The sequence below is a fragment of the Centroberyx gerrardi genome, chromosome 13, assembly GCF_048128805.1.
Source record: "Centroberyx gerrardi isolate f3 chromosome 13, fCenGer3.hap1.cur.20231027, whole genome shotgun sequence".
NCBI classification, from domain to species: Eukaryota; Metazoa; Chordata; class Actinopteri; order Beryciformes; family Berycidae; genus Centroberyx; species Centroberyx gerrardi.
Window position 1 is genome coordinate 23,209,619 of NC_136009.1, and position 141,793 is coordinate 23,351,411.

At 41.1% G+C, this 141,793-nt stretch overlaps 10 protein-coding genes across 18 annotated transcripts in view; 5 read left to right on the forward strand and 5 right to left on the reverse strand.

Annotated features, from left to right (window-relative positions):
- Positions 1-10,809, reverse strand: part of piezo2b (piezo-type mechanosensitive ion channel component 2b) — an 82,547-nt gene extending 71,738 nt beyond the window's left edge. Inside the window, exons 1-2 of the mRNA XM_071924320.2 lie at positions 10,713-10,809; positions 2,695-2,790 (exon numbers count right to left, since the gene is read on the reverse strand). Coding sequence (XP_071780421.2) covers positions 2,695-2,790; positions 10,713-10,776 — 160 coding nt within the window. The 5' untranslated portion in view covers positions 10,777-10,809. The remainder of the gene's footprint in view (positions 1-2,694; positions 2,791-10,712) is intronic.
- An 8,086-nt stretch (positions 10,810-18,895) lies between these two features.
- LOC139930983 (cathepsin Z) lies at positions 18,896-24,462 on the forward strand. Its single transcript, XM_071924339.2, has 6 exons — positions 18,896-19,032; positions 20,031-20,194; positions 20,941-21,120; positions 22,089-22,239; positions 23,025-23,190; positions 23,463-24,462. Exons 1-6 carry the CDS (start codon positions 18,896-18,898, stop codon positions 23,574-23,576), a joined length of 912 nt encoding a protein of 303 aa, XP_071780440.2. The 3' UTR covers positions 23,577-24,462.
- Positions 24,463-29,337: 4,875 nt separating this feature from the next.
- Positions 29,338-38,227, forward strand: LOC139930982 (metallophosphoesterase 1). The gene is made up of 9 exons (XM_071924338.2): positions 29,338-29,831; positions 29,995-30,103; positions 30,824-30,927; positions 32,225-32,305; positions 33,132-33,240; positions 34,233-34,313; positions 35,053-35,175; positions 35,441-35,581; positions 36,604-38,227. Exons 1-9 carry the CDS (start codon positions 29,581-29,583, stop codon positions 36,787-36,789), a joined length of 1,185 nt encoding a protein of 394 aa, XP_071780439.1. The 5' UTR covers positions 29,338-29,580; the 3' UTR covers positions 36,790-38,227.
- A 2,555-nt stretch (positions 38,228-40,782) lies between these two features.
- Positions 40,783-80,290, reverse strand: gnal2 (guanine nucleotide binding protein (G protein), alpha activating activity polypeptide, olfactory type 2). Of its 2 annotated transcripts, none has more exons than XM_071924335.2 (12): positions 79,596-80,290; positions 72,065-72,137; positions 71,218-71,272; positions 70,925-71,044; positions 64,512-64,609; positions 45,755-45,809; positions 45,575-45,648; positions 44,293-44,351; positions 43,954-44,074; positions 43,272-43,402; positions 43,037-43,104; positions 40,783-41,851 (listed from the first exon to the last, which is right to left on the reverse strand). In XM_071924335.2, exons 1-12 carry the CDS (start codon positions 80,110-80,112, stop codon positions 41,705-41,707), a joined length of 1,518 nt encoding a protein of 505 aa, XP_071780436.1. In that variant the 5' UTR covers positions 80,113-80,290; the 3' UTR covers positions 40,783-41,704. The 2 variants fall into 2 exon arrangements, with proteins under 2 accessions (XP_071780436.1, XP_071780437.1); XM_071924336.2 differs by lacking the exon at positions 79,596-80,290 and adding an exon at positions 72,397-72,873.
- Positions 80,291-84,275: 3,985 nt separating this feature from the next.
- On the forward strand, positions 84,276-95,490 carry LOC139930990 (serine/threonine-protein kinase MAK-like). Of its 3 annotated transcripts, XM_071924350.2 has the most exons (14): positions 84,276-84,385; positions 85,964-86,018; positions 87,479-87,600; positions 88,335-88,417; positions 88,702-88,834; positions 89,746-89,917; positions 90,194-90,361; positions 91,188-91,496; positions 91,869-92,059; positions 92,143-92,276; positions 92,945-93,052; positions 94,556-94,675; positions 95,055-95,150; positions 95,264-95,490. In XM_071924350.2, the coding sequence occupies exons 1-14, from the start codon at positions 84,285-84,287 to the stop codon at positions 95,413-95,415; spliced, it is 1,944 nt and encodes a 647-aa protein (XP_071780451.2). In that variant the 5' UTR covers positions 84,276-84,284; the 3' UTR covers positions 95,416-95,490. The 3 variants fall into 3 exon arrangements, with proteins under 3 accessions (XP_071780451.2, XP_071780453.2, XP_071780452.2); XM_071924352.2 differs by lacking the exons at positions 84,276-84,385; positions 85,964-86,018; positions 88,335-88,417 and having other exon boundaries at positions 87,521-87,600; XM_071924351.2 differs by lacking the exons at positions 84,276-84,385; positions 85,964-86,018; positions 87,479-87,600; positions 88,335-88,417 and adding an exon at positions 88,019-88,238.
- A 375-nt stretch (positions 95,491-95,865) lies between these two features.
- Positions 95,866-98,981, reverse strand: LOC139930992 (transmembrane protein 14C-like). 2 transcript variants are annotated; one of them, XM_078287745.1, is made up of 5 exons: positions 98,867-98,981; positions 98,419-98,514; positions 96,487-96,588; positions 96,304-96,391; positions 95,866-96,149 (listed from the first exon to the last, which is right to left on the reverse strand). In XM_078287745.1, the coding sequence occupies exons 1-5, from the start codon at positions 98,979-98,981 to the stop codon at positions 96,092-96,094; spliced, it is 459 nt and encodes a 152-aa protein (XP_078143871.1). In that variant the 3' UTR covers positions 95,866-96,091. The 2 variants fall into 2 exon arrangements, with proteins under 2 accessions (XP_078143871.1, XP_071780456.1); XM_071924355.2 differs by lacking the exon at positions 98,867-98,981 and adding an exon at positions 98,681-98,718.
- A 131-nt stretch (positions 98,982-99,112) lies between these two features.
- Positions 99,113-104,801, reverse strand: pak1ip1 (PAK1 interacting protein 1). The gene is made up of 10 exons (XM_071924353.2): positions 104,489-104,801; positions 103,945-104,107; positions 103,223-103,343; positions 103,036-103,110; positions 102,890-102,942; positions 102,636-102,781; positions 101,100-101,197; positions 100,621-100,720; positions 100,065-100,194; positions 99,113-99,251 (listed from the first exon to the last, which is right to left on the reverse strand). The coding sequence occupies exons 1-10, from the start codon at positions 104,564-104,566 to the stop codon at positions 99,142-99,144; spliced, it is 1,074 nt and encodes a 357-aa protein (XP_071780454.1). The 5' UTR covers positions 104,567-104,801; the 3' UTR covers positions 99,113-99,141.
- An 813-nt stretch (positions 104,802-105,614) lies between these two features.
- LOC139931000 (uridylate-specific endoribonuclease C-like) lies at positions 105,615-112,116 on the forward strand. The gene is made up of 7 exons (XM_071924362.2): positions 105,615-105,724; positions 107,965-108,064; positions 109,045-109,156; positions 109,242-109,363; positions 110,401-110,513; positions 111,081-111,234; positions 111,609-112,116. Exons 1-7 carry the CDS (start codon positions 105,714-105,716, stop codon positions 111,867-111,869), a joined length of 873 nt encoding a protein of 290 aa, XP_071780463.1. The 5' UTR covers positions 105,615-105,713; the 3' UTR covers positions 111,870-112,116.
- A 196-nt stretch (positions 112,117-112,312) lies between these two features.
- On the forward strand, positions 112,313-130,564 carry cc2d1b (coiled-coil and C2 domain containing 1B). 3 transcript variants are annotated; one of them, XM_078287472.1, is made up of 26 exons: positions 112,313-112,384; positions 112,705-112,826; positions 112,959-113,103; positions 113,429-113,532; positions 113,650-113,769; positions 114,139-114,285; positions 114,828-115,149; positions 115,739-115,857; positions 117,671-117,749; positions 118,420-118,503; positions 119,233-119,378; positions 120,031-120,103; positions 120,344-120,483; positions 120,617-120,746; positions 121,040-121,212; positions 121,715-121,840; positions 122,646-122,704; positions 123,008-123,124; positions 123,542-123,615; positions 124,016-124,074; positions 124,190-124,241; positions 124,960-125,059; positions 126,762-126,852; positions 127,592-127,714; positions 127,832-127,881; positions 128,222-130,564. In XM_078287472.1, the coding sequence occupies exons 2-25, from the start codon at positions 112,764-112,766 to the stop codon at positions 127,841-127,843; spliced, it is 2,658 nt and encodes an 885-aa protein (XP_078143598.1). In that variant the 5' UTR covers positions 112,313-112,384; positions 112,705-112,763; the 3' UTR covers positions 127,844-127,881; positions 128,222-130,564. The 3 variants fall into 3 exon arrangements, with proteins under 3 accessions (XP_078143598.1, XP_071780419.2, XP_078143599.1); XM_071924318.2 differs by having other exon boundaries at positions 127,832-127,875; XM_078287473.1 differs by having other exon boundaries at positions 114,828-115,146; positions 127,832-127,875.
- Positions 130,565-132,773: 2,209 nt separating this feature from the next.
- zfyve9a (zinc finger, FYVE domain containing 9a) overlaps positions 132,774-141,793 on the reverse strand; it is a 28,926-nt gene continuing 19,906 nt past the window's right edge. Inside the window, exons 12-20 of one of the 3 annotated variants that reach the window (XR_013507097.1) lie at positions 140,842-140,924; positions 140,082-140,186; positions 139,046-139,196; positions 138,645-138,725; positions 138,020-138,182; positions 136,876-136,981; positions 136,021-136,197; positions 134,021-134,646; positions 132,774-133,767 (exon numbers count right to left, since the gene is read on the reverse strand). Coding sequence is in view for 1 of the 3 variants with exons in the window: in XM_071924317.2 (XP_071780418.1) it covers positions 134,485-134,646; positions 136,021-136,197; positions 136,876-136,981; positions 138,020-138,182; positions 138,645-138,725; positions 139,046-139,196; positions 140,082-140,186; positions 140,842-140,924 (1,028 nt within the window). In the remaining 2 variants the exon portion in view is untranslated. Of the gene's footprint in view, positions 134,647-136,020; positions 136,198-136,875; positions 136,982-138,019; positions 138,183-138,644; positions 138,726-139,045; positions 139,197-140,081; positions 140,187-140,841; positions 140,925-141,793 lie in introns of all 3 variants that reach the window. The other 2 variants (XR_013507096.1, XM_071924317.2) reach the window with 2 other exon arrangements.

The following is a 141,793-nucleotide window of genomic DNA, read 5'->3' on the forward strand; positions in this document are numbered from 1 at the left end:
CGGACCATCAAAACAAAGCACTGAATTTAGCTCAATCCCTTTTCTAATTCCCACTAGTGCAACTCAAAAATGCAGAGTGTGTCTCTGTGCATGATTAGATGTGTATTTTTAAAGTTTGTGCTGTCAGTGTGTATCTACACTTATAGGAGGTTTGAATATGTTAAATAAGTGAACAATTTAAATGCTATATGTCACAGCCAGGAGCGTGACATATAGCTTACTTTCAAAATGCAACTCTATAGATTACTGGCTATCTGCTTCAATTTATAATCAGCGACATAATTAATTGGATTACCCCAATTTGGTTATCTAATTACTTGTCATTACTTTTGAATTACCTTGCATCCAAAATCTATAGTATCTGGAGTTAAATGGACAACTGACAATTTTCAATACTCTCATTTGAATAATGTTATTAGAATCATTACCTGCAATTACTTCAAGTACAAGTAAAATTATATGTAAAATTATATGGCTGTGTGCCAAATCAAAATGCATTTTTAAAAATATTTTGAGTAATCCAACAGGTAATTACCTATTTTTCAAAAGTATCTGTAATCTGATAATTTTGGTTTGTTTTAAGAAACTGTAATGATTGCAGGTATCAGTGTTTTGTAATCAGATTACAGGAATCCTATTACATGTAATGGTTTACTCCACAGTCCAGTCCACTGTATCGTCCTCATGCTGTATCTCTCTCAGCCTGCATCCCTCCTCGCTGACAGCAGACAGATGGTACATGTCCTGGCTGGCGTCCCACTAGCAGAAAGATCAAATACCAGCCAACGCCTGTGGCAATTTACATGTATTCACCTCTTTTATGTTTCCACTTCATCCTAACTTCCAACGTACACGCAATAGTGTCTGGAAAGGTTACGTAAACATAACCTAGTGGAAATCTACCAAAGTCAGCTTCAGTTCACAGGCGAGGTCCCTCATGAAAAAGATATGTTTTTTTAATTAAGTTGGACTTCCTTGTTAAATTAAACTGTTGCAATGAAATCTGTGATCTAAATATACATTCTGTCACAATCTGAATTCCTTATGTGAACAATAAATGCTTCTAACACAGGAAAACAATCCCAAACCTTTCTGAGCGTGAGCAGGCGACAGTGTCTCTTCAATGAAGTTGTATTAATATTACAGTTTTTTAAATGGCCGGTGTTCCTCTTTAACTATCAATTCATCACTTCTTACTTATCGTAAGTCGCTTTGGACAAAAGCGTCTGCTAAATGACGTAATGTACTGTAATGTAATGTAATGTACTTCTTGTGGGCGGAAAAGCGTCCATACCCAATGCTAGAATTTAATTTGGGCAAATACGGAAAAACTAGTCTCAATTAGGGCGGATGGGACTTCTCTGTTGCAGGCTGATAAGACGGGTGCATCTTTACATAAACATCTTGCCTAGTTTAAAACCATACACAACTGGAATTCGTTGAACCACGGTTGAAGTCAACAGCTATCCGAGACATGAACATTTTGCTTTACTAGAAGACTTCTCTCTTTAACTATTGATGAGAGCGTAAGTGGTCCACTTTCTCCACTCTCTCCTCTCCTCTCCTCCCTTCCTCTCTCTCCTCCTTCACTTCCTGATTGTTATTTCAGCTGGAGACGAGCAGAGACAGCTCACTGACTGGATGTTGTTCCTTCCACCGATATGGCTTTATGTATTATTAAACACTGCATGTGGTCTCCTACAGAAACCCCTATAATATGAGCGGTGTGGGAGGTGTGCCGTTTAGTATTTTGCGGTGAGGGAGGTGCAGCGCGGCGCGGCTGAACTCCGTCAAGCTCTCTTTCCCAACCGCAATCCCACACTCATCGGCCGTAAAGAGAACAGCCACCTCAGTCACTTCTCATAACCCTCAGAGGCTGATTCTCGTTTGCATTTTTTTAGAAGATGGCTGACCGCTACACATAACTACATCAAAGGTCGACGTGGATGCTGACGCTCGGTTTGAGGGTTTAGTAAATTCTTTTTTAAATCAAACTATCAAAAAAAGCGAAATACCGAGCTTCACCTCAAGCTTCTCCTCGGCTGCATTAACTAATATTCCTTGTCAAATGCACTTAGATCATGGTATTACTAAATGAAAACCACCTAAAGAACCAGTAGAGCTACTTTGATATCGTCCTTTGATAATTGCAGTGGTCAGCCATTTAAAAAAAAAAAAGCCCTCATCCCAAACCCTGCTCAACTCGATTTTTTTTAGTTTTTCTAATTTTTATAAGCTCCTTGGAGTTTCTTTGTCTCAATTGTACAGGTTGTGTTTCCTTTTTTCTTCTCTTTTTGTTGTGGTTTTACCTTTTGTATGTGCAGTATGTGCAAATAGGCTAGACCTAAACCTGAGCCTTAACTGCTTTGCCTAACAATCTGCATCAACTGGACTTTTGGTTCTGATTTGGCCCTAATGGATCATACCTTTCCATCTCCGACCTGCCTAGTCATGGATCATTTTTATTATCGCAGATGGACCCATGCCCACGCTAACCAAAATTACCTTTCATGGACCGAACTCTATGCCAAATCCATCCTCATCTCAAGGAAATTAAAGTCCTGTGGAGGAGGACTGGTTTATATTACACAGAGAACAATATTGAGGGGTTTTTGGGAAACAGACCGATTCTCCAGGCGATGGACAGGCTAAAGCCATCGAATACATGACACTTTAAAGAGAGCTGGACCTTACCCTGCATGGTTGTGCTTGTGGGCTCCGCGAAGAGTGGAATAAGCAGGAGATAGATGAGGTAGACGAAGGACAGGCCATTGTACCTGAACAGGCAAGCTGCAGAAACAAAGACACAAACGAATTAAACAGTTAAGCTTTTCATCAGTGAGCAGAGCCCATAATAAACAATAACAGAAACCATACCAAGCATGAACATCCACCTCCAAATATCTAACATCACAGTAAACTACTACCAGTTGAATTCATGATTGTATTGTTTTGTGTGCAGCACTGCATTGCACAACTTCTAACAGTAAATAAAGTAGAGAGGCTGGCAGTGAAGCGGTAATAAGCTGCTGGTTCAGGAGCTGTCACTGAGATCAGCTACAGATAGATAGATCTGAAGGAACATGTTGTGAAAGTCATTAAAATGTTCTGGTTGTGCAAAGCCTGCTCATTGTAATAAAAAGCCAGAATATTCCTCTAACCAGCCTTTACACTCACAAGCCCAGTTATCAGTTAATCGCGCCTAAACTTGATTGAATCACGCAGGGAATTGATGTTTGGTTTGAAATACAATAACCGCAGCATCCTCTTGATGAATACCCGTCAGTCCTTTGGGTGTTAACGCACAGAGAGACAATTAACTGACTGAGGTCAATCACGATAATAACAGGAGGAAGCTATGAGTGTATCGGCCGCCTGCGGTCAGCTCTGCCTCACGCTGCTATATAATGCCCCACAAAGTACAGCTTTACATCACATGAGAAGATTTCATTTCACAAGAATCCGATAGCAGTTCATGGACTGAGAGCTTTATTGTAACCGGTTCAGTTTTATTCTTTTATTATTAAAAATCGGCAAACCAAAATCTCCCCAACCCGAATCTTGGAACAGAGTGGCGTCACGCACCAGATGCCCCTAAAAACGCATGATGTAACCCTGAGTTTGGAAAACAGGAAAGTGACTTCTGGTTGCCAAAACTTTAAATTAAACAAAGCCACATGGTGGAAGAGTGTGAAATGTCACGACCATTATCTGGTGGGTTCACCTGACACGACCTCGCCGTTTGGTTTTAGTGTTTACAGTATGTTCAAGGACCGAAACAAGATTTGATGACTAATATTCAAACCTGCATTTTAACTTTTTTTACATTTTCATTTATTTTTGCATTTCCTACACTCTGAACCCCTTGGTTTGGGAAGGCCTAAGGGTGATGTGATTTTATTTTCTAATTTAATTCTATTCAATTCAATTCAATTCATTGCTAAAAGTTAACTGGCTAAATTAAATGATAATGCTGAATTTTGTTACAATGATAGTACAGACAAACATGAGACAGACACTATTTCCTCAGTTCTTCAGGTAATAACAAGATTACTTTAAGTAAATAAAAAAAAAACATTCAATAACTTTTGAATCATTACATTTTCTCTGCTTTGAATTCAGACAGGCTTTGACTTTGATGTACTGTTGTCACAATTTAGGATACAGTATGTCATTACACATGATATGGGATTATGTAACTTTGCTTTCCCTCCTCTTCTCCGCCCCCCCACCCACTCCCAAACACACACACACACACACACACACACACACACACACAGACACTCACATACACACCCATTCCCAAACATACACACACCCTCCACCCCCATCCAGGCACGTGAAGAGGTCTTTGGAGCCGAGCACAATGAAAATGCTAAAATGTTTTAAGTGCAAACGTGACTTACAAAACCGTTAATTGATGTATTGATCCGTAGCCCACCTCACCCGCCCCGGTCAGACTGACCATCTGCCCTGATTAGGGCTTTTACCCGTTAAGCGGCTCACATCACCTGCTGACCGAAACATCAATAAACGCTTCCAAAACAAACCGCACTTTACTGAACACTCACTTCACTACTGAAGCCTTCACATGAAGAACCATAGAACCCCACACTGCAAAAAGTCTCCATCTTACCAAGTCATTTAGTCTATTATTGAGTCCTAAATTCAGAATTATCTCCAAAAATCTGCCACTGGCATTAGATAATTGCACTTGTTTCTAATGCAAATCAATTTGTTTCAAGAAGTTTGTAGAATCAAGTGTCATTTTCTTGATAGTAGTGCAGTGATCTGCCTTATTCTGACTTGTTTCAAGATACTGACACTCATTTCTAGAAAATTCCTGAAAAAAGTGAATCTGCATTGGAAACAAGTGGAGCTATCTCACCTCTTAGTTATAAAAATATAAAAATAAGATTTGAAGGCTGAATATGAGACTAAATGACTTTTTGTTGCAGTTGTAAACTCAGCCCAAATCATACAACCTTTACTGTCTTTTACTATGAATGCACACATCACTCATGGTCTGCCAAACCTTCCTGAAGAACTACTGGTATGCAGAAAATATGTGATAAGCCCTACACGTCTTACATTTCTTTGAATATTTCTAGGTCAGGAGGAGGTAGAGGGCAGGGAGGGAAGTACACAGTAACTTCATAGAAATGCGGACACACAGTCTGACCTCCCAAAATTTCTCGTTGCGGTTGTATCAACAAGCAGGGAGTTTACAACCAGGTCCGCTGCTTAAGTTACCGCCTAAAGTCAGAGACACCGGCCGGTCTGGGCACCTACTGGTCTTGAACTACTGAAAAAATTACACATAACTGCTGAAAATGGTGCTTTTATTTATCTTTGCACACTCAATGGACCTATTCATTGACATTTGACTTGGCTCACCCTTTTCCCTTGCTGCGGCACAAGCCCTCAGCCAACCTCCCAGAGTTTTCTCTATCCTCACACAGACCAATGAAAAGGGCAAACAAAAGCTATTATACGGCAGACGTGGTCGGGCTTTCATCTCAGGGCAAACCACAAACATGTGTAGATGTCAATGTGAATAAAGTTTGGAGTATTGCACGTACGCTTGACGTGCCAGACAGTCCAACAGCCTTGAATGTGGACGCATCACGGGGAGAATAAGATTAAATGAGCATTCATCACCATTGTTTGTCATTTTCTTTTCCTTTTCAAGCATTTTCAGCTTCTAGGTCAGATGCTTTTATAAGCCTCTTGGGGAGGATGGAGAGGGATTAACTCACAATCTTAATTTATTTCTGCAACATCTCTATTTTTCCCCCTCTTTGTGTTTTAGCATCTTTAAATGTGTCAATAAATAAGCTCTAAACTCTCCCATTTTGCCCAAATCTGCAGTCTGGAGTCTGTTGCCCCATTATTCGTCTGTTCAGACTTTCAAAACCAAAGCTGTCCGGTTGTATCTGCACTATCTGGAGACACAGATAGTACTCGTCTATATATCTGCACCAGTCTATGACTCTGCTCCAGCTGCTAGCCTGCAGACACTTGACCGCAGTCTGCCTGACCGTTTGCCTTCTCTGTGTGACTCACCATCTGAGGATTTTTACACAAGGAACGAAAATAAACTGCCGTTGTTTTCAGACATCCGATTACTGCAAAATCCCCATTTACCGCTGAATCAAGTCTTTGTCTCCCTCAGTAAGAGCTATTATTATAGCACACAAAACCTCAGCAGAGAAAAGTCACCCAGCCTTAAATCTGGTATTGAAATGAGGTCCAACTGATTTAAAGACTAGAACATAAATGTCATGATAGAAGATAAGAAGGTGCGGTGTCGGGCCGGACCAGGCACTGAGAGATAGCAGAGGAATTTAAACTCCTCCAAACAAAATAATAAGACAGCGCACCACAAGATGTGTGTACCAGCACAGTGAAGAGGTTTACTGTTTTAATCACAGCACAAAACTAACTTTCTCATCCACAGGTCAAAGTGGCTGACAGATGTCTGGCAGAGTCAGCAAACTTACCAGCCACATCCAAAATTTGCCAGCATTTGGATTGTAGCTGCTGTTAATTTCCCACCTTGATTTTAATTAACAAAAACATTTTTTGGGGTAAATAGAGGCTTTCAGGCAGGGTAATGCATCCTCTGGCAGCTCATTTTGTAAATGTAAAGTGTTCAATTTCTGTACTGTTTTTGACTGGGAACTTATTTAGCCACTGATATATCTGATTTATTTTGTGTTTAGATCATTTCAGCTTGTTAACTAGCTAACCATCTTGCTGTTAACACATCTGATTTGCGCACTAGCTAACATATCTAGTAGAAGCTAGCTTTAGTAGGGGCTAGTTTTGATAAATTAGTCTACTGGCTAGTTAGCTTGCTACCAAAGCCAAAAATTAACTGTTTGTTACGGTTAATTGAGCTGACTACAACTTAGTAGCCTACTTTGGAGTAGAGTTAGCGCCAAACAAGCTAGGGCTAAAGACAGAGCAGTTTTCTGTTCAACAGTAACCTTGGAAACAAATCCACCTTATCAGACTACTTACTTTTACTTGTTACATCACTGAATTGAGCTACACCCAAACCACAGCTCTCCTTTTTCTCCTTTTTGCTCCTTTGCTCTCCTTTGCCTGACTGTTATTTTAGCTAGGCTACTATTTTCACAAAACTAGCTAGTTCTCTACTGGACCTCCAAGATGGCGCCAGCAGTGGTTGCTAGGAGATTTTTGACGCAACTGCAAAGCATCTACACAATGATGTGGAATTAGAAATTCTGTTACAAATACTGTTGTTGTTTTTTTATTCAAATAAAACTGGAACCTAAACCCTACTAGCTCACGCTTCCCAGCAGACCGGTGATGTGTCCTTCAGCTCAGCATCTGCACGTCACTTGGCACCTCTTGTCAGTACTGTGCTTTAATCTGCTGCAGCCTGCCGACTCAACACCGCTCGCTGACCGGCCTGTTGGTACTTTCACACTGCATGTTATCGGATATTTGGTAAAGTGGATGCTCACAACCATGTTCATACTCCAGACTGTGGGAATAAACTCATAACCAGCGGGCTGTTTGATCAGAGAAACTGTAGCTGTTTGTAAATGTGTGTTTTTGTGTGTATTTGTGTGCGTGTGTGTGTGTGTGTGTGTGTGTGTGTGTGTGTGTGTGTGTGTGTGTGTGTGTGTGTGTGTGTGTGGTAAGGGAACTGTGTACACACGGGCCCAACAGTTGTGCGCTTTTCAATAGAGGTGCTGTCAGATGGCCAACAGGACACAGAGACGATGTAACGTCACCAGACAAGTCTTTCAGTGGGACACGAAAAAACGAGGGACGCCAGCAAATATTACAGTGCTGGACACATACAATAAGGGAGACATACAGTAGGTGTTTGGAGTCAAATAACATCTACTGTGCTGCGGTGTTTCCTCTGTGTTTATTCAGCAGTGATGGGCCACGACAACGAGAAAATGGCCACAACTGGGGGAAAAAAAACTTTTTTTTATCCCATTTTCACCCCAAAACACACAAAATGAAAGACCTGAAGCAGAGAATTAGAGTGCTTTTGCAAAAATAAAATATCAAAATAGAAACAGGACCTCCTATGATTGCTACAAGCTGCAGTAAAACCAAAGCTGGGACTAAAAAGAGGGACAGAGAAGAAATGAAGAACCACCAGTGCTGCAGATAATACAGAAAATAAACCACTAATCTAGACTGTTTATGAGCTGATGGACTGATGGTAATTGCTTTAGATCAATTAGATTCAGTTTGAATTAAGCTGTGATCCGTGACTGAAATGTTACTCTTCTACTATGCAGCCAGAGCGTGTCATTGATAAGAAAATCAATGATCTAAAGTGTGATACTGGACAACTTTCAGCTGTTTGACAAGCAGAAAGGAAGCATTAAGGAAAATGACCCACTGACGAAGCTGCTGATGACAGAAATATCTTGTGAGCGAAGTGAGAAGCCAGAGAGACTCCAGCACTGTTTCTGTCTGTTTCTGTCCATCCTAACTCTGTCTGTCCCTGTATACATTCCCTGCTTTTCACTCCCACCTTTCCCCTCATCCTGTCGGTTACTGTCTACAGCTGCAGTGAATGGCGAGTGCTCATTTGCACTTTGAAAAAACATAAAATATTAAAGGTATGTTTACGATAACGGGAAGGCAATTCTTCTCTCCCTCACAACCGCATTATTAATTCATACTGTTAAAACGACTTTCCACGAATTAATGGAGACAATGCATGGCCTCACAATTGCTTTTGGAAATAAAGGAGGGCGTCGGACTGTCAAGTGATGCATTATGGCCATACTGAGTGGGGCTTATCTATAGAAAGCACCGCTGGATGCTGTTAGCTTTAAAAGTACCTCAGCCTCGTAAGTCAGCCTCCTCTTACCAAGTCACACATACCACAGTGAACCCTCACTGGCAGTTAGATGCTAATCATCTTCACTTGTGGCCTACCACAGAACTACAGCTTAAAACACAAAGTGAACTCCACTTAATAGAGGCTGCGTTCAAGGTGTGATTCGGTTCAGCTGCACCTCATCTCTACAAACTCTCATTCAAACTTAAATCAAAAGCAACGGATGGGTGTCTTCTCCTGCGATGTAACTAGTAAGATCAGTGCTGCGGAGATTGACGAGACTTTTCCAGTGTGCTTAAAAACCATCAAAAGGGACTTGAACCCATCCTAAAACCTTTTACATGACAAATCCAAATAAGCTGCAAAGGCTGATAAAGTATGATTCATCCTCTGAATCTGCATAGCAAAGGAGTGAATCAGACAAAGCATTCAATAACACAGTAATTATAACTACATCTGTGCAGCGCTTTTCTTAACCAAGTTACAAAGTGTTGTAATCGGAAAAAAAGAAACACTGCAAAAAGCACTGACTCCAGTAAGGTCAGGGGAAAGAGACAGCACAAAACTACAGTATGTAGCCCTAATATGAGCATAACAACACAAGTGAACATTCAAAATAATAACATGATAGGCATGCAAGTCCACAAGTCCAACAGTTTAGCAATCACTAAGTTCACTGTCAGACTGAAGCCAAAAAGACAACTGACACTGACATTAATACCCGCTCAGCAAAACTCAGAAACCAGCTGGACACCAAACAAACTGATAATGTTACAACAGCATAATAACATACATAATACACAGTAAATACAGTATAGTAAATAGTATAGTAAAGTGTATAGTAAATAGTAGTAGTCAGTATAGCAAAATATATTAGTATATAGGCCTATAATATAGTATAAACCATAGTAATCAGTATAGTAAAAGTGTATGAGTGACTTTGGCCAGCTCTATACACTGCAAGGAACCGTTTTCTCTTTTTATACTGTGGAATAGAATAGAATAGAATAGAATAGATGATTAGAGTAGATGAGAATGGTACCCTGTGATTGGATAAAATAAAATAGGGCACCCAGCGCCTTATTACAGCATTAGAACAACATGATGAAGAGAGGAAACGATGCACTTTATGTCACTGGAGAAAAACGGCTGGCCTATCAGTCCGTTTCCATACATGCGGTCTGACAGCCTGCCATGCTGCGTGTGGTGGCTGCGAAAGGTTGCTTTTGACGCACACTGCAGTGACTGAATGCTCTCTTGTCTACGTCTGTCTTTCCTTCAATAAAAAAAATCTAATTTAAAATGACAGGGGAAGAATATACTGGTAATAAGGCGCTTTGACGCTGCTTTGTAATTTAGTGTAGGTGTATGCAGTCTGTCCCATTTACTTGGGTTTAATTTGACAGTCCTGAGCAGTGATGTGGTGGTAAAATAAAAAGATGGATGAACTGAACTGAAAACATTAATTTATGCTTTTTTCCCCTGAACAGACCTATATCCTCAGATATTTTACGTCAGTTTAGTATTGCTATAAGATGTATATTATGAATTTATGTCATAAAGATTTATGTCAGTCTAAAAAGATGGGAAAACTCTGTTCCCCAAATAAAAAGGTGGGTAAATTGAATCACTACATACTTGTTCCCAGGTAAAATGCTTTACGACAACTAACAGCAATTAAAGCAAGTATAATGATTCCTATGATAATGTCAAATGTCGAGTTAACTTTATACACTGTAAATATGGGTATTGGATAGACCTAATAGACTTGCAATCAATTTCCCCAGTTCCCACACATATCCACCCCATCTGGCGCACGGGCAGCTTGTTACTGAGATGCGTAAAAAGTGCAGATCCATAAACTTACCGGCTGCAAGACACACCGGCAGCAGTAACCTGAAGACCAGTCCACACACCACCTCAGAAGCCATCGCTTTGGGAAGCCCGTGTTGAATCCAGGTAAAAGTATCCGGGGATTGTTTCACAAAGGTTTCTCTGGCAGCATCCCAAAGTCCTGTGTTCTGTCAAATCCCAGTTGGCATCAAACTGGTGCGCTCTTCCAGATGGCCACATCAGACCACATCGGCTCTCTTTGATGACACCTGGACTGCAGATATTCCATACTGACACATTATGCATTTACCAAGTTTCCCCGCGCCAGGTATGTCACCGGTTTGCACTGTCACCATCATACTTTAGTTGTTCATCTGGTAAAAATGGATTCAATTCATGTTGCCGCTGCACAAACTGAACAGCGGACTCAGGTGCGCAAACAGCGGCACTGGCACAGCGCGTAAAAAAAAGCCGGAGAAAGGAGCCAACAAGTCCTCAAGTCCAATTAACCCACCTTTTCCTACAAAACGATACTGGTGAGCAAGCCTCAAAATATTAGAAAATCACAAAATATTACCATATGGCGTGGCGCGTTCAGAAGACTCACAATAACGGGATAAAACTCCCCTTCCCCTTTTGTCCTCCTGGTGAAATTTGACTTTCTGACTTCTTCTGCTGTGGACTGTATTCGCCAACAGGAGACTACAGGGCGACCCCGTGACTGACATCTGATCCAGCCATTCAGAAGTCTGCAGTGGGGTTAGCGGTCCGGCCCCTTTGGTAATTGGGAGCAAGAGGTGGGACGCTGGGAGGGATGCAAATACCGCAAGCCACAAATATTAAGCCTATGTGATAATGTGTCACAAATCCATAGTTTTGGTTTTAATCTGAGAAAAATGACTTGTGGTCGAATAGTTTGCAGAATATTGAATTTATTAAGCTGAGAATTCACTGCTGACAGCTAGCTGGACACAAGTGAAAAGGGACTCAGTGCAGTTTCCAGACCATAAACAGTGAATAAGCACAATCTTTCCCCATAACGGTATATAGATTACAGGCGAGTTCGGTTTGACACGTTCACTGATCACTGCATCCCTTCAGGTCTGATCTCCAGCTGTTCATTAGAGTGAAACAGCGACGCCTACTGATGGCAGGCTGCACACCGCAGCACGTCCGCTGCAATGTAATCAATGTGTTGCCAAAAAATACCAATAATCTTGAAGTCAGGAAAATGTAGGCTATTGTATCCCTGTGTTTTAAATCCTTGACATGATTATGACTATTGTAGCAAAACATCAGCTTGTTTTGGGCCACCTGTCTGCAGCGTTTTGACTCAACAGACTGTTATCATGTTATGAAACGGCTGCATGAGCCTCAGACACCAACCCCAAGTGACTCTGCTCTAGACTGCTGCAAAGATACAGCAAATGGTTTGCAACAGGGTGGAGTAAGTTGTTTAAGGAGACTGCTAGGAAGGCCGGGGTTAAAGTTCATGTGGCAGCTGCTGCAGTGTCCTTCAGCAACACAATGAAAAGACAAAGTTCTCCTTCAAGGGATCAGTGGAGTTAATAATGTTGTTGTCTGCTGCCACTAATGTACCAGCAGGTTTTTTATGTCGAAGAATTGGAAATAAGTCTCTGCCTTTAATGTGTCATCCTTGGCAATGTTTTAGATGCATGTTTTTTTTTATACACTTTTTACATATACGTTTTTGTTTTTTTTTATTTACAATTTTTTTTACAACTAAATTAAACTAAATAAAACTACACTAAGTCACTAAAATATCATTAAGAGATCACTCAATTCAAAAAATTGCATTTTATTATTGTGTCTTGGTAGAGTTCAACCAATTTGTGAACACTGCATGAACAACTCTCTTACAGGTAATAACAATAATAATAATCATAATAACTTTATTTATATATCACTTTTCAAAACAGGTTACAAAGTGGTTCACAACATAAAAAAAACAGTTACAGGGTTAAAGTAATTAACCAATAACCAAACAAGAAATAAAATAAAACAGAATCACACAATAAAAGCTTCTTTTTTTTTTATTTATAGAAATGTGTCTTAAGAAGTGAAATAATAAAGCAACTGACTCTGCAGAGGAGTTCAGTGAGTCCTTTCTGTGATGTCATCAAGACGCCTGGAGCCATTAACAACTATTGAGAATTTATGGTGACTCACATAATATTTGCTTGAGTTTTTTACATCCAAATGAGCTTTACTTTCTAACAATGCTAACAGTTATTTACCCATGTCCACAGAAAACTCTCCAGGACACTCAACGCTTCATTTGTTTTTCTTCATTACACCAGTTCATTTTCACTGAAGCTCTACATGAGTGTCACATCACAGATGCAGGACAAGTTTTACTCTCATTTCTCACTATTGGGGATAGAAGTGAATCTTCACTAATAAAATGATCTGTCTTAGACAAAGTGACAAAAGTCATCCAATCAGTTTTGTATTTAAAATTATTTGAACTATTTTGATAGCCCTAAAGGCTGTGAAAAATTATAATATAATAATAATAAAATAATAAATATCTATAGAGAAATACAGAGCAATGATTCCCACAAACCAAGAAATGTACAAGTATTTAGTATTTTCTAACCTCAAAATAAATCTTTATGATGGCAGTGAATGTTCTCCAATCTAAACACAAACTGTTATGCGGCAAAGTAAAAATATACAAATGTTGAAATTAAGTGGTTTTCCCCTTTAATTCTCATGTACCAAAAGGCCAAAAGTTCCACTGAAGGTTATTTATCAGCACCAAACTGCATTTAAGAACAAGATAATTTATGACAGTTAGGTTCATGAAAAGCTGACCTCATGTTTACTTGTTGTCCATAACTATTAGATAGAGAGGAGTGGCCAAGTTTAAACTCTGTAGTGCAGCATTAACATCAGAATAAAAACAATCAATCATGAATTATTTGCACGCTTTGATATGTTTAATGAGTGTATTGACAAGGAAATGATACACACTCTGACATTTCCTCTAAAGTGCATTAGGCAGGAAAGCAAGGTACTATGGGAGTCTTCAGGACGGAGCCAAATGACCCTCCTGTACCTAGACGTGGAAACGCAGGGGCACTTAAAACAGAACAGAAGTCCCACTTACCATGAATCATCGCTTGGCCTAATCACTGACATGGATACGGTTTATGAAAATAAGAAAACAAACAGCTAAATGCTGCTGAGGAAAAGTTGACTTTGAGAGATCATCAACATGCTCGCTGGCTGCCAGCCGTTGGCCTTCAGCGCCGTTTTCCCCTGGAACCCCAGACAGGCTGGATGTTCTGAGGCGGCGCGGTGCCTGAGTGGCAGCCAGCGATAATCAATAGCCAACCTCAAAAAATGTCAGTCCTTGATTTGTTTCTACCGTTTGAAGTTCAGACCTGACGAACCCTAATCCCTCGGATAAATGGGTATCTTAAGTAACCATTTGTCTTTGATTCATTATTCATCAATTCCTTGAAAGGGAGTTATTGATAAGTTCCAGCACCAAATGGACAGGCCGGTTTTTTACTCAAGTGCGGTGGATGTTTGGTTCGGTCCCTCCTGATTCACCTGCTCGTCTCCTGCCAGCATGCGTGCCGCATCTCAAAACATGCATATAAAATATCAAAACATGCATAATCACTGCAGTAGGGAACGCTGTCAAATATGTCATCCTCATTATTTTGAGGCCTCCAAATGATATTGTGTCTAAAATTACATGTGCTACTTTTAATAGCCTAAAGGCTGGGGACAATAAGACTCAAAATAGGGACACAGAATGATGATTTCAACAAATAGGGAAAGAGAGGGTGTCTTTTAGCTAAACACACCCAAACAAAAGGTTCAAATTAGATTTTCCTGATGATGAGATTAAAGGAAAATGATGATGACAGCCAGATGAAGGATGGTGAAAACAATGAATTGGATGTCTGACATCAGTAAATGAACCTCTATAATCAGAAATATATTAATTATAGCATGTTGGTGTTATATTCATGATAGTGAATATTGCGGTGCTGTGGTTCATTTGTTCATTTTCTATATCACTCTCAGCTTTCCAACTGCCTCAGTGAAGAAAAAAATACTGCTTTTTAAAAAATTATGAGGGTGAAGCTTATAGCAGAAAATCCAGAGTTAAATCCATAAATCCATAATCCAGAGTTAAAAATGTGTAGAGTTTGTGGAGACAATGCCTGCCTCATGCACACAGTATCACTGCTTGGATTTCTGAGATGTTCTGGAAAATGAGTTTAGTCCTGCTCTCACTGCACTGCAAATTTAGGTTGTCTTTGTTTCTAAATGCTGGGATATCTCCTGCAGTTTTATTCCAAAATTGGATATCCACCATTTGAAAAAGGAGACATCTGCTCTGACAAAATGATTGATAGTGCACAAGTAAAACAAATTATGGTGCTTGATAAAGGAGAGTTGGTAACCTAAGACTCTTGTTGACAAAATTACAACAGCACTTTTACTGACTTGGAGCTCTATAGTTGGGAGATATTAAACGATGAACTTTGGGTAATGTTTTGTTTTTTTCCCCAAAATGTATATATAATGTTTTGGAAATTTACTTTTAAATTGTTTCAGTCCAATCTGTAAGAACAGTTTTGCAGGATAAACAGTGTATTGGTTATATTCACTAAAATCTAATGCCATAAACCCTGCGACCCTCAAATCTGCAAATGAAAGAAGGGAAAATCTTCCTAAAGCCTGAATCTCATGTGATTTCAGTGGAGATCTCACACCGCCAGCTCGGAGCAGCGTAAACCAACAAGAAAACACAAGTGCAAATGAGATTAACGTCCAGATTGCTTCAACATCGATCCGCAGTGAAATCCACACCATGTGTGTTCAATATTGACATGGATGCACTTTCCATGCACTTTGAAGGTGTTTCTGCTTAAGTGGGCTTCTTAGTGGCTTTTGGTGGCTGTGGGCAGACGGCTGTTATGGAATTTAGAAAGCTACACATCGCTGTTGTCGTGTGGAAACCTTGTAACTCCAGTTTTGGTGATTTTCATGTTTTAACTTCAGTTGAAAGATGACACATTCCTCTGCGGGTAAATTCTGTGAAGCTTTTGAAAAAGTTCCAAACCCCTTTGGATAAACTCGTTTAAATTAAGAAAAGAACACGCACCTCCTAAAAAGTCAACACAGGTGCAGCACAGAAAAAATAACAATGAAAAAGCAGAACTAGTTCCCAATGATTTATTAACTGGCTGACGTTTCAGCCCCCCTGGCCTTCCTCTGAATTCTTAATAAATCATTGGGAGCTGGTTTGCAGTTGTGCGGACTCTGTACTTTTTCATCATGAACACTCACACATATACACGGTGAAAAGTTAACATTTTGGAGATACGAGGTTTTCACTTGACAGCGTCAATATGGAAGAAGTCAAGCTTCAACTCTCACTATTAAACTCTCATCCCTCAAAATGATGTTAATACCAATCACTGAGAAGAGTCCCTGCAGCCATTAGAGATGTGATACCTGACTTTGAGAAAGACAATATTTGAGAGACAAATGGATCAAGCTATAATTATTTACCCCCTGACCGCGTTTTATTGCCTTGTCGTCTGGCTGGATATAAGAGGCTAACTTTAGAAGCTATTTTATTATTACAAATTGAAGAAGGATAATAGTATGTATTGACTGATGGTATCATCAAGGTGAACCATCTTATCATTAGCAATCTGAGCAAGCTCATATTAATGCAGATATTCAGGATGTTGACCTTATGTATGTATTACCTCTCGGTGGTGACTAACATTACATTACATTACATCCTGAAAGATTTACAGCATTCAGATTGAGGGGCTGGCTTGAGCTATAAGGCCATGCATTATTGAAGACTGTTTGTGCATCTGCAGACGTCCCAGAGCGGGGGGAATAGTTTAAGCTTTTAACACAGCAGCGATGGCCTAAGGGGTCGAAGGTCATCAGCACTTCATTCCTCCCCTTCCCCTCCAAATCCCCCCAGCAGACAACAGCCTCTGTGTTTCATAACACAAAAGACTTCTCAGCTGAAGTAGGCGGTGTCTGCTCTCAAGGAGCGTCCACAGCACAAGCCACAGTGAGAGCGCTGGTGCTTCTGGAGGAGGAAAGTTTGTGTCCGCAATTAAAATGCAGCAGACGCTTCATGGTGACATTTGGCCGGAGGTTTTTAACCTTTCAGTCTGGGACCCGACTGAGAGATTTAGTCATCAAAGCTAAAGCAAAAAAAACTCCACATATATACAGTATGTGGTTGTGACTGCACACTGAAAGCCCGGGACTATGGATTCAATACTAAAAAAGGTTTAGCTTTGATGACCTCCATGCAGTCTCCAGCACCTCTTGACCTAGAATATATCCTGTGCACAAAGTCTTATCTTTTCTTTAGAGATTTAGCCGTCGTTTACTCTGGCTATTATTATCTTGTATCACAACTTTTCAATAACTTTTTAGGAACTAGGGTTTGATTGATATGTTTTTTTTAAAGGTCGACACTGATGTAACCTACGTTTATTACACCACTTTCAAACCAAAAAACTTCCAGGTATTCAGTATAGAACTGTATTGCTGTCGGGATGGAAAAGCCTCTGAAACAGCATTTAGACCACGAGACAAGAAAACTGTCCAATTGAAAACCTGCACTAATTAAATTATTTTAGGGTTTGCAGGCAGCTCCTTACAGGAAGAATCCATCCTCAAATACTCTTACACTGTTATATATCATCAATCAGTGATGTTCAGTGTATCCCATGAGTTATTTTGTGATGAAGTGTTGTAATTTACCCACTTTCCGCCCTGCCTCGTCTACTTCCACTGCAGTTAGTGATTTCCTATGTTTCCCAGAATGACTTTCAACAACCCCCAGAGAACGGACCCGAGCTCGTTGCATTCAGCTGCGGGTTATAAGTGTAGGTGGAGAGAGCGATAACGAGAGCTACAGCAGAGCGAGAGTTTTTCCAGTGGAGAAAAAGTGAGAGCCGTGCCCCATTTGATTAGTTATCTGTGCAGATAAGAAGAAAAATACACCGCTAAATAACAAGATAGACCCAGAAATGTGAGGTACATCACTTACAGACGTGTCGCCCCTGAAACTGATTGAGTAAAATCATACTGTCACCTCCATCATATGATGTGGGTGACGTGACTGGCCGATATCTCTTTTTTTTTTATTGAAAGGCCAATATCAGCAAACCAAAATATGGGTGTAACCTTCGTAGGGACCCAGCAGAAGTCGGCCTGTGACTCATTTTGGATCCCAACCCTTAGTTTAAGAAGCCAGGAAACACAACATCATCATATGAACAGCCTCTTCTTAGTATTTGATAGCTTTTACATGAGTGGCTCATCATCATCATCATCATCATCATCATCATCATCAGGAGAAGAAGAAGGTCCAAAATCTGTGAAGATGGATTGTGTAACAAATAACAGCTGGTGAGTGATTTATCTAATGTCCCTGCTAAAGGTTTATTAGGTGCCTAATGGACATCTAATTTGATTCTAGTTTTTATCATTAAAAAGAAGCAATAGTGCTTCCTCATGCAAAAGCAGAGCTTGATTGGAGTCGAGCCTCATCCTGTGATATAACCTTGTTAAGAGCCGCATATTATCTATGAAAACCCAACAAGTCATCGTGCGCTGCATTAGGCCTTGGTGTGTAATGTAATTGTAACCGGGAACTGGATATGGTTGCTCCAAAGTTTCTGCTGAGCCTGCAAAATCTGATTTGCTGCAACACCTATTTTTATCTATAAGATCAAGATGAAACTTTATTGATCTGCGTGGGGAAAACAGGTTGTTGTAGCAGCAAAAGTAAAAGGATCCAGCAAGGAAAAAGAAAATATAAATAGACTATAAAAATATAGACTATATATATAAAAAATATATAGAAATAATGAAATAATAAAAACAATAAAATACATTAATTTATGGTTTTTACTTACAGTTGTTAGTGACATTCTCAATTGTATACTTCAATATGGATTATAAAATATGAAATGTTTTGTATATGTAACAATAAATAAATCTATGCAAATGTATATGTATATGAATATGTGTATTTGCTATGCACTGTACATGTATGTATAAATATAAGTGTATATACCCACATAAGCATAAATATACACACAAACACACACACACTAACTCAGCTGAGCCTCGCCGGTAGGGGGCGCTCTATCCGTGTCAGAGGAGTTGAGGTAAACCAACATGGCGTCGTTAGTAACTAGATCACTGTTGTTATTTTATGCATCATTTCAATTGCAAATCACGGAGAGCAGCGGCACGAGCGGACTGTCCGGGCCGTGCTACAAACCCATCCGAGACAACAGACCGGACAGTGTGAAGTAAGTTAAGAGGAAATCTATTTATACCGTCAATTCAGTTCATTCGTTTGACTTGTTATAACCGACTGCGTAAGAAATGTTTCACATACAGCCTAGACTACTGTTCGTCAGAATAAGTTTAGAGAGATATGTTTCCAAATATACACAAACTTGCCCCCAAAAATGCATCAGTACATGAAGATGACAGTGATTTGAAATATATGTTGGACACTGGAAAGACATTTTCTTCCTGTGCGCTGTTTTTGAAAACATTTATCCGCAACTATATCCAGCATATAGGCTATTTTTAATGCAGAGATAGATAGATAGATAGATAGATAGATAGATAGATAGATAGATAAACAGATAGACCATAACGAAAAATAACAAATAATAAATAAATAATATCCCTGTAGGCACGTAGTGTGTTTGTTGTAGGCTACTCAGTAGTTAGTTTACAGTGACCTTATTATCATACTTAAAGGTATTTTTTATCATGTATAGTATTGCTATAGTATTCCTATAATATTATAGGCTCTTAATTGAGGACTGTGGTAGCCTATTCAATAGTGAGTTAATGGTAACCTTATCTTAATTTAATCTTAATTTCTTAATTTATCTTAATATAATATAATATAATATAATATTGTAATGTTCCTATAGACAGGTTATTGTACGTTATAGTAACCTTATTTTATCTATATCTATATTATATCTAATGTAATGTAATGTGATAAGTGACACAGTAATACAATATAATACAGTAATACATGTAATGTATAACTCTAATGTGATGTAATGTAATGTAATCTCATATGGTATTATTATAGCATCCCTATAATATTCCTATGGAGACTCAATATGTTCCTGTGATATTTGTATGCTGCTATATTTATTAAAGGATTACTATAGTTCTTTCTCCTAAGGGATGATTTGATGTCTTTACCTCAAACAAGCCGTTTGATAATTAGAGCAAGATATTAAAAATGATTTATCTTTATCTTCTATATCCTTATAAGGACGTATCCCAGGCCTCATGAATATGTGAACGTGTCGGACCTTCCTCTGTCCTGGGACTGGAGGAACATCGACGGGAAGAACTATGTGAGCGTCACACGGAACCAACACATCCCCCAGTACTGTGGATCCTGCTGGGCCATGGGAGCCACCAGCGCACTGGCAGGTTGCTATGGAGACGGAGGGATGAGGGAGGGATGGATGGAGGGATGAGAGAGAGAGGGAGGGAGGGAGGGATAGAGAGATAGATATATAGATAAGTAGATAGATGGATAGATACATAGATAGACAAGTTGATAGATAGATAGTTAGATAGATAGATAGATAGATAGATAGATAGATGGATAGATAGATAGATAGATAGATAGATAGATAGACAAGTTGATAGATAGATAGATAGATAGATAGATAGATTGCATGACTGAATGCTGGTTGTCAAAAACTCAGTGTAAGCTACCAGAACAAGGCTGTTAAAGTGAGTTGAACGGCACAGAAAACAAAGATGGAATCTAAGGAAGAGAAATTTTAATGAAATAATTATTGCTAAAAATTTCAAATATATGTATATACACTGTATATAAATGCAAAACGACAAATAAGCATAAATTTGTGGGACCCACATATTTGGCTAGGATGCCCCTTAATGGCTTGGTGCCATCTAGTCTGAAAAAGTAATTTAAGGCCTTAAAAAGTATTAAAATGTCTTAAATAAGTCATTAGAGGTCTTGTGTTTTTCACCATGTGCTGCATTTCCTCTTAGATTGATAAACAACAGCGTTAAGAGAACAGGATTAATGTTCCTCCTCTCTGCTTTACTAAACACAGCTAGACTTTATGACCCATAACAATTAATGACCGTCTGTGCCTATACGAGTATAATAACATTATTGTCACCTGATGTTTTTGTCCAAGACCGGATCAACATTAAGCGTGGCGGGGCGTGGCCGTCGGCCTACCTGTCGGTCCAGAACGTCATCGACTGCGGGGGGGCGGGCTCCTGTTTCGGAGGAGATCACCTGAGAGTCTACGCCTACGCTCACCAGAGAGGCATTCCTGACGAGACCTGCAACAACTACCAGGCCAAAAACCAAAGTAAACCAGTTACATCCTCGTTATTTAATGTGATTCTTATCGTGTTTTGATTCTGATCGCAATGTCCTCTGCTCTGTTGAAGAGTTGTATTCCAAAGTGCGACAGATGAATCATAACCTGAAGTTTGTCTTTCAGCGAGTCTGAAATGTAGAGGATCAAGTCTCCAGAAATGTCATTTTGTCAACTAAAGACTTGAGTAACCTAAAATCTTTTAAATCTTTGTCTTTTTTCAATAGTACGTCCTTCCTTATGCAACAAAACTCTTCCTCTATTCTGATTTCATGATGGGATTTACTTAATGTTTTGATTCTGATTCTAAAACTTTATGCACACTCGTAGCCTCGAGGAAACGTCACTTCGATGGTGACTTGCTCATGTGATTCGACATATTTCCTTTTGAGACGGGATGTTGGGGCGGATCATAACAGACAGAGATGGACTGTTCAAAAAGTTCAAAAATGCTTTGCGCATAATCCTGAACTTCACAGACTCCTCAAAGCAGGTTCTTCTGCTTTATAAGTTCCCCGCCGCCGGGACGCAACCATGGAGTCTGAGGAGGAGGAGGCAACAGGGTTTTCAGGGGTGAACGAACGCCCAAAAAGTGCTCAGCTGTCACTTTGAAAGTTTTGAAGTTGCAGATTATTGTTAAAAAATCTGTGATGGTATAATTGGTTGGAATTTTAATGTACATCTACTGATATGCTATGAAATAACCACTAAAAATACACAAATACACAGTTTTCCAGGAGGTAAAAGCAATGGGGTTGTGATATAAAAATATAAGAAAATGCAAAAAGTGTCATTTTTGCAGGTGTTTATTATAAACAGGTGTATGTTATGAGGTAGAGAATTGGCTAACAAGGTGAAACAGTCATTTCTTGTTTCATGGTGACTTTAAGCTCATTAACACTGTAAAGTATTGAAAATAACCTTAAAAAACGTATCTATGTGTCTTTACCGGTCTGCAGGGTGTGAGCTGTTCAACCGGTGCGGCACCTGCTCCTTCTTTGATTCCTGCGCTGTTGTGCAGAACTACACGCTGTGGAAAGTGGGGGACTATGGAGAAGTTTCGGGGAGGGACCAGATGAAAGCCGAGATTTACACCAACGGGCCCATCAGGTAGTGTAAGTCATCTTTCTCGCGTCATTTTTTAATTATCTATCCACCCAGATCCTCTGTGTGTGAAGAGCAGATTTGGCCAAACACTCTCTAAAGCCAGAACATTTCAGTGCAAGAAAGTAAAGTCTTCATCACAGGGAAACCTTTATTAGTAATGTATATTTAATCCTTTTCCAAACCTCCGAGGAAACTTTACGGCACTGAATGTAATCTTACTTCATTCAGCGCTTCTGCGGGTCTTTAAAAAGCCTGATAAAGTCCTAAATCATCAAAATTTAAGGCTGTAGGAAGTATTAAAATGTCTTAAATAAGTCATTAGAGGTTTTATGTTTTTCATCATGTAGTATCAGGTTTCTTTGTGCTGCATTTCCACTCTTAGATTAATACAGAAGAGGGTTAGTAGTACAATATTCATCCTGTCTGCTTTGGACTTCATGTCCCTCAACAGTTAATTTCCCGCTGTTCTTTTCTTATTCATCCCATTTAGAGCTTGTGAACTTTCATTAGCTATGTTCAGTCAGAAATAGTCTGCTGGTTTTGACAGCTTTGTTTCTTTATTTTGGTTTTAAATTGGTCTTAAATTAAATTCCAGGTAGCATTAAAAAAGTCTTAAATTTGGCTCACTGAAACCTGCAGATTCCCTGTATCGTATTCTTGAGGCTGATTTCATCAGTGTTCATTTTAAATGCCGTTTCAAAGATCCTTGAAAACGTCAAACACCACGGCTCGTAATGTGTTAAACACGTCCGGTAAGAAGACTTCAGAGGTCCTGCTCTCTGTTGCAGCTGCGGGGTGATGGCCACGGCCGGCCTGGAGGCGTATTCTGGAGGGATCTTTGCAGAGTTTCACCCCCTCTCTTTGATGAATCACATCATATCGGTGGCCGGCTGGGGCGAGGCCGAGGACGGGACCGAGTACTGGATCGTCAGGAACTCCTGGGGAGAGTTTTGGGTTGGTGTCTGTCTCTGAATGCGGCCTCGCACCACACCCAGACAGCAGTTCCTGCCCTCAGTCTGGCATAACTCACTTTGTAGCTTAAATGTGTATGCTTTCTAAGTCATGCATTCACTGTCTGTCATCCATTTAGTTCAGGTCCTGTTCACACAGAATGTTTCTTTCTGTCAGGAAAGAACAGACAATGGCTTTTATGATTTTATTTTTTTTGACAGACATTGCCTCTCTTGTATGCATAATAAATAGCGATTGTCTCTTTTTGTTTGCAGGGAGAACATGGATGGGCGAGAATAGTCACCAGTGCCTATAAGGGAGGAAAAGGCAATTGGTACAACCTGGCTATTGAGAAGAGCTGTGCATATGGGGATCCTGTTGTAACGTAGAAGTAATTACGTAATTAAACTGAATGAAAGAATCTAGTTACTTCTGGGTGTATTGAAACAAAAGTTGATCAGTTGGCCTTAAAGGCTTAGGGATCTGCTTCATTTTGATGTCTGCCTACTGTTTTCACCTGTAATGAACGCATTCATTTTCCCCTAATTTATGGGAACACACACACAGAAAAACTTGTTACTGCCAGATCCAGAAGCCCTGGGAGACCATATCTGTTACACTCTCTAGGCAAGTTTTAAAAAGCTGCACCAGTCCAGACATTGCAAATCAATATTCTGAAAAACAGGCTTGTCAAAATCAGTAAATCATCTGCGAGCGCCAAACAGCACATTGAACAAAAGCGCTCCTGGACAAATTACTCGTTTCTGAATCTGTGAGGTTGCATTCAATTTAACCTGCAAATTGATTCTGCTTGTGATGCTCATAGCCACTTCTAGAAAAACGCTGTATTCTCTTAACATATTCTCAGAGAAGTATAGTCAGGAAATTGTAGGCGCCTCTTACTTCAGATCCATTATCACACACTTTAATTCAGCGTTTTACTCTATGAAACGAACTGGATGAGTTATTAACATTTAAATGGGTTGGGAACTCTGAGGCAAGCGGAGCTGAGTGTTACTTTTTCCCTGACATCCTGTATAACATTTGAACAAATTGCTCCTCATGTGGATCTGGAGTGAGAGCGTGTCCATCAGGGGCGACGGAGTGAAACCTGGTCTCCCACGGTAACCACAGAGCCAGCTGACCGCTTCCCTCTGTCACCCACAGTAAGATGTAAAATCATACCATACAAAAAAACAGTTCACAGGTACAGTAAATGAATCCTTTGCCTTCATTTGTTCGGTTAATAAAGTGTCTTTGTCTTTGTGTTCATGATGATCTGTGTCAGTGTTTCCTGTAGATTTTATCGAGATTTGGTTTTGGTCAATTACATTTCTGATTGTGGGGGAAATTTTCCACCACATCTAAACGAATGAATGATTTGTATTCAAGGGTGGAAGTAACTAATTACATTTACTCACGTTACTGTAATTGAGCGGCTTTTTTGTGTACTTTTTTGAGTCAGTAAAAGTACGTTTTCACTGAAGAATTGTACTTCACTACTATTTTAAATCCCATCTATTACAGAGGACAGATTTTGTGTCTCTCCATAAGCATCAATGATCAGTCAGCAAAGAAGAGAAGAGTAATCTGGCTTCACTTTGTTTCTGCACTTTATTTTGTTGTTTTTGAACTCTGTCCTCTTGTCCTTTTAGAATTGTATGGAAAAGATCACATCTAACAACGTTCTCTTTTGTAAAAATCAGTTACAAAACTTTTACTTTAGGTACATCTTAAATTAGCTACTTTTTACTTTTACTTTAGTAGATTTTTACACCAGTTCTTTTACTTCTACGAAAGTAACAACACTTGTACTTGAGTAGGATGTTTTAGTTTTAGCTTTCCACTCTTTCCACTGCTTGAATTGTAGAAGAACATGAATTGTTTTTATTGTTGCAAAAGGGAATACACCCTCATTCCGCATTAAGCTGAATGTAATGTTTGTTGGTATTATTGAACTTTTCAGTGCAGTCTCCCTCAGCCTGAATCAGGGACCGGACTCTCCTCCCTTCGGTTTCTAGAGACAGAAATGCTCATTCATGCACAAACAAGTACAAATGTGAAGTCTGAAACTGAGATGCCTTTCCCCTCTAATCACTTTGCATCTGCTTCCTTTTTGCCATTGCTGCCGAGCTGCATTTTTGTGTTTCAGCATCTTCCTCATACTGCTGTCAAACTGAAAGAGACAAACGAAGCTTCATCTGCAGACGACAGCGCAGAGGCTGCTGGGGCAAACGTTTGCCACATTGCTGTTTGGCCCAAATGAAGGGCAGTCAACAGTTTAACAAAGTTCAAGTTCAACTACGGGGTTTTTTTTTTTCTTGGTACTACAGGTGCCGCTTTGACATCATGTCCGATATGGAACAAGGAAGGAGGAAACCCTGGGGCTAATTTGGTGTGGCAGCGTCACAACATCACAGGTAGAAGAATGGGGAAATCATAGCTTGTGCAGAGAGAAATACAGCCTAAAATATAATGCAGTTTTGCAGTATGCTCAGTTGAAATCCATTTTTTTTCCAAATACACAAATGAATTTCTCTGCTGTATAATTTCTCTGCCTTACACACAAAACTGAGGATGCTTGCTTGTGATAGGGGATTTCAGCTGATCCACTCACACTCATTTCAATGCAATGACTCAAAACCTGTGGTGTGTCACTAAGCCCTGCAGAATGGGACAAAATATGGAGAGATTCAATAACTATATCTAAATATCCTATACCTAAAATATCACAAATACCATATAGGCCAACAATATACTCTAATGTACAAGACTTTATATTACACAGTGTGCAATGCCGTATATATTACTTGTATACAATTAAGAAACGCATATTAACTATTAACTATGGGTTTTCCCTCAATAGTTTAATAATTTCCCTCAATAATATGTGACACTAGCGCCTATAAGCCCCAAACTGAGCAAAGCAGACTAAGAGCCTGATTCATGTGCAACAACTTCCTTACTGACTGCTATAAGTTTTAATTAGGAGGCTGTTGAGGGAAAAGCCATGGTTAATGGGCTATACTTGTAGAATACAATAGTGCAGAATAAGGTGCTATAATAAGTGGTTTGTAATGATTCATAATGAACCAATACACTACTAATATGCATGTTAATAAGCAGCTTATTAATAGTTAATATGTGTTCCCTAATCTAAAGTGTTACAATTGTTTACTCCTATTTTACCCTTGACTTTGTACTGTTCTGGTGATGTAATGTTTTGTATTTGTCTTGTTGAGTTATTATGTGTTGACTCTTATATTATTCCCTGTTCTTGTATTTTTCTTGTGACATCTTGCATTATGTTGTCTAGTATTATTTTGAGGTGTTTATGTTATGTCACTGAAATTCAAAATAAAATAAAGAATTAAAAAACTAAAGAAAATAGATCTAACTCAGTTCAATTCAGAGTTTTACAATTTAAAATTCATCTATAACTCACTCAAGAGTTGAAAGAATGGATCCAAACTCCTCAGATCAATGCTGGCATGGTTGTGGAGAAGTTTATTTTAGTTAAGACCTTCTGGGTATAGAGGTGATTGATGCACTCTGAGGCAGACTGAATGTAAATCTTATTGTTTGTTTACAGAAAATTGTTGGTCTAGACTTTCTGGCTGCCAAGAGGGTGATTTTTGTTGAATAGAAAGATGTTTCTCAACAGATCAAACTGTTTGAATGAATTTTTACACTCGCTCTGCATGGAAAGAGCTGCCGGGCTGTTAATGGATCAGAAGTGGGAAGTAACTAAGTACATTTACTCAAGTACTGTACAGTTTTGAGGTACTGGAACTTTACTTGAGTATTTCCATTTTATGAGACTTTGTACTTTGTACTCTGTATTTCAGACTTTTTACTCCACTGCATTTATCTGACAGCTGTAGTTACTAGTTACTTTGCAGAATAAGGTTTTACATGCAAAACATACAATAAGATCATAAAATATGATGCATTGTTAGAGTTTAAACTATATGGAGTAATTAGACATACAACATTAAAATACTAAAAAACTTACAGGTTAATGCATCAATAATTTATCTGAAAGGGACATTCTTCAGAATGAGTACTTTTACTTTTGATACTTAAGTACATTTTACTGCTAATAGGCTATTTCTATACTTTCTATATTAAGTACAATTTTGAATGCAGGACTTTTACTTTTAAATGAGTATTTTTCCACTGTAAGGGATCTTGATCATAGTCATCATTGGACCAAGTGAGAAATTCTTTAGCCAATCAATCCCATATAGGTCCTTTAACAGTAAATTGTTCATAAAAATAAATAATAATTATGTTGGTTCCAAGCACCTTTATTTGTATCTGTATTTTTATATATTTTGGACCAATAGTAGGCCTACAATAGCAGGTGTATTTATATATTTTGGATAATCTTCATTTTAGATGATTGAGTACCTTCTTTATTAGGATTTCTGATGTTCTTGCTATAGTCGACATTGGTATATTTGTGGACTGTTTTTGATGCCATTTCCTTTCATATTAGAATCAACTGCATGGTTTTTATATGAAATTGTACGTATTTTATTGTGTTTTTCACCCTTTTTTCCTCTCTCCTAGGTGTGTATTTTAGTATCTATGTTTCTTGTGTTATTTGGTGGTCTGTATGTTTGTTTGTAATTATTTGAAATTGGAAAAAAATGTGAATAAACAAAGGGGAAAAAAACAGTTTAACAAAGTTCAGCAGCAGCATGAATAGCCTCATTCAGGAGGAGGGTGTTCACTGCGGAGGTATTGGTTTTGCAAACCAACTGGCTCGGCAGGTAACTCTACTCATCATTCATTGTTATCCATAATTAGAACAATGTTGTTGGAGGAGTTTCTGAGAATGTGTGAGGCACCGATCCTCTCAATCAAAACTCTGACTCCAAACAAGCGCAGTTAACACAAGCAGTCTGGTAATTAGATTTCTTCTCTTAATCAGCTAAACTCATTTGTCGCATGTTTTCTGGCTCCTTTCCAGCTCTCACATTGTGCATTCAAACTGTGAGGAATCTGTTATTGTAAGATACTCATACAGACGCCACTGTTTCTGTGACAGATCATAAGAGACATTTATTAATAGTTCAATAAATTTCCATGGCAACCCACAGATTTCTTACCAGGCGTATTGATAACAGCCTTTTTTATTGAAGTACTGACAATCCCTCGAGTCCCCCCCCCCATCCCCCAACCTCCCGCCTCACACACACACACACACACACACACACAAGCTAAAACCACTAATCTGGAATGCCTCAAATTAAACGAATAGAGAAACTGCGTCAAGCCAGCCGCAGTCCGCGAGAAAAATATCGGATGCTATGCGAGTTTTCCTTCAAAATAAAAGTGTGAAATTTGCCACTTTTGAAAAAAGAATGATCAGGTGCTGGGGTGGACAGAGAACAGTAAAATCACATTAAAGTACTCAATGAAATTATTAGATTATCGTGAAACTGCAGCTGTAAAATAGATAGATTAATGGATTGTGTCATGTCAAATTATTTCAGTCAGATTCCAATAGCAAATAGGATAAGAGACTTATTTCTTAAATCTCTATTTTTTTATTTTTATGTAGCCTACTATTATATATATAACTTTTTTATAGCCTATACTGCCTCAAAAAGAGATAGGCTACATCCCCTTATTTCTACTGTAATTAATAAATTAATAGATAGGCCTACTACTATAATTCTGTCTATAATTTTGTGATGTTTTCATGTTAAATGTGACCTAACCACCAAGTTGAATTCCTTGTATGCAGAGATGGGCAGTATTTAAAAATCTGAATGTTTTGCCATTTTATCCAAATTCTGAATGCCCAATGTTACAAATGTATTTTCCTGTATTTTGAAAATACAAAATACATGTATTTTATCTTGATACATTTTCTGGCTCCTGTATTTTGTATTTTATTTTGATACATTTATTTGAGGGATATTTTGTATTTAGTAACAAGATACATTTTGATGTATCTTTGCCCATCTCTGCTTGTATGTGCAAACTTTGCTTACTTGACCAATAATTCTGATTCTGAGTCTAAAAGATCTATAAAAAGATCAATCAATGAGGGTTTTATTTTGAAAGCTGGGACCAGAAGTGTCTATTTCATTCTGTCTGGCTTGACAGTGGTGAGAGCTGAGAGGCGCTCTGATTGCGATTTTGTGGCTGGCGGCTCAGGCTCTCTGACCACAGGCAGAAGAGAGGCAGGGGGGACATTTTTTTTTCCATCATCCAGACCAGACGGGACTGTTATCAGGTGCAACTGCTGAGCAACTTGCCATGAGCATCAGGCTGGAAACCTAAACACTGAGGTTTGGAAGAGGGGAAGATGCCTCATGGACCGCTCCATCACCAGTGCGCCAGTTCAGGGCATCCCGAACGCCGAATAATAAAGAAATGCCGAGGTTTAGCGCCAGATGGATGGCCGTGGTCGTGCTGATTTTCGTGGTCGGCGGCGTTTTCTTCTTCTGCGAGTACCTCATCTATTTCCCGACCATCCTGAAGTGTGCTTGGCCGAAGATCAGTCATGTGCGGGGGGGAGAGGGCATCGACGGCCGGCCGATGGACTCAACTCTCCGCGCAATGGTGCTGTCGGACACTCACCTCCTCGGAGCCGTCGGGGGACACTGGTTTGACAAGCTGAGAAGGTATTTCCAGCTCTCATTCATTTCTGTCTCGATGAAATCCCTCCATCCCCACCTCCCTCCCTCCACCACCCCCCATCCCCCATGCATGTGGTCACCCCAGCTCTGCAGAAGTGATCGGTAAACAACAATAACACCGGTGACCGACATGTGTCCAAACGCACAGGGAATGGCAGATGGAGAGGGCTTTCCAGACCGCGCTGTGGCTGCTCAGGCCCGAAATCGTGTTTATTCTCGGGGACATCTTCGACGAAGGCAAGTGGAGCTCGCAGAAGGTATGCAGAGCTCCTTCACCCCGCTTTGTCTCTCTCGCTCTCTCTTACACACACACACACACACACACACACACACATCCACACTGGTGATGTTTATGAAATCCGTGCATACACAGTCATATCATGTGCCGTCCAGGCCCCAGAGGATGCAGGTTTCAACCGAACTCGTCCTCCTGGCCCTCCGTGGTACATCATCTTTTGTTTTGTAAATTTCCCATGGGGATTCCCACACATGAAACAAGGGATTGTAATGGGGATCCACTACAGGTTCTCCATCGGGTTCACACTGTCTTCCTCCATTCGTTTTCTGCACCGGGTGGCATCATCTTTTATGATTTGTATGCCATGGCTGTTCTGCTCGAGGAAGAATCCAAACCCTTGAATTTGTCCTTGACATATGCTGAGAGAGAAATATAAAAAAAAAAATGGCAGCATTTTGTCTTCATTTAGGTACAGATCACTATGAAAAACATTAGGTAAATCTGTTAGAGGTGGATGTCAAGATGTAATTAAAGGTCTCCTATGTGAGTTTGGTCCCCTGCAGGTGCAAAGAGGAATAAGGAATGTAAATCAAAACAAAGACAGACACCCCTGGGAGCCACTTGGTGACCCATAGGGACCCCATTAACTCTAATGGGGCTCCCAGGGGAGTTTTCCACAAGACATGATTGAGAACTAAAGACATAGGTTACAGCGCTGCCTGTGTTGTTCCTCCTGCAGGACTGGGAGGACGACGTGCGCCGCTTCCACAGGATGTTCAGGCATTCCACCGACACAGAACTGGTTGTGCTGGTTGGGAACCATGACATCGGTTTCCATTACGAGTAAGGTTACGCTTTACAGACCCTGTTTGCATATAAGCTGCCACCTTTTGAACTTTGATACTGTCTGGTAGATCAGTGATTCTAAACCTTTTTCATATAGGACCCCTAATTTAGTCCACATTAGGGCCACAGACCCCCATTTGATGAGATTTTGTCTCTCAGACCCAAATCTGAGAATATTTTTATTGCTCGATATGATTTTGTCCAGAATTCCATGACTATGTGTATTGTAGGTAGAGAGATAACAGTGAAACTATGATCAAAATAGCCATTCTTCTACATTGTGTAATTGTGTTAGCTTCTTGTAAATGAAATAATGGTGAAGTTTAACAATTCAGCGATTTGCTGGGGACCCCCTGGAACCCTCCTGGTGGTCCCCGGACCGCACGTTGAGAACCACTGTGGTAGATCACCATCAGCTTCTTTATGATAAAGCTGTGTAGGGGCGCGGTTCCCAAACTGTGGTCCGGGGAGCACAGAGGGTCCCTGAGGTGTTTCCAGAGGGTCAGCAGAACATTTTTTAATTTAATTATTTTTTCACTCTCTAGACATTAGTACAATGACAGAATGAGTGGCTTTGATTACTGGTTTCACTCTCCCAGTTACAGAATTATGTATAAAGTCATATCTGACCACAAAAACCTTCTCAGATATACAGTAAGTAAGTAAGTAAACTTTATTCATTATGCGCCTCTCAAAACAAATGTTACAAGGTGTAGTACAATAATAAAACAGTAATACAGAGAACAGAATTAGAGTAAAAAAAAAAGGGACAAAACCTTATAATTTGTGTCTCTGGGGGGCTTTGACTTGAAAAAGTTTGGTACCAAGGGGGCAAGCAAGTTATCGGTTGCTTGAAAAATGTCACAAAACACTTTGTACGAAAAGAGCAGATTTGATTTCTCTGCATCGCATTACGTTTGAAGAAAATATTTGATTATGAGGCAATTATAGTGAATTTCAGTGAGATACATGTGACATCTCAGGGGGAAAAAGCAGCCCGCTCCACAGCAGTGGGCCTCATTACACTGAGACGCACTAATCTATTCTATATTATAGTTTTCTTGCCTGTGATTTAATGGAGAGGATATTTAGGATTATGGAGACATGCGGTGGCTTTCATGTGCTTTGATACAACACTTAACTTATGTAATAGTGCAATGATATATGGCTGGAGCGCTCAGGAACAGACAGCGCAGCAGGTTTTTAACAGAACGGGCTGAGTGATGAATGGCCTCTCTCTCTCTCTCTCTCTCTCTCTCTCTCTCTCTCTCTCTCTCTCTCTCTCTCTCTGCAGGATGGACTGGTTCAAGCTGCAGCGCTTTGAGAAAGTCTTCAACGCCACTTCCACCAGGATCGTCACCAAAAAGGGAGTCAAGTGAGTCCCGGGACTTTTAGACAAACCTGATGAAGGTAACCGGTTGTTTGGCACGCGGCTGCAGAACGGCCCTGTGACTCAACAGGCTGAACTGTTACTGAAAGGTCACAGGTTTAATCCCCTCAGTGTGTGTGTGTGTGTGTCTGTGCCACAGTGCCTCTGAGCAAGACACACACACACACCAAACTGTTGCAGGGATCCTGTGCTTTGAAATATGTTGATGAGCACAAGTTTTTTTGGCTTAAGGGATATTTTAGACTCAAATTTACACAGGAGTTTTTATTACACAGGACCTAATGCTCAACACCACTTTTGACACTTTAGACAGTTTTCTACTTTTATCATCATAGTTTCATAGTTTTATATTTATTTATATTGCCTTATATCTTTCCTGCACTATTTTTATTATCTTATTACCTTTCCTGTACTTTGTTGTAAAGTGCAATCTTAATCTTAATCTTATTTGAAAGGTTAGAAAACTGAAACTAAACTGAAATTGAAATTAAACTGGAAAACTATATAAAAATAACCCTGATATAAATCCATGCATTTTAACAGTATTGTCTCTGTCAACATGTTGATGCCTTTTTTTTTTAAATCCAATAAATACAACAATTAGTATTATAACAAATTTGTGCAAAAATCTGGAAGAGGATAAACCATTTTGAGTGAAAGCTGCACAATGACAATTTTGTTGGGAAAAATGCCACCAAACCAAACCACCAAATTTCGTTTCACCACCAAAAATGAGAAAAGCATCATGGTGTGATATTTTGGGCCGTACTGTGTGTGTGATGGTGGAGTCACTGAGCCGCTCTCTCCTCAGCTTCCTGCTGGTGAACAGCGTGGCTCTTCATGGTGACGGATGTCCGATCTGCCAGTCGGTGGAGAAGGAGCTGATCAAACTCTCCAGAGAGCTCAACTGTTCTCTTCAGGTGAGAGTCGTTTCTGCAAGTCAGTTTCACACGGTCACACCTGTCAGGACCTCAAACAGACTCCACTAACACTCAAGAGGTGTGAAAGGCTTCAAGTCAAGTGAAGAAAAGATTGGGGAAAAAATAGCTTGAATCAGAGGTGGGGACCGGAGTCAACTGACTTGGACTTGACTCAGACTCAAGTCACAGTTTTAATCGCTTGAGACTTGACTTGATGCATGAAGAGAAGACTTGAGACTTGACTTGGGTTCTAGTGACTTGGGACTCGACTTTGACTTGTACTTTGATGACTTGAAAAGGTTTCTAAAGTCTTGACTTGAGATCTTGTGTTTGTGTAAATGACTGAGATTGAAAGTGATGAGATTTGTTCCACCAGACGACTGAATTTAAATTCTGTTTTCTGAATTTGTATGGAATGATTGAATTTATTGAAGTTGAAACTGATTATAGAAATCAAACTCATGATGCTCTTACCAAGTTTTTATCCTGTTAAAACCATATTGCATTAAAAAGTCCTAGATATTTAGTTTCTTTAAGATATTAAATTCATACTGGACTCTTCATTTGTTCTGACTTGACTTGAGACTTGACATTAATGACATGGACTTGACCTGGACTTGACTTGATGTTCTACAGTTAGACTTGAGACTTGACTTGGAGACTCATGCCTCAAGACTTGAGACTGACTCGGGCCTCGAGCAAAGTTGACTTGGTCACACCTCTGCCTCAAATTATAAAAAAAAAAAAAAAGGTTATTTTATATCTACAACCCAGTTTTGTTGGTTTGCACATCAGAAGTATTTTTATCTTCCTCTATGGATCTTTTAGCAGCATGTTAGAAGTGGCAGTTCGCCTGTAAACAGTCGCCAGGCTCCCAAAGCAGAGCGAGGGGAGGAGAGGGACATGAAATAAAAATGTTGACTGATGTTTTGGACGCAGCGTGCGGTTGTAGACAAGATAGCTGATGAATACTTTATGCTGTGCTCCTGCAGAACATGCAGTCCAGCAGCGGTGTGAAGGACAGCTGTGACGGCTCGCAGGTCTATCCTGCCACTCCGCCCATCATGCTGCAGGTAGGCGGTTTACATTTGCTCACCTTCACATTTCACTGTCTCTGTTGTATTGTGGAAGTGTGGAAGAGAGGCTCCGCTCTCTCTTCCTTCATTTATAACTGTTCGTCAAAATGTTTAGGTGTCACAAAAGTCAAAAGAATGATGTTTCGGCCTGTGAGAACTTGGCCAAGGTTTCTTCCGTTTCTTTCCCCTAAAAAGGTTTTTCTTGGGAGTTTTTCCTCGTCTTCACTGAGTGTCTCAGGTTGGTGGTGCCAGTTAGACTCGGCTCGGTAGGTTAGGTAGGCCTGTCATGTCTTTCTAACATGCTGTTATGTGTCTTGTGATATCTTTTAATCCCTCCCTCGTGTCTTTTTCTCATTTGTCCCCTTGTCTGTTATTCCACTTATTTATTCTGTATTGCATCATTTTATTTTGTGATGGATTGTGGATTTAGTTAGACCCAGGTAGGTTTGTTCTCTGTTCTCCTTTCAGACTTGCTTTGTGATGGAGCGCTGCATAAATTAACTTGAATTGACTTGGGCTGATGCAGACCCCAATGGCTGAATTCTTTCTTCTTCTATTCTTTTTTTTTTTTAAGTTTAATACCTAACAAACCCTCTATTTAAATGGTAAAAGAGTCTGGTGCTTACCCATTTTGACATTTTTTTTAACAGTTTTTTACGGCTGCACGATATAAATTCCCTTTACTAACCCGAACACAGTTGGGAGCGTCCCCCTGACTGGCTGCTCTGTTCCCCAGCACTATCCTCTGTACAGGGTGAGCGACGCCGGCTGCACAGGGCAAGACGCCGCGCCGCCTGAAGAGCGACATCTGCTGTTCAGAGAGAAGTATGACGTGTTGTCGAAAGAAGCCTCCCAGAGGGTGAGCCTCCCCGCAAAGCACATCACACCGCATCTGCTGTGTGTGTGTGTTTTCTGTCTGTCTCTTTCTTCTGAAGCTGCTTTATCCAATTAAAATACAGTACTGCCGGCTGCTGTCACAATTAGTCCCATGCAAAAAAAAAAAAAAAACACAGCAGATGATGATGATGATGATGATGATGAAAGTGATGATGTAAGCGAGCAGCAACCGGCTCCCTCGGTAGATCTGAACGGCAAGGGTTTGTCCGCTGTCTCTTCTCGTTCAGCTGCTGCAGTGGTTTAAGCCCCGCCTCATTCTGAGTGGCCACACCCACAGCGGATGCGAGGTTCTCCATGACAACAAGTACCCAGAAATCAGCGTGCCGTCCTTCAACTGGAGGAACCGCAACAACCCCAGCTTCATCCTGGTAACTAAGACCGCTGGGCAAGATCTGAAGAGTTTTGTTCCAACATGAGATCTCCTCCATTTGGGGGAAAAACATGGCAGATGCTATTACAAAATGATGTTAGTACAAAAATACAGCAAAATTGTGGGTGACCTAATTCCTTGGGTGACAAAATGATAAAACTTTCACAGACTGGATCGTCTATTAGAGATGGTACATGACGACCTAAAGGTAGTGATTTGTTATTTTTTCCGCACTTAGACTTTCAGAATAGAATAAAACTCTTCATTTTTTGAGATTAATTTGAGATTTGTTTTTCTTTTCCTGTTTACTGTTTGTTTTGTTGTAACCCCCCCCCCCTCCCTTCCGTTTTTTAAGTCTCATTTGATCTTGTCTGTATGTGAACTTTCCCATAATCTATTCATTATAACATTATAATGGTGCGTAAAGTTGGAGTGGGGTGATGGGAAGGTTGAGGGAGAGGTGGGAAATGTGAAAACATACGAAGAAAATATGTAAATCTTTTGAGTAGCATTTGACAAGCAAATGGAAACACCTTAATCCAAAAAAAAACAAAGGTCACACTTGACACACTTTATTTGGATAGCCTATGCTGATGCTCAACTTACTATCAAGTGACTGTGATGTGTCACTAAAAAGTACTGAGTTTCAGGTGATACTGAAAAGCAGTCTATAGATATTCAGCGTCTGGGTTAGGGTTAATCTTAGGGTTGGGATTAGGAGTAAAAATAAGGTCAGGGTTAGTGTTACATAGTCTGTAGAGATTCAGCAAATAGGCAAGAGACACTTTGTCGAACATCTACTATTTTCTATCTACTAACTACTTTCTGCCACCTGATAGTTGAGTATCAACACTGGGACTATCCAGCTAAAGCCAAAGACCCTAATACAAAGTGAACAGAGCCAGATATGTGTGTTCGTCCTAACAGAGCTGAACCTCTCACCTCTAACCCATAATCCCTCCCTCTCTCTCTCTCTCTCTCCCTCCCCCTCTCCCTCCCTCCTCCCTCCCTCCCTCCCAGGCGTCTGTCTCGGCCGGCAGCTACGCTCTGTCCAAGTGTTTCCTGCCGGAGGAAAGCACGGTGATCGCCGTCTACTGCTCGGCCGGGGCCTGCCTGCTCTTCCTGTTCCTGGCCCACTGTCTGTGGCTGAAGGGCCTGCTGCAGTGCTTCAGCCTCTGCCTGCTGGGGAAGCACAAGTCTCTGTGAACTACGTTACCCAGCTCACCGAGCGGCGGGGCGAGCCACCGGAGATGGTAAAATGAATACTTGATTTGAGGATTTTACAAATGTGACGTTCCTCTACCGAATGGGCCAAACAAATGTTCATACTACCTTGATTTGGTTGTCAAAATGTTTTTCGCGGCACTGTGAAGGACATCCAACATGTGAATATATATATTTTAATTGTCTTAAAGGACTAAAAGTTGATTACTTGTGATATTGATGATGATGATGATGATGTTATAGACTCAGATGACAAAGCACACGTGGGCCAAATAGTTGTTGCACATAATTACTGGCATTCCTTTTAACTTCCTTGTACAGAAGAGGATCAGGGCCACATGGGAAAAATGTATTTGACTTCTGAGAATAAAGTCAGAATCTTGAGATTATAGCAGAGGGGGGAAGTAACTAAGGACATTTACTCAAGTACTGTACTTAAGCACAATTTTGGGGTTCTGCCACTTTTCTTGAATATTTCCATTTTGTGAGACTTTATACTTTTACTCCATTACATTTCAGAGGGAAATATTGTACTTTTTACTCATCTGACGGCTGGAGTTACTAGTTACTTTGCAGAATAAGGTTTTACATGCAAAACATACAATAAGCTCATAAAATATGATGCATTGTTAGAGCTTAAACTCCCCAACAGTATATGGAGCAGTTAGACCTACAACATTAAAATACTTTTTATAGGTTAACGCATCAATAATTTAACATTCTGTTCTTCAGAATGAGTACTTTTACTTTTGATACTTCAGTACATTTTACTGCTAATACTTAAGCACAATTATGAATGCAGGACTTTTACTTTTAATGGAGTAATTTTCTATTATGATATTGCTACTTTTACTCAAGTGAAGGATTTGAGTACTTTTTCCCACCACTGGATTAAAGTCAGAACTCAGAATTCTGACTTTAAACTCAGAATTTTGACTTTATTCTCAGAATCTTTGAATTCTGACTGAAAAATGTATTTAAATTGTTTGGTTTGTCCGCTGGTTTGTCAGAAATCAAATAAACTTTTCACATGTGGCCGTAATCCTCTTCCGTATCCCTGGGCGTACCAGATGGGTGGAGTTTACCACAGCAGGAAAATTAAGTGTCAGGTGAGTTGTCAATCACTAACTGACAATCACTGACTTCAAATGTGAAAAAAAAAAAAAAAAAAAGTGAAATGTGAAAACTTCACTTTGACTGTGTGGGGAAACTTCACACATCTGGCATTTATACATGAAAAAACAAAGAAATATATGTTTAAATAGCACTTGTCCCAGGTCTGGTATCAGGGTTCTAGCTGGTCAGATGTGTTGGTGGTTTATGTCTCTTCACTCTGATATTATCTGTGAACTGAAGTAAGCACATTGATAGTTTTACATTCCGAACAGTTGTTTCTGTTTTTGAATTGATGTATGAAATTGCACCCAGATCGACACTGGTTTCTCATCGTTTTTATGATGCATATCTTAATATATTTATTGCTGACTTTTTGTGCCAAATGTTTGTGAGGGTTTTTGCCAAATTGTTTCTGAATTGCCAAAAAGTTTATGAAGAACTGTATATAATAAAGCACAAAGTGTCAAGAACGAATCATAAGGAACCGAGACGTTCATTTGTGAACTCCAAGTTTTTGGTCAGTGTCCAGCAGGATGTATACAGGTAGTGGCTGTGTAACATGACTCAGTAAAATGACCATAGCACTCTAAATGGATGAAGATTATTCCTCATACTGGAAAATATCACAATATGTTGACAGTGGGTCCACAACTGTGTTTTCCAATACTATTCCAGACCTTTCTGCGCACCTGACTTCTCTGGAAATGAGGGCTGGATGATATGGACAAAATTAGCATCATGATAAATAACTCATTTCAATATCAGTATATACCAATATCTGCTAACATGCAAAATCACGCAAAATACACTGAATGTACACAATACACCTCTTCCTGATTTGACTTGCAGCCCCTTTTTGCATAATCCACATTCAATCCACATCTCAGTTGTCTCAAAGCTTCAAAATCTTTCTCTAACTCATCTGCTTCTCTTCATCTATAACTCCTCCTTTGATTGCTGTAGATTTAATATGGGAAATCAATAAGGGATAATGGCTTTTACCTGGATTCACCTCATCAGCACACTTCATTAAAAGAGTAAAGTGTCCTTAATATTTTGTACATTCAGTGTCATCAAATTGATGTTCATTGCATTGAACTGTACAGTAATATAACATACGATCAAACTGTAATTTTTAAATAATATTCCCTAATTTGTTTCAGATCTCCTTTTTGTGAGATTTCAATTAGTATTTACTTTTTATCATTACAGAATATACAACATATATTTATGACAGAATTGTGTATCACGATAACTTGATATCATTTCATCATGATTGTACTGAAAGACGATAAACAATATATTTCCCACACTTTGAGACCTGTGTACGAACCCTCGCAATAAAACTGAAGTGGCATCCGTGAAAAAAAACATCTCAGCGATAACAAATTTGCACACAACTGGACACCAAGATGGAAATAAAGCAAAGTCCTCTAATGTGCCTCTTTATTTAAAGAAAATAAAAATGTCATTTAATCATCCTCCCAGGCCAAACAAGGTTTCGCACCTCCAGTCAGTTCACTCTCTTTTGGGGATAGACGTGTACTGTAGCAGAAGAAAAGGCTGATGCTGTTTGTACAAGGAGAAGAGCTTGTCTTGTTGGGTGCTGCTCACACATTCATAGTGCCTGTGCCATTGGGTATGGCTCCAAAGGACCAAAGAATTACTAATATTGCACGCTCTCATTTATTCATCTCCATTCTAAACATGCTTTCCTATGTGTGTATGTATACATATTTACCGTATACATACATAGGTATGTACACCTAGGCACACACATAATTAAACATGTATAATTGTACATATATATTTATATAGACCTATAAATTTACATGTACATACATTTATAAAAGATTACACACAACGTACACTCGCTCGCATACACACACACACACACACACACACACACAATGCGTCTGTGAGTCTATGTTTGTTTTATGTACACATGCGCACAGGCACACACATCAGTACAGATCTCAGACATACTTCATATCGAAAAAACGTTGGTTCCTATTAAAACAACACCAGGTTGCAATTTGGACACTTTCAATGGATTTCCAATGTTTGTTTAAAGCTGTGAAATTCAAAACAAAAAGGAGGAAAAACAAAAACAAAAACAAAACAAAAACAAAAAAAAAAGGCATGGCGCTGCAACATCTGGTCTTCACTGCAGGTAAGTGGTTAATTTGCATAATGTATACAGGTTTTTAGGATTTTTTCCCTATTTTTTATTTTTTACTAAACAGCATTTCCTTTTTTTATAAACCAGAAAAAACTAAACTCTACAGAGAAAGTCCCCTACCCGCAGTCTTCCGCTGCCGATAGAGTTTGACATCAAGCTGTACAGCGCAGTCGAAAACATACTTACATCTGAGCTCATTTACAGGTACAGCCATAATCAAGGCACAAAGATCTACAAGTAGATTTGTTTTTCTTTCAATAAAGTTGTACAAAATAATATTACATTTTACAGTCTGTACAGGATAAATCAACCTTGCACAGTGTACAAGTTAACAAAAAAAAAAAAAAAAGAGAACAATACATTTTTCTCTCCCATCCCCACCCCTTCCCACCCCCCCCCACCCCCACCCCCACCCCCCTCCCCCTCATCAATATCTCTAAGCTAAAAGGATGGTTGTGTGGAAAAGGACAGGTCCGAGTCCGTGGAGGCGGCGTCTCCGTCCGGGACACACCAGGCTGAAAGCGGCGGCAGGGCTAAGGTGCAGAGAGCTCAGTCCTTTTCCTTCATTCGAATCCTTCCTTCCTTCCTTTCTTCCTTCTGTCGTTTCCTAGCCCCCCTCCCACCCCCTGTCCACTCACCCCCCACACCCCCCCACCCCCACCCCTCGCTCACTCCCTCCATCCGCTCCCCATGTGTGTCTCTCGGCCGCTCGGTCCACCCTGCGACTCGGCGCGCTAACATCGTGACAGAGTAATAAATATTGTGATGCTACATTGTGTGTATGCTTCCTCCAAAAAAAGTTATTAAGGAACCTGATGCAAAGTGCATTATCTCTTCATCCGCTCTTTTTTTTTTCAAAATCGTTTCCCCCTCCTCTCCTCTCCTCTCTGTTCGTCGTCGAGTCGTCTTCCGCGTGGAGAGGAGAAGCAGAGGAATCGTTATGGTGGAGGGGCGGGGCAAAGGGCAAAGGTCATGGTGGCGATGCCAGCGTTAACTGGCAAGTGACACACAAACATAAACACACACGCATGCGCTCACAAACACACCGCTCCTCCCTCTCTTCCTTTCTCTCCGACACACACACGCACACACACTGCCTCTACACTGAGGTCCTGTAGGTGTGTTTTACGTATCCACACCCACCAGTCCAGGTCCAATGACAAAGCCGATGTCAAAAAAAAAAAAAGGAGGACATGGGGGGGGGGGGGGGGGGGGGGATAAGGAGGTAGCCCAAGGCTTAGTGGAATGACAAAAATCAAGGCATTCGAAAGGAAGGATTAAAAGAAAAAAAAAAAAAAGCGGCACGCAACAACTTTGTTCCCCAACCTTCCTTTTACATCGGTGAAATGGGGGTGAATCGGTCTCCAAAAACCAAAAAGAAAAAAATATACAAAAAGCTAAGTTAAGAAGAGGAAGAGGATTTGACACACTTCAGTAGTACTTTATAGTCCTCGACGGGAAGGGTGGTCAGGGGTGGTTGGGTTTTGTTTTTCTTTTAAGGGGGGGGGGGGGGTGGGTGGGGTGGTTTTGGGGGGGTGGGGTGGGGTTAAGGATGCAGAATGGTGGAGAAAACACAGAAGGCTGATGGAGGCGCTCCCATCACAAGAGTTCGTACTGCCGGAGGTGCATTCTCTGGATGATGTCCCGGCAGTCGTTGAACACCCGCCGGATGTTCTCTGTGTCCACGGCGCAGGTGAAGTGGGGGTAGCAGTAGTGTCTGCCGTCGCCACTCGCAGTGCTGATCCGCTGGGGGGGAGAGAGACGAGAGAGAGACGTCAGGAGGGGTGCAACAGAATCAATGTCTATCTATCTGGAGGCGGTGAGAGGGGAGGACGTCCTACGACCGGAGGAACCAGGTTCAAGCTCCTCTGTGGGCAAGTATCGGCCCTGCTGAATCCCTACCAGCTCCAGGCCTGCTGAGGTCAGGGTCAGTAGCTGCCCCTGACCTCTGACCTCCATGTTGGGTTGGAGGGGGGGCAAGTGAAGAGAGAATTTCCCTTCGGGGATCAGTGAATTATCACATTATTATAATAAAGGCTCTTACAGTACCATCAGCGCATAAAACTAGTCAGATTCCAGTCCCTGTAACTTTAACTAAACATGATGGACTTGTCTGCGCTCTCTGCCATAATTTACCTTCTCCGGTGTTCAAACCAGTTAAGAGCACATGAGGAAATAGCTGAATATAAGCATCAGTCCAGACTGCCTTTGGTTAATTTTGTTATGCTTGACTTTCCAAGCATGAGGAACTGCTGGCCATCTCCTTCTGCCCATAAAACCATGTTGTGTTTAGGGGTTGCTTCCTGCAGTTGGTTCAGATTACATTCTAACTCCTAACGACCAGCACCACAGTTCACTTAGAAAACGTAGAAAAGGAGTGACACCTGCATTTTTGGGCGTCTTGGTGCCACCTTAGTTCTAATGGCATTGTTCTCACCTGGACAAGTTCTCACCTGGAAAGGAGTAAATGCTCAAGAGTTCAAATAAACTGCTCCAAACATGCTTGGTGTTTTAGTGCCATGCTCTAGCAATTGAGCCACACAGGACCAGAGAAGGTGCAGTCACAAAGCAACTGATATGTATTGCTCATATGCATTACGCATTCAGAGTAGCTGGCACCCATATTGCTGTTGGGAAATTCTCTTCTGATTGCTAGTTGTTATGATAGGCAGGACATATAGACAGATGACTGGCAGCTAACAAGCAATGTTGCTCAGAAGTTCGGTAACAAAACAGGAAATGAGGTGGCTGTGGTTAACATCGGCCAAAGTGTCTCGGTTTATCAAGCAGCAGGCAGCGTAAATGCACGTTTGGTATTAGTAGTTGGCATGAACCCAATGGCACGGACTACAAAATGCCCAGTTATGAATTATCTCCACAAAGGCTATTCATAAGGCTGTGTTGGACACTCCAGTCCTGACTGATACTTACAAGAAACTCGTCTCGGATGAAGAACTTAGCTCTCGTCACTTTTGGGTCTTCACCAGGTTCAGGAGTTGCTGAAAGAACCAAAGAGATAAACAGTTGACACAGGCCAGTGGAACAGAAACACTATAGATGGTGTGCAGTGCTAGAGAACAAGGTTTATCTCTTAGTGTGATCTAACTACATGTATGCTGTGCAAGTGTATTTTTACTGTATTCAGTACATGGTGAGGCGCACAAACCTTCATTTGGTATGGTGTAGCGAGCATATTCAGGGAAGTAGTCTTCAATTTTGGATTTTCCAGCTAATACTTTCTCAGCCAGCATGTCCTGCTTGTTCAGGAATAAGATGACCGATATAGTGCGTAACCATCTGAAAAACAAAGGCACAAATACCAAACGCCATGAGAAGGGAGCAAAATCTGTATCACCTGCAGAGCTGGAGGTGGCGTGGCTTCCAGTGTCAAAGGAACAGTTCATTATATAGGTACCTAAACCAATAATAATTTCATTAGTATAGGTTTCAATGGAGAGTTTTAGTGTCCCGTGGTCTAAATAATGTTTAGAGGCTTTTCCAACCTGCCAAAAATAAAATCTGGGGGGAAAAGAATCAAGAGCTTGTAATTTTTTTGTCATGAAAATGGTCAAATTTAAAGATATTCAATGTCAGTAAAAAAAATCTAAAAATATTGGTATCGGTATTTTATTTTATAAAAAGGACACTGAGCGCTACACTCACCCTTTGTTTTGTTTCTTTATTAAGGCAGTAGGAAAGTAGCAAGGGAGTCAGAGGAGGAAGGACACAGGAGAGGAGAGAAAGCTCTGGTGGATTTCACATGTGGCTCCAGAGGAAAAGGATTAACCACTCGGCTATCTCCGAACACACAGGTCGACGTTAATTAAAAAAAAAATACACTGACTCACCTGTTGTTCCAAATACTGCGGAAGAGGTCCAGGGCTTCCCGTAGCCTGTTAGTGTTATTGTCTTCCCTTATTACCATGTTGTAGCTGCTGCTGGCCACCACGAAGATGATAGCAGTGACGTCTGCGAGGAGAGGAGAGGAGAGGAGAGGAGAGGACCATCACACACTGTCTAGGAATAACTCAAGACATGATACTGTAGCGGGCTGAAAATGTTTCTCAAGATGGACAAAGTCTGATCGATGGTATGTGAAAAACTCTTCAGAAACTCTGCTTGGTCAGCGACATGCGATGCGGCTATTTCAAGAAAAGAAACAAAACACAGAGGGCCGAAAGTCTCACCGTTAAAGCACTGGATCCATTTTCTCCTTTCATCTCTCTGGCCCCCAACATCAAACATGCTGTGGAGGAGACAAAATATTGGGTCACGCTCACACAAGACACTCACTGTTGCCCTCTTGTGGTCATATAGAGTAAACACTTCCAGCAGAATAAAACAAGCACATAGGTGGTTATTCTAAGGAAATTTACAAAGCAGCCCTTTTAAGGATTATTTGTATAAAAAAGTGAATTATTTTATTATTATTTATAATTTAATCATTTTATTGTTTTCCTGTCTTCAGCTAAATGTGCTCCCTCTCTCAGGTCTCCCTTGCAAACGAGATCCTCAATCTCAACGGGACAAACCTGGATAAATGAATAATGAATTATTGAATAAATAATATGACGAAACGACCCAATTTGCACGTACTCAATGCCCTATGTGACCCTGCTTGGTTGCTTGGAAGTCATTAAAGCTGAATGATGAAAAATATTCACCCAAAGGCAAGTCATGTCACAGAGCTTATTTATCAATCACTTAGGATGATATAATCTGATACAAAGGCCCGTTTCAGATGGTAGAATAAGTCTGTTGTGTCTGCGACTGTGGAAATGGGTCATCTCATCTGACATCATCGAAGTAGTTACACAACATTTACTCAAACCTTTATTGGTTGTTGTTGTAAGTGCAACCAGTGGTCAATAACTTTCAACTGGCTCAGAAATCACACTGGTCAACCGCAGAGGATTACATTTACATTTTAGGTATTTAGCCGCCGCTCTTTTCCAGAGCGACTTCCAGCGGCCGAGCAGGTTGGGGTTCAGTGTTTTGTTCAAGGGCGCATTGCTGTTGCGGGGAACGAACTTATGACATTTCAGTCTCTTACCACGAGGCCAAGGTAAATATAGCAATAACACCCAAGAGGGAATTCTTAACTGTGATTATGGGTACAATGGTGATGGAAGAAGTACGAGGCGCAGCCGAGGATCGTCAAAAAGCATGTCCTCAATGGTATTTTGCCTTTTTTTTATGGTTACCAATGCATGTGTGCTGTCTGAATTCTCCTAAAGTACATAGGCTGCATAAGATTAAAAAAACAGGAAAAAATAATCGCTAACTAGCTCCCTGATAGGAAAGAGCGGTCTTTGACCTGCCTGATTTCTTGGATAAAATGTTGCACAATAATGGATAAAATATGAATCAACTAATATGCCACCAAAGTGCAAACTCAAAGTAACCACAATATGAGTCTGTTACATTCACCATGTGATCGTGCTTGAGTGAAACCTGAGCAAGACTTACTGAAAGTTCACTTTGTCTACTTGGAACCTCGTCTCGAAAATCCCTGAAGTTAACACTCGGCAGCGTAGCAGGTCCTGAAAAGCAGGGAGATGAACAGAAGATTTAATAACCTTTAATACAAGCAAGCCTGTGGAGGAGATTCACAGCCTTGAAACCGAGCAGATTAACAGGGGGACTGACCTGGTCCGTTGGTGTGTAGTCGCTCTGTCTTACAGAGTCAATTCTGTCCAGGAAACTGCAGAGAGATACACAGAACAGAATTAGATTTCACAGTGAAGTCTAGCCATTTAATTAGGCTATGGAAAAGATGGATGTAATCAAGATTCAAGAGCATAAAAAACATGGAAAAGAGCAGCATAACTAATGAAAACTAAGAAATGAACGTCGAGTTGTGTATCCATAAATACTGATTCCTGAAAATAAATAAAGCCTGACAATCTGCATCTCCAAGAAACAAAACCAGAAGTTATACAAGGTGTCATGGCTCTAGACCAATAGGAAAACAGACCGCCGAAAACCAGACATCACCTTTAACACATCCATTGACTGAAAATATGCCACAAATCTCAGCTCCTCTGATCACATACAACAAATATTCGATCATTCATTAAACCCATCTCTTGTGCAGTAACAGCTACTTAGACTTTCATGTGAGCTACAGTATTATGCTATGAGAGGCCGCCGCCATGTCTGACTCCCTGCAGGAGGTTTGGCAGGCCGGTGCTAGGGCAGCATGCCGCCACAAGAGGGCAGGACTGCTCAGCCTGGGCTATTTTGGTCTGTCTCTAGCTGGAGTGATTACATAAGGCGGTTATTGTGGAGGTTAGACAGCTTGCTGTTGCTGTCTCTCCACTACTGAGAGCATGTGCAGCGGTAGCAGCAGCAGCTGGGCCTCTCTGCAGCACAGCAGGCAGGCTCAGGACACCGAGGCTGGGGACACACGGTCACACAGACCCCTGGTCGGTCTGGATCACACACAACAAGGATTCAACACAACGTCTGCCTGAGAGCAAGCACGCATATAGGCTAAACGATGATGTCTCACCAAAAAAGTGTATTGTTACACTTCTGTGTCAAATGCACTTTAAATATAGTTGATTTGACTGGATAAGTCATGCATAAGCCCATAAAATGATAAGCATTATACCTGGACAGACTGAAATTCTTGTTTTTTTCAAGCAAGCCATTCAACAATCAGTAGGTCTTTTCAGTGAGATCTCTGATATGGCACGGAATAAAAGAATGATTTAGAAATGATTTTTATGTGTTTACGTTTACATTTTAGGCATTTAGTAGCTTGCTCTTGTCCAGATTGACTTACAATGGATCCAACAGTGGCCTAACCTTAAATTCCTAAAACACCATCATTGCAAGCTACCAACAGTAACGCCTGAGCTACACTGTATGCGTAAAACATTTGCGTATCCAAACTTGTTGCGGCCCAGTTGCAGGGGCAAGTGAACAAAATTATCTAGTTTTGCTTATTTTTCTATAAACCACTCAAATTGTTATATTTAGCAATTGTAGCGTATCTAGTTTGCGTATTGTTGGTCTGTAAATGTTTTACCCAAACATCTATTCCAGAGGCATTGGTTCATGTATCCTCTATTGTGGTGATAAATGACTATACTAAGCAAAATCTTGGCATTTATATACATTTATATGGCTCAAATATGTAACAAACAGCTGCGTAGTCAGACTCAAAAGTTGCGGCTGCGATCCTGCTCCGTTTCAGATGCGGCAACGTGCTGCGCGTGCGGCCAGTGGGGCTGCATTGAAGTAAATGACTGCGTATCTGATCCAACCGTTCAGACACGATCGGACGGAACAGAAAAGCACCTGGTGTAGCTGAGCAGTTAGGACAGCACAGGTCAAAACCATACTAGTGACCTGACAGCATTCCTGTGAAAGAAGTTCTAGAAAAATAAATAAAAATAAGAGCTAGAGAGAAGGTGTTATTTTCTATGAGAGCAAATTAGAGGGAGTGGAGGGTGAGGATGTGGTAGAGGGGATAAGGGGGCGCCAGGTTGAAGAGATGAGTTTTCAGCCTACAACACAAGATGGGGAGTGACTCTGCTGGTTACAGTATATAGGACACAGATGTGGGTCAAACAGGCTATCTTAACACGCAACCCCTCTATTTTTCACCCAAACGGTCTGTGGCTTCAGAATGTCACAAGACAGACAACATCGCTGCAGCACACAAACACTCGATGCAAATAAAGTTACAGTTACGCCGATGGTTGTCAGTTCATTTTCATTTCAAACCATCCAGGAAATAGATTTTTTTGATATCCAAAAAAGTGTAAAACCTAACAAACTCATCAAGAATTAAATAACTGAGGATGAATGCTCTATTATGAACCATTAGATAACAGCGTCACTTTGCAAAGTAAGACACCACTCATGTGCTCTGACAACAATATTTTCATCACACCAAGTAGTCTTACTGCCTCAAAAGTGTCCACTTGCCTCACACAGTCCAGACAAAAGGAGAAGTAAGGGTTTTATTTCTGAAGGGGACTCTAGACTTTCTCAAATCACCAAGCAAATATTGATGCATCTAGAACCAGCCAGAGACTCAGATACCAGCAAACTGAAACAGGGTCAAGGGTCATGGGTAGTATGTGGTAAAACATATGGAGGAAAGGAGGGGGGCATTTCTAATTTTATACATTCAACCAAATTCAAGGTAAAGTTGTGGACTATGAGAAAAAAAATCTATCTTCATTCCAAAATCAGCTGGCTATATTGATTTCCTCCAATTTTCTGTGACATATTGAAAGCTAAAACTAATTTCTGTCATTATCCAAGGCAAGAATACCACATATATTTTAATTTCATTTTCTTTTCTTAGCATATACCCTTAAATCATCATTATAATGGAATCTAGGACATAAAAGAGCGTTTTTATGAATGAGGCACCAGGATTGGAAACAATACTATGTACTTTGGACAAGATATGTGTGCAAACTAGTTTAGACGGTATGTAAAATTCCCACAATCCTTTTCTGGCTGCGGAGGAAGAGTCCAGACCACATCTATAATCTGTCCTTCGAAGGGTTGTTACTGAGCTGCAAAGCCGAATTGATGAACCTTACACCTTAACTTTGACCTGAACTTTAACCTCTCTGGAGACCTTATGCCTAAACCTGAACCTTAAATAGAGACAAAAACACAATTGTGTAGCAATTTTTTGTAAGATGTAGCGACTTGTGGCTCGGCTTAGAAATCATACAGCAGGTTAGTTCAGGAATAGGATTCAGCAAATCACACGTTTAATGTAATCGATTTGTTAATTAGTACTCGGCTGGAAGCAAGGCCAACACACCCTGCAGGCCCATGGGACTATGGTTTAAAAACACACAATGTAGAGTATCAGTGATTTAAATTTCCTAACTAGAGAAGAGCTTCATGCAAGAACACAGTCATCCCCCCCTAAACAGACACAGCCAGATATATTCATACACACACACACCGAATGCAAACTATGCTCCAACACTGACACACAAACAGGCAACACAGCTCCAGCTTTTGCCCCATCACTGCAACAATGTGGGAGTATTTTTAGTCAGCCTTCCTTGCAAAAACCTAGGTTATAATTACTGAGCGCTTTGTGACTGCCATGTGACAGAAGTGCTATTGGTAGAGCACTGGAGAGCCAAATATAGTCCTCGTACCCAGCAAGAAAAGAACAAGGGTCCTAGATCCAGGAAAAAAAGCCAAAAAAGATAACATTGATTATCGAGTGGCCTTCCAGATAATGCCTTATCAAAAGGTTTGGGTGCAGTTTCAGGGACTACGGCTGTTCTGGTCGAGTGCTGCAAATAGACGAGCCGGGTTTCAGGTCCAGTGAGATCTGCGGTCTGTGTTGGTTTGTCCAATTTCCTCCCAGAACCATTCTCTATTGGCATCAAAGATCATTCAGTCCTGTGGTCTTCCTGGGCCAGTGTATTTCTGCCCGATGGTTTAGTTGAGTAATGTGCTTCTGTCTGCGTTTTTGGGCCAGTCTCTCTCTTTTTCTCCCTTTGTGGATTTGACTTAGAGATAATAGGCCACCGTTTTTTCATTCTGTTCTTAGTATGTCCACAGTACATAAATGTAAAATGTATTTGTTATGATTAATCGCTTCATCTATAGCTAGTTTTTTGTGCTCCATGTTTCCTACTGTCAAGTCTGTTGACAATTAACAAGCCACGTTAATCCCATTATCTTTTATTTCAGTCTCCACACGCTGACCATCAAGAGGCCTTTTACCATCCCATCACTGTAAATAAGAATCTGCTCTTAATTGGCAGGTTGAATTAAAAAAAACACTACTATGGCTGCTACAGTCTCTCTGTTTGCGTCTACGGGGCTGGGTTGTCTCTGTATTTAGCCGACTCACATTGTACTCATCCTGTGGGCCAGTCTGTGTTGCTATGTATAGGCTCTGTTGTGGACAGGATCTCTCGACTTGGCCTGGTCTTTCTGTGTTGTTGCCCTCATCTTTCCAACAAACATAGACACAAGCATGAATACACACACACACACACACACACACAGTATGGTGAGGGACAGTTGAGGCTGTGGGGCCTCAGGGGCAGCCCCACACTCCTGCGCTGCAGCCCCACGTGGTTCAGGTCACATGTGTTGCTGCCCATTGAGCACTGAGAGGGTGGAGGGGAGATGGGGGGGGGGGGGGGGGGGGGGGGCAGGACAGTAAAGCGCTCAGCACTGGGCTTGGGGACATGGGTCACCCAGCTCCACAGGGGCTCGTTCCTCTACCAGAGCACCGATACGAGCACTGCGGCCAGGCCGCTCCGTGCCATTAGGTCGTTTTCTCTTAGTTATGGAGCGCTACAAACAAACAAACAAACATGCCAAAATACACACACAGCTACAAACAAACAGGCTATAGTGGCCAACTGGCAAAGGGCTGAGCCAGACATGGCATCCTGGAGGTAATGCTGACATGTTTACGGATTGCTTCAAACCGAATTAAACTTTGAAAACTGTGCCTAATTAAACAGTATGTATCAGAGCCTGGCCCTGTGGTTACATTATGACACAACTTGGTCATTTAAAACTGATGAGGAGCACATGTCAAAAAATCAAGAGTTGCTAGGTAACATTAACAGAAGTGAACTGACAGTGAAAAGTTGCGACGACGTCGGGATAAAGGTTGGAAAAAAGCCCCCACGGACAGACAGGCAACCTTCACATCAATGACAGCACCCAGCCTCATGTGCTCATTTGATAATTGGGTTGACTTTTTACAAATAGTGGACCATCTTTAATTAGCAGTGGAGAGAGTCCGATCAATAGTTTCCATATTTTGAGCCGCTCAGGCCAGCATAATGGACTTTCACTTTAGCCTCCAACTGACTAGTGACAGCGCTTTAAAACTCACTGCTGGACAAGGCAGTAACACTATTACACTTCTTCTAGCTAGCACAGCTTTACTGGCCACTGCAGTATTTAAATGTGTTTTGTTTGGGCGGACATACGTCTAAATAACTGTATTCATGTATCATGTACAACTATTTTATCTATCATGTATTCAACACAATTGTATTTTACGTTCATTTTACCAAAACAAAAAAGAGCCGCTTACAGTAATAATCCATCACATTTTCATAAATAAACGTCCATTTTGTTACTCACTAATGCTGATTGATATAACACAAGAGTGATTTAACCTATACCAAGTTCATCAAAGCTTTTACATTTACTGTTGTAAACACTGGGTGTCTGGTAGGTCTGTCCTGGGAAAAATCCTCCGGTACACAGGAAGTGATGTGTTTTACATTTGCATCTGTTTATTTCAAGCAACAGTTTGCTTGAAATAAACAGAAGAAGACTTGGGTAGTTAACATGAGCAGTGATAGTCACCATGGCTGAACAGACAAAGAAAAGAGCGCCACCTACAGAAATTCAACCTTCATCAATAAAAAAATCCAAGGAAAAATATGTCACAGTACTGGACACACAGTTTTGATTCACGAGTGATCTCTGAGAAGTGCAGTGCAGAAACACAACAGCAATAAGCGCTTAGCACCAAAGATGGAGACAAAAAAAGCACAAAAAACAAAACTAGAATCTCGTGGATTACTACTTTAAATCTTTGATCACTCATGAAAATACAGCTGCTATACTGCCATCAGTCAAGTTCTAATCTAATATTTAAATTTGAGGACATTTAAAGTATGTTTCATCTGTCTTCTCTTGCCAAACACACCCAATATCTTACAATACCAGCCACACTACAAAGTTCATCACGTGATAAAGCCTGTCAGATACGTTGAGGAGCTACGGCAGATGAAGCCACGTGTGGGACGAAGTGAAGGTGGAGCTGTGGAGGCTCCTGGTCACCTGGTGGAAAGATCTGAGCCCAGGTTCAACACATCCATCCAGACAGAAACACTGTGCAGTTTGGGAGATGGATCTGAAACTAGACAAATCCATCAACGGCTCAGTGGGTACTTCCTAAATATAGGAGCGAGAACGGAGACACTCCTGAAAGTCAAACCGAATCTTGTGTAAACAAAAGTGCCTGCTTTATCTCAAGGCCGCCAATTCGCTCTCCAGGGCCGCATCAAGTCATGGTTTTGAAAGGTGTTGTATAAAAATGTAAAATACATTGTAATGCCCTTTCGTCTCTGTTCAGTGTCTACGTGGACCATTACATTACATCTGCTTAAAATAGACTCAGTCCCCAAATTCAGTGTTTAAGCTACGGTGGGAACATGGGGACTCCTTGTACAAAACCTCACATCAGGCCTGAACCAGGTCCTTTGTGGATCTCTCCACTCCCAACCACAGTTTTCACTTGTGGATAGCTCTAAATAATATTCAAGTCTAACATCAATACACTAGCTGTCACTAGCCACTGAATTAGTCTGTGGTAAAAATAGAAAACCAAGTAAAAATAGTCTAATCAACAATATTGAGTAGGTTTCAAAGCTCTCGCCCACAAGCGGCTACAGCCTCGATGTCAGATAAGTTGTTCCGGTTGGAAGTCAACTGTTGACCCAGTGAAAATTAGCTTTTCCTCTTTTCCCTAATCAAAAGTCAATAACCAATATCCAATATCAGACAGTGGAGTCTCCAGTATCTGTGCAGATTGCATAACCCTGAACTGAGCTCTGCCGGCTGAACAGAGAGATGATTAGAAATTAACTGTATCTACACTGGGGATATTAGGTACTCCAGATGAACCACAGTTTATTTTTCTTCTGTGTTTCTTATTGATCAGATGCTAAACATGCAGATTCCCTGGATCAAATCTGGCCAAAGCCTGACAGAGAAGCTCGAGCTGACCAGGCCTGTGCTGCTGTAGCAACGCTGTTTGTGTAGTTCTGAAACTGGCCTCCGGGTGGCATCCCTTCGCTCCTGCTACAGACTGCCTCTCTTGCACACTGACCCTGCCTGCTTTTAGCAGCTGGGTTCCCATGGCAACCCCAGTCGGTCGATACCACTCCTCTCCCTCTCTCTCTCCCTCTCTCTCTCTATCCCCCCCGTCTCTTCCTAAGCCAGGCCGCACTTGTATCCTTCCATTCCCAGACTCTCCCATACATCAACACAAAGCAGAACCATGCATCTGTGCTAGCTCTCTCTGTGGTGTGTGTGTGTGTGTGTGTGTGTGTGTGTGTGTGTGTGTGTGTGCGTGCGTGTGTGCGTGTGTTTGGTGGGAGAGCAATGCAAATTTAGGCTTATGAAGACAGATTTTTAAAAAGTGCCACAGTCTCAAGCACATAACCAAAAATAAGTCACATTTTCAGACGAGGGGGGAGAAGTATACTGTAGAAAGACACACAAAGTAAAAAGCTACCAAACTGATATAATCTGAAAGAGGCAGTGTCAAATGTGATGAATTAGACGCACAGGGTTATATGAGTTGAGAGCTGAACCGTGGAGATAATTGATAAGGATGTTAGAATTCACAGTCCAGTCAATAGGACCCCCGTGAGATCGGATTGGCTACGGTAACGCACACAGGCAAATGACCGGTTTACGGCCAAGTCACTGCACACTGTAGTAATGCTGTGATAGCCTGGTAAAAATCTCCATGGAGCAACTTATCCCCGCCAAAACAAAAACAGATCAAAGAGGAAATGCTCCAGCCGTTTGATGAGGTACAAGTACAGATGACACAGGTTCAAACCCAACACACCAGCTTTAGACACGCTGTTCGGGCTGCAGCTAGTCTGCACAAATTACTATGGTAGTTTCCTCAATCATTTCCGTGATACCAGCAGATCAAGCGAATTTGATTTGATGCGATTTGATGCGTCAGTGATTAGTGGGACATCTGTACAAAGTAATGAGGGTACAGTGTCATTACTCCACCAATGAACAGGTGAGAACAGTGATTCTCAAAGCAGGGTCAGTGGATCCACAGTGATGATTGGAGATGATTCTGGTTGTTGCTCAGCAAAATAATACTGTTTTTATTCAGTTTGCTAATTAGTACAATGAGATAATTAACTGACTTACCCACAATCTCTCTCACGTCACTTCTGCACAGTGGTAGGATATGCTAAATCCAATGTAAATACAGCAAAATACTCCATTTTGGTTTGGGGTGATTTCACTTTGAATTCAAAATGTAAATTAAAACTGCAAATCATGTAATCTCAATCATTGCTTAATAGACTGCATAGAAGTTTTTGAACTTGGTAAAGGTTTTCAGTTTTTAAATTTTTAATAACCTCCACTTCCTGAATTGACTGGACTGGTAGTGAATTAACCCCAACCCTAATTCTCATACTGGGACCCTTGGTCCTTATCTACTTGGTGGTCCTTGGTTCGGAGAAGCTCTAAAATCCCTGGGTAAGAATGCCTACACCAGTAAATCACCCAAATTTAAGGCTGAACCAAGGTTTGTGCTCAAGTCAAATGTTTACTTATGTTAGCCTGCAAGCTACCTCCTGCAGTCCAGCCTGATGAAACACCCAACAGCTCAAACTGTCTTGGTAAACAAACCGCCGTGAGGGCAAAATATAAAAGGTTTCTATAAATAGCCCTGTGCCCCCCTCCAACCACATTCCACAGGAGGTGAAAGTTGAGGCTTGTTTGACCAGTGGCGGAGGTGGAGCAGTGGGACCTTTGGCCTGGGTGTGGCTGGACACCGCTAGCTGTTAGCCTCACAGCTAGCCAGGCCCACAGGAAGGCTACAACCTGAGCTAGCTGGGCCAAACTCCGACACACACTGAGGGTTTAAAATCCCATGTGATACAGAACATGCTAATGTCGATGCTAACACACACACACACGGTCATGTGCTTTTAGATGGATTTAGCATGCCTTCAAGTCTGCTGTTGCTCTCTGATAGGCCGGCTAAGCAGCAACAGGGAGGAAGTGTGGAGCTGGGAGCCCCTGTCATGATTAGACAGCAAAATGTCTCCTTGCGTGTCAAACCCCTCTTTGATCAATTCAGTTCCCCCTCTCTGTCTCTAGCAGGGCTGGTGCTGGGAGAAAGAAACGGTTGAGCTCTCTGTGTGTGTGTGTGTGTATGTGTGTATGTGTGTGTGAAGGAGAGGGAGATAGAGAGAGAGAGAGAGAGAGAGAGAGAGAGAGAGAGAGAGAGAGAGAGAGAGAGAGAGAGAGAGAGAGAGAGAGAGAGAGAGAGAGAGAGCAGGAGAGCGTATGGGTGCATTCATACAATCGTGCATGTGTTCACATCGATGATGTGTTTTATGTCAGGGCATTAACGGAGAAGGTATGGTATGGACGGGCGTCGCATATGCGCACAAACACACGCACATACACGCACGCGAAACCAACACAGAGGCGTTTTGTGTCTCACCTTCTGCTACTGACCTTCCCTTTGTTTACAGCGCATTGCCGGGATACTCCCTTTGATTCGGCTGCGCACACGTGACCCTCCGCCAGTTTCTGCTCTGCAGTGCTGCTGCTAAAAATAGCCTCAGCTTGCCCTGGCTCCACAGCTAGTTTACATAAGCTCTAAGGGGGGTGGGGGGTGGGGGGGGGGGTGGAAGGGGAGGGGGAGAAAAGGGAGCGACGGAGGGGGGGAGAGGAGGGGGAGCCTCAGTGAAGAGAGAGAGACAGAGAGAGAGCGAGAGCGAGAACGAGAGCGAGAGCAAGAGAGAGAGGAGGGAAGGGAAGGGGGGGAGCTATGGACGACCATGCCACAATCTCTGAGCAGGGAACCTGCAGCGCCACTGCTGTCCTCCAGCAGTCTGTGCCTTTACACTCCTGGTCAGCAGCAGAGTGTGTGTGTGTGAGAGAGAGAGAAAGGTATGTGTGTGTGTTTGTGCGCGCGCAGTCGGCACACAGTTACAGACTCGCAGATATCCGCCATTCACCAGCCTTATTCCCCACTCTGTGTCTCTGTCTGTCCTTTAAAATGGACGCACATTTTAACCCAAAAATAAAAATCTATTTATAGCTACAATTCCCCTTCTTTAAGTGGAACATAAAATCCCATTTTCCTCTGGTTTTTGTCCATTGCTGTTAATATTATAGATAAGCCATACAAAGCTTATTATTAACACAGGCCTACATACAATCTAAATGTGAAACAATTTTGCTAATTAGATATAAAACACAAAAACTAATAAGATGAAAGTTACTAAGGAAAACAGCTATTGTGTTCATTTACCATCAATAATAATGATCTTTTTAGCTGCTGATTACTATTCCAAATGTCTATCTTTTTCCCGTGGAGCTGTGCTGGTTTTCAAATGAGACTCAACTCATTGACTAAACTGAATACAGGTTGTCAGAGCTTTACAGCCCTCTGGTCTCTAGAAACAAATAAAAACACACCGGCAGTGTAGCTAATCTTGTGACATGTAGCATGCTATGCTTGGCAGCTTTAGGCTCAAATGCCCAATCAGACTGTAGATCAGAATAGACTGCAACAGAGCTTTCTAGACCCTAAACTCACAATTTTACTCCACAATTTGTCTTACATTCAGAATACTCAAACAGTACAACATAACGTAACATAACAGTAACGTTAAAATCTCACTGTTTAAAAAACTTAAACATTGTGAATTTAACAAGCAACGCAGTATATGCAGTCCCCTCAAACACATGAAGATGTATTACGTGAAATGATGCACATGGCTTTTCTGAATAACCTTTCGCACACTCTTTGGAAAAGGCCTCATATATAGGAATCTACATGTGTTCTGCAACATCCTCTGTGCTTTCTGGCCTCGAGAGAGAGAGAGCTAGATAGATAGACAGAGAGAGAGAGACAGAGAGAGAGAGAGAGAGACAGAGAGAGAGAGAGAGAGAGAGATAGAGAGTCCCACAGGGGGTTCAAACAACCTTAAGGACAGTGGTTTGTGTAGTTGGAGTCCCACTGAGCTTCCAGTGGATCAGATTCTACAGAACAGCTCAACTTGAGACAAGAAAACCACTCCCTCCTTTCACTCAGAAATGATGCACACACACACACACACAAATACACGCTCGCACACAAATAAACGCAGATGCACACACACAAACACAAACACACACACACACATACTTCCATAGTGCCTCCTTTGAATATTCCTCAGTCAGCTGACAGCAGGTCATCTGATTTCCGCAAGTGACACAAAGGTTTTTGTTAATCTGGATTAGGGCTGCCCAATGTGAAAAAGTATATATTTTGTGATTATTTTAGTTAATATTGTGTTTCGAATTGCGATATGATAAACATTTGAGTTAATGTCTCTTATTCTCTTATTATGAGGCTTAAAGCACAGATGCAGTGATCTACTAGAAAAACATAATCAGAATGAATACTGAACTGAAACCATTTAGGCTATTTAAAAGTTTTTTTACTGTAACTGGCGGAGCACTGAGTACTGAAAAATACAGCTGTCAAATGACATGAGTAAATATGAAACATGAGCATACCAAAAAAAGAAACGATTAAAGCTTAAAATATATCCAAAACTTCTTTTCTGCTTTCTTTTCTGCTTTCTGGTGCTGAATCTGAACTTGATTTTACTGATTCCATGGTACTTGGTTGTTCTGCATTTTCATACTATTCTCTCTGTTGTTGTTTAAAGTGTTGGAACAAGTTGGTTGTGTTGCCACATGTTGTGTCACTACAACTGTCCACCATTTTTTGCTTTGGACCTTAGTTTGCGATACTGAATCCAAAATACTGCCAAATGAATTATGCTGGATTCTTTTTTTGGGACCAAATCTCCCTCTTTGTTACCAACACCCTCCTCCTCCTCCTCATTCATTTCCTCTATTTGGTTTCTCCTCTCTTCCACTCCTCTCGCTATCTGCCCATCACTACCCCTCTCGTTTCTGATTGGTTAACAACTGGTGCGGAGTCTTCTGATTGGCCAACAAGTAAACATCATGGACACTGCAGTTGCGGATCACTCAAATAAGTTTGTTCAATTGGTAGTGTGTGAAAGAGATTACTAATGAAAAAAATTACAGCCTCATGCAGTTTAGATATTGCACAAATTAAATGATTTGATCATGATCATGATTTCAGTTTTAATTTGACAAATCGTGCAGCCCTAATCTGAACCAAACAAAACAGTCCTTTAAGGTTTGACACCATTTCAAATGCTGCGTTAAAATACCTGTCTTGTTTGTGGATTTTAACCATCGTAGACAGTGAAGATTATTTTATAATCAACACTCGGAGAGGAGAAAATCAATTGCTTGTGTGTCAAACAAAAACTGATAACCGACCTATCAAAAAAGCAACTACATTGAAATATAAACACACAAATCACTTGAAAGATGTAGGAAACATTGCTCCCCTTCATACAGCCCAGAGAGCCTCATTCTCCTCCCCTGGCTTTATGTACGGACAGCAAAATGGCCAAAACATGAAGAAATCAAGAAACTAAACAGTGACAGAAAAAAGCAGCAGTGACATGCAGTCGGTGTATAAATATCGCTCTCTCAGGCTCTTCCATGAACAGAAGAGGCTCCTTATTGAGGAGAGCCAGTGTTTGAGAAGCGTAGCCCCTCTGTTTCTCTAGGCCCTTCAGGGGCCGGGGCTGCCTGACAATGCCGGCCATTCTTAGTGCTTTACTGCCCCAGATGACTGTGTCAGTGGCCCCCAGGCTGGTGACAGAGTCCCGTGACCACCACTACACCCCAGCCCCAACCCCAGCCTAGGCCAATAACCGTCCCAGCCTTAGCTATGTCTCTGTCCCTAGCCCAGTCTGCTGTGAACCCATCCCAGCCCCGACCATACCGCTTCATACTGGGCCTACAACTGTCATATCGCGATCTCTAGGTCTACAGCTGTCTGTAACCATCCAACCCCAGCTGTATCTATCCCCAGCCCCATTCCAGTCCTCATCCCATCCATAGCCCTATTACTGGTCTTGCCCCCAAAAAACTCTCAGCAAGATTTTTAGGCGACAGAGAACCTCACCGTGGGACAGCTTTGGTAGAGCTGTACTCTGGCAGACTGTCATTTTGCCAAGTGCTGGGAGTTCCTCTATTAAAGCAACAAAATAATCTAATTATTATCTATCTAATTCTCCTTGCAATTTAAGCATTTTTGATAGATCTAATGTACTTGTATGAGTTTCTGACACCATAAAACTGTTAATTTGTTTAAGCTGAAGTGTTTACAAATCATATTTACACGTTTGTTTTTTATCCACAGAGAAAGTAGAAGAAGGCCAAGATAATATCTTTATCTTTATTGGAATCATTAATTCAATTTATTTAAAATATCAATGCCATTCATTCATTTGTCAGATACTAAAAATAAATTCTTCCTCTTGACAGGAAGCATGAGCCATGGTGCTCCAAGTCCTACCAATTCTATTTCATGATAATTCTTTAGCAGGATGTGTGAATAAAGTGAATAAAAGATTAAAACGATCATTAAAAGGCAACCATATAACAACTTGCCCAATCAAATGCCCATTAAGCACAACGGTACAAAGTTCAGATTTACCAAATATTTTCCAAGTCAAAATGTCGGCATAATTTCAGTGCTCAGTTTAGTGTTTTTGAGCACAGCTACGAGAGGATTCAAGACACATTCTTGTAATTAACAGCTTATAATGGTCTACAATGATGGCACCCATTTTCCAATCCATTCCCCACTTTTCCTCAAAATATGATCTTTAACCTATCATTTAACCCCTATTAGCATCAGTGACATTAGTGCCAGAAAGTGTGAATGTCTCTGGATGGCTACAGCAATAACAATCTGATATTTGTCTCAGTAGGAAGGGCGAGTCAGGGTGAGCCAAGTCTTATCTTCCTGTATTTTGTGCCTTCACGTGCAAATTTATTGGGATGTGTGATGTGAAGAGGTCTGATTGCCACTCACTCCGTGGGGATTAATAACTTTAGAAGGAATTATTTAAGTGAAACAGAATAATCATTTGGATTGAAAAGACAGGCAATGCGCAAAAAGGTATGGGCGTCAATTGGGTATGGCAAAGCATAGTATCCCACGTACATTTTTGTTTTAGATTCATTTCAGATGCTGTGGTACATGAAGCTGGTGTCGAAAACCTGGCTTTTCTCATCAACTTAGCTTTCAAACAACAAAGATTTCATGCTGTCACTGAACAACACTGAAAGCATGTTGGTGAATTACAATGACCATAATTCATTGCACCTCTGACGAAGAGCATTGGTCAAACAGTAGCAAGAGTATCGGTCAAACAGTCAGTGGACCTTTGAGTCGCACTGGCAGTGCCGACACAAACTGAACACAGAGGTAACGATTGAAATGTATCCCACACAACATGTTGAGGAGGTAATTCATTTGTAATCAGCTGTATGTTGTGCTCCTAACCCTGTAACTAACCCAGCCTCAGCTCCATCTCTGTCCCAAGCCCCATCCTCGTTGCAGGACTAAACTCCAGCTATATTGCTAGGCTAATCTCACAGCCTCATTTCTTCAGCTGCATTCCCTGACTATATTCCCGACTCCAGCTCCGACCCCAGCCCATCCAGGCCAGCTCTCCCCTGGGTCTCTGCCGCGGCCTGGCTTCATAGCAATACGCCCTCCACTGAGCAAACCAACACAGGGAGAGCGCCATACCAGCCCAGCCAGCGTCTAACACAGAATGACAATCATCCTCTACAGTTAAAAATAACTCATTATATGGATTGTGTCATATTAGTTGGGGGACTGTAACTAACACTTGCCACAGGAAAAAAGCACAGGAGGCCCGGGAGTTAAGACCGTATTTGCGTGCGAAAGTGTTTGATTTTGCCGTCGACACGTCCAAGGCATCGCGATAGAACCAGCCCGCCGCTGCTGAAAATAGCTCCTAATCAATCAACGCGCAGACACATATCTGTGCTCTTAAAACGTATAAATGTGCAATGCAGAGGGCGGATCGATGGGTGACAGGATTCCAAAGCATCGATATGGACGTGCTCTTTGGCATAACAAGCGCTTGCCATCCGCCCATACTTATTTCCAGTGCCTTTGTCCAATGGGCCGTCCGGCGTTAGCTCTGCTGGAAAAAACATCTGCCAGTGGAGCAAGGTCTGTGAAGGACAACAGAGAACTATTGTTTGGAATGGCATAGGTATATAATATACCATATCACCATCTAAATACATATGAGATACAGTCTAACTAAATGTTTTCCACTGTGATCTGGTTTGATGATTGGATGACAATATATATATTGTGCTTGAGCGCTGTTTGCATGTACGCTTGCTGCCTGCCAATCTGTTCCTCCTACAAACAGCCACTTGTAGGCCAACTTCCTCTATAATTCACTCTCAGCGTGACTGAAGGCCTGTAGCCTCTCTTATCACATTCTTGATCCAAGATGTAGCCTACTTCACAAACTTTACATCTGTGGAAGAAAACTGCTTCAATAAAAAAAAAAAACAGAGAGAGAGAGGGAACATCTAGTGGCTCCTAACTTTAAGAGTAGGTGTGAAGAACAAAAGTGAATGGGAGATGAAATGACAAACTTCCTGGATTGAAAATAGTTATTGTAGTTAAGTGGTCATAACAGCGAGAGTGGGTGTGTGGGCAGGTCTTTACACACGGACAGGTCTGCTGACATGTAGGACATAGTATCTGTAGCGTACTCCCACCCCCAACCCCACCAAAGAGTTCACACGGAGGTTAAGACCGAGAGAGGAAGTAAGAGTGAGGCCATGCTGTCTGACAAATTCCAGACATCACTCAAACACACAACATTGACAAGAAAAAGTTCTTTGCTGAATAGTGCGGTTGCAATGTGAATTTTGAAACACATGAGAACATTTTTTTTTAATCCAGTGCTTAAAAACTGTTTCAAATGTTGTGGGGAGGAAGGAATGAGATGCTGATGCTTAGGTTTTGCTATCACTTAATAAAATGGAAGGTTTTGTCTGATGTACAACTTGATTTGTAGGACATATTCTGAACAGCAGAAGAATACCTTGTTTAGGAAGCTATCTGACACTCCTTACACTCACTGCACTTAGAAATTGCAGAATCTTGTGATCTGGAAATTGCAGTATTCATAATTACAATTTAGATTTTTTTTAATTAAATTTGCAGCACTACATCACACATGCACTTTCCTACAGACATGGAAAAGCACTTGTGCCAAGTAACACCACAAGCCAAACACAATAATAGTCACACAACTAAATTGCAGACAGGAAAACACACAACATTTCTCACAGGCTGTACGATAGCCTCCACACACCAGGACTGCATGATTAATCAAACTGAAACTGAAATCACAATTTGAACATTTCCGATACCTAAACCGCATGAGGCTGCACTTTTTAAAATTATTAATCTCTTTCACACACTGCCAGTTGAACACACTTGTTGGCCAATCAAACGACTCCTTACCAGTTGTTAACCAATCAGAAGCCAGAAAGGCAGTGATGGGCAGACAGCGAGAAGGAAGGGTGGAGGAGAGAAGCAACCAAATGGAGGAAATGAATGACACTGAGGAGGAGGAGAAGGTTGTTGGATACAGAGAGGATGATTTGATACTGAGAAAGAATCCAATATCAGTCATTTGGCAGTTTTTTGGATTCAGGAGAGCAGACATATTATAAACTCTATGCAAAAAAAAGCTGGACAGTTGTAATGGCAACACAACCAAGTTGTTCTAACACTTCAAACAATGCTAGAGAGAATAGTATGAAAATGCAAAGTACCAAAAAAACAGCAAAAGCCAAGTTCATATTCAACAGCAGGAAGTGGCTTGGGAAACAGCACCACACTTCATTTTGAAAAGGGCTTCTGAATATATTTTGAGCTATTAAAGTTTGTTCATTCATTTTTGGTATTTTATGTTTTCCATAGTGTCCATTTTACACTGTTTATGTTTACTCATGTCATTGGACAGCTGTATTTTTCAGAAGGTGTTGAGCGCTTCAGCCAGTTAAAATAAATACATTTTTGAAAATAGCCTCAATGGTTTACGATACTGTATATTCATTCTGATGGATCTATTTCTAGTAGACTGCTGCATGTGTGCTTTTAGCCTTGTAACAAGGAAATAAGAAATCTCAACTCAAATGTTTATCATATCGCAATTCAAATTGCAATATTAACTGAAATAGTTGCAATATTATAAGAATGTGTCTTTTTTTCCCCATATTGTGCAGCTGTACCACACACACACACACACGCACACACACACAAACGCACATGCATGCACAGACACGTACACACAGGCAGACTCAGAGCAGCAAAGACAAACACAGGCCCTGGACTGTATCAGCTCCACCTTACAGATTCATGTGACTCTCCAACCATCACCTGACTCTCTCTCTCCTTCTTTCTATGGAAGCTGGTTTCAGGCAGGGCAACCAGGGAAGACTTGACCCCGAAGTCAAATTTATGTTCAAGGAACGGAAGATATTCAGGAACAAATAACAGTACAGAGACAGTGTGTCTACGTGCTGCACCATCTTAAACCATCTCAACGCTACACCCGTCTAGCGCGGGCTCAGAGATTGCTGACAACGGGACAATATTCCTAGTCACTGATAAAGTGTGCCTTTGACCGAACCCTGGGAGATAAAGGCAGCCAACCTTTGGGATGGGAGGGGACAACTTCCAGCGGGCTGCGCACCGCACCATGTTGTTCATGTCCTCGTATTTACATCTGAATCCAGAGGTGAGTCAGAGAGGAAGCAGAAGGAGGGCGCTGTAATCAGTGAGTCACTTTGCATATCCAAACTTCCTTTTACAGGCAAGAGAGGGGCCCACTACCGTGTACAACCAGCACACTATGGCGGCCCAAGGTAGGAGCCATCCAAACACTCTGGGGCGCTGTGGAAGGAGGCCTTGGTTTCTGTGCTTTTCCACACTACAGCCATCAACATTTTCTAACTACAGTATCTGGAGGATTTTGTTAGGAAGAACTCTAATAAGTTTGGTAACCTATACTGAGCCATGGCCTACTTAGCTTTTGTCAATGAAAGCAACAGGTCCAATTTAGTCTATCAACACCAAAGGTAAAATATTACTATCCCCACCACTGGAATGGGATATCCTAACCCCAACCACAGCATTATTACAGCTTTATAAACCTTTGCAGACAAAAAGGTACTATTACATAAATACAGGCCCATCTAATTCGACAGTTGGGCATTTCAATGAGGGCAGACCAGGCTTTGCATATTGCCATGGTGAAATGTCATACCATTGACGTGGGGAGATATGTACGTATAATTTCCAAAGGACAAATACAACTGTCGCTTACCATGCCACACCCAGTGTAAACATATCTCTGCCATATTCATACATTACATGACACCAGTACACACTGCAGAGCTCTCACCTCAAACACAACGCAAACAGGACAAACTGAGCAGCAGTCTGAGAACAGTTTACAAGCTGTAAAAATAAACTATCTCACCCATCCTTGCTTTCAACATAATATGGTTGCACAAATAACTGATTACATAATTTGCGGTAATTATGAAGAATCTTTTGTTAACCTGTCAGTATTCAAAGCTCAAAACTAAACCACAGAATGTCTTTAATGGTTGAACTCACTATTGTGCGCAGTCGATGAGCTGGTACTCATTGGACCTCTCGAAGCATGCCTTTACTCCTTCATCGTCCCACAGCTTCTTCGCGTGTTCAAAGAACTCCTGTTCACAAAGAAAGAATACCATTAAGAAATAGACAACATAAAATAACACACACATTGGACAACATAAAGACTTAACAAACTTAAACTACACTGTAGTGATGGAAATGTATTATGAGGGGAATCCGCAGAGGCCTTCAAAACACACTGCACTGGGACATACACACTGCACATACGCAGGAATGTAGTTGAGGGTAAACCCACCTAAACTTAATTTGTGAAATTGACTTTAGCCACCTTTTTAAGCTCATAGAAATCCTTATGCCATAAATCCATTCAACACATTAAATTAAGTAATGTAAGATTCCTATAAGTATAATATAGGGTCTTTCCCAGAGTATTATGTTGGTTGTTTGTCTTATCAGCAAAGGGTGTTCATATTTTACCCGTCTTTTCATTTACTGCACATACTCACTCATGTAGGCCTACACACAAATGCCAAAAACATGCCCATTTGTATTGCCAGTATCTACATCTGCGTGATATTAGCAGACGCTTTGCATAGCCTATATACCAAATACAAAGCACACATAGACAGATACACTTACTACAATGAAACCTGAGAATAAAATTGTCCAGAGTTTGGAAAATTGTGAATGTGGACTTTAATAATGTGATTAACAACTGATGAAAGTCATGTTGCTGGCCGGACAAGTGGATATATTATTGAGCTAAATAAACCATGAAACATTACGGAAATTTCTGGCACTTTTTTTTTTTTTCACATTTACTTATCCAGAGAAAACTGACTGGGCATGCACACTCCCTCAGCAACACCCAGCGTCTTTATGTAACTTTACATACATTCACACATAGGAACTGCCCAGTGCGACCACTGTCTTCTACTGCTGGTCACTGAGCAGCTCAACTGGATCAACTGGGGGCCAACTGCCTTGCTCAAGGGCAGTTCACCAGTAGTTGTTGAGGGAGGGGAGATAATTTCTCATTCACTTTCTCCACCAAGGTTTTCCCAGCAGGTCCAGAATTCAAATTGGTGACTTTCTGGCCACAAGTTAGCCCTCTTCTCTAAACTCTAAGCGAATGTCACATAGGTGATACAGCTGGTTACTGTAACAGAACTACAAACAATTACAGATAGCACTACAAACAAAATAAGAAAGCCAACACTTAATTACATCCCCTAAAATATACAAATGTTGGTAGCACTCCTGCTGCAGAGGGGGCATCCATAAACATCGTGCTGTAAATTACTATACATAGTCTCAGTTCTTCAGCTGACTTCCTGCTCCTGGACAATGGGGAGCATTATGAGGGGAGCTCATCTTATCAATGACTTTGAGATATTTCCCAGGACTCTCTGTATGCCCTAAACAAAGATGATTGGTCTTATATCCCTCCTCGCCTCCTAGCCTGTGCACATGTCTTTCAGATGGGCCCCTCCTCTAGCCTGCAACTACCACATGACCCTCTGCACTCCGCACTTGCTCTGCGCTCTGACTGGGGAGAGGGTGAAAGTAGCCCCGAACCAGAGAGGGAGAAGGAGCCTGATAAATGATCACATGCTCCAGGAGATCTCCTCTCGGCAGATCCGGTGATTAAGTTCAACATGGAGGAATCCACTGATAACCAAAACACTGTGATGCTATACTGTTAGCTGTGTTTGTGTGTGGCCGTGACACCAACACATTAACGTCCTATACCAGAGGCGTCATACGTAGAATACATTCACTTTCTGTACCACAGCACTGCATTAACACATATTTTTTTATTTTTACAGCCACGATTCAATTTCCTATAACAAAGCATGATACGAACAATAACTTTGCTCGCTACAACATTGACACACCGCACACCCCCAACCTCTCACTCATGATTAGCAAAGGACATGGGGCCATATTTGCTTTCTTGCCTGTATTTGCTTTCAGTTCTGCTGCAGCCGTACCCTAACACCCACCTCAACTAATATCAATAAGATTCTACTGCACCGATTCAATTTTTTCTGGTGTTAGTTCTGTAGCTCTCGCCCAATTTAAACTTTTCTACACCAGTAGACAAGGACGGACCCGAGAAACAAGGAAGGGCCCGACAATGCGAGCAAATGTTAGGACTTGATGGAGAGAGAGGACGAGGGGTGGTGGGGTGGAAGGGGCAGAGAGGGAAAAAAAAAAAGCAGAGTATGGTCCTCAGGGCTCTTTTCCACAGAGGCGTGTGACACTGGGCCTTTGAATAAATGCAGTGTGTGCTGCAGTGCCCTACAGAGGAACTGATAACACAGAGAGAGACCAGGAGGGAATTTGCTTTAACACAAGCTTTTTAACTCTTTCCTGTGCTCTTCCCAGTCATACTCCACTTCCACTCCTCGTCCATCACCAACCACGAGATTGTGATTCTCTGGTGGCTTCTCCAGGACCGGTTCTCAAATTGGCCTGGCGACTTGGTTAGTTTCAATGTTACACAAGTTGGGTACATGATGTAATATTTCACTTGAATCATATAGGTCAGCCTGACAAAGAGAACAAAATGGCCTAAATCTGATTTGATGAAGCAAAACAAAGTCGTGGAGCAGATGGGTTCTGGCCAAAATACTCCATCGCAAGCGGGTGCCTTTACTGGAATTCCTTTGGGTAAAGTTTTGAAGTGACCTCTAGTCTTCCCTTAGAGCAAAATGTACAGCTATGGCCAATAACCTTAATTCCCTCCATGCACAACCAGCAGCCAGCCAGCAAGCTCCTCAGAAACCCATGAAAGCCATCATCACTATTTTTATTAGATTTGAATAGAATATCTGTATTAGATAACAGTCACATAGCAGAGAGACCCGACTTTCATGGGTTACTTCAGTTAAAGAGTACAGACAAATTTAGCTAAAAGAGAGCAAAAGAAAAGGAGAGAGGGAGCAACTGTTCGAGATTTCATCTTTCATAACGTCTCTCCAAAAACAGAGGAGCCCTTCCTGCCACCCTTTGCCCCACAAACATCACAGATCCTCAAGTAATCAATTACAGGAAAACAAACCTTCTAGGACTGAAACTTTTCATCATGAGAAAATCACCAGAAAAATCAGAAAAACCTGAACCGAACAACAAGGGTGTGTTAATGTTTTAAGAGTGTTATCCTTCATGTCTGTAGTGTAGAACGAGAGCAGTACGAAGCAGGCCATGTTCCTTAAAAGAAAGTCAGAATTATGGGTTGACCCACACACTGACATCAAGCAACATTAAATAACGTAACACACTCACTGACAGTCGCTGATGGACTCAGGTTTAGCTGATGTGAGACTAAACCAATGCATCGGTCAATAACTCTGTACTTCAGCAATTTGTCTTAAAACCTAACAAAAAGTAGATCTGTTCAACAATGGGTGGGGCTGAACTGAGGTAAAGAAAGTATACGTCTCATCTTCCAAAGCATCGCAACAACAGACTGTTATTCATATCTTCAAGAAAAACCAAACACAAAAAGAAAGAAGACTCCACTAACTGAGTCCTCCATAGGGCTAATCTTTGTCCTTTTGTTGGGAGTGTATGAGAAAAAAAAACATGAATAGATCTTGAATGCCACTCAATAGTCACTGTGACCTGTTGGATTTCGCATCAAACGGAAGGGAATCCATGTAGGCTCTAACATGTCTGATGGAGAGAAAGCTACACAGTGCTAAACAGGAGCCAGGGCTCATTTGAATTTGTTCCACTTCAGTTGACGGAGGCTGTCGGGTGGCTAGCATAGCTACCGCAGTGGCATTTGTTTCCATTTTGCATAGACGACCGTTTGTATCAGTCCTTTATTTTCCATGGGTCCACTGTCCACCTCACTGCTGTGCTCAGGTTAAGTAGGGAAAGGGTTTAAAACATAGGGTGCTTTGATGATGAAGACTAAGGGCTATCAAAACTGTTGTTTTAGATGTAGGACATAGAGAAAATGTTCTCTTGGTACAACTTTAAAGTAAAAATCCACCCTAAAATAGTTTAACACTGTTAAAAAAAGCTACTGGTGGTATGCCTCGCATTTCTGGGTTTGGTGGTGCATTTCTCTCATTGATAACTGGCCAAACGTAGAGGACGTGACATCACATAAAGTATTTCCAGCGTAGCTACAATGGAATTTGATAGCAGAAGATTTTTACACCAACGTTCAACAATCATACAGGTAGAAATCCATCGTAGAAGAGGCAGAGATACCAATTTCTCCACCAACAGTAGCCTCAATAGACCAGAATGCAATGCAGTCAAAGCTTGTATCTTTGCAAATCTGTTGTTGGCCTTTTCAACGGCTGGTTTGTAATTGAATAACCAGTTACGGCACACCACGACATTGTTCTCTCTAAATGCTCCACTTTTTCATGATAGGAAAAACTTACTACACTATCGCTATCCCTCTCTCCACCTGTGCGTACTATACATCACAGAGAACCCCCTCCACTGGGGGTTGTCGCAAGTCATTCTGGGAAACACAAGTAATCAATGATCATTGTCTACTTTTACTTCAACTTGAGTAAAAGTAGACAAGGGAGGTTGAGGGAAAGTGGGCACACCAAAAAAGTAAATTAACAACAACACTTCATCACAAAATAACTCCTGGAATACATTGATCATCACCAATTGATGATATACGAACAGTGTAAGAGTATCCGGGGTTGGATTTTTGCCTTTAAACTGAGATTTTGAAATTAATGAACTTGGTTGACTGTGATATCATCTCTCCAACCGTTTTTGAGTTACAGTAAAATACACTTCCACGTTTCAAAACGGCGCCAACAGGTGAAAGCCACAGGTTACCGATTGGCCGTGTTCCTGCGCTGCCGTATTGGATATCATGCCTGGTGGCACTAAGTGACAATGTAGTGGTGACACTGACGACACAAGTGAAGCCTGAGACTGATGACAAGCGCAGACACTCCACACAGAGCCATGTTGTTCCCCTCGGCCTGGCTGGGCCTGGGAACTCAACGCCGGCTCTCCCCATGGCCCAGGTCCTCACACAACACAACACAAGGCCTCAACATCACAGCAGCAGACTGGTGCTGCCCTGTTAACACCCGCACAGTGGGCCCTGTCAGAAAATTAACACCCAAATCCTTTTAACGGATATTCTTATGATGTGTCATTAAATAAACTTCCTGGGAGGGAGGCTAAGAAACATCACGCCAAGATGTAAGGTGACACCGCAACAACAATACTGCTTACAGGACAAAGTATAGCTATATGTAACAGTCTGGATTAGACCCGAGGACAATTGTAAAAAATCAGAGCATTAGGACTTTGAGACTATATAACCAGAAAAGTCTGTGAGCACCCAGCCCACAAGGCCTCAAAATTAGCCAGTGTAAAAGCTGCTGGAATAGTCATGTGCCAGACAGCTCAGGGGTCAAAACCACATATGAAATTCATTCCTCTTAATCTTCATTTACGTGGCAAACAATGGCAAACTTGCAAAAACTGTTTTCTCCAAGATAAAATAAGCCTTTGATATTGAACCATTGTATCCAATAGTTCTAACTGAAAAATTCCATAGTAGCTTAGTTTTTACATGATGGGAATAGAGACCACTGCCAATTCCAGTACAAGTAACAGCAAAAATGCTGATCAGTATACCAAATGGAGATGAACTCTACACTTAATTCATAGATAATAGCATATTAATATTCTTTTCCTTTAGATGCTAACTGAAAATGCACAGTGCATTGATATCTCTGCGAATAACTCAATAAAACCCTCCAAGTATCAATCTACAGATCTGTATTAATTTGCCATTCCTGTTTCGCTGAGCCGCATCAGTTTGTCTTAAACAAGGAAGACTTTCAAAATTATGTAAAACATTATCTGCATTTCCAACACGTGACCTCGCACTATCAGATGGCTGATGACAACTGAAAAGAATCCCATGTTCTTCAACTTGCATTCAAATCCAAATATGTCTGCTCCAGATACAGAGAGGAATCAAACCTTGAAGAGGCTCTCGAATCGACTAACTGTTGATCTCATATAGTTGTCATTTCCATTCCTCTTTCATATCCCCAGAGGAAAAGACAATGCCTTTAGCTTTAGTTTGTTAAAAAAGATCCCCCCCCCCCCCAAAAAAAGAGTAAAATAACGAAGTCTAACAGAATTTTGTCTGTTATAGTTAAATTATATCTGATGCCCCTGAGCTGCATTGTTAGCCATGGGACTTTTAACAACCACACACACCACACTATCTGTCGCTGTCACACCCACACGTTTCACACGCATGCAAACACACATATAGGTGACTAGAACAAAGACTAAAAAAATATATAGCGACCTCTGCCTCCCTTTGTCAATCTGACACACATTCATACTTCCGCACACACACAAACTCAACTTCATGAACATCTTACCTGTGAATAGTCAAAGTCAGAGAGAGGCGCTATGCTTTTGATGTATTCGATTCTGAATTGGTCCTCTGGGTTGGCTAGCGGGACTGGGGGTATTAAAGTGCTCATCGCAGACACTATAGTCTACAAAGCAGAAGTTGGGGGGGAAAAAAACAAGCATTAAGCAGGATAAATACAGGACAAATCAAATCATAAGCCCGTATAATCAGTAAAATGGGATTGCCGTGTTCGGTCTAACAACAGAGAAACTGAGCACAATTTCAATTAAAAAGGGGATTGATACAGATGAAACTCACCACTATGGCATCCTTCACGTTTTTCCGAATATCTTGGATTTTCTGTTTCTTTTCTCTGCATGAGGACACAATAGAGATGTGAGGCAACAGTTAGGAAAGTGACGGCCAAGGCAAACCACAAAAGCTTTATCATCAAGGTGGTTATGAGCAAGCTAGGGGTTACTGCTAGGCTATACACTATACTCATACAATTATATATACTGGTGACGAGGCTAGGTATACATACCAGTGGAGGATAGGGCTCGTGAAAATATAAAATGGGGCTCAGTAAATTGCAAGGTAAAAGGATATGGTGTACTGTACTGTACTCAAGATTAAACATCTTTTTTCATATATTTTCCTCTAAAAATTGCAGGATCATGCTCTATATCCTCTATGGCCCAGCCTCCCTTGATACACACTTTGAATTCATACAACATTCACAGGATATTCATACAAATACAGGACTGTGACATGTAGGCCTGTTTAAAATAGACCATGGGTAAGATCAATGCCATGCAAGGCCTTGCAGCAAAACAAATCATCAATAGGCCTATCGAACCCAACCTATCACCCTTTCACATGAAACAACAAACGATGAATATGGCATCTGTGTAATACTCAAATCTCATGTCTCGCATATGCATACTGCACATCTAAATAGAAGGAGGAAAATGGGAAGATATTAGCTGCTTTGCATGGGATACTGGGCCCAACAGGCGCTGCAGTGCCTGAGGAAAATCCATTCACAGCCAATATTTCTGGCCTCGACAGTCTCACTCATTAGGAGAGAAACCACACGAATAAGCAATAAAATATATATTTCGAGGCACAAATGTATTTAAGAAGCGTATTGAATAAGACTCACTCTGCGTTGAAGCCGTTGACGTGTAGAATCCTCATCTGCTTCACAATGGTGCTTTTTCCGGACTCTCCCGCACCTTCGAAAATAAACCAACAAAAATACATAAAAATATCACCAAATAACACGACTGAGGACATCCTGGCAAGCGTAAAAAGGAAATGAACAAATGTTTTTGGAAATGAAGCTAGTTAATTGTAGGCTCTGGGGCTTCGCTTCCATCAATATCCACCCCCATGACATATTATTGCAAGCGCTGTCAAATGGGGCTACGTGTTCAGTAAACGAAAGGGATTTGGGTACATTTTCTGCAAGCCATTACATATAATCAACCTTACCCAGTAATAACAGCCTGTGTGTGGCTTTATACGCTTGTCTTTCCTTTTGCAACTGTTTTTCTATCTTTTTATTTGCCTCTCGTTGTGCCTTTTCGTCGATGCGTTGATCTTCAGTCTTGCTGTTGCCCAAACAACCCATCTTCCGTCGCCCTAACCCTTCCTTGTAAAATCGTAAAAATGTAAAATAATACCTGGGTTGATATTGTGGTTAAAATAATAAAGGAATAGGTCTACTGTAAAATCTGTGCGAAGCTTCTCCGTCGGAGGGAGGAATATGTTCCCCGTTACAATTCCGCTTTAGCCGCAACCAACCGTCATCCAAACGAATTCTTGATTTGCAAACCAACGAAGAATAACGAGCCGTTAAAAAAAGAAATAATGTCGAAAAATATAAATAGGGAGAGAGAGAGAGGGTTTTCAATTTCTGGGAATCCAGTCAACTGTTCCTATCTCGTCTCCAACCCCTCTCTTCTCTCAGTATTTTTTTTTCTATCTGAATTTCTATCAGTATTTCTGTCTCTTTAACTCAGCACTGCCTCTCTCTGTGGCACCAGGAAGTAACCGTGAACCGTGGAGGTGGAAAACAAACCTGCGTTAAACTGTAACACTCACAATCCGCACTGATATAGCATTTTATAACTTGTGTGGCAAAGGGAGAGAAGCCATTCCCGATTACAATAAGTCCTTCGCTATCCTGCTATCAAACTAATCGACGAGGGGTGGAAACTGTACGCCTCTACAGACTAGTTTACAGAGGGGTTGGGTCTCTTCTTGTTGGCTTCCAGTCAGCGAGGTGGCCCTGACCCAAACTGGCAACCCATTTACTGTGTCTGTACAGTGGACTTTACCTGTCCCTGTGTTGTTGTTGTTTTAAATTGGGGTTTGGGGACTACCAGGGGTCCTTAAGAGCGTTACAGGAGGTCCGTAGCAAAATTAGGAATAGTTTAATTTTAGTATAATTTAATTGGGTTAGGGTTAGGGTTTGGTTAGGGAAATTATCCCAATTTAACAATCTATAGCAATGACTACTGTAATCATAAGGTTTCACTGTCACCACTGTTAGTTCCCCATGTATAGTGTCGACAGTTATACAACGCAATGCTAAATCAACAACAACCCTGGTGATCCCTTATACAAAATCTTACAAAATGAAGGTCTGTGACATAAAACCTTTGAAAACCCCTGACCTATCCTACAGACTGAGGTATATGATGTAGTAAATAATGTATATGAAATATGTATATGACATAGTATAGGATGTATCTGATGTGTATATATATGTAGTATGTATATATGATGTAGCATGGTATATGACATGTTGGTATGTAAAGCCCTTTGAGACTTGCTTGTGATAAAAGGGCTATATAAATAAACCAAGACTAGACTAAGACTAGACTAGGTATCCTGCAAGTGGATCAATAAAGTGGATCAAATGATATAAAATACCACAGGAAACCTATAAACTACATATACCATCCTATAGGAATATTATAAGGATACCATAGGAGATAAAAATGTCATCAAGTATGATAAAGTTACTATAAACTCAGTATTGAGTCCCACAGAAACATTATAAGTCCCTATAGGAATATTATAGTGATATCATAGGAGATAAAAAAAAAAAAAATACCATCAAGTATAATAATGTCACTATAAGCTCATTATTGAGTACACTATAAGTCCCTACAATAATATTATAGTGATTTTCCATTAGGGAAGCTACACAACATACCTGTCATGCATATATGCCATTACTTTTTTACACCAAATAAAAAGTGATGTTAAAAATAAATAAATAAAAAAAACATGAGGCCTTGATTTCTTACCCCCACTTTTTTATGTTCTATAGCAGGAGTTCCCAAAGTTGTACCTGTCAGGGCCCCCCTATAGATACACTTCAGACCACAGACCGCCATTTGATTAAGGATTTATCCCTGGGACGCCCCATCTGAGAACATTTCTGACACAATATTGTCCGTCTCTACTGTAGGTGGGGGAGATAACAGTGGAGAGTGAAACCTCTGATCAGAATAGTTATTATGCGTTCTCTCCTGGTGCTAAATTCAAATAAATGGAATAGGCTAATACTGAAATTAAACTAATCCACACCCTGGAGCCCTCTCAAGGAGCCTTGGAGGGCCCCGGACCCCACTTTGAGAACCACTAGGCTATACCATACAAGCTAGAGTCACAGATAAATTAATTCTCTTAATTTTGTGTGTCCGCTTGTAGCATATAATAAAATAGTAACTCCAAAGTGTTTGAAAACGGTATCAGCACCGTGGTAATTACACACTGGCTGTGCAACTTATGGTTTTGCCATTAAGTAGCAAACAGAAAAATGTTGACTGTTGTGAGGACCGTCTTATAGCCTGCTGTAGCCTCCTCTACAGTAGACTGAAATAGGGCGTGGGCTTGTCGAGGTTAGACTTGCAATTAATTTCAACCATGCAGAATTGTGGTATTTGCAGGTAACAGTAGCAGATGCCCTCCAAAGATTACATCTCTCTCACTATGTGTGCATGCCTAAAACAGAGAATGAACCTGGTACAGTGAACAAGTCTCTTGTACACTTAAATAAATAAAATGATTAGCTTATCACTCTATTTAGATTCATTAGAAGAGCAACTGGCAAAGCTGGCCTGTCTTATCACAGAGCCAGGCCAGGCTAACCTACTATACACACCATCTGTAATTCTTTTAAACTGAAAGCTATTTTACAGTGACTGTCAGGAATATGAAACTCTTTGCTTTGCACAGGCACCACAACTGTTCAAGAAGCACCTACATTAGCTTGCACACGTGTGTATTCTTGATTTGGCTGTACCACTCGTGTAGTGGTTGAAATGTTTTGCTCACTCAACCCATGAAGGTCTCAAGGCGCTGGATGCGGTGACATCAGGTTCAAGTCAGAAAAAAAAACCTACAGTACAAATTGTACTGTATGCCTACATTACAAATGCTCATAGATCACTCAATGGCACAAGGCAACCATCAATGATTATTTGTGTCACATATAATAATGAATGTGCTGCTATTGTCAACATTATGCAAATGTAATGCAAATGCTTGTTTCATGTAGTGAAATGAGTACAACAAAGTTGTGCAGCATGCAAATCAAGACTGTAACCCTCACTTCATCTGTAGTGGTGTGGAAATCTTACCCCCCCCCCTTCCCTTCTCCTGTCTCCCCACCTTAGAAAGCAAGGTCAAAACAAGTGACTGGCCCACATCGCTCTCTAGTGGTTACAGGGAGCATAGCACACATGCTATGGCTACTGTCACTGTACTGCAGCTCCCAGTGGATGATATAAAATGAAGTTCTGTTGTACAATCAGCTTACTTTTTAGGAAACAGAGTGACAAAGATGTTTTCACTGATCTCTGTATGTTCTCATGTCAGGGGTAAAAAAAGCCGATATGGGATGAACAGACCTATGCTGGACCTGTATTGCTCAATGGCTAGCATACGGCTTTAACACTGGCAGGGTTAGCGGTTCGATTCCCACTGGGGCCACCCATACTGAAAATGGACGCCCTCATGGCAGTGTAAGGCGCTTTAGATAAAAGCATCCACCTCATGATCTATGTAGACCTTAAACCCATGAGCCAGCTATTTGGTGTGGACTCCACTTGGTTGCTACTCAACCACCAACTCCCAACAAAGCACAAGTGCATTCAGGAAATATAACAGAAGCTCTGTGAAATTGTTTCCTTTAGTAACTAAGTTGGCTATAGTAAAACAAATGGGCTTTCTTGCTGAGTAAAAGATGACAACGGCCTGTGGTCTGTTTCAGGAAATCACTAACAATATCTGACAACATTTCAAGAGTTATTTTCTGTGTGTAGATCTTTTACACCTATTTACTAGCACAGACTGTTATTGAAGTATGAATTAACTTGCACATATCCTAATGAACTCTGGCTAAAATGACTTGGATTTCTCACACTCTGAAGCTAGAGAGAACCTTGTTGCGTTCTCTTTTGGGACAGAGGCTCTTGATGAAGCCATGGTGTAAATTATGCAGTAAGCAAATCCTGGAGAACAAACATAGTCCAATGTCCTTTTAGTGTGGTTCATTTTCATTCAGCTGATACAAGTATCAAGACAATTCATACTGTGACCCTGCAATCAATATCATAAAAGATGACAATAATTCATACATCAGTAACTTCTGTTGATCATTACATTAACTGAGGACTCCATGAAGTGAGTAGCAAAGTTCAGCAATGGTCAATGATAAAACCCATTTAGACAGAAGCAAAGTTCACCTGACTTTAGATGAGCCATTCTTGCATTTAAAGGGGAGGGCTGATGAGGCTATAGCTTCTATGTGCTTCTCTGGATGAATAAGCTCTTCCTAAAAGTGGTTTCATATTTCTGGTAAGTGAAATGCATGCGGGCTAGTGCCAAGAAAATCTGCCACAACATGACAATCGGTGACTTCCAACAAGCTATTCATTGGCTACGGCCTGCTTTCCTCAGTGATCATTTCATTTGAGTCCACTACACTGCTAGCAGCCTGTTGTTCTGGCTCATGAAAGCGGGTGATAAGGCTGAGATATGAAACAGCCAGTTAAGGACATCTAGGAAAGCTGTAACAGATGTTATCACAGAGTCCTGTACTTAGAATCGGGTCCATGAGGCCTAACAATAAAGTAACTTCCTTTCCAAGAAATAATAGGAACTTGCCTCCCAGTTCCCATCCCTGCATTCATGTGTTAAGTGGCTTTTAAGTTTAAAGGAGCCCAACTATAGGAATTCAAATTTTCCTCTATTTATGTACATATATGATCAAAGATGTAATGAGGACACTGAGTAATTAAAGTTATTGCATTTTCAAAAATCCATCCTTTTTACAGGCAGTTTCAGACAAACTCCAGTAAATGCATCAGAATTGAACTTTGTTTTGATTGGCTCCCCTCACTAATAAAAAACAAATCCTTCCAATCAGACTGGTTTGTAACATTTTAACTGACACTGGCCCTGGAAAAGCTTCCACTTAGCAGGTTTAACTCATATGAATTAGACAATAAGGCATCAAGTATTCTGACTGTTCTGCCTGTGAGGACTTAGTCTTCAAATGCATTCAAGAAATATACTAAACAACATCTGTTTGCAAAACATCATGTAGAACCTTTTTCTTATCCTGAGCCATAGTATATTTGAAAACAAAATCATGAAAACTGAATGATATGGGACCTTTAATGTAAATCATGGTGAGTTTTTGGTCTCTTCGCAGCCATTTTATGAAAAACTTCAAGGAAATTTTGTCAGTTTTTTGTTAATATTGTAACTATGTCTAAAGTATTGGTTGTACGCTCATGATTTGTAAGATACCACATAGTTAATTCCATTTAACCAGAAATTAAACTGTTCAACTTTAGTGGCTATAAACATGGCCAAAACAGATGGATTCAGGCTCCAGCTCATGCGGAAAATGGCAACCCATTTAGGATATACAGTAGCTCCTTATGGCTATCATTATTCAACTAAATACCTGCAGCAAATACAAACAGATAAAGTGACCCAGATTAGCTAGCATACGTCGCCTTGAAATGTAACACTATTTGGAAGGTGTCCACTTTCAGAGGAACACAAACCACCTCAGTCCTCTGGCATGCAACAAGAGTCCTAGTGGAGACCTGGAGGGTATAAAGTCCCGAAGGCCTCTTAAGAAAACCCAAAGCGGCCTGCGGCTCGCGCTGAGGCTCTTGGGTGTAACCTGGACAGATAACTGATAAAATAAATATGATGATGTGGTGATGGACATCAGACCAAACCATAATGACAGATAAGATGCTGAAATGCCCAGTAACACAGGTCAAACATTCACTGGTCTATGAAGGACGGTGTATTTCCACAGTGGGTCACAGAGGAATGTATAACACGTCTCCGTTGGACCAGTGGAAGGTCTTTAGGATGAGCAGTGCCTTGGGGATTGTTACCTTGCCCTCCCTGTGTGTAATTAGTGAGGTGTTTACATAGGAAATGAAACTGATTACCATTGATTATACGCAATAACAAAGTAGTCATTCACAACATAATAACACTTTTTAGAGTAAAGCATGCAACATGGTATTAAGTGTGATATATATATATATGTAAGACTGCCAGGAAGAGGAAGAGTTATGCTTCTCTGTTGTATATGTGCCCATGCCCAACTACCCTGATTAGGGTAGTTGCAATGAAACGGACACTCCTGTTCCTGATCAAGACTTTCTCTTCCGGATGCTAAGCATTGACTTCTTTGGAAATTGTTGGCAACAGCAAACAGCACGAGTGCAGAAGATAATCATGTGTGTATCTGGTGGTGAATTAACGCTAACCGCCAGCCAAATGTGAGTAAACTGTGCCTACGTTTGTCTATCCGGGCTCTTTTCTACTCTAAAAAAGCAGCTTGGTTGGTAAAATAGTGAAAGTGGGTGTTACATTTTTGGGATCCACCTGCTACTGTGTGAAAACATGTCCTAGCCTGGTGTGGGGCGACAGGGAGAGAGAGGGAGGCCTGGCCTAATAAAACACCTTCATCTGGCAACACACTAAATGTTCCAGGGACATCACTGGGGTGTCAACTATCTCTAGATAAACCATATGTAGGCTACTATCAATCCTGGGAAGCCAGTGACTGATTATAGGATATTAATACATTTCTATAAGTCAGGTGACCGAGCTAATAAGAGGAATATGAGCTCAGTGATTTATATGGACACCATTAAGCCCATTTTCCCACCACAGTATCAAGTGATAAAAGTCCCAATTTACACCCTGTGCACTTGTCAGCCACTATACTATACTATACTATACTATACTATACTATACTATAGCCTACTATACTATACTATACTATACTAGTTTTCAGAGCTAACATGCCCTCATAAGTAGCTGGTCTTTGCCTCAGTGCATGTGTGTGTTTGTGTCCATCTTGATTCTCTGTGTTTACTGGCAATTTAAAAATCCTGTGTGTCCTCCTGTGTAACTGCAACAGGACAGCAGGCCCACTGTTGTGCGGCTAAACGTCCATCTTCATCATGTGTCATTGACAGCCGCAGGGGGTAGTCTTCACAGCCAAGCCAACAGATAGCCCATAGCAATAGGCCTCAACAAAAGCAGTGACATAATTTCTGGACGGGCTACGTTTAGGTTTCTAATAATAAAACGCGCTCATACAACAACAACAGCAGAGAGGCACAACCTACCGAGCAGCAGCAGTCGATGCGTCTGTTTATACTCCCGTTTGAGCTCCTTCAGCGCCCTGTCAATATTCTTACTGACTTTCTTCGCCTCCTTCTCGGCCTCCTTCTCCTCCACCAGCAATTTGTCCCAGTTTTTCTGCTTTTGGGTGCTTGTCTTCTGCAGCAGCTGTAAGCGTCGGCCGCGGTCCTTCCCTGTCCCCTTGCCTCCTCCGCCGCCTCCTCCACCTCCTCCTCCGCCGCCCCCGTTCTGTATGAGCACACCGTCGGTACCGGTGTCTCCACGGCGGAGCTCCCCGGCCGGGAGCCTGGCTGGGTCCCCGGGGCGCACCGGGCCGCCGCCGCCGCCGCCGCCGCGGAGCGACGAAGTCTCCCCGCATCCCCCGGTGTCTTCCTGGCGAGCTCCCCCGGCGCGGGTCGGCACGGCTGCGTCCGGAGGCTGGTCCGAGTCCGAGGTAGCGTTGGAAATAGAGCCGCTCAGGTCCCCGAAGAGCCGGGGACGCAAACTGTAGCACAGCCCCATGTTGAAACCAATATTTGTCTGTGAATGTGATTTCTCATAAATTAAAATATCAAAAGTCGCGGTTGCGCCACCAGCCCTAACGCGCCATCGTTACATTGGAGCTCCAGCGGTGCGATTTAAATCCGAATTTGATCCGAAAATGTGAATGAATTATGCTCCGACATTTGCTATATGTCATTTTGCATTTTCACCAGTCAGCCTACGCTTCGTAGTTAGTGGATCACCTGATCCTTTAGTGGACACTGCGGGTCCACCTTACCGTAAGTAACCAAAAGCACAACCTTGGAGAAAAACGCAGCTATCCACTGTGCAGATGGTCAACAATTGAAGTGCACAGTTGTTAGGTGCAATGCACGGCGCGTCACGTTACTACAGTATGGCCATTTCGAGAATGCTGGTCATGATTTTCATTCCACACATTTCATGCCTGCATGTCTGAGAAACCTCCTGTACTGTACTGAACCTGCCCTCCATGTAATCTGAGAAATGTAAGCATGTACGCTCTTTCCCTTATTTAGACCAATTAAGATCCCGTATTTCCATCCAATAAAATTACAAGCCTACTGGAAAAATGTCACAGAAATAAAACCGTACAACATTTAAATTTCTAACATGGCTTTTCATTTTGGCTATTTTAATACACAGATCACTATAATCATTTAACTATTATTATGTGCATATATGGCCTGCATTCCAGTGTTCTGCTGTCACCAGCCTCATTACACAATCTCCTAATTTACACCTAAATATAACCACTAATCAGATTATATTCACAAACATTTATGTCCATGTGTCCATCATAAATTTGTACCAGCCTCTTGATTAAAGCTTTCATATGTGAACCTTTTCCAAATACCCATGATCAAAGTGTATGGACAGCTTTACCTTCTCTGAATATTTTATTTATCAATTTGTTTCAGTATGTGGACTATATCAGTGGTTCCCAAAGTGGGGTCCAGGGACCTCCAGGGGTCCTTTGAGGGTTTTCCAGGGACTCCGCAGAAAAACAAGGAATGCTTTAATTTTGCTGTCATTTCATTCAAAAGCAGTCAGTACAGTTAGAGAGTGTAGACTACAAGACTGACAATTTGGATTATCTTTAGTTTCCCCACTGTTGTCTTCCCACCTACAACGCAGAAAGTTCACAACAAACAACAACATATCGGGTGTTTTTTTTAGTTTTTTTTTAGGTGGGGGTTCCTGGACTAAAATCTTCACAAATGGGAGTCCTTGGTCTTATGTATAACTAATCAGTTTGGGATTACCTGGACTATAACAAACAGGGGCCAAATGCTAAAATCAGATGTAGGGTTGGAAACAAACCACGGGATGGCGCAATTATAAAACGAATGTGCAGGGATTTGTAAGTGTTAGTGCTAGGATATAACCAAGCCAAAGTGTTACTATCAGGTTTACTCTGAATATTATGAAGCATATTGTGGCTACATATTGCAACTTTACACTTTTACGTCCGCACTGCAGGCCTGCGAAAAGACACATACAGCAGCTTATTCTATATCTGAAATAAAATTGGTTAAAATAAACATAAAAAAAGGTACAATTACAGCTTGAATGTATGTTAGACAATTAACCTAAATATGTTTATGAATATCCCAGGTAGATGTCATGAAGATGATTAATATCTAGCCTACATATATTTTAAATTAGTGCAGCAAAATGCATCTTGCACACATTAATACAACTGAAGAGTTTGGTTGGAAGAGTTTTGGTTCCACTGTTTGAAACAAAAGTGATAGGCTACCTACTTATAGCACTGCATTAAAACAAATTATGGTACAGTATTATTGACAGTAGGCTACTGAAGTCCTCGATCACACTTTTACACATGGATGAATTTCCAAAATCGATAAATAGCGTCCTGTTGGGACTAAGTTCTATTATATTATATTAGGTTACATTATATTATATGATAGTATAATATAGTATAGTATAGTATAGTATAGTATAGTATAATACTACCCTGTCATGTACATTATTATTTTTTTTATTATTTTTTTCTTCCTGTCTCCTGCGTTGCCTAGGAGACAGGAAGCCACCCTTGCATTCGGAGGACTGCTTCACATCTCACATCATAACAAGCCCCACCGTATCGACATAATCTCACATTTGAGCACGAAAATGTCTTTAATGGTAGGTATACATTTCTAAGTGTTGTAGTTTGCTCTTCTAAGAAATGACAATTGCGTTAGTGACGTTAATAGTGATAAAATTGTACTCTTGGCCGCGCAATTTCCTCCGTACTGCTGAACTGGCAGGTAACCTAAGGTTAGCTAGGTATATTTGCTTGCTAGCTGTTGTAGCTAACCTTGTGGTAGCATGCTTGCTTGTATCCAGCCTCCCTGGTGTCAAACTAAGTTGTAGTCAAGTTTGGTAGACATCATGAAGTGTTTAGGCAAGGTGAAAGTGAGTCTAACACAGCTAGCATCAACATCTTGGACTTTGTTTGATGCTTCATCTGTCTTGTCAACCCAACATCAACATCCTTACTGAAAGAACAGGGGGAAAACGACAAGTCCTTTACTAAGTTGCTAGGTTCTTATGTTGCATTTTATTTAGTGCATTTTCTATCAGGTAATATTTTAGAAACCATATCCCTAACCCTTACCAAAGAGTTTGCAACTAACACCAACTTGACTCTACTGACCTAGTCTTATGTAATTTATAAGTAGAGCAGACAGGTGCTATTTTGTCAGACTCTGGCCATGGTCTACTTTCTAATCTTGTATGATGCAAAGTGTAGGTTAATTGGGGATTAAAGAAATGCAATGGCAGCTTCATGTATGCCCCTTAGTGACAGAATGAAATCAGGGTTGACAACATAACAGGTGAGCATTGTATGTGTCTAACCTGCATGGCACTAAGCACTGTCATGGTCAGTTTCCACTGGAGCCAACCATCGGAAAAATGTGTGTGTTCATAATGTGAGGTGCTTTGGAACGAAAGCATCTCCCAAATGATATATAGGCTTTTTGCAGTATTTTCAGAAATAGGCAACAGTATGCCCACTCATGCCTCTCAAGACCCTTGGCACACTATACTGTTAGTGTCAGACAGGGGGAAGTAAAGCTCTGGTCTGTCTGTTTCATGATCAAAGAAAGAGTGTTGGAATTAGGGTTAGACTGATATTTCGGTTTGCAGATATTTTGGGTCAATATCAGATATCGGCCAGTCAGTGTCATCCACTACCAATACGATGGAGTCTCTAAAGCCTGTAATGAGATTTTATTTTCTTTCCGCATTTTTTAAATTATGAATCTAAATTGCATTAATCTCCAATTTAAGGCCTTATGTATTCCAATTTCCCCTACCACTGAATAGGTGGGGTGGAGAGTTTTAGTGTCCCATAGGTTAAAGGCTGTTTTAGAGGCTTTTCCACCCTGACAAGAACACAATTAATCGGTATCAACCTTCAAAAACCCTTATCAGTTGAACCTTAGTTGGTGTTTTATGGTGCGTTCATGACACGTGGGAACTGAGAAGTTTCCAACCTGAGGAGAGGACAGTGTTGGACTGTGACACTTCTCAAAGCTCTCGTTCAGGTTCTGACGATGACACTGCCCTATCCTTGTTCCTCCTTCTTGGAAACATTCCAGTTAACACTTGTCATGAATCTAATTCTAGTCTGCAGTACGTCCCAACGTGGTTCCATTTTCAAACTCAGTGAACTTAATAAGGTAAAGCCTCCTCTCCTGGCTTCCCCCGCGAGCCCGTTTCCCAAGCGGATGTCAACTTAATCCACTTCCCCTCACAGGGGATCGCCCCTCCTTTGTCTGCCGTGAAGGATTAGACTAGGATAGGTGAGACACACTGGGATATTCTTCAGCAAGGGAAACAGGCAGGATCGAAGCAGCTGTAGTTTTCCACTCTCCCTTGCCAGGTAGATATCCACCCTTCATCACCAAGGCACCATCTGCAGAGAGACAGGTAAAGGTGGCAGCTCATGTTTCATTTCAGCGTTTCTGTGTTTCTAGAGGAGATGGTCGTGAGGTAGCAGCAGCAGCAGGATTGAGCAGTGTGAAGGGCCGTTCAGTTGTTGATCTGTAGAGGGAGGTGATGTTGCTTCTGTGCTCATGATGACTGACTGTTGGACTGTGTGGGACTGTCAAGGCTCCTCGCTGAAGGAGAGGCAGGGCTTGGTGCCTCTGTGGAAGATGAACCGCTACACCACGCTGAAACAGCTGGGTGACGGCACCTATGGCAGCGTGCTCATGGGCAAGAGCAACGAGTCTGGGGAGCTGGTGGCCATCAAGAGGTGAGTGTGGGCTGAGTTTCCAGAGTCTGGTAGATGAAGACATGCCAGGGTCGTACTGTATTGTGGCTGCTGTGTACTAGTCTTGTTTTGTCTTGAAGCCTTAAGCTGATTAAACCCTGAGTGACTGTGCAAAGTGCTTTGAGATGCTAGACCCAAACATCCATTACGTCCTTGCACAGACTTGCAGAGTGAGAGTAGATTTTGAGTGTAAAATTGTGCTACTTTAAGACAAATGTTTGGCCTTTATTTGCATCAGTTGTGAATTAGCAATTTATCAGTGAAAACAAGCTGTTGAGATGATCAGATTTGGGATCTCACGTGGAAGACTACAGATGCAGGTGACTTTTTTCCTTTTCCTTTGTTCCTACAGAAAATGTCCTGCTAGTCTAGTCAAACATGCCAGTTGCCTGTCAGCCATCTTTCTGTCTGTTAACTTTCTTGCTGAACATTTTCTACTTTTCCCATTATTTGTGTCCAGTCATATCTTCTTCATTCCCAAAGACTTTATTTTAAGGATCAGCTGCCTAAGAGTCGGTCTGTCTTAGGCTAGAGTTAATAATGAATGTCACACAAAGGCTCCGCCAGGCACTGTTTGTAAATGTAAGGTTATAGTGCAAGGTGATACTAGTGACGACAGTGAAAGGAGTGAAAGTACACCGCGTAGTGTTGCCCCTGGAGTGTGGGAAAGGCATTATGAAAGTCTCCAATACTGAAAAGGAATGACAGAAGAACAGGTTACACAATTGGTGTAAAATATAGATAGATAGATGGGAATCTTTACCGTGATAATGGGTACGACGGTGATGCAACAGGTTTTTGGCGCAGCCCAAAGTAAAGAATGTCCTCAAGAGTATTATAGCTTTTCTGCAATGGTTCCCAACACGTGTAGAGACTGAAAGGTTCTCTTCAAAGTAGTGTAGATACATAAGAATAACAAGAAAAAGAGAAAGATAACTAACTAGATCCCTGTTTGCCACAAAAGTTGTCATAGCAATCAGTAAAGCAGGGTTAGATATACGTTGAAGCTGCACTAGGCAAGGTTTTTAGGTAAACATACTCCCATGTTATCAGCTAAATCACAAATTGGGGCTGCAATAGAGAAGAGCGTCCCAGCCCCCTCGAACTGAGACCCTGAAGATTTGCCCAAATTAAATTCTTCTGTCGGGTGTGTACACTTTTCCACACACAGGAAGCGACGAATCGCAGCATAAGAGCGAAATACAAAACTTTCTCCAGCGGGCAATGCTCAGTCCAGAGAAAACTGGATGCAGCAACGATGGCTGAACCTGCTGCCAAAGTATTTTTTTCACTGTCTCTACCCCCATCAGCCACTGGGAAGAAGAAATTTAGGTGAAAGGAGTGTGTAGTTTACTGATGTTGCGTTACATGATTTCTGGGTAATGAAGTCCTTCAAACTTTCAAAAATTGTGTGTTCGAAGTTGCCTAGCGCAGCTTTATTATTGGCACACATTAACAGGCTCAAATAATTAGCGGATTACTCAGTACAGACAATATATTACTGTATTAAAATGTTGATCGTAAAAGGTTAACGGCATACAAATCTGTTTTTTTCTGTAGGATGAAGAGGAAGTTTTATTCTTGGGATGAGTGCATGAATCTGAGAGAGGTGAAGGTAAGAATCATTACTGTGAACATTAAACCGCCAAGTAATTCCAACAGATGACGACCACAGCTTGAGTCACACTATATATGCCAATAACTTCAGCTCATATTTGGCACCTTACTCACTGGCATCATGTATTTTAAACCACAAATCTTTCAGCCAGGAAAATTCAGCTCTTATCATTGCAGCATTTGTCTGGGTTAAGGAGTTTTGGGTACAGTAAAGCTATTGATAATTGGGGAAGAAACTGATATAATATATTTGCCAATAATGATTTAATTTTGTGGTATAATTGATAATCAGATCGTCTCTCTGGACCACATTCTTGCAATTCTGAAGCATACTGATATTCAAGGATTTTGTTTTCTTTCTTCTCAGGTCTAGTGTAGAGTAAATGCAGAAAATCTTAAAAATAATCATTAGCCATTGTGCCAAAATGTCACAGCCAGAGAACACAGGGCAAACAAGCACCAGAGGGGAGTTTGTCAGACAAACGTGGAGCTAGTGAGGGGAAGAAGCGATGGATAGTGGAGGGCGTCGGTGCTCCAGGGTCCAGTGGGATGGAGTTCGAAGGTGTTTCAGGTGGAGGGCAGAGGGAGTGTGTCCGGGGTAGAGAGGCATCCAGTCAGTCCACTCCATCTGTCAGAAGAGAGAAAACTATGTGCTCTGGGGACGAGCTGAAGCCACACTGACCTGCCTCTGTGGTTGAGGCTGCCTCTCTTAAAGGAGCTGGGAATTGACATTAGGTGTGATGGATGACAAGCTCCAGCTGTAGGCAGTTGTCTCCCTGATTGACTTCTCCCTGTGTATTTTGGCTTTTCGGTGCTGCAAGCAGTGAATGCCAGCAGGTCATGGGTTGAGAAAGCAAAGGTTCCTGGTTCAAGTCCCTGCCAGGACCTTGTTTTCCCACAGCGGATATAGTATTATTGGTTGGGCCCACTCCATCCTGTTGTAGTAGTTTAAATTCTGTGTTGTGTTTTGTGTGTCACAAAGTTGCCCAAGCCTGGCTTTTGTTTGCCATTCAGCCATTTATTGTCTCACAGATGCCACAGTCACTGGTGGCAACCTGAGAATAAACAAGGCAGATATCGTTTTCAAAATGTTCTCTTGTCATTTTGAATTCTGTTGCATTTCATGATGGATTACAAACTTGATCCGTTGTATAAGTGAATGAGCAAGTTTTAAATTAACACACAGATTCTATACATGAAATAGAATTAAAAATGGATACGGTCAGTGACATATTTATATGAAAGATACATATTTATTATTTTGGACGGTAAAAATATTCTTGGCAGTTAATTGTTTTTAGTTTACCAGCCCTTGGCAAGTGATCCAGAAAGTTAATTTCAGACCCGTGTCCAGGTAATAGCAGTGATAGCACATGTTACACTTGCTCAGGTGATGAGCTGATGCTTAATAACTCTACTGTTTGTCTCCCCTACATACTTTGATCGTCTTGTTATCAGTCGCTGAAGAAGCTGAGCCATGCCAATGTGGTGAAACTGAAGGAAGTCATCAGAGAAAATGACTACCTCTACTTTGTCTTTGAGTATATGAAAGAAAACCTCTATCAGCTCATGAAGGAAAGGTAAGAACACATCAGGCACTAATGTTAAATGAGCATGAATTCACAGTTGGTTAAGCATGAGTTAATGTTTTATTTCAGCATTTTACCAGTTAGACGTTCAGATAAGACATTTTCCCGGATTTAATTCTGCAGTTTTCTTCATTACTGTTCTCGTTTGTGAACGTGAGAATTATTTGGGTCAGCTTGAGTCACCATGTGTCGGTCTTCGTTTCACAGAAGCAAGTTGTTCCCTGAGTCACTCGTCAGAAACATGACATTTCAGATATTACAGGGACTGTCCTTTATTCATAAGCATGGTAGGTGACTTATGCAAGGCCTTTCAGTGCAGATAGAAGAGAAACTGAGTCTGTCTTTGCCCCTTAATGAAATACTGCGTTATCAGGCTGTCAGCATTATCTAGGTATAAACGGTTAATAAACACAACTAAACTGGAAGGGTACATGAGCGCTGGATGGTTGGTAAGACGTAAGACATCGCAGGATTTTCCTCGCTGTAACAAAAATGACTCACTTTCTCTTGCCCCTCACTGAGAAGAGGAGGTGTGAGTGCTACCAAAGCCGTCCAAAATTGCTTCTCATGGAGATATCAATAGTGTTTTTAGTGCTTTCAGGCGTTGGTGTCACTCCCACTTCGACAAGGTGTGTTTTTTTTCTATACTGTTTTCCTTTATCCTCTCTTTCTTTCTTTCTTTCTCTCTTTCCTTCTTTTGTCTTTTACCACCTTGCCTCTGCCAGGGAGGAAAAGATGTTTTCTGAAAACGAAATAAGGAACATTCTGTTCCAAGTATTGTCTGGCTTAGCATTTGTGCATAAGCACGGTAAGAGACTCTTCCCCTCTTTCTCGTTTCCTTCCTATCGCCTTAAGGCTTGGCTTGAGTGTGCTTTGGTAGGTTAAAGCATGTTTTTTTTTTTATTAATGAGATGTTTTAACTCTGTGTTTGAGATTAAACTTAAAAAAGTGATATACACCAATGGAGAGAAATAGTAGTAGTAGTAGTGATAGTTTTAACAGGCAACAATGATTTTATTTCTGAGGAGAATGCAAATATAGACAAATGTCAGCAGCAGTACAGGTTTATTTGACCTGTTCATTTTTTCTCAGGTTATTTCCATCGTGATATGAAACCAGAGAACTTGCTCTGCATGGGACCAGAGCTGGTTAAGATCGCTGATTTTGGACTAGCCAGAGAAATCCGCTCCCAGCCGCCTTACACTGACTATGTGTCCACAAGATGGTAAGACTGTTTTACAGGGTGCGGTTGTATCTGTCACACTGATGTCTGCCCCTCTCCTTGTGATGTGTTGTTTACGGTTTAACCAGTGTGGTCTGGGCTGAAGTGAACTTTTGACTTACAGTAATGTCAGCCAGCGTCTGCTTTGAGCAGAGGCATAAACTCTTAGATCAAATTGATCCTGACAAGGAGAAGGTAAATCCCTTCAGGAGACGGAGAGGAAGGCAAACCGATTAGACGGTGGAGAAACATTGGGATTACAAAGGCTCCATAGGCCAGTATCCTATCTATACTATATTTACACTCATTTGACACTCATATTCAAAGCTGGCCTTTCTGTTGACAGTATAATATGTCATATAGTCTGATCTGGGATGGACCACCTGTGTGGTGTGACTCAAAAACAAAAATTTAATTCATGAAATCAATCAAAAAATATCAAAATGGTTTCTCTATTTATAATCAACCTATTAGGTCTATTGTAAGCTAATTATTTCCTCAATAGTTTGGTAATGCTCATGAGGGACGTTTATTCTACATAAGATAAGACAAGATGAAACTTTAATGATGCCAGTGGGGAAATTGAGGCATTGGAGCAACAAATAGTTATAGAATACAGCAGGAGAAATAGAATATAAACATAAAAATAGAATATAAACAAGAATATAGCGAATTGGGGTTAGACAAACTTGCAAATGCAAAATTGGCTTAATAAACTGGGTTTATCAGCCCAAATACAGTACTGTTGATTGGCCAGTAGCAGAGCAATAACCAAACTTTTTTTGTCTACAGGCTAGTTAATACCTGCTACTGTCACTATTTTACCAATCAATTCGTTTTTTCGAAAAGAATATGGCCACCATTTCTCAAAGTTGGAAATTTGCAGCTTCCTGTACCTGTCCTGTGTCGGCCAGGTACCGCGCCCCTGAGGTTCTGCTCAAGTCCAACTCCTACAGCTCGCCCATCGACATCTGGGCGGTGGGCTGCATCATGGCCGAGCTCTACACACTCAGACCGCTGTTCCCTGGAAATAGTGAGGTGGACGAGATCTTCAAGATCTGTCAAGTGCTGGGAACACTGAAGAAGGTTAGTGATCAGAACAGGTGGAACATCTCGTGGTTCTGCTGTCATGGTGGACGCAACCAAAGTCAACTCATCATTTACATACAGTATATACATGGTAACAAAAAAACATAATTTCTGTTGTTGGAGAAATGTGATGCATGAACTTTCATTGTGTATTTGACGCAGTAGAAAAACTGAAGAGTTTGAAGTCATTGAAGTCAATTTTGTAGACACACACAAGCATGCACACACATACACACACACAGATGATTCACTGGTTGTTTTCTCACACATCAGCCGGACTGGCCTGAGGGCTACAACCTGGCTGCCTCGATGAACTTCCGCTTCCCCAAGTGCGTCCCCACCAGCCTGAGATCCCTGATCCCCAACGCTAGCAATGAAGCGATTACTCTGATGAAAGACATGCTGCAGTGGGACCCCGACAAAAGGCCAACGGCTGTTCAGGTACACTTGAACCTGTTAGGTTTAAACCTACATTGGTTGGGCGTAAATACAAAAGTGTAAACAACAAGAGGGAACAAGAAACAGTGACGACAAAGATGAGAGAAGAGAAAGCGGGCTAACATCGAGGCGACAGTGTTTGCAAAGTAACGTGAGCCATTTGGTGGATGCTTTTATCGAAAGCGCCTTTGAGTACCATGAGTGCATCTATTTTTAGCATGGGTGGCCCAAGTGGGAATCAATCACCTTAGCCTGGCACCGTTAATACCATGCTTTGCACGTTGAGCTGTACTGAGCCATTGCACACCCATCGACCTATACAAGATATGAGACGCACATCCTAATGAATTTTTTTTTTGTTAGCAGGTGCTGGAGTGTAGTAGCTTACAAGGAATTATGAAAAGGAGAACACCACACACTGCTGCCAGAGCTCCCACATATTTATTCAACTATTTTGCAGTGTTTCAGCATTTAGCACTGAGAGCAGTGTGCAGCGGTCTCCTTTTTCATGATTCCTATACAAGATAATGTATATCATACGTGATACTCTGTGTCCCGTAAACCTTCTCAACTATATCAGATGGGCTCTCCCATAACCTCGCTTTTGGTCATTTGGTTGTTTTCTGCACATTACACTATTCATTTAATGTGTCTAAATGTGTTTATTTAATGTGTCTTTTATGTTTTCTGTAAGTTTTGTCTGTTGTCAGTATGTGCTGTGTTTTATCCCTTGCTGCAAGTTTCCCATGAAGAAATCAAACTCTCTAACTTGTGAAATATGTAGTTGATGATATGTTTTTCTTTGGTTTGTATCGTTTGTATTTTCCAGGCTCTGCGGTATCCGTACTTCCACGTCGGCCAGGCGCTCGGTCCTCCTCCGAAGTACCTGGAGCAGCATAAGGCCCAGGCTAAGGCGGCAGAGTCGGCTGCAGAACCGAAGCCCCTGTCCCTCTGTAAGGCAGACCTAGAGTCCTCCGAGCCCGGTGAGAACCAAGCCGAGCCCCAGACCAGATCTCAGCACCAGCCCCTCCAGCAGATCCCCGTTCCCCAGGAGAACATGGAGCAAAGCACTGTGGGTCCGGACACGCTGACGCCGGAGCAGGCTGAACCGCTCAGCCTGGTTACGAACAGGCAGCCGGTGAGCTGGCAGGCTGTAGTCGTCTCTTGTCTTTCAGTTTGGGTTTCTGAGCCTCAAAATGGTAATGTGACCTTATCGGGCCTCATTTACAGTACTGTAGTTTTCCTACCTTGATTCCATTGCGTGTTAATTTCAAAGAATACCATAAAAAACTGTTTAAAATAATATGTATTACATTCATGCACAGGATAATGTTAGAAATTAATTTTAGCATTTGACATTAGTTTTTTATGAATCCAAAGTTTCCCGTGGATTCGATTGTAAGCACAAAATTTGTATCGAAAGGCCCATTATTTAAGAAGGATGAGAGCAGCTAAATATGAATTCACTTGCAAGGATGAAAAAGTGATCTCTCCACTCCTCCTATGACAGAGAGCAGCTCCTTCAGGATCAGAGAACAGCATAACTGGAGTGAGGAGCGGACGCAGGCGATGGGGCCAGACGTCCATCAAAGCCGCCGACAGCTGGGACGACTTTGACGACGCCGACGCTGGAGTTTCCATCTCCAAAAAACCCGCCATCAGCTCTCTGAAGGAGAGGACACACGACGCGTCCAGCTGTCGGTGAGAGCGCTTCCCTTCATTTAAAGAAGGCATGTTTTTGTCACAGTTTTGCTAAAATATAATGATGCCTTTTTATTGTTTAGCTTTGCAGAGTCAAAGTCCTACAGTAAACACAGTACAGTAACCAAGCCGCCAAGCAACAGTGGGCTGAACAGAGCCGACTCCACCACCTTGTCCGCCAAGCAGCACTACCTCCGCCAGTCCAGATACCTGCCTGGTAAGACCGTGTGATCCAGCTGCAGACCCTCCTTGAACACGACTGAACCACTTAACAACTTTAGGGTGAAACCTTTTTTACACCTGACAAAAAACTTAATAAAAGACCATTGTCAGCATCAGCATTTGAGCTCCTGTTCTTCCTCAAGCAGTGTTAAGTTTACTTAACGATATGTGACTTTACTTCAGTTGTACAGTGAAGCAAAGTGATAAAAAAATACAGGGAGAAGAGAAACAAATTACAAATTTGTACAAGATAAAAAAAAAAAACAAGGGACTATTAAAACATCTCCCCTTAATCCAAATGAAAGAAAAACAAATACATTTAAAAAAAAATTAAGATGACACAACTGAATTTGACTGAAGAATTAAATGAAAACCGAACACAATATGGTGGAAAAGATGCATAAAATGACAAGGGAAATCAAAAAATGACAGATAATATACTTTTGGTTCTTGCTACATATTGTGCTGGAGCACATTGAAACCCAGTCCATGGCTGTTTTATCATACAAACAACTTGATAACTCCAGTGACATACCCACTGTCCACATAGGTACTAAGTCTCAATAGCATGTGACATGGTTCCATCAGATCTGGTGTACTGTTAAAGTGTTGTGTGGGCTCAGGCACAGTGTTATTGTTCTGAGCTGTAAGTCTTTTTTTCAGGAGTAAATCCAAAAAGCAACTCATCTATAGGAAGCCAGGCAGGCAGAAACCTGTGGGGCAGCTCCTGCTCAACCAGAGGACAGGGGTCCGAGTATCCACTTCATAAAGGTAAGAAGTACTCTAAGGATAAATCATATTCATGTAAGAGTTGTGTATAATTCCCATACCTGCTCTGAGTACCAAGTAGGTGGGGTTCACTGCATAAGAACAATTTACAGTGTCAGATAAGGAAAGTAGTAGTGTCTGAACCAGTGTGAAAAATTAACTGGGCTGGTAAACTAAAAAATACTATTCTTCTACTAACAATTATCAATATCTATCAGTTATCAATATACATTTTTGTCACCCTGCCTGTCTTCAATGCTATTTCATGTGCAGAATCAGGTACTGTGTGTTCATTTAAAACAAGGTCATTCACCTACACAGTGGATCAAGCTTGTGATTCATCATGCAACATTATTCAAAATCACAAGACAGCATTTTGAAGCATGTGGCAAGTGACTCTTATTGATTTGTCTGCCAAAATGTTTTAATTTTACTGGCATTTGGTGCTTGGCGGGTGTTAGTTTTGGACCCTGGTCTGAAGTTTCTGGTTGTATTGTCCTGATGATGTAAACCCCACCCATCTGGTTCTCCAAGCAATTTAAAACAAATGCTTGTAATCATTTGGAAAGACTATTTCATCCAGGTCTTATAGTAAAATCTAGTTATGTGAGATGTTACAGGCATTCAAGTGAGTAGTTTTACAAAGTTGGGTTAGGGTTAGGGTCCATTTTGCCTTAACTTGCATTATCACCCAACCCCTATCACAGTGTAATGACCTCTAACGACTAGATTACTTAATTACTACTAGATTACAAACTGCAGGGAAAGCTAATACAGTTTTGTAACTACAGCAGCTAATTACAACATTACACAGATAAGGCGAGGTCAACGTAACATGCCTCCTGCTTCTCATTCTTCTTCTCCTGCCCTTTTCATGGTAGTTGACCGGAACAGCGTATCTGAAATGAGCTCAAGCGTCACATTGTAGTGAAATGAGGAAACCTGTATTATTCATGATAAGTTGCCCATCACACAAAAAGCACATATTGCTTCCCCTGTATCCCTTATTCATGAGATCAGGGGAGTATTAAGCAGCCAGGGAAAGATCAAATGTCCATCCAAGACTGAGGCTGGAGATCAGGCTCCAGATCACTTTCTTTATCTGAAAGATTCATTTTGGACTTGGAAACAGATTCATCCGCACTGCTATCAACCCCGCCTTCTTTCCAGTGAAACTTACCTAACCCTAACGGCTGCAAAGTACACACTTCGCAGCTCCTGTCTTCTCATTGTGTGTGCTAGCTATATTCCTCCTCCACTCATTCTTCTTCTCCTTTCCTGTCTTGTGATGTTGGTGCAGACATTAGTCCTCCCAAACTAACAGATAAGCAGCCTCTAAAAGAAAAGACCCTCGAGGATCTTGAACTATCCAAAGGTATCTTGTAAATTTACGTGCAAAGGCAAGAGATGTAGTTTATAGGATTAGAGGTATTTGTTACTGATTACAGTTTTAAGCAGGTAATCAGTAGTCTGTGATGGATTACATTTTGAGTGTGTTATTTACAGACGTCTTCATGAGCAACACCTTCAACCCAACCAAGACGTACATGTCACCCTTCCAGAAGAACGCGACAGGAGCGCCTGGACAGAGGATCACACTGGCACCGATAGGAGGAACCTCTGCCAGTGAGTCCGACCAGGCCGCTCTTTATTTCCCCTGTAGTAGACAGTGTATATATACAGTATATATATATTAAAAAAAACTCTGTATTTCAGACTGCTGCAGTTATGGTACCAGTCAACCATGGGTCAGATAGTAATGGCACATAATTCTTCGGGTTTGTTTTAATCTGTTTGGAGTTGCCTGTTACTACCACCAACGATTAATGTAATAATGTAATCTTATGTGAACGAGGACATGAACAGGTCGTCCAGTTGAAGGACTTTTTTTGGAAGCACTGTTTGACCCTGATCTGGTTAAACCTGTTCATGTCGATGTCCTGTCTTCCAACCTTTGCCTCTGTGATTCTTACCTAGTTTCTTTTTGTGTGTCTCTTCTCCTCAGTTGATCTTTCAGCTGCTGCTGATCTGAGAATTGATTCTAAAATCAAACCGTCCAAAAGCAAGTCCTCTTCAAATAAACTGTCTTCCTCAAATACAGGTAAAAAAAAAAAAAAACTGCACTATGAGTGTAATAAATGTAGTTTTATATCAGTTTCTACAGTACTACCTTACAATGAGGCATTGTCCAAACACACTGTCTCTTTCCCCCAGAGTACGAAGGGTGGAGGAGCAAATCGTTGAAACCTCAGATCCCAGGCTCCAGCAGCAGCGCCGTGGGGAAGAACACCCTGTCCAGGAACCCGCACATCCAGCCGGTGCACGGACGAGTCGACTGGACCGCCAAATATGGAGGCCATCGGTAGCGAAGCCCGATGTGTTTAACCAGTGACTCACGGGAGAAATTCCCACTGCACTCTTTGCCAGGAGACGCACTCCAATGAACGGCTTCATGCTGCCAACACACAGTGTGCAGCAGCGTCTCCTGCTAGTGTTTACCATTGTGTCAACTGTTGTCCAGTGTTGTACAAGAGTCCCACGACTTCAATCTTCAGTATTTTCGTGTTGTTGTTTTTTTAAATAACTGACTAGTGATTGAAATATAATAATTATTTTATTATTGAAGACAGTGAAATAGTTATCATCCAGACGTATTTCTGTCTGAGAATAATTTGACAGCAGCATTATACAGTATAAATATATACTTTTTTTTTTTATAAAGGTACCAAAAGTATAATAGGCACTGTTGTCAGCTTTGTCCATTGACTTACAATGGGGCAAGGACAATCTTAGTCCTTGGATGCTTTTGGGAAGAACTAAAAACCTTCATAACAAGGCAAAATGTCAAGTTACTGTGAACTTCAGTATTTTTATATTGCATTTATTGTTTTTTTTACATGAAGCTACAATGTAATAGAAAACCATATTGAGGGAATGTTTGTGAACAGACAGCACTTGGATTGCAGATTATATTTTTTCATAATGATGTCGCTCTGGTGTAATTATATACAGATGCACAAAAAATACCCATGTTACACATTTTCAAGAGTCATGTGGTCTCTTTAGCATTCCAATGACGATCTTCCCCACCATCAGTCCGCTGGAAAGAGATAAGAACGGTTTATTACAGGCAGGAAAAGGGCTGAAAAGGAAATGTACTGATGTCTATTTCAGTACTTAAGTTTTTCAAGAACAGGAACCTCAACCTCAACCGACAGTCAGAGAAGGTAAAACTGTAATCACGGTGTATTTACCTTGCTAAAGCCATTAGACCGGCTGGCATGAACTTCCAGGAGTTGAGAAATCTCATTCCCATCACAACAGCCAGTGTTCCTGAGGTTCCTGCATTTCTCAGCAAAGGGAAACAGTTGTTGCAGAGTGTTTGCAAAAAAAAGCTGCAGTTAGACTGTCGAGTTTAACGAACTGAACTTGCTCACCTAGTGACAGCCAGACATTCTTGGGATTTTGAGATGCCAGATAAGCGCCGATTCCAGCCAGAAGTCCAAACAGGAGGCCTGCGACCAGAGAGGTGACGCTCCCTGTGGAGGAAACACAGTCACACTGACACTTAACAAAGTCACAAACAGCCCAAATCAGCAGGCTTTCTCTATGGAAGTACAGACTTGAGTTAGGCCAAAATAGGTCTTTATCCAGTATCAGATATCAGCTGGTCATGTCATGGAGGTTCCTTCCTGAACACAGCTACATAAAAAACAGTCTATGAAACCTGCAATAATTTGATTTTCTTTTGCACATTATATTCATTTAAAGGAAAATTCCACCCTCAGATACATACTTACACTGCTATATATCAGCAATCTGTAATTTTCAATGTATTGAGTTATTTTGTGATGAAGTGTTATGATTTTTTGGTGTATCCACTGTCCCTCATCCTGCTTCGCCTACTTCTACTTCAGTTAGTGGTTTCCTACATTTCCCAGAATGACTTTCAACAGCCCCCAGAGAAGATCTGTGAGCTGACTGGATTCATTCAGCTGATGGTTTTATGTGTAGGTGGATAGTAATAGTGATATCATAGTAAGTGCAAGAGACTGAGCTTTCACAGTTGAGGAAAAGCAAGAGACTAGAGTTGTCCCTTAGCTCAAAACACAACATTGTGGCTGCATTGCATTCTGGTTTATTGAGTCTACCCTCAGTGGAGAAATTGGTCTCTCTGCCTCTTCTACGATGATTTTGCCACTTCTCTACGGGAAAAATACACCACCAAACAACAAAATGGACATAGAAATGCAAGTACATAGTCAATAGCTGTTTTTAAACAGTATTAAAGTATGTAGGGTTGGAGTTTTCCTTTAATTGTGCAAAAATGCTTTTGTAAATTAATTCTTCATTCAGAGTTTACCTACCACAGAACAGGTTGGATGGGTCACCTTGCCAAAAAAAGAGCTGCTAACTCTAAGAGATTTCATCAGTCTGGGTTTCAACTGAGAGTTTTAGTGTCCCATAATGGTCTAAATACTATTTCTGAGGCTTTTCCACACTGACAAAATTCTATTGGCAGCCTCAGTACAAAAATATCGGTAGCTGCAAAACCCCATATCGGTCAAACCCACGTACATGTTATTGTCTTCCATAGTTTGTGTCACTCCTACCTGCTTTTTTTATTATTATTATTTTTATTGCTTTATAAACAAAGGAATAATATACAAACATTCAGGTAAACAATAGCAGCACATATCAAATTTAAGGACACAAATGTATATGAGGAACATAGAGGGAAAATTTAAAAGACAATTACATCAAAATAAAAACAGGAGTACACATACACACAAATATAACATATTTAGTCAGAGGTTTCAGGGAAAAAAGCTCCATAATGTTTCAATAGCTTATTACTTTTTTTGTTGTTTAATAAACTGAGTGATTTAAGTAGAGAATTCAGTTCTAGGAGAAAAGGTGAGATCTTAGGTAGTGATTTAGAAAACTTTTGTTTGTGAATAAAAAACTTTGCATATAGGATAATGAAATTAATCAGATATTCAAGAGCGCCATCATCTGGATTATTATAGTAACAGATAATATCCCTAAGATTAAAAGAGTAGACAGCTTCAAAAAAGTGAGATCTGTCCAAAATTTTCGGGATATTTCACAATCAAAAAATAGGTGAGAAACTGTTTCTATATTATGTTTGCAGAAGGTACAAAAAATATCAATGTCTGTAAACTTAGCAATAAGACAATATATCTTATGTAAAATTTTGAAATGTACTTCCTTAGCCTTGTTTGAATTACAGTACTTATAAGGTCCAGTTTATGTTCTCAATTTGAGACCTCCAGAAAAACTTGCCTCTAGGAAGTTTTATTCTTTCTTTGAAAAGTTTGGCGAATATGCTTGTTGTTACCTCCTACCTGCTTTCACATAGCCCATGATCCCTCCTGATGACACCAGAGCAGCATAGCTGAGCCCAATCCAGTCTGTAGTCATGATGATCAGCCTGGCAGAAACTGTCCAGGAAGTTATGGATAATACTTTTACAACTCTGCATCAACTTATCAGCAGCTTACAGACTCATGTCAGGCTTTAAACACGGCGACAGGTAAACTAGTCACACATTTCCTCATTAAAACATCACAGGAAAGCTTCCTAAATATAATTTTAACATAATTATACCTGTATTTTTCCCAACACGAGTTGAAGTTTGCACCAGCTTTGCAGCAAAACACTTCCAAACGTTTATTTAAACACTTCACTTCCGGGTTCATATAACCAAATTTCAAAATAAAATACGCTCACAATTTTCCTTGGATTTAATTCCAAAAGGACCTTGATAATTTTACGAAATGTAATGAAAATTACCTGAATTCACTGATACTACAGAAAGAAAGAGACAGTCATATCTGATCCCAGGGAGAGCAAATACATTCTCCAAAAAAAAAAACACATTCAGTACTTTGTACAAACTGTGCTTCATCACCTCCTGGTGGTGAGCATAAGCAAATGCATTATAGACCAAATAGTCCAGATATAAAAGATTTTATGTCTGGCAAATGCATAATAGACCAAATAAATAAGACCAAACCCAGATATAAAATGGCTCTTCAATATAAAACATTTTTATTGTGTTTGTTGTTTCACTTCCCACCACCCTTTTTCTTCTTTTTAGTTTTACTCTCATCTTCCATAACGACTTCCTCTGTTGCAATTCTGACTCTCTTCAACTTTGAAAGCTCCTGGGCGAGTTCTGTGGACAGACACAAAACAGACGGAGCGTGTTACACAGACACACTGCTACAGGTCACACACTGTTACACTGCTACATCTATCTAGGGAAAGATAACCGAGCATGCACACCCTGCTTCACATTCATACAGTATCACACTTTCACACTGGGAGCTGCCCAGTACAACCAGTCCTCTACTGGTGACCACTGCAGAGGCTTAATGCCACTTTCAAGTCATGTCAGATTTACCGTAAATACAAGCTGCTGATTGGGAAAAACTAGTGAGCCTCCTAGTGATATTTACAAGTAGGACATGTGGGAATTTCCACTATCTCCTACTTGGTATCACAAATTGCAGAAGTGTGTCAACAGGCACTGCAGTGAATCCACTGATTGTCCAGCAGTCCAAGGTAATGAGATTCAACATTATCAGTTATATTCACACAAATACAATCAACTCTACTTATGAAAAAGCAAGCAATATCTGCTGCAGTTCGTTTACGGTTGATTTTAAATTCATAAATTTAATTTATTTTGGTGTTGGGCTTTCGAAGTGCCTTGCTCAAGGGCAGCTGGGCAGTAGTTGTTGAGGAAGGGGAGAGCGTCATTCACACACACACTTTTCTAACCTCTAGGCTTCCCCTGCCCCATAAGCACAAACTTATGATCTTACTTGGAGGAAGCTATAAGAACATTCATTCCCCTCTCACCATACAAACAGAATATCACCATGGAAACCCAATTCAGGCCAACCAAAACAGTACAAATGCGTCAGCGTCTCTTTCATATCATAATGACAAAGTGAAACCAGTCTGACTTTCTGCAGCACTCCACCTTGAGACGTCGTCGCCTGAGCGGCCGGAGCCTCAGGAGTCTCCTGTGTTGACGAAGGCTTCCACACAGCCAGGCACGTCAGTCTGGCCGTTGTGTTCACTTCCCCCAGCAGGGTGGGAGACTCCAGCTCCTGTGTGACAGCAGGGACACAGCTAGATTATAAACAAGCGCCCCCCTAGGCCCTGGGAAGCCCTGCCTGAGGAAGTAAGGTTGGTAACAACAGTGGCATCTTGTGAACCACTTCTTAAAACACTTTTTTTTCTACAGACAGGCTTTTACACAACTTGTCTTTATGCGTTTTTATTCTTGCAATGGCAATTTTTATTCTGTCTCCCTGTTTTTTTAATGAATGTCTGGCAATTTTATTGTTTACCTCATTCGATTTTATTCAGCTATCATTGCCTGTAAATTCTGCTTTGCAATGTTCCTTACAAATAATGTTTATTATCAGATGTGACTACCACACTGAAAAAAAACATGATTTTAAAACCTAGTCTGAGGGTATGAAAACGACTTCTATTCAAATGTTCAAAATGAACAGCAGGAAGAGACTTGCCTCTTTCAGATGGAGTTTCCACATTTTGATGAATCCGTCGTTTGAAGCCGTCACCAGCACACAGTAGTCCTCCATACTGAAGCTGTCGATTGCTTTCACCCTGAAATCACAAAAAGACAGCAGTTTTGTATATATATTTTGGCATCTGTACTGATTTTAAGGAATCAAATCATGGTATCAGTAAGTTTCACAATGTTGAATGTGTACACTGAGAATTCCGGTTTTCTTCTCGTTAATTTGTATGGTTGTTCAATTCCATTTCGAAATGCAGATGACGTGTACAAATAAAAAATCATTCTGTTACATAAAGAAATGTGGTTTCATTCAACAAAGAGAGGTATTGGAAAAAAAAAATGTTGTTTCTGGTATTGAACTGCTATTGATACCGAACCAGCTTTGGAACTGAAAAGTTTCCAACAATACGCAGCGTTCACACCGATTGATGAGTTTCAAACACAAGCACACTGTGGATCATGTACCTGGTTTCATGTGCCTGGAACTCACAGAGCCACTTCTCTGTTCCCACGTCACACAGCCGCACCGTCTCATCGTCTCCCGCGACGGCCAGGACGGAGTTCTGAAAAGCAAGTAGGATCACAACACATTTAAACTTAAAAGGTGCTGCGTGTAGCATTTTTAAACATCCATATATCATTGTCAAATTTGTTGTGATACCTTGATATTATTACCATAATCAAACGAGACCATGGTGGAGAGGATCGGCAGCCTCTAGTAGTACCTAATGTTTCTCAAACTTAAAGGATAATACCAATGTTTTGTTTTCTTGTTTTTTTTAAAGTTTGTGCCAATTGTCTAGGTCTAGGGCTGCAACTAACGATTATTTTCATTGTCGATTAATCTGTCGATTATTTTCTCGATTAATTGATTAGTTGTTTGGTCTATAAAATGTCAGAAAATGGTGAAAAATGTCGATCAGTGTTTCCCAAAGCCCAAGATGACGTCCTCAAATGTCTTGTTTTGTCCACAACCCAAAGATATTCAGTTTACTGTCATAGAGGAGTAAAGAAACCAGAAAATATTCACATTTAAGAAGCTGGAATCAACCTTCTTAAACCTTCTTAAAAAATTACTCAAACCGATTAATCGATTATCAAAATAGTTGGCGATTAATTTAATAGTTGACAACTAATTGATTAATCAATTAATCGTTGCAGCTCTATCTAGGTCCCTTTGTTTTTCTGCACATTTTGCTGCCATTCATTCTTGTACAGAATGAAAAAACAACTTCCATAGACTTGAAAATTGCCTGAGCTAGATGATCCATTACAGCAAACACATTTCGTCAAGGTTTCTCTTTTTTACCGGTATTTCATTGTGTTTTCACATCAGAGCTGCATTACGCTCCGCTCTGTTTCCTGTCAATCACCTGACACCCACAGGAAGAAGACTCCGCCAGGAAATAATCTCTCAAAAACAAGTCGCCTTACAAACTTTAAACACATCCATGTGATCATATTTAGGATGTCTTTGTTAGCTGGGACAGCAGTTAATTTCAAGCTAGATGTTTAAAAAAATATATAATTACATACAGCATGCATTGTGAATCAGGGGAAATGTAAACTAAACGTAGACCGTAGTAAATGGGCTATAACTCCAAATGACATTTGTATTCTACTAGGATGTTATTCCTTGCTCCGTTTCCACTGGACAAATGGCGCTCTCTTCCTGTTTTTCTCTGTAAAGTAATCTCCCGTTGTGCCATAAAACAATCCACCAGATTTCATGCCAAATCTGAATCTGGTGGCACACAGCCAACAGAGGCTGCCAGTCTTCTCGCCGATGGTCTCGTTCCTTACCAGTAATTATACCAATGTAATGTGGTGATGAATCATTGATGTTAAAATGAGATTGTGATAGCGTTTACCACATTAAGACAATTTAAATGATGTTATTGTATTTGGCACACTCTAGCCATCTAGCACCTCAGCTACAACAAACCACAGAAGTAGGTGTGAGTACAGTTTGAGCCGGTCTGACTGAACAGCAGAACTCACAGTTAGAAACTTAATGGATGAAATCCTCTTGGGGTTTGTGACCGTTCCGATCAGAGAGGCCGTCTCCAGGTTGTAGACGTCCAGCTTGTCATTGACCACCACCACATACTTATCCCCATCTGGGGACCATCTGACAATGTGCGCGTCTGATAAAAGTGAGGAGAAAAAAGTGAATGTCTTTTCAAACATACAAGTATCTCTGAAAAATAAAAGATAATCCATCCCTAAATTTCACGATTCAAGAGACAACTTACTCTGTTTTATGTTCTTGATGAAAGCTGATCGTCCGTCGATTAGATTCCATGTTCTAAAAGGATAAAACATGCAAGAATCATTCTTGACACCTTGTTTAATGAATTAATTGTCCAAATTCACTTTCCCATAGAACCGTGGATTCTACCTGAGAGTCTTGTCTGTCCCAACTGAAAGTGCAAGTTTCCCAGAGGGATGGACAGACAGCGATGTGACATGGCCTCTGGGGAAATTAAAAGATTAAGCGTGTTACTTTGGCTTGATAACAGTCATGACAAAAACAATCATACACAAAACCCTGCCATGCCTTTTGCAGGTCTTGTGTTTGTGCTTACTTGTGAGCTCTGATGGATTTCAGGCACTCCCACTTCTTCGTGCTCCACACACATATGAGTCCATCCTCTCCTCCACTCAGTAAATGAGAAGCGCCATAAAACTCAAGACAGGAGATGGTGCCTGTGCAACACAAAGACGTCTGTGTCAGCTGTAAAGACTACAAGTTACTGTCCTTGACTTTTTATAGCTTGACAAATAGTGAAAAGCAACTGAGGTCAATTCTCTGATGACATTTGATGTGTCTTGTTGTAGCGGCCCAGAGAATGGCCAACGTCTGTAAAGTCGGCAATGTGCCTAAACATGTCTGCAGATGTCTGCTTAAATGAAATTCAACCTATCTGTTATTTTATGACTGTGTGTAAACATCTCCATCTTGTTTCCCTTCTTCTCTCACATTATTTCCTACCACTTTTCTTCATCCAATCACATCCTTGATTAAGCAGCTATACGAGCTAACTGATAGTGCCTCATGCCTTTGCAGTGTGGAATGGCTGGTGGGGACTGAATTACGTGAAACCATGCTACAGATATTTTTAGACTTCTTTAGGAAGCCGCAGTGGGAATTGAACCAGAAACGCAGGCAGTGTTAAAACCACTGATCAGTATAGGACCTCAGCTATTTGTCTCCCTCAACGCAGTTAGTCATGGATCCCTCCTTGATGTCAAACGAGGCTGGAAATACACAGTCCATTTAAATTGAGACTTTCCAGCCTGTTCTTACCATCATGATGCAGCAAAGCCCCATGTTCAACCCTCTTCTTCATGTCATACAGCTGGATGGTCTCATCTTTGCTTCCTGTGACAACAAATCTCTCGCTGGCTGCCACAGCTGATATGGATGCAGTGTGGGCGTGATGTGTGAAGTCCGCCTTGGCTGTCCACTCCTGCAGGAAACATTAAAGGATGGGGAGATCCTTAGATCAGGAATGGGCCGTGTAGCAACATGGGATTTGGGTTTGTGACTGCCAGTTTGAGCCAAATTACACCAAATTAATCAAATGGTTTGGCCTTGTGTGACACTCCCCTGATCTGCAACTATCAGGCCAGCTCACCACACTAAATCCTTAGACCATGAAATTACACAGAGACAAAAGATAGACAGCTGTGGTCTTGTGGGAACAAACACCAAACCCAGTGACAGCTCAGCTCAGTGTAGTTTTTACCTCAATCCCAGTGGGTTATTGGTTTAGATACAGTGTAAAACAGTACAACAAGACAATGACATTTACACACAACCATAAAATAGCAGAAAGTTGCCCACTTACTGCTTCATCAGTGCACAGTCGATAACCAAAGGCGATCTGCTCGTAGCTCCCAGCAATGAGCTCCACCACAGGGCCCATGCTGCCACTTGTAGCTGCTGAGGGCTAAACGCTAGCTAGTTAGCTTTCTTCAGGCTTCAGCTGTTTCTGTTTGAAAACTAAGCTTGATTTGAACAACAGTCGAAACTACAATGCAAGACAGAAATAACTGCAAAACAACGAAACGTTAAACGACGCAAACAGTGTGATAAACCAACTTTAACATCACATCTGACATTGTTTTTGGAACACACACATCCCACAACGTGAGCTGGAGTCGCGCCTGCGCAATGACTCCTTCATTCCATGGGCTTGATTTTGATTTTCAAAATAAAAGTCGGGATGTTTTCAGCGCGTTTCTCCTCTCTCCGTTCCAGTGCATAGACATAACAAGAATTTTCTTTTTAGCATCTGTAATTACAGCGTGATGCTTGGCTTGCTGATTGTTAATAATTAAAGCATTCCTTTAGATTTCCATATATTTCATGACGTGTAACTTTTTATTTATTGGAATTATTGGAATTCTACAAATAAAATATACTATAAAGGACGAATGATTAATTAAAAGCAACATTATGGTATTGAGGAGAACGTTTGCAAAATATTGAGGTTCATTAAAGGTTCAAATGAGTGTAAGGGTTTGTTAAGGGTTTTTTTTTGCAAAAAAAAAAACTTACTGGGGAAACCCAGTTTTTGAGGGTGTTACAGGGGGTTCCCAGCAAAATGCATAATAGTTTAATTTCATTATTATTTAATTTGCTGTAAGTCAGCATGCAGCAGAAGTATATGAATGACTACTTTCTGACAAGAGGTTTCACTCTTTCCACATACAGTAGAGACAGACAGCAATCATTTGATCAGATGGGGGAGAAAACCTTTATGAAATTGGGTCTTGGGTATAAAGCGTTCTATATGGGAGTTCTTACCATTAAAAAGTGTGGGGACCCCTGCAAAAAGCCCATTTTCCTTCCACGTAGGCCCACTGTAAATTAATACAGCCAAAGGATGGGAACCGCCCTTCCCATGACATGGAGGAGGGACTGAGACGTTTTTTCTGTCGTGTGATTGGCTGGCTCTTTTTTTGGCAACTTCTTGATTGACGTTTCAGATAACTGTCCCCGATGAAATGGCTCATTGCTGAGGGGATGCGAGGACACAGACAGTGTTACTTTTTCCACTGAACGACATCATGGCAAGGAGGTAAGTTTTGGATGCGGAGGAGCAGAAATGCATCACAGGATCCTTCAGCCAGCAGCCTTTAAACGTCTTTTTCTGCCAGTTCCTCTTCAGGCGATATTTAGTATCATTGTGGTAATACTTTCAGACACTTTCCACCATTTTTGACGTGTACTTTTGATTCAAGACAGATTTATTTGATGGAAACAGGCAGACTGCAGTGTAAAAGGATACTCCTCTGTCTTGTTGTTGCTGTTCTCAGTTGAAGTTTTGTAAACAGTCTTTCTGTTTCCTTGTAAAACACAGAAGTCCTCTGTCTTTGCACAGGCAAACAGCTGCTTCTGACTTATTACTGAAGATTATAGGTTTGCCCCAAGTGTTGCACAGTGGATATCTGGATGTTTTTGAACTGAGCTGCAGAGTTGGGTCTGTTGTTTGTGTGTGTGTGAGAGCAGGTCTGGTAGTGATTAGTGGGCTGAATTATACAACAGAGCAAACAGGATGCAGACAAACTATAAACAGCCTTTGCTTCAGTGTAAGACGCTCTTACTGCTCTTCCTTGTGATATTCATAATTGTGTGCCTGCTATTTAAAGAACACAGAGTTTCTGTCTTAGCAGATGCTCCTTCCTGTCAGTTGCTTCTTACTCAATAGTTTTCCACTGTGCAAACCAGCTGCTGTGTTTAGTCCCAGTCATATGGCAGCAAGGGTGTGTGGTGGCTATCATTAAGATTTGATAAGATAATTTTTTATGGCATTTCTGCTTTATTAGAGGACAGAGGAGAGCGGAAAGATTTGAAAGAGGATGACCAGATACAACAGTCATGAAGCGTGTGTTTAAACCCATGACATCAAAAGAACAAACCCTGCTTTATGTTCTTCAGATTTATATGGTCAAGTTATAAGGATGTGAAACTCAAAGATAGTTTGGAAAGAGTAGGGGCCCAAAAATGGCAGAGCAAACAAGAAAAAACAGGTGCAGGGCTTCCTTGCATGCAAAAAAAAATATCACTTGACTTTGGAAGATGAGCCACCACTGTTCATTTTTGACATGTGGATACAATTACTTCTATTAAAGTGGGGGGTTTTTTTTTTGCATGCAAGGACGCCCTGCCCCTGTTTTTTGAAGTTATAATGGCACCGTTCTAGTCACATTTTTTCCCACTGGTTTGTCAAATTTCACTGGCATTGTCTGGTTTAACAAAGGGAAAAACCGGGACAACAGGAGTCCATGGGAACAAAAATGATATAACAGCAAAGGCTCTCATTTGCTGTCTAGGATTCAGGCTACACTCTGAATCAAAAAGTGCAAATTAGGTTCTTGTTTTTTAGGTTCTTTGTCAAGTGGAATGTTAACCAGATTTTGTTGTAGAGCTGTTTATTCAGAGGTCTTGATTACACATCTAGAACCTTTTATGCACACATGAAAAACAACAACAACAAAGTCATTGTTGTCATTATACTGTCTTATGGGACAAACCTCATCCATGTCACACCTAAACAATCTAAAGTAAACCATAAACATATTGAAAATTCTATTTGAAACAGGATTGGGAAATATGTCATTATCTACTGAACCACATTTTTTTTCTATACATGTTAAAGCAAGGATGGTGGTGGTTTTGTATATTAATGTCCTGCTAACTCTGTGTCTTGATGAACTAAACACACATCACATTTCCATACAAGGCTGCATGATGTAAGTCTCTTAAACGACACATTGCACACACATTTCACACGTGTGAATGATTAAATGATTGAATTAATCATTGGTGGTAAAAATGGGTGGCAGTAGCCTGGAGAAGGTCAGAGAGGTGCTTGTGTTTAACTGTGTAGGTTTGAAGCGGGCTGTTGCTGGAAAAGAGTAAGCTTGTCAGTCAACCTTCCCTGGATAAATGAAGGCTAAAAACAATCAGTCATCAGTAAATTGAATACAGTGAAGAGAAGTCAAATCAAGGTTATCATACTTCAATCAATCGTTCTGTGAATGTTCAGGGAAAAAATGGGAGAGGTTTTAGAATGTTTTATCCCAAAGAATCTATTCTGAACTCTCTCTCTGGACATTACTGTAAAAGTAAGAGTATAAAAATACGACAATCACACCACCTTACAAAGAGCCATTCATTTTAGTTTGAACAGATTCCAAAGTGTGTTAAAATTTCAGATGAATACATTTTAATCCCAGAAACTGATCAAACCCATTGTGCCATTTCCATTTTGTGCATTGTGACGTTGACATGTTTGTTTTCTTTGCCTCTCCACAGTCAAGGGGTGAACCAGGAGCTGTGTGAGGTGCTGAACCAGCTGTGGTGTCTGGACACCAACCGCCTCAAGCCGGGGACCGACTACACCATCTCCCTTCAGGTCAGGACCGGGGAATTCATGCCATGAATGTCGTCTCTCCTCTGCAATGCAAAACACTCGTAGAGATACGAGCTATAAGATGCAAACTCTGTCTGAACCAGAAGCCATTTATTTTATTCAAATTATCACCTGCAGTAAATGGAATCTACAAAGAGAATGCAACTAGAACAGTGTTCTGTGACAAAACACAGAACCATTATGACACCACCTAGAATCTACATGATGATAAACAATATTATTATTATGAAATCATGTAAAACCATTATGCCAACACAGGATACCATTTTGCCATTTAGCTATTACAGAATTATAGCCTCACTTAGACACATTATGACATCATAAAAAAAGTATATCATAGATGGTCATGATACACATTAACAATAGCATAATAACAGTATTTAACAGTATTTAGTGTATAATAATTTAGAATATCAAATTATCAGTATAATCATCATAATAATAACTATATTTATCCAGCACTTTTCAAAACAAAGTTGCAAACGATCTTCAAGGTAGTAATGTAGACGACATGCATTCACTTAACTGACAAAATAATGTCAAATAAAAAAGAAATAAAATGAAAATTGACTACGTACCTCTCAGTATATATATATTTATAACTCTCACTGTCTATACACATAAACATTTATTTCTCTATTATTGACTTCCATAGCTTTCCATCAGTGCAATCAGTAAGGACTCAACAGATTCAACAGTCAAAAATTCTATTTAGAATGTTTGTATTTACTGTTTATACTTTATCTTTATGTTACTTTGTTTTACATCTTTATCTACTACTTATACTTATATACTATTTTCTTAATTTGCTACCCCAAAAAGATACCTGTACCTGTTATATCCTATATATTTTTTTAATATATATTTATTGTATTCATACAAATTCACACACAAATTCCTTGTAATATTCCTTGTGTAGATTCAGTGTGTTGATTCCTATCTGTGTATTTGTTTTTACTCAGGGAAAAGCAGGCTATGTGGCCCAGGGCAGTAACTATGCCAGAGACAAGGCCAGGGCTCCGCTCTTCTCCTACGTCAATGAAGACAAACTCAAGAGTATCGAGACATACGCCCGTGAGCATCTTTTTTCATCACATTTCATGTTTTGTTAGAGCCACTTTTCTACCTTTTTTCAAGAGCTAACTTTCTTCTCCCGCAGATTTCATCAACTTGCTGGACAACTATGAGATGTCTACCGGTGTGTCAGAGACCGTCACTTCAGAGGAGATGAAAGAGAACCACCTCTTCCTGGATGCCATACTGGAGACCGATGTCATGAAGGTGTAGTAAGAGAGTCATGTCCAAACTGCATCTGCCATCATGGCCAATATTACTCACACACTCAACAATACATTGATCCAACACAGGAGTTTGTTTACACTCCTCGTTATGCAGTAAACTTTGCAAAATGTTGACAGAGGCTCATGCAGTTGTTTTTTCCTACTGCAATGAGGCTTTGGAATGAAGGTGATGGTGTTAAACCTGACCCATCTTCTTAGTGTCTTAGGCTGCTTTGTATCAGAATCAGAATCAGAATCAGCTTTATTGGCCAAGTATGTACACATACAAGGAATTTGACTCCGGTTTTTTCGTTGCTCTCAATGTACTTACACAGAATAAATATACAGCTAAAATCAAGGACAACAAAATGAGGTAAACCTGAACATCTAACTACTATGTACAAATATGCATATATATAAAAAAGTATTGTCACACCTAAACAATCTAAGTAGCAAAGGTATTGTCATTATTGACTGTATGTTTCTGTGTGCTACTGATGTATTCCACTCCACTGAACAGCGTCCTTTTTGTTCTTTATTCTGTGTTGTGTCACGTGTTGTATCCCATATATAAACCCAGCTATTACTACTAAATATATGAGGACATGAGACTATCACAACTTCTCTTTTCCATGGAAAACAATTGTTGGCGGGCGGGGACAAAATGAATACTGCATGATTTGTTTTTCCCACCATTATGCACATGCCTTTTTTAGCAGATATACTGTGCATCCTTTTTTAACCCTAATATACCCTGATAATTGTTATTCAGTTTACACTATTTCACACACCCTGTATATATGTCTTCTACTGGACTGTTGATCATTAAACTGAAACTATCTGTTAACCTTTAGTCATCAAAGCAATAATTCTTTCAAGCCAAAAGGAATTGTTTTATAGCGTGACGAAGATGCTGTATCTTTATCTTCAATATGTTCTATTTTCTTATCTATATACTGTTCTTCTGCTGCTGTAATGATGCCGCTTCCCACTTCAATGATTAAACTTTCATCATATCTTATGTATTTTTACTCATAGTGTGCTCACAAGTATCTGGTCAGCAAGGGGCAGTCGCCATCAGACCAGATGCAGTTTAAGAGGCAGCTGTACGATATCTGGTTCCGCCTCTACCACCGGGACAGGAGCGGAGGGTGAGTTTCACTATAACAGCCTAAATATTGTATAAATATACAGAGTCTGTCCCGTAGGTTAGTGAAAGATCCCCGTTATCACCTCCAGTATGACTGTAGATCTGAATCCCTACCAACTGCAGGGCTGTTGTTCTGCAGCTAAACCAGCTGACCTTCCTGGTGAAAAGATGACTTTCCCCCTCAAGGATCAATAGAGAATCCAAAAATATATACATGAATATATTCTCAAGAATGTACATTTGAACCCCGTTTAGATCAATCAGTTCTATGCATTTATTTTGCTGTTATAACAGTAAACCTCCAATGTGCAATATACATAAGATGCTCTGGGTTTATTTACTTGAAGCATCAGAATAATCAATCAAGAATTCAACATTTTGTATAGCATATATTTCATATTTGACTTTTGTTTAAAGGAGAGTGGGTAGTTGTCTCATTCCTAGTATTTTAACCTTTATTTAGACAGTGCTTAAGTAGCAAGGGAGACAGAGGCCATCCGAGGCCAGTGAGGATACAGACTGAACCACTCGACTATCTCTGGACATAACGACTTCCTTTTCTCTGTAGTGAGGATTCCTGTGGATTTGAGCATGTGTTTGTCGGGGAGACCAAGTTTGGCCGGGAGATCATGGGTCTTCACAACTGGGTCCAGTTCTATCTACAGGAGAAACACGACCATGTGGACTACAAAGGCTACAAAGCAAGGGCCAACAAAGATACAGTAAGAGAATAATCTGTCACCTTGTTGCATTGTCTCATGAATATACAGAACGCATGTTTTGTCTATGGAACCATGGTATTTAGTCATATAGATCTAAAGCTCTGCAAAAAGTCTTCTTAGCCTCTTCTTCGGGCTGATTCTGTTTGTTGTATCACTTGTGTTATTCCAATGATAAAGTAATTTTCCACTTTCAGATCAATTAAATACTACTAAAACTACTATTACTACAACCGCCACTACTGTTACTACAAATAAATCCACATCCCTGAATCCCTGCTGCTGTCTGCCTCCCAGTCAGAAACGTACAGCACATCAGACATGAGTTACACCTTAATTAACTATTTTGTTTTTGTTTATTTATATCTTTTTTATAGCCTGATGAAGATGACCACGTGTTGAACCTGCAGTTCAGCTGGAAGGGGCTGGTGAAGCCGGTCGGTGGCTCCTTCATTGGTGTCAGCCCCGAGTTTGAGGTGGCCCTCTTCACCATAGTCTTCCTCATGTCGACTGAGAAGATGACGTCTGTGGTGGTGAAGGTGGATGAGTACATGCTGGAGTTGGTTGTCTATCGGCACGGGCGATCCATTGGCACCTCCTACCCTAAACTGCTCAGCAGCAACAACAGGGATTTGTAATATTCCTCCACCCTGGCCTGGAAACATTCACATCATATTCAGCTGTCATGTAAAAATATTTTTGATAACCTTTGAAATAGTCCCTATGCGGTATAATTTTTAGATAAACCCAGATCAGGTTCATTTTGCACTAAACTTTAGGCTTAAACTAACTAAATCAAGGTAATATTGTAGCCTAAACCTGCTGATCTGGGTTGTTATTAATCACATTTCTGTCATATTTTGTGTGCTATTGTGGAACAAATAAAACTGTTTGTGTTTACAAAGATGTCTTCACATTTTTATTCTCCAGTGTTATAGAAGTTAGGGTAGTTCTCTAGATTCAGAGAGAAACAACAAAAGTCATCAATTGTGCAACAACAGCGCCTCTCTGGTTCATGTTTTGTATTGTCTGTCCTGGAATGCTCCCTTTGCGCATGCGCACTCAGCCCATACTAGCCCATGTCATGTCAAACCTCAAAACTGACTGTTCATCTCCGGGCTGAAAACTACCTGAACAAGTGGTGAATGAGCAGGTAAAGCAACATACGCCTAGAAAATCAGAATGCTAATCACTGAAATGATAATAGTGACACCGACAGTCGCCCTCTCGTTAGTAAATAAACTTTTCGAGTGGTCTAAGGTAGGGTTAATGAGCGTTAGCTTAGCTAGCTGCCTCAGCAGCCCGCTAAGCTAACGTTAACGTCAGTTGGCTTAAAGGAAGCTAGCAGCAGCAACGAGCCGCTGGCTGTCTGTTTGGGTGAGGCACCTGACAACCGCTCACATGATTCGATACTGCGACCAGCTTGTTGACATTACACAGCAAGCAGCTTTTCCGATTTGTTTGTGTTTGTAGGTTTATTTTGGACCGCTTCATATCCCTTTGGGCTTGTTGGAAAAACAAGCCACAGGAACATGTTTGCTAAGAAGAAGAGGGCACCAATGCCCAAGGGTCAGGGCGCTGCTGCAGCCAAACAGGTGAGAACAACACCAGCGCTACTGCCTTATTTTGACAGATACGCGCTACTGGCAGGTCTCTTCATTGTAACCTGTTAACTAGCTAAGTAGCTAGCTGTGGGGATGAAGTTTTTGTTTACTTCCTCGTTCCAGATGGGTCTGTTTGTAGACTTCAACCCTGAGGAGATGATGGTGGGTATGGAGGAGAACCTGGACGACCCGGACTTGGAGGCTGAACTTGCTGCTATCACAGGGAATACAAATGCTGCTGGAGGAAAGGCCAAGCAGAAGGCTAGGAGTGAGTGCAGCACTTCTGATTTGTTACTGGGAGATACTCAAAAGTTTGACAAATGATCTGAGGAGACCACTTTGTTTTTTTATGTGAGGTCCTGTTGTCCTCGTAACCTGTGCCAGTATATATTGTGATAACATGTAAGTTGCTGATATGTTCCTGCAGCAATGCAACCGAGACAAATTCCTGCACATTTATTATCCCGGTTAAATAAAAACATTCTGATTCTGGCACTGGTACCAATAATGAGAACACGTATTACACCATGATTTGTGCTATTGGTCTCACATGTAAACATGGTAAGATACATGACGACATGTTTGTGTTTCAGCCCCCTTGCCTATGGAAGACATAGCAAGAATGGCTGACGAGTGTATGAAAGACATGGATGAGGATGAGGATGATGATGACTTGGAAGACGATGAAGATCTATTGGTTGGTGTTTATGCACATTTATCTCTGCTCTCACGCTTCTATATTCTGACGTGTAGCTTTGTATACGAACAGCCAAAGTTTGGTTGTTGATGAGTTTCTGTTTCTTTTTCCCATCAGGCAGAGCTACAGGAAGTAGTGGGTGAGGAGGAAGGCGAGGATGCTGTAGCTGCTATCTCCACGTCCTCTGCCACTGCTGAATCCTCTCCAGCTGATACACCAGAGACCCCAACGCTGCAGGTACGATATATATTGCTTTCTGACAGTCTCAACACTGATACGGCTTTGAAATTGAAAATATGTCACCAAAATGCCTTTCTCTGCCAAATGTTTTAAGTGAAGGATAAAATCTGAATCCAAATGCCACTTTGGCTGGTAGATGAAAAAGTTAGTTTCATTGCTGATTGCCAGTATGAGAGTCTTAGTCGTTCTAACCTGAGATATAGAAATGCAGAAGCTGTAAGCAATATTTTATTGACTCTGTTATTAATCTGTCAAACACTTTACATTCTCAACTCACATGCTGAGTAATTCCTACATAGATTTATGAGCTGTTTACAAGCATTGTTGATGATACTTGGCTGTTGCTTTGGTGTTACGCTCCCTCAGAAACATCAAGAAGCAAAGGTCCCCGCCGCCCCAGGCAGTCTCCAACACACCTTAGAGGAGAGGATAGACATGTACAAGACGGCCATACAGAACGCTAAAGCTGCAGGGGAGTCCTCTAAAGCCAGGAGATACGACAGAGGCCTGAAGGTGGGTGACAATAAGGGATTACATCTGAAATAAAGCTCCAGAGTAAACAGATTACAGATACTTTAAAATATAAAGTACTGGTCACATATTCCTGAGAAACAACTCTGAGGGGAGTTCTGGCTGAGATTCTACACACAAAAAACATTTTACACAACTTTAAAATAAACGTTAATCATGACTGTAGGTGAAATCAAATTACAGACTGTAGATGATCTTGTTAACTTCATATTCTATATATTTTCGAGGCAAATAGTTGGCTGAGTTGGACTAATTCAGTGGATGATGTTAATGATGACAATTTCCATCATGTAATCAGTATTATGTGACAAATTACATTTTAAAAGTAATGTTCACAGTCCTGTCCATCCAGTCAATTTTTAGGCTCCATCATGGTAGGGAGTGTGCTCATTTGTCATCATTTAACACTACACTAGGCAACTTTGCACATTATTCTTCTATAACAGAGTTTTAGTTATGATTCTTTTATTGTCTGTAAAACACAAGATGACGATGAATATTCTTCTTCTTATTGCTCTCTGCAGACCTTGGACACCATGTTAAGTGCTGTCAAAAAAGGGAGGACTGTGTACGAGACAGAGATCCCTCCCCCTGTCGCCACTGGAGCCGCCGGTTCTGCCTCTCAACCTGCCGTTCCCCCGCGACCCGCTGCCCCTGCCGCCTCGCCTGCTGAGCCCGCTCCTCCAGAGCAGCAGGGGGAGTCGGAGGCCGAGATGACGCCTGCGGCACCAGAGCGAGTCGAGCCCAGCAGCGAAGAGGAGCAGTCGTCCTCCGCCGCCCTGCCCGCGCTGAGCAGCCTCCCCTCTCCAGGACAGGAGACAGAGGCACCCACCAGTCAGTCAGGTGGTTAGTTGTAGTTGGCAAGAGTGTAAAAAGGAATATCAGTAGTAATATTGTGTATTAGTGAAAATAAGCTTAACACATGCAGTCAGAGTGGTCATGAAGACTTGTGGAATCCAAGATTTGACAGCTTTGTTTTGCCGTTGTACCAGCCAAATGCTTTTTATAATAAAAAATAGACTGTTTGGTTATATGTTTAAGTGTCTGGTAGAGTAGGCAAAATTATCAGCCACAACCAAAATTTACATTAATACTTTAACATTTCAGTTAATTCCCCACCCTGTGCAATAAAAGACACTACACTTAATCATGAATACAATACATTGACACACTGTAAGTATATGGGAATGAACTTGCAGACGTTTGGGATTGTTGGTTTCCTCACATTTATTTATAATAGTGGCACTTTCAGGTAAATTTAATTGGTTCATCAGTTTAATCATTTCTAGTTTTCACCAGTCTGTTTCGAAGCAGAGATTTCGAATACTCGGGGCCAAGTTGTTGCCTCCTTAAAACGAAAAGCATTCTGAAAATGTGATGAATACGGGCTTTCATTGTGGTGGTTGTTTTGTGTTTTTGTTTGGTGAATCTGCAGTGGGCGAGGCGACCAAGGCAGTGCTTTTGGAGAGGCAGAAAGAATACAAGATGGCCGCCTTGAGAGCCAAGAAGCAAGGAGATGTGGAGAATGCTAAGCTTTATATTAGAACCAGCAAGGTAAGTTAAAGGACTGCAACCTGGTTGATTTGGTTTGATGTTATAGGACTTTTTGTTTAAGTGAGACAGTGTCATCAGTTAGTGCTAGTGCTAGTGGGCTTGCTGGCGATTCTTTGACAATTTGACTATTTTACTTCAGAATCATTGTCATTGCTGAGTACAATAAATACACAGGAATTTGTCCTGGCGACATTATGCTGTGCCAAAATTTCCATCCCCTAAAGAATGTGTTTCCCTGGTGTGTGTCCTCCTTTTGTCCTCAGTGTGTGTTGTTGTTGTTTTGCCACCGCATACGGAAATTCCCTTGGTGGAAATGTATGTAGATTAATATATTACAAACAAAAAATAACAAGATGTATCTGTAAGATAGAGGCTTACTTTAAAGTGTGGGCGCACCAACACGCTGTTTAACTAAATGTCATCATCCACATTTTAAAGTAAGCCTTCTTCTTCATCTTCAGACACATCTTGTTATTTTTTGTTTGTATTATTTAATGCCCCTTCTAAGGAGCACCTGATCGTATGTGTTTGTCCATTGGAAATACAGAAGAACCCACGCAGCGCTCTTTCTCTTGTTGTGTGAGACTAATGTATTACCTGGCAACTTGCAAAATCAATGGATGCTTGTGGTTTGAGATAAGATCACAAAAAGGCGCACTCTCCTTTCATTATGAGGCAGCCAGGTAGATTTTGTTTTTGTTCGGCTACTTTCATTCTTTGGAATTTTGTGAAATGTCTTTACAACATCATGTTGCTGTTTCAAAAGCCACCGTTAGGAAAGCAATCCATGAAATGTTAAATTGAGACACACAGTTGAGACACCGCCAGGGTGAACACATTTTTTAGGAGAAACTAATTTTGGCAGAACCCATGGATGCAGAGGCATATCAACAACTTTTACATAATTTACATATTTATTTACATGATATATACTGACACATTACAAGGACAACAGGACCTTACAGTCAGTGCTGAGGGACAATGTAAGACATACTCTGGACTGTAGACTACAGATATCTCTCTACATGTACGTATACATTTAATATTCTGTCGCTATGTGAATTTGAGCAATGCGGTATTCAGTATGATGTAGTTCTTCACTGCAGCATAAGCTGGCGGGAAAGATCAAGATATTGTTTTACCCTTATTATCAAATGAACCCTTAGAGTGAAACGGAAGTCAGTCCTGTATTGTGTTATATTGTGTTCACTCTTTCCTTGATTCTGTGCCTAAATTCAATGCATGTGTTTGCCTTTACAAGCTGAACACAGAGGAATGAAGCTTAGTTTCTGCTGGAACTGGAAGCAGCATTTCCACATCTATTTGCTGAGCAGAGCGAGTTTCTGTCGAAGGAATGTAGCAGCAGGCTGAGCAGCAGCAATAGAGGATGCAGTGCGCTTGTTAACCTGATGTTTAAATTCCCCCGTCTCGTAGAGCTGCACGGTTATGGCTCAAGTGATAATTCTGATGATTTTGCTTGATATTCTAATCAGGATTACAAATCATGGTTATTAGTCTTGATGATTTTGGGGAACAAATCTGTTTTTGCATCTTATAACGACATCTAGACTTTGTTGATACAACAGGTATTTTACACAGTAAAACAAAATGAGATGTTTTATTTTTGCAGAATTCCTCAATTAAGTCATGATATACAATTATGCATGATTAACTGTGCAGCCGTAGTTTCTCACTGCACTCTCTGACTGCTCCGTTTCTCTCTCAACTATGTTAAACATGCCAGCCGTTTGGAAGATGACAAAGACCACCATTATGTTTGACAGTCTTGGGATTTTTGTATTTCTCTGTGCAGAAGTTTGATGCAGTGATCGAGGCGTTGGAGAAAGGACAGGCAGTTGACCTGAGTGGCCTACCTCCCTCCCTAGGACAGGGTAAGGAGGGTGTTACAAAAACTCTTTTACTTTTAGTATATACACAGTTATAAAACACTGAAGTAAAGTGATTAAAAAAACAACAACACAGAGATAAAATTAGATGATAAAAAACACAGAGGAGATGCAATCAGTAATCTGTGCAGGTGAAATAAAATAAACCCTCAGGGACTTAAAAAACACATCGCACCTCAAAACAAACAACCACAAAAAATCAAGTTGACAGGCTAAGACATGATTGCACTGGAATTTAAATGACAACAGAAACAACATGGTGGAAAATGAATGAACAACAGTAAGACCCATGAACATGACAAAGGAAAAACAATGAATCAAAATAGCTCTGTCATAGCCACATCACTCTATTTGGAATATTTATTTATTTTTGAGCACACAAATACTGGATTATAGTAGGAGAAAGTAGAGAGTAGAGATGAAATGTGCAGGGGAGCTAAGAAACCTGAGAGAGGAAAGAATGTAGATGAGGTATTCTATAATCAATGGCTTCATCAATAAATAATATCAGCAAATTGCATAAAATAAGTCCAATTGATTTTCCTAGATGTGTTCTTAGTAGGTACAGTATTGTTAAAGGAGTTGTAGCCCACAGTGTCTGATTCTTGAATGTGGTACTGTATGATTCAATGAACCTCCTGTTATTCTGCCATAGTGGAACAAGGAAGCTCTGCAGCAGGGAGGGAAGCTGCCTCTGGGCAAAACACACAGGTCACACAACCGGTTGCAGCAGACCCAGGTGACAACAATACTCCCTACTGTATGTGTGTGTGTGTGTGCATGCGTTTGAGTGTGTATATGTCTTATGTGTGTTGTTTATTTCTCTTTTCTTTGAGGAAAACTTGTTTTGCCACCCAGTTTTCTCATCTTCACGCTGCCGTGTGGCTTAAAGGATTTGTAATTCTATCACCAGTAGCATACAGTCGGTTTGACTGTGTGTCTGTACGGTCTCTTTAAGCACAGAGGCAGGAGAGATCCAGCTGCGGCTTAGTAAAAACACTTGCGCACGTGCTTGCACACCACAGGCAGCACATTTCCTCATCATCTCCTCCTAATTTCACCTCAACTCTTCAGTCAGACTGAGCAACAACACGAGAAAGAGACTTGAGCTGACGTGAGCTAGTTGTCTGGATCTAGACTCTAAAACTGAAGTCAAGATGATGAATAACGTCAAGTGGATATTGCGTGGCTTGAGCTATGGAAACAGATTTGTATTACAGTCAAAAAGACATTTTTCTCCCAGTAACAAATCTACTGTAACTTTACTTTAGCTACAGTATCAGCTGTGTTATGTATATTTTTCACATAGCAGTGAAGTTGAGTTATCTTAAATGTATTCTGAGTCTGAGTCTTACATCCTAGCAACAATATTTTCTTACTTAACACTGGTTTTGAGGTGAAATCTCAAAGTTACTTTAAAAAAATATGGGGAAACAGTGATGTATACAATGTTGTCTCGCTCCCTCAGCCCCCGCCGTCCCATCAGTCCCTGCTCCTCCAAAGGACGTCCTGGAGGCCCTTGAGCAGAGGAGAGCCAAGTATGTGGAGGCCTCCGCTCAGGCCAAAGCCAGCGGAGACGACCGCAAGGCCCGGATGCACGACCGCATCGCCAAGGTACGCCGAGCCCTCTGCAACGTCTCTGTTAACATTCAGAGAATACATTTTCCTAATAATGAGTAGAATAGAGCTCACCACACCTGATGTTCAAGCTCAGTCTTTTTAGCTGTTTAGCTCTCAATTGATTCAAGTGTTATAATAAGTGGTATGAAACTAGCACACTATTTAAAAATGAGGATTGGAGGTTTTTATGTGAGATAGAGGTCTATTTTAGTGCAAAGTGCAAAAAGTACAAGGTGCATATCACTGATTTCATTAAGTTCAAAGCATTGATCTTTTTACTTCTGGTAGGGATCAGCTTAGTAGACCTTTTCTTTTTTGTCAGTTCTTGTACATTTTAAAGGCAATATACAATCAACAACCACTGTTCAAGGAGATTTGTCATGTTGTTGGTCATAACAAGAACATGTACATAGAGAAACAAAGAAAAGCAATAGAGATACTGCATATAGAAAAGGAGAAAACAAACAATTAAGACAGCATCCATCATAGAACCATCGTAGAGTAACAAACCTGTTCTCCCCCCTAAAAAAAAAAAAAAAAGTTGCATCCTGCTTGTGTATCCCAGGAAATTATGTTAGACTTTTCTAGTTGAAAAGTAGTGATGCCATGGTCTGTTTCAAAACATTTAACCTCTCCTCTACTACAGCAATACCAGAGTGCCATCCGAGCTCACAAAGCAGGAAAACCTGTCAACTTTGAGGAGCTCCCCGTCCCCCCTGGTGAGATTCTTTTATGTTATGTTTGTTTTTGAATGGACAGTGTAGTTTTTAAGTTGCATTTAGATCTGTAAAATTGGATTTGCTCTGTATTTGCAGTTCTGTAGTCCCAGGTTGTTAGTATGTACTGTGTTACTATGTAAATGATCAATATGTCTGTGTCAGTGCCACGTTATGTAGGACTGTGTGTATACAAAGTGAGAACTGTGCTAATCAGAGTGAACATTTGTTTGTATCCTACAGGCTTTCCTCCAATCCCAGGCCAGGAGGCGGCAGGAGCTGAGCAGGGATTCGCTGCTGTGCTGGAGGCAGCCAATAAGCTTGCCTCTACAGACGCTACAGAAGTAGGGGATGAGGAGGGAGATGAGGAGAAAGAAGAGGAGGTGGGATATCATTTGAAGTGCATGAACCAGGCAGCGTTGCATAATCTTAGTCTTTTGATCTTATCGCTTTTGATTAATAATGGTTGACCTGTGTAAGAGTCTTAAAAGTGTCTGCTCTCTCTACCGTTTGCAGTCTAAGCCTCCTGTTCCAGACAAGCCAAAGAAGCCCATGTTAGCTGTGCCTCCAACAGCTCAGGTGAAAAAACTGACTCCCTCTCCGTCTCCTGACAGAACATCCACCAGGGAAGGCCTCTCAGCAACAGGTCGGTCCCAGCAGAAACACCTGAGCAACTAACATTATCTCCAAAGCACCCGAGACTCAGATCAGCAACTTAAGAAACCAGTCGTCAGAAATCCAGTCATTTTTTTGATTGAGAAAAACATCTGAGGATGTTAACTAGTTAACTAACCTAGTTTCTTCATCTGTTACTGCAGAAATAGAGATGACCCGATGCACGCTCAAACCACATCAGTTGTGTTTCACGTCATTTTTACAGTAGGTTTTCTTTAGAGATTCCCCTCGGTCATCCTTTCCCTCTTCTTGTTCGTCCTGTAGTGGCACAGCAGCTGGACTTCCTGGAGGGCCGCAGGAAGCAGTACATGAAGGCGGCTCTGCAGGCGAAGCAGAAGAACGACATGGAGCAGGCCAAGCAGTTCCTCCGCACCGCCAAGGGGTTCGAACCCATGATCGAGGCGGCCCGCAGCGGCAAGACTGTGGACATCAGCAAGGTCAGAACCCGCTGGGAAGTGGATGTACTGTATGTTTGTGAACTGAAATGTTTCTTGCGAATTGGAATATGCAACAATAAATACTGCAGTTCTTTTTTTTTTTTTTTTTGAGTGATGGTGCAGCCCTAAAAGAGAGATAATAGACACTATCAAATGCCAATTTGAATTCCAGCTGAGGGCACAAAAACAGATATAAAACCCAATGATAAAATTGAAGAAGAATACATAAATGAGTAGCAAAGAATAAAAGAAATGTATGTAAGAAATTTAATAAAGGCAATTCTGTGAAAATGTTTTGAGCTGTGTTTTAAAGGTGCTACGTGCAGCATTTTCAAACATCAGTATATCATTGTCAAATTAATTGTGATATCTTGGTATATTTACCATAAACAAATGAGGTGGAGATGATTGGTAGTCTCTGCCTCATGCTAGTGGGATTGTTTGTGCCAGTGTTTCTCAAACAGTGACAGGATTACCAATGTTTTTCCTCACTGTGTTGTAGGTGCCATCGCCCCCTGGTGACGAAGATGAGGACTTCATCCTGGTGCACCACAGTGATGTGCAGATCTCAGAGAAAGCAGAGGCGGTTTACACACAGCTGGCCAAGATACTCAAAGAGCAGTATGAGGTAAAGCTGCAGGATTAGGACTAAAATGAAAACCCAGATTATCTTGATAGATATTGTAAGATTTGGGGAGCAAAAGTATGTTATTGGACTTCATTTTTACTGCAAATGATATCAACATTTTGAGTATTTACAACTTCAGTGGGTGTTTGAAATGAGATGATCTTAAATTTCCCAATGTTGTTGATTGTGTAAATTATATTCATGATATAACATTATGCAAAATTAATTATGAGGCCCTAGTGGTGTGCTGGAGCATCACAGTTAGGAGTGGAAAGAAAAGATAGGATGTAATATGAATCATGTACATGGGGAAACTGGGTCATTACAGCAGCCAATAATAATAGGAAAAATATAATTTAAGTAAGAATATAGCAAATGGGCATTGTAAATATACAAAATCAACAATTTCAACACTTGAACACATTAAGTAGACTGTAGTAGTATAACAAATACTGGTTCTAAATTGATGTTTTATTTCAATACATTTCTTTATTGAGTGAATACATACAAGTAAACTGCTTTAAACATTTATACACACCATCTGCTGCGCTAGATAACACCATGCTCAGTTAATTTCCTCAATAAGAATCTGTAGTATCTAGAAGAAAACCTGAGCTCTCACTCTTAAGAATTAGACGTTTCTAAGCTCTCTGATGCCTTTAGATGCATCAGAATCAATTCTGATGCCAAAAGTTGGTTTTGTTTTCTTATTCCAACCCGGTTGCTCTGCTCCATAATGCCTTGCTGTTCTCAAGATGAACATATTCCTTAAGATGTCTTGTTTCTTCTCACTTTCCTCTTTTAGAAATGTATGACTTACTCCAAGCAATTCACACACCTGGGGAACGTCACAGAAACAACAAAGTAAGCTCTCTGCATCACTCAGAGCATTTTCAGTTTTGTTCATGATTTCAGGTTTACACACGAACCCCATCCATTTCTGACACCAGATTGCTGTTGTCGTGTTTTTTTTATGCTTTTTGTGTCCTTGATCATATCCCTGATCAGTGTAATGTTAAAATACACATTGAAAAGCATAGGTAGTGAGAGTGTGTAGTAGGTTGATGTCTCAAAGAGGATGTTCCCTCCTGTTTGTGTGTGTGTGTGTGTGTTTATGTATACGTGTGTGTGTGTGTGTGTGTGTGTGTGTGTGTGTGTGCGTGCCAGGTTTGAGAAGATGGCAGAGAGTTGTAAGAAGAGTCTGGAGGTCCTGAAGCTGTCTCAGTCCAGAGGGTTGGATCCTCCCAAACACCACTTTGAGGAGAGGACATATAACACCGTCAGGTCGGCAAAGTCAACATTCACAAAATTAACATTTAGGTTATTCTGCAAAAGTAGGCATTTAATTAAAATGTCTTAGGATGTTTTTGAGTCATGAGAAGTTTTGAGTCATGAGTTTTCAAGGTTGAAAAAAATTGAAAAGCTGAAATGGTAAAAAAATTCAGTGTTGTCATACCTTTTCCTTCATCATGAGAATTTGTAAGGAAATAGTGATTTCTGCTTCTACTCCAGAGCCGTTGGGCGGTCAACTCCTATTGTTGTTTTTTGTTTTGTTTTGTTTATTGCCCATCTCTTTGCTGATTTTCTTGCATCTTGACCAGCCATCCTTTCTACCCCATGTGGGTGCCAATGCAGTAAATCACTCACCATCTCTCTCTCTCTCTCTCTCTGTCTCTTTTTTCCTCCTTTCCTTTCTTCCAGGATATTCCCAGAGCTGAGCAGCACTGAGATGGTGGTGGTCGTTGTGAGAGGGATGAATCTTCCAGCTCCTAGTGGTAAAGTTGACTTGACTTACATTCAGCAGCGCACCTCTCACACCAGTCCAAACTTACACATATGGGTTCCTACGCAAGGCTGGAAAAGGATGGAAAGTGAATTTGATAATATCCAGGTCTTAAATGAAATGTTGAAGAAATGCACAAAAATCTCTGATATGAAAAAGCTGTCTGGAGAAATATTACTCAGTCCTAAACACATATGACTACAACAAATTGTATGTAGTTGCAGACCCACAAGCATTTCATATAGCCTTCTGCTATAGACTGATATGGCCTTATTGACTCTGAACAATTAAACAATTAAACACTGACCAAAACCTAAAATTCAGTCAAGAAATATGGAATATTAAAATGTAAAACATGCTTTGTTGTAAACTCTCTCCTACTCTTCCTTCAGGTATCCAGACAAATGACCTGGATGCCTATGTCAAGTTTGACTTCCCCTACCCCAGTACGGTAAGTGAGCTAAAGCTACGTCTCGTTTCCTTTTTATAGTCACTTCTGGCTGCTGAGGGGTTTCAAACCTGTAGTGTTTTTCACAGATCTTTGGTTTCTTCTTTGTTACCAACAGGAGCAGCCGCAGAAACACAAAACAGCCGTCATGAAGAACACTAACTCCCCAGGTAAGACATGACGCGAGCTGTAGATCAATGTGTGTGAGTTGATGTTTGTGTTAGCAGCATGGAAAAATTGTTTCCTGAAAATCATCATTCAGTATTTCTTGAATATGGAGAATCTAGTCAGTAAAAGTGTTATTTTGTTAATCGAGTACTTCGTTTTATCTGCCATCCTTTTAAACATTAATTTGTTTTAATTTAATTACCAATCATTTTATAAGAGCAAGTGTCACTTTTCTCATTTCGGAGCAAAACTCTTCATGTATTTGCTGCTGCAGTGAAGATTACAGAGCACAGAAAGAAATACAGTACATTAGCTATGAAAATAATTGCAAATTGCCATCCTTATTTTGCATGTAAAAGTTATTTTTTTAAATTTTCTAAGATGATGAATTTATATTTAGGAACATATGAAGCATTTCATTCCAAAATGAGATATCCACCATTTGGAAAAAATGAAGCCTACTCTGACAAAACGAACGCTGACATGAAAGTAAAGCATATTATGGGTCACTATTGAAGTTATGAGTCATCTTATGATCTTTGTTTACAGGTGGGTTATGTTTTTGAGGATGATATCATCTGTTTTTGAAATATTACTGAAGAATTCTAGCAATTATTTCTCTAAAATGGATTTATAGCTTAAGTGAAATACTTCATATGCTACTTAAATGGTAGCGCTGCAGAGCCTTGCACCTCTTCACCGGTGATCTCTTTTCACCAGAATACAACCAGAGCTTCACCCTGTCCATCAACCGGAACCACCGCGGCTTCAGGAGGGTGCTGCAGTCCAAAGGCCTCAAACTGGAGCTGCTGCACAAAGGGTGAGTCACTTCCAGACCTGCTTACTCTCTGCATGTCCTAATCTTCACTTAGCTGCTGAACGGAGATTGTGACCCGGAGTGAGAAAATCCGCCCTCTGGTTAGATAATCAGGGCGGCGGGTTGGTTTAGAGACACTGAGGCCGATAATCAGGTGCTTACTGGTTTGATCCCCGGCACGGATCCGAGGAAATGCTCATGTATGTGTGGGGCTATTGTGTACAGTGTCTCAGGGTTCCCACGTTCCTTGAAAATTCTTTTGTAGTTTTGAGAAAAATAAAATGAGGCCTTAAAGGTTTTTGAAAATGAATAGATGGCCTTGAAAGTACTTGATTTCTCTCCGGACCTCTTCCTCGTCTTCCCATCAAGCAGCAGTTTTAAGAAGATTTCATCAGGATTTCTTGACTTGATCAGATCAGTAGAAAATGAGACCGTCTTATGATGTCACATCTTAAAACAGACCAATTTCGAGTCCCTTGAATTTCAACAAACAAGACCTTGAAAGTAGGGCTGAACAATTAATCGAAATTTTATCGAAATCGCAATATGGCTTACTGCAATTTTCAAATCGCAGGAGGCGCAATATTTGTTAAAGGCGAAATGTGTGTCAAAATACCATTTTAAATTAAATATTGTCGTGCTGCAGAGATGTCCTGGCCTACACATCATATTCTACAGACTTAAGAAAACATCTTTGTTTGGTACAGATCCCCGCAAAAATCACACCATAATCATTTTAATACGTTTTTCAATGAAAATGAGAATAATGATGTAAAAATTATCATTCCCTCTAACATCGCAAATCATATCGCAATTGCAGTATCAGTCAAAATAATCGCAATTAGATATTTTTTCAAAATCGTTCAGCCCTACTTGAAAGTCATTGAATTTGATGTTTAAGTGAGCGTGGGAACTCTGGGGTCTGAAATTAACTTTTTGGCTCACCTGCCAAGGGCTAGTGAATACAAAAAACTAAAAAAAAAAGACCTGTCAAGAATTTTTACTGGCCAATATAATTGATGTCTATTTTTCATAGAAACACGTCACCCTACTCGTTTTCAATGCTGTTTCCGGTACAGAATCAGGTTCTGTGTGAAACATTCAATAAAGAGACAAGAGCAGATTGAGAGTTTTAATTTAAAACTTGTTCACTCACTGTCATTTTTTTCTTTTTTAGTCTTTCAAAAACAGATGATTTTATCCTCACAAACCCGCTGTGTGTCGCCACATGGGAACAACGCTAAGTTTCCACTGACTCGTTAACCATCCCGGCTGCGGAGAAACGGGAGGAAACGTTTGCTGAAGTTTAGACACGACGGCTTCATGTAGAGCCAGCAACGAAAACAAGCAGCCAATCAGGAGCCTGTTTGATACAGAGCCACTGTTTTGCTTTGATTTGATTGGCTCACGGTCAGAGAGAGTGTACGGTGGTCAGCAGGGACAAAATCTGAGAACAGGCAAAGACCAAAGACTGTATAATTGAGCCAAATGTGTCACTCATGTTTATTCACCAAAGACAAATTTGACCAGTGTTTGGTGCTTGTCGGCTGTTAATTTCAGACTCAGATTGTGTGTTTACCCAGGCGAGATATGTGGAAAGACATCTTCAAGCTAGATGTGTAAACTGACCAGTAAACTATGTGTTGTCCTGTGTTACTATGGTGACACGGTGACGGTGATGTCACCGCTGTGTGTCTCCTAACAGGGGTTTCCTGCGGAGCGACAAGCCGGTTGGGACGGCCCTCGTGAAGCTGGAGAAACTGGAGACCCAGAGCGAAATCAGGGAGATCGTAGAGGTGAGGCCTTCTGGACTGAAATGGACTGTAACAGAGAGAGATAATAAAGGAATATAGTGTCTTTGTTTAGTATTTGTTCATTATTGAGACAGAAGGAAGGCTGGTGGGACGCGGCGGGAGAGATTAAGGGGGGAATGTTGTGGCTGAGTTTGATGCTCGTCCAGCAGGAGATACGTGTGTTTCCAGATGCTTGTTTTCTTACATGCACAAGAGTACTGTGTGCTACGGCTGTCGATTTCTCCTAAAAATAAAAATACAGTATGCATTGACTGAAATGAGTCAAATTCGACCGAAATTTGAATATTAAGGGTAATATTTACATATAATACTGACAGATGAAAGCAGAGCAAAATGAACAGACGTGTTCTAAAGATGGAGATTCTATCTTCTATGCAGTCTTTCTGTTCAATTTCTTGAATGATTTGAGTTGGTGTTCAGCTGATTCTTGCGGTTTACTGAAGGGAATCCAAATATCTTACAAACAGCACTTGGAGAAGTAGTTCAGAGGAGTAGTAATATGGGCAGCCAGTGATGCGTTCAGTTCAATCGGCTGTTAAAAACCCCCGTTTTTGACGCATTTGATGGGCAGGTTGCCGTTTAAAGTAGATTTTTGACATTCAACTGAAATTCAAAGATTGAAATTTGTTCTGACCGCCTTTCTGTGCGCCTGTGAGAATCAGTATGTAAGGTTGTAGCTGTACTTCATTTGGACTCGTCGTCTTCTCTCTTCCTGTATCAGGTAATGGACGGTCGTAAGGCCACAGGGGGTCGTGTCGAGGTTCGGGTCCGTCTGCGGGAGCCTCTGAGCGGACAGGACCTGCAGACCGCCACCGAGCGCTGGCTAGTCCTCGACCAGTCACAGGTAGCCACACGACCAGCGTTACATATACCGATCCAGTGTTTTCACAACATCGTCCCCAGCATGAAGTCTGCAATAAGTTTCTGCAAAGCTCTTGACTTTGGTACGTTTTTGTCTCAGGTTCTTCTTTAGACGCTGCTGCAAGATTAAAGACCCCTAACAAGGTACAGGTAATTATATTCTCCTTTTCCCTTTTGTCTGAAATGAATGAACGCCTACATGTGGGGATTTTAGAGCAACCCACCCCTTGCTGTTCCTCAAATGATGCAAGTACCAAAAAGTATGGCTCTAGATTCAAAACATCACACAGAACATCATCTGTTCCCCCCTGCAGGTTTATTATCTGTTATCTAATTAGTGTTCTTTTACCTCAAAATCATTCAATTAAACTTAGAAGTCTCAGGACATACTATGTATTTGGGTGAGTTTGATGATTATTTTTCAAGTTTAATTTTCACTTAAATTTCCAGAAGAAACTGACCGACAACGCCACACGTCTTTGTCTTCCAGATTAAAGGCACTCAATCAAAAACACTCGGAGGAGGAGGAGGAGGAGATGGGACGGAGGCAGGGATTCTGATGAGAGGGACGGTCTGTCGTCCGGACCGCCGGGCTCCGGCTGTCCGACCCAGACCTACACGGGTCTTTTGACGTCTTAAACTTTGCACACTGCGAAACACAGAGCTCCTTCCACACAGCGGGCCACCAGGAGGAGGCGGGGAGCCGGCGTGTGGAGGGCCAGCCGGCTGCTCGCTCTCCTCCGCCGACGCTGTGCCGCTTGTCTGTCTCCGGTCTGAGAACACGCTGCGGGACGGGCGGGTTCTCTGACCGAGCGTTCACACAGCTAGCAACTTGTGCAACCAGTTGACGGAGATCAATCAGTTGTCTGTGACTAGAGAAATGTCGACCACAATGTTGACCACACTCTGTTCCCTCGTTTGTCGATGTGGAAAAGTTGGCTACAGCTGGACTTTGGGGCGACACTGGCCATCGGGAGCCAGTCGGCCATCAGAGAGGTTGCTAGCAGGGTGAACGCAGAGTTAAGGTGGCGATACACAAGGCAAACTTACAGGCAAGGCATGTGGTAAATGCTCCCTGTGTGATTTAAAGGGAAGGTTCAGCCATTTTACAAGCCATCCCAATTAACCACCAATCAATCCCCCTCTTAGAAAATGGCAAAAGTTTTTACATTAGAGCTTGCGTTTCTGTGAAATCGGCAACCACCTCCTATTATCATTTGTTAGCAACGCTAGCACAAGTCAATGCGGTATGAAACTATAACTCTTAAAATCACTTGCAAGCCATTCCATACACTTCCATAGCTGTAGTAACAGTAAGAATATGTAATAAAACTTGCAGACGAATGCTAACAGGAGACTGGTGCTGATATCTCTGAGACCAGAACTGGTATAAAAATGTTTTGAATGTTACAATGTTAGTGGACAATGTTAGTGATCAATAGGATAGGCCTCTAAAATCACTGAACCTTCCCTTTAAAGCAACATTGCTCAGGCACTGTTGCCGTTGTTGTTGTTGCCCAACAAGTTGCCCAACAAGTTGCCCCGCGTGTCGCTCCTGACTCCTTGAGCGCGGCGGAGCGGCCTTCGCTCGTGTCGAAGGGGCTCGACGTTAAGCTAACCTGATCCTGCTGCCCTACATGACTTAGTTTATATCAAAGAATGTGTACATACTCCTTATATATACGGCTCTGGTTTCTAGAATTGCACCTATGCACTAATACCAAAGTAATCACTGTTGCTGTAAGATCCTGCGTATCTGAATTGCCTTTAGCTGCCATACTCGTTAGGATGACACGATAATAATGTGTGTGACCGAGCGTGGGAAGGTTCAGATTTCTTTTCCGACGTTGTCACTTGGACTGTTAGTTTTTATTTTTACTCTTTGGAACAAATCCACACAATTCAGATGTTTATAAATGTTTTAAACTGTTATAATGGACAGGAATAAGCCAAGTAATATAATTCTAAGTGGTACGATGAGGTGTGAGATGTGATTATGTAATGCTTAAAAAAATTATTATTTTAAAGACCACACTCCCTTTCTGGCACGTATCACTTTTATTTGATTAATAATAAGCCCTTCTCACTGTGGCCGCTAAGCAGTTTAAAAACATCGTCACTTATCTTTGGGTTTAATATCTTTCTTGTTCTTGTCAAACCGGGTTTACACTGTATAGCACTGAGCTGTGCACCAGTATCATAGGACTGAGGTTTGTTAACTTTTAATATTTTAGGAAAATAAAACTTGAAGGGTTTCATTCCAAAAATGCTATATATCCATTTTGGGAAAAGAAATTGCGATTTGAAAATCAGTCATTGTGACTCTAAAAGCACAGATGATTCTGTCCACAAAAATATAATAATTGGTAAGTCAAGGTTACAGGTTGACTCAACTGTAATAGTATCCCATATGTTTTACTTTAACGCCACTAATTATTGGCAATTATAAGACTGTGCATCACTTTTTTCCAAGCGGTGGATATCACATTTTGTAGTGAACCCTTCAGTGTTGTGAAGGAGCGATGGCATTCTAACAGATGCTAAACAGGAAGCCATAACGGATCCGCTGAGCCAATTAAATCCCATTTCCAACAGGAATACCTCCACACCGCAACATTATCAAGTTGCCAACTGTTACTGTATTAACTGTGGTCACAACATTTCCATGTTTCTCCTTTTGTATATTCAGATTATATTTTGCGCAGCATCTTCAGGAAAAACTTCATGAACCAACGAAACTGATCTGCCGTACTGGTTTGGGGAAACAGGACTTGAGGTTTGATAGAAACCTTGGCCTAATTAATTCAGTAACTCATTAAATGATAAAACACACTGTTACCCTTCATTTTATTCTCTGTTAGAGTATGTTTTCATGACCCACTTCTTGTTTACAAAGATGAATGATGTCAGATTGTTTATGAAGACTTATCTCCAAAATGATGTACAGTATTTGTTTTGGAAAACAATATCATCTCTAAAATATACAGAATCCAGTCTATAAATGTTTTTTTTTTTATAAAGTTACCTACTCTCCTTTAAAAAGTATCATAACTTGCTTTACTTTTGCACTGTCAATCATTTTGTAAGAGTAGGTGTAGAGTAGAATAATAAATGAGTAGAAATCTTCCTCCTGATAATGTCGACGGCCTCATCAGTCAATCAAAAGCTGTTGACCCTGAACAGCAGATAAAAAACAAAGCTCATTTCAATTTTCTATAAGTTTTTATTATACATATACTACAGTTTTTTGATAAAGACCGCTTTATTGACATTTGTAGTGTAAAGAAAAAAAAAAAAAAGATGTACAGGGTTTTTGGCTTTTCATACAGTTCTTTTTGACTGATGTCAATGTTTAATAAAAACAAAAGAAAGGATTTTAACAAAACCCAGTCAATGACAGGATTGTATGAATGGATTTTGTTCAGTTTCAATTTCATCCACAAAACATAAAATACTGTCAAAATGCAAAGTTGATTTGCGCTCGTCACCATTGCAAGCTTGTTTCTGTATGCATGCAGTGTTATAGTTTGGATAGTAACATCTTACAACTGAATAATAAAATAAAAAAATGCTACTTTCAATAAAACAAAATTGCACCTTTTGGATTATAGGACATATTGCACACCTCAGATAATGCCAAAAAACGTAACAGGGAGCAAGAAAAATAAATCCTTAATATCTCCTCTTCATTAATGCTATTTTATATAAAGAACTGCCAATGGAAGCTACCGGAAGCTTCTCCCCTGAAAGCCGTGTCACACAGTGAAGACACAGTGATGCGTAACACCACCTCGGGCAGAGATGATCACAGTAATTAATCCCGCACTGTTGACCTTTGACCTCTCGTTCAACCTTTACCAAAAAAAAAACGCTTCTTAACTCCGCTTCACTAACATCATCTTGCTACAGTAGGTCCTAAAACACTTCAAATTGAGTCGTAAAGGAATATAACACAGCTACAGGTATAATTTACGCTGTTTGTCAATGCTTCGGCTCTTCTGCAGATATTCATGTGATTGTCTGTCTTGGATGCTGCTGATTGCGGGTGGAGAGATTCTCACTTGTAACCATAAGATTGTTATACTCTAATAAAAACGCTCGACAAAACCCTTTTCTGTATTTATACCATTTTGTGAGTCGCCTCTTCTGGTTTCATAGTCCCACGCATTAAAGATGGAGAAATGTCGTAATTCACTCGCAACATGAAGGATGATTTCTATACACTGAATTTCGGTACATGGGTGATTTTTTTTCGGCGATGAGTCTAGCCAGGTCCGTTTTAAAAAGAAACAAAACACATTTTACAGATTTTTTTTTTTTTTAACAGAAACAGGAGAAATACATTCTTGGTTTTTTTTTCAGGTCCATGTCGCTGAGGGAGAGGGAAGTCCAGGGCTTCTCTTTGAAAAAGCAACTAGACTTCAACAGCCTGAACTTTTAATACTTATTTATAGAAATTTTGGGAATGTTGAGGCCTTTGAAGAGGACAAAGTGTCTCTGTCTGATCTGCAGGGTTCCTACACTGGAAGTCGGCCATTTCAAGTTCTTAAAAAGATTTCAAACTGCAGAAAAAAGTTTGTTGGAAAAATATTGTTCAGTCTCGACGCGCACGGGACTACACGCTTTATGTAGTTTAAAGACTCGTGCTCGTGTCATGTATTGATATTTGATGATGTGATATTTGTTGTTGTGAATCATAGTTTTCAGTTTTGGAGTGATGTGGCCTAGCTGACGGTCATATTACCCAGAAACCATCAGCACACATCACACTGAACGCTGACCAAAATCTCATCACGCTCAAATCGCAGAGTGCTGAAAGTGAAAATGTGTAGGAACCCTGGATCTATAACTGATACTGAACTGTTGGTGTAATTGATCACCCTGGGACACAGTGGCGACCCTCTCACTCAGAGTCTTTTCTCTCCTGTAAATGGCTTAGAATCCAGTGCACTGCTTCTGCATTTTAATACAGTTCTTTATATATATATATATATATATATATATATATATATATATATTTTTTTTTTTTATATGTATATGTATATATATATATATATATATATATATATCTTTACATTTTCAACAGCTATTTTCTTTGTATGATAAAAGAGACATCGAAATCATTTTAGTGGTTTTCCAACCACTGTTGGACGAACACAGAGCGCTGATGTTACTGAAGATGGAGGAGCTTGTTGGTGAGATTTAGATATGAAACACACACTGAAGTTAAAACTGCTTTCCCACTTCTCTGCTTTTGGGCTTTACATGTGTACTGACGGCTACGCTGGGTCTTGTTAACGGTGTTGAGAATCCTTTGTCAGCGTCTACTCCCCTTGTTTGTGAATTCAAAGTTTATCAATAAAGCATTGGAACCTTTTTTTGTTGTTAGCGGACTTTCTGTCTAAGACAAAAGGGCGCTTCGACTTCAGAGTTAGCATGTAACCACACGGCCCGCACTGCTGGTTTCACACAGCATCAGTCAAAAGAGCCGGCCCGCTGTGTGTGACGTCTCTTCAGTAATACTGTCTTCACTGCACCTCACGGTCCAACTGCTTTGCAGTTCTATCTGGAACAGAAACCCTTTTGTGTGGATCTCTGCAGGCTACAGATGCAGGGTTATAATGGAGAAACTGTTCTGCCTAGAAAACACTATGTACAAACCAAAACAAATCAATGCATTTGTCCATGTCATGAAATAAAGCATCTGGTGATTGATGGATAAAGCTTAAGAGGCGAGTCTGAAGCCAAGAGGAGTTTTGTCTTTTTTTTTCTGCTTTCCTCCTTGATGAATCGCTGCTGCAGGCACTGCGCACCGCGGTGCGAATAAACGGTTTCACCACACTGAGGCACTTTCTCTCTCCACATTCAATCATCTGTGTCTTTTTTTTTTTCAACATCAGAGGAAATATGTGATGACTAGTCCAGACTTGTCACTGGTGGACTTGCTTCTCCCTGGCCGTCTAGAGCGTCCGTGCTACACAGAGGCCTTTGCAGATATTACCCAGGGTTCAGTGCTTCTGCCCTCGGGACCCCTGGCTACCACAGTGGCATTGGAGTAATGGGGGATTGGGAAGGAGCAGTGTTAAAGAAGCAGAGGAGCTAGATAACACCATGCTGGGTCAGACCTGGGTTAAAGAGGATGTGCAAACAATTCCTAGAGTTTATTTTAGCAGCCAGTAGGTGGGGTTCACCACATAGGATGCTGCAAATTTGTGCCACAAAGTTTCAACAAGCACAGGAAAATATATGAAAGTCAATTTAGCAAACTTGGCTATGATTTGCAACTCACCTGACACAATTTGACCTGTCCTGACGCAGTGAACCCCACCCCTCTGGTACCATAAACAGGCTAAAACCAGCAGAGTTGTTTGCCGGGATGGTCTGACCCAGGTCCGGTTGGGGCGGGTGACGACAGCACCTCGTCCTGTGAAGGAAAACCCCCGTGAGGAGGGCGGTGCGGGACCGGCAGACGGGCTCAGAGCGTCCTCAGGCCCCAGGCGGCCTCCGGAGCGGAAGAGGCGGTCGATGCATAGGTGGACTTGAGGAATGCTACCCCGCCTGGCACAGCACAGCTTTCAGGCTCTTTGAAGTGCAAACGGTTGAAGGGAGCTGGCAGAGAGGTGAAGGGGTGGAGAACCAGGGTGAGGGATGATGGGTAGGAGGTAAAAAAGAGAGGGCTGGGGCGAGAGAGAGAGAGAGAGAGAGAGAGAGAGAGAGAGAGAGAGCAGTGGATGGTGGGATAGTCTGCGGCCCCTAGGAGATGATCTCCAGGATGTAGAAGACGAGCTCCATCACCACGGGCCCCTCGCTCAGCTGGCACGCCCCTCCGTGGATGACGGGGATCAGAGCGCTGTCCAGGTCGCTCAGGTACTGCGGCAGCAGCGGCTGGCCGTTACTCCCTGCCAGGTAGCCCACCTGCAGCGCCGGACAGAAGGCACAAGGGTCAGGCGGGACGCTGGCCAGCGGCACCGGGCCAGGAAGCATTTAGACTCACTGGGTCACTGGCAGGGTCATGAACGAGCTCATCAGTTCATATTCAACTGAGGAATTAGAATTGGAATTTGATAACAATCTACAGAAAACAGAATTAGAACTGAATTGGAATTTTAGGAAGTTTAATTTAATTCAGTGATTACATGTAGTGTTATATATTACCAATACTGAATATCATAAGCTAAACCGGTATTTTATAAAAGTCAAATGTGTTGTGATTGATATGATAGATTAGGTTTTTAATAGGGATGCACCGATGCCACTTTTTCAATGCCGATACCGATTACGAGTATGAAAGTTTAAGTATCGGCCGATACTGAGTACCGATCCGATCCATTACTTTTACTGAACAGTGCAGGCTTACTTCCTTAGTTTGGGGTCAATGGACAAAATTATTGAGATAAAATCCTTGTTTTTCCCTCTGTTTGAGAAATACAGGCTTCTATGTGCCACAAATGCATAAAATCAAGACAGTTTGCTTTTATTTCTTATATGTTACTCATGGCTTTCGGTATCAGATTTTAGTCTTGGGTAAAATCTCCGATACCGATATTCCATTTTAGCCTGGTATCGGCACCGATACCGATACCAGTATCGGTGCATCCCTAGTTTTTAAGTAATTGAAGCATATTACAGTACTGTTTTTAAAGTTTTCATGTTTTTAAAAATTATCGAGATAATATCGTATATCAAGATAATTTTGGTCAAGATGATCATACCATGAAAGTTTCGTATCGGCACAGGCCTGCCTCCAAATAATAGATTTCTGAGTGAGGAAATGTTTTGGGCACAAAAAGTTGCAGAAACACCTTGTCGCCCAAATAGATTTCTGACCCTTTTGTTGCCAGTTTGGGGAAATGTTGCCCTTCTACATTGCCCTAAAAATACCCCAGTGTATCATCGCCCTTATACATAAAAAATAAACATGAAATATGTAGATCAGGGTGACCTGGTGGCTCAGACCGGTGCAGACACCGACTGCGCTCACGACTGCATGCATTTGAAGCCAAAAAATGCCACACTGCTGCATCTCTCTCTCTCTCTCTCCACTTCCCTCCCTGCCTCTACTCATTGTATTCTGCCATAAAAGCGAATAAAATGCTTGCGAAAGGGTGGATTGCCTCAGTCTTGTGTATCGTGGTGAAAACCGTCGCCTCTGAAACCACAAACACCCCAACTAGACTTGGATCGCGCTCCACCAGAACCCGTCTCTCCTTTGTGCGTCTCTTGCTAAGGGGAAAGGACCCGCCCGCTGTCTCTCTTTTTTTAAACAGTCAAACCACCAGCCGTCCTAACCTGGTCGGAGTCCAGTGTGACCCGCAGCCCCAGCTTGGCCATGCCGTCCTCCTTCAGCAGCTTGAGGTGCGGGCACAGCGCCATGCAGAACGCCCTCGCCACGTTCTCCGTCAGCCGGCTGTGGTCGGCCGGGTCGCTCAGACCGTTGGGCTGGTCCTCGCTCTGAAGGAAGAACACCTGAGGGAATCAAGGGAATACGACCTTCAGCTAGATCTCGGCGGTGGGAAGGACTTTTTTAATATTTGATAACAGTTAGGCGGTGGAAGGAAAAAGTCCAACAAATGCCTAATTTTGTTTGCTGTGAAAGAACATGAAAAGAAATACGGTCTTAAAGCTGCACTAATAGGCAGTTTCGCACATTGGCGGCCCCAAACGGCAGCGAGAATTGAATTTTGAGGGCTTCAATACCCAGAAATCATGTAACTTGACGTCAGTAAACTACGCAATCTTCAGACCTAAATGTCGTATTCTTAGTGGCTGGTGTAGGCAGAGTTGACGAGTCAAGCTTTCTCTGGACAGAGAACTGGCTCACTGCTGTTTACAAGAAAGTTATGCATTTTGCTCTTAAATTTCTAGTAGATTTCCTGCCAGTGCCTGACACCAGAATTGAATTTGATCTCAATTAATCGGGTCGGGACGCTCTTCTGGCACCTGAATTTCCCCAAGGGGATTAGTAAAGTGCTGTCTTATCTTATCTTCTCAGTTGCTGCCCCACTTCATGATTGACAAGAGAGGTGTGTTTTCACATAAAGATCTAGCCTAGTGCAGCTTTAATGAGATCTTTGTGGCGGCAGGGATTGTTTGTTTTTTTGATATCCGGTCAGTGACGTCAGAGTGTGTGTCGGTGTGCTGTACCTCCGTCCAGCGGATGACCTTGCCGTTGGCTTTGAACTCCGAGCCGTGGAAGATCTTGACGCTGGTGATGGACTCCATGGACTTCCCATCGATGGGACTGATCACACTGTGGAGCAACACACAATACAACAGGGTTGAATAAAACTAAATATTTCAGCATTTACAAGTCAATGTAAAACAGAAGAAAGTGAAGAGGTAGGAAAGGTGATAGTACTCAGTGAATGAGACTGATTAGGATTGTGATTCCCTGAAGGGTGTACACACACTCCAACATTCAGTGAAGTGTGTGTGTGTGTGTGTGTGTGTGTAACTCTCCCTCTCCTTGTAAATACTCACCCAGGCTGTTGCTGCCTATAAGAGTGTGTACTTACTCAACTTGCCTGGTTAAATAAGGGTTAAATAGGGAAAGGGGAAGGAAAAAAGCAGGAGTGAAAGGCCCAGGTCAGGGATTTCCTCCTCCTCCTCCTCCTCCCCCACACCCACCCACACATTTCTTATTTCTATATTATTGTTGTTATATATTGTAGTATAATGCACATACCTTACTTATTTTTATTTGCACATAATTTTATAATGCACATACGGTACTTTACATATTTTTATTTTATTGTAGTATAATGCACATATTGTACATATTTTTATATTTATTTTCTTATTTCTATTTTTCTTATAATTTCTCTATGCCTATATATATTTCTGTGAGCAACTGCAACGAAACCCAATTTCCCCTCGGGGATCAATAAAGTATTTCTGATTCTGATTCTGATATAGAACGGATGAGGTGATATAGCAGCTGGTAAAATACCTAAATTATATTTAATGGGCGAAAATCTCATTTAAACAGCATTTAAATGAGATTCAAGTGCAGACGATATCAGACTGCTGTAAAATTGATTGCGCCGGTCTGTATCTGGAAGCCGTGTCAAAGCGCATCGTTCTGCCGAGCTTTGACTTTCCTCCAGAGGGATTCCCCAGCCGTGCATAATGTGTTTTCACAGCAAAGTGTAAATGTAGTGGTTGGGGAAACTATTACTCCAACTGTCCGTGACATAAATACATCTCTTCCATTCCCTTTCTTCCTCTCCTTAGCCTGCTCACGCCTCTTCACACCTTCCTTCCCTCCCTCCCTCCCTCCCTCCCTCACCCCTTGTTGAAGTTGTGGTCGTCCTCGGTCCACTGGATGTGGACGTGCTCCTGGTTCTCCTCCTGGTCAGCCTTGCCGCAGGCGATGGTGAAGTCCTTCATGTCCCTCAGGGCTTGCCGTAGAGAATCCATGGTCTCAGCCGTGATCTGGACCATCACACCGTCTAGCAAGGAAATTATCATGTGACAATCGTTTTCATTAGGGATGGGACGATATATAGAAATTCAATATACTGCAATGCAAAAATGTGACAATACGTATCATGGGGCAGAAAAATGAATCGTGATATTAGCTCCATTTTATTCTGCTGTAGTAATCACAAATGAAACGGCTTGCCCGTCACAATTTCATAAGCTCTCCATCAAAATGTATATAATATTACTTTGTAATGACATTTTACAATTGTTCATATTCTAGCAAGCCAATGCCATTGCTGGAAAGAGTTGTGACTCAGAAATAAACATAATTCTGCATACTCATACTTGTTGTTGTCACTGAACTTTTATGTGATCGTTCTGAAGCCGTTTCAGACCATAACAGTGTTTAAGAGCAATATAAATAGACTTGACTGTCTAATAAACTGCAGCAATTCTTTGTCAGCCAACATGTAAACCACAGTTCTCACCTTCCACAATGCTGGTCTTGGCTAAGTAGCCCGACGAGGCTTTCAAAGCACCACTGAACACAAAGAAGCAGGCGCCAGTAACTGAAAAACCAGAGAAGCAAAGGAAATAATATAACCATAACTTCAGTTCAGTTCAACTCTATTCATCAACCACTGGGGTCGAATAATTTTGCGGACAAATTGGCAACAATCAGGAAATAAAAACACAGAGAGAGAGAGAGAGAGAGAGAGAGAGAGAGACACCAAGAGTCAGGAGGAAGATTTTCACGCTGGACAGAGTGAGTGGGAGAGCGAGAGAAATCTTAAAAGAGTTAAGGTCTTAAAAGAGACTGAATGGTTTTCCAGTGTCACTACTTCTGTGCATTTACAGTCAGTGCGAGCGTGTTTTTCTGCGTCCGCACCTTTGCGCGGCTGGTGATGGATGCTGATGGCCTGCGTCTGGTAGTTCCCGTCGTCGTTCTGAACGCAGACCAGGTGGGAGTCGGCCCGGTCGTTGAAACACGCCCCCATGGCCAGCACGTGTTCGTTGGACTTGTTCATGGCCTTCATTAGCTGCAAGGACAAATAGCATCCATGTATAATTAAGCCGCCCTGTGGGTGTGTGGTGAGGAAAATGGGCTTAAGAGAGGCTGCCTGGTTAAGCCTAATTGCAGTGGGCATGTGAGTAAAGTCCTCGAGTCAAATGGGACGGCGCTCAGATGACAGATTGCGGAGAAAGACACTGACACTCGTGAATATCAATAGTTGAAAGATACCACATATTAATTCCGCTAAATCTCCCCCTTCTACACTTCTTTCAATCCGTCCTTCACAAATCACAAATAAAACTGAAAATCTGGAGGGCTTTAACCGCTCGCTGTGCCGAGGGCTCGCCTGCAAGCTGTTGTGAAACGGTCCCCACTTCATATTACTGGGTTCCCATCTGTCGCCGCATCAGCAGCCAAACGCTACAACCAATCAACCAACCGGCGCCACTCTACCCACCACGGCTTACTTCTCAGCCAAATGGTGCTTCATGCGCCATCGCTTCGTACGGTTTGGACAAGGAAGTAAGTGTTCATTCACACCCCGAGGCTGCACCGTTATAACGAGTCGGCAACCCACGCCTAGTGTTCGCGCCGCACAGACCTAGAAATCTCATCACGCATCACCTACACAGGCTGAACGTGTGTGTTTTGATGGTTAGGGAGCTTAAAAGGGCTCCTCCGCTGACGTCATCGCCCCCCCCAGTTAACCGCTTAATTTTCTGTCTGCCTTGGAAAAATGATGTACGATTAGCACCACCAGTCACAATCCCAGTCAAACTGGTCAATTGTGCAACATGTGAGATAAAGCTCTGCCTTGTAAACCGACGATTGGCCTGGAAGGTTTGTTTTGTATTTTTTCCAAATGGCTTGTGAGGTCGCTGGAGAGAGATTTCTAATGCGAGACGCTCACCTCGTTGTAGCGGTTGCTGGGGATCTTGATGCAGGTCTTCCTCACCTCCATGTCCACCACCAGGCCTTTCACCACAGGCAGCGTGTACTGGTAGTTACGGAAGTCCTGGAGACAGAAAGAGAGAAAATAGTCAGAACAGGGTTTGTTCAAAAATGAGATTCTTACTGTACACAGGAAAGCCCTGTCAATCATCAGTGACAAGACACATCCCCTCCACCCTGAGTTTGAGTTGCTCCCCTCAGGGCGACGCTATAGAATACCCCTGGCAAAGAAAAAGATCTACAAGGGTTCTTTTATCCCAAATGCAATTAATGTGGTCAACAAACTACAGTAAACTTAAATATGGGAGTGTAGGCTGTACACCGTGGGTATGAATGTTGTTGTACAGTTGATTTTCGTTGATTTTTGTTGATGTTTTTATCTTGTGGACATGTTTGTGTTTATATTTTCCTGGGTGAGACCAAGGACAATTTTCCTGCCTCGGCTGGACAATAAAGTTTATTCTATTCTACCTATTCTTACAAAATGAAAACAAATCAGGGTACTTAACAGATATTGGGTAACCTAAGTGATAAATAGCCTTGCTTGACAAAATGATACCACTTAGACAGACGGGATCCGCTAACTTATGGAAATATTAAATAATGAACTTCAGCCAGGTAATGATTCCCTCTCCCCCCCAAAACAGATGTGTAGCAGAACTCTTCATCTTGAAAATAAATGAAATTGTATCACAGGACGGGGAAAACAAAGCTCTTACGGCTAGCAGATTCATGATGGTGTGACCGGTCTCTCCGAAGAGGGGTTTCCTGAATCGCACGCTGAACAGAGGGCAGGGATAGACTGCAAAACACAATTATTATATTCAGTTATATAGTTAGTTGTTACCAGGTACGTTCCCATACTATTCACTCTACAGATGCACTCTCACTACCACAATTTCATTTTTCCTAGGATTTTCTTTTTTAGATCAAGGCTATTTTGATTCGATTGTTATTCCTCAATTGCCTTTTTTGTTGTCATGAAAATGTAAAATCAACAAGAGTCTGAAAACAGTTCGTCCTTTTTTGGTTCACCCATGTCTTCTGAATATGAAACGTACTAAAAAACGGTCTCAAAAAAAGGCCATTCTGATTTATTTTACTTCCCATACTTTTCATTTATGCTCTTTGTTGCTGCTACATTGTATTCCTCCTTGATGAGTTTTGTTGAAATTTAGTTTCCGTCAACAGTGTCTTGGTTTGTTGTCTTTTTTGTGTTTTTGAGGCAAGATGTTTTCATGTTTCTTCATCTCGACTGCACAATCTGTATTTTTCCCCCCTCTCTTCTTTCTACATTTTATCATTAATATATGCAAATGAACTCTACAAGGGACCCCACACAAACATCAAATACAGTGAACTGTGCCTGCAGTTGGGAGGAAGGCTCCTAATCCACAAGTGAAAAATGCGGCCGCTTTCCACCAGAAACCAAAGCTCCTTAGATGACTATTTTTAGCCTTATCTCTGCAAACAGCTGGAAATAACATCTTGCCACAAACGCTCATTAGCAGTAAAAACAATCTCAGCCTAAACCACCAGAGTTCACCAGGTGTCCCAGCGCCGAGCCGAGACTCAACCTGTCGGTCACTCCTCGGGGGGGGGAGGGGTGAGAGAGCGGGGAACTGTTTTGCGTGGCAGATTAATTTCACGGTGATGTTAAGATTTTGTGTT

Bases quoted from the DNA above. Each gene is read 5' to 3' on its own strand.
- LOC139930983 (XM_071924339.2), top strand. From the start codon at position 18,896: ATGGCGTCGTTAGTAACTAGATCACTGTTGTTATTTTATGCATCATTT. The intron at 20,195-20,940 runs GTTGCTATGGAG...TTTTTGTCCAAG, and splicing joins AGCCACCAGCGCACTGGCAG to ACCGGATCAACATTAAGCGT. The intron at 21,121-22,088 runs GTAAACCAGTTA...ACCGGTCTGCAG, and splicing joins CTACCAGGCCAAAAACCAAA to GGTGTGAGCTGTTCAACCGG.
- LOC139930982 (XM_071924338.2), top strand. From the start codon at position 29,581: ATGCCGAGGTTTAGCGCCAGATGGATGGCCGTGGTCGTGCTGATTTTC. The intron at 30,104-30,823 runs GTATGCAGAGCT...TTCCTCCTGCAG, and splicing joins GCAAGTGGAGCTCGCAGAAG to GACTGGGAGGACGACGTGCG. The intron at 35,176-35,440 runs GTGAGCCTCCCC...CTTCTCGTTCAG, and splicing joins CGAAAGAAGCCTCCCAGAGG to CTGCTGCAGTGGTTTAAGCC.
- gnal2 (XM_071924335.2), bottom strand. From the start codon at position 80,112: ATGGGGCTGTGCTACAGTTTGCGTCCCCGGCTCTTCGGGGACCTGAGC. The intron at 71,045-71,217 runs GTGAGTTTCATC...TCTGCTTTGTAG, and splicing joins ACGTGAAGGATGCCATAGTG to ACTATAGTGTCTGCGATGAG. The intron at 43,105-43,271 runs GTTTGTGCGCCT...TGGTTCTTTCAG, and splicing joins CTACACCATACCAAATGAAG to CAACTCCTGAACCTGGTGAA.
- LOC139930990 (XM_071924350.2), top strand. From the start codon at position 84,285: ATGAACCGCTACACCACGCTGAAACAGCTGGGTGACGGCACCTATGGC. The intron at 86,019-87,478 runs GTAAGAATCATT...TCTTGTTATCAG, and splicing joins TGAATCTGAGAGAGGTGAAG to TCGCTGAAGAAGCTGAGCCA. The intron at 92,060-92,142 runs GTGAGAGCGCTT...TTTATTGTTTAG, and splicing joins CACGACGCGTCCAGCTGTCG to CTTTGCAGAGTCAAAGTCCT.
- LOC139930992 (XM_078287745.1), bottom strand. From the start codon at position 98,981: ATGAAGCACAGTTTGTACAAAGTACTGAATGTGTTTTTTTTTTTGGAG. The intron at 96,392-96,486 runs GTGAGCAAGTTC...TGAGAAATGCAG, and splicing joins GAATGTCTGGCTGTCACTAG to GAACCTCAGGAACACTGGCT. The intron at 96,150-96,303 runs GTAAATACACCG...ATCTCTTTCCAG, and splicing joins GGTCTAATGGCTTTAGCAAG to CGGACTGATGGTGGGGAAGA.
- pak1ip1 (XM_071924353.2), bottom strand. From the start codon at position 104,566: ATGGGCCCTGTGGTGGAGCTCATTGCTGGGAGCTACGAGCAGATCGCC. The intron at 102,943-103,035 runs GTAGAATCCACG...TTATCCTTTTAG, and splicing joins GGGACAGACAAGACTCTCAG to AACATGGAATCTAATCGACG. The intron at 99,252-100,064 runs GTGGAGTGCTGC...GTCTGTCCACAG, and splicing joins TCAGGCGACGACGTCTCAAG to AACTCGCCCAGGAGCTTTCA.
- LOC139931000 (XM_071924362.2), top strand. The intron at 108,065-109,044 runs GTCAGGACCGGG...GTTTTTACTCAG, and splicing joins ACTACACCATCTCCCTTCAG to GGAAAAGCAGGCTATGTGGC. The intron at 109,364-110,400 runs GTGTAGTAAGAG...TTTTACTCATAG, and splicing joins TGGAGACCGATGTCATGAAG to TGTGCTCACAAGTATCTGGT.
- cc2d1b (XM_078287472.1), top strand. From the start codon at position 112,764: ATGTTTGCTAAGAAGAAGAGGGCACCAATGCCCAAGGGTCAGGGCGCT. The intron at 117,750-118,419 runs GTAAGGAGGGTG...ATTCTGCCATAG, and splicing joins ACCTCCCTCCCTAGGACAGG to TGGAACAAGGAAGCTCTGCA. The intron at 123,616-124,015 runs GTAAAGTTGACT...CTCTTCCTTCAG, and splicing joins GAATCTTCCAGCTCCTAGTG to GTATCCAGACAAATGACCTG.